General features: G+C 46.3%; 3 protein-coding genes and 1 non-coding gene across 5 annotated transcripts in view; all 4 read left to right on the forward strand.

The window, feature by feature from the left end:
• The window catches only part of LOC149352707 (uncharacterized), a 14380-nt gene extending 8343 nt beyond the window's left edge, over positions 1-6037 (forward strand). For both annotated transcript variants that reach the window (XM_089577229.1, XM_089577228.1), the window contains one exon: positions 4478-6037. In XM_089577229.1, the coding sequence (XP_089433355.1) occupies positions 4478-5982 (1505 nt within the window). In that variant the 3' untranslated portion in view covers positions 5983-6037. The remainder of the gene's footprint in view (positions 1-4477) is intronic.
• Positions 6038-35907: 29870 nt separating this feature from the next.
• Positions 35908-103673, forward strand: LOC149352708 (transmembrane channel-like protein 2). The gene is made up of 22 exons (XM_089575717.1): positions 35908-36046; positions 39522-39735; positions 64733-64876; positions 65657-65753; positions 66458-66539; positions 68150-68256; positions 68513-68611; positions 68821-68960; positions 70636-70783; positions 71425-71534; positions 73178-73247; positions 74562-75533; positions 76457-76585; positions 77572-77639; positions 79519-79758; positions 82578-82703; positions 83337-83415; positions 84933-85044; positions 85857-86049; positions 89037-89253; positions 89364-89487; positions 103438-103673. Exons 2-22 carry the CDS (start codon positions 39539-39541, stop codon positions 103671-103673), a joined length of 3690 nt encoding a protein of 1229 aa, XP_089431843.1. The 5' UTR covers positions 35908-36046; positions 39522-39538.
• TRNAR-ACG (transfer RNA arginine (anticodon ACG)) lies at positions 62074-62146 on the forward strand. The gene has a single exon. It is a non-coding gene; the product is annotated as a tRNA-Arg (tRNA).
• A 14354-nt stretch (positions 103674-118027) lies between the features above and the next one.
• LOC149352710 (adult-specific rigid cuticular protein 15.7-like) lies at positions 118028-125393 on the forward strand. The gene is made up of 4 exons (XM_089577230.1): positions 118028-118039; positions 119988-120077; positions 121564-121890; positions 125222-125393. The coding sequence occupies exons 1-3, from the start codon at positions 118028-118030 to the stop codon at positions 121870-121872; spliced, it is 411 nt and encodes a 136-aa protein (XP_089433356.1). The 3' UTR covers positions 121873-121890; positions 125222-125393.
• The last annotated feature ends 18786 nt before the right edge of the window (positions 125394-144179 follow it).

Raw genomic sequence — 144179 nt, forward strand, 5'->3', positions numbered from 1 at the left:
TGTAATGTTGTATACGATAAACAGAATATTTCGGGTGGTGGGAATAGCCTCTGCCCGGTGGCTCTCTCCGCGTATCCCTAGAAAGTTAGGTGTTCCCGTCATTACACGCCTATGGGGCCTAACTTGGGAATCTGTAGCAAGGCTAGACGTGGGGCAAAGGAAGCGCAGAGCGCGGTTAGAGATGTGCGAGGTGATAAAGCTGAAATTGAGGAATGAACATGGGCAAAATGTAAAACGCAGATGCGATAAACGGTGATCTTTTAATGGCGCGTTAGAACGCCGCGAAACGCTAGCAGTCGGACAGCCGACGGATGCATGCGCGGATCTCAATTGCCGACGTCATTAGCCTCGTCCAGTACGTGGCTGCTGTACAAGGTTATTATCCCACGAGTTGGCTCGATCTTATGAGTTACAATGATAGTGTAATCAGTGGAACTGCTCCATGAGCTGTTCTCTTGCATAAGTTCACCCCCCCCGTTAACTAATATGGTTTCGAACATGCAGTCGGTAAAAAGTCAGCATCGACTGGATGCATCTGAACTCTTCAGGCTTTTCTGGCACGAAATCTGGAAGCAAGGGGTACCATTTCACGGAATGGCAGCCGCTGTGTATTTGGTCAATGTCGATTGCAAATGTGGACGAATCTAAGCTTGGGCCCGCGTGAGACGTGGAACCGTTGAATCAATCGCTGCGAAGTAGTCGGTGCAAGAGTGTGCTCGTTTTTTTTGCTTTTTTTTTACAGGGAAAGCTGTAATAGCTTAGCTCAAGCCAAACGCAAGTTAAGGGGCACAACGGCAGCCGGGTAACGCTTAAGCGTCCCACACGTAACGCCGTCTAGCGGGCGGTATTTGTCCCTTCGCGGTTGAAGAGCCCACCAGTAAAGTGAGCCATTTATGCGCCATTCCTTTCTTGAAATCTAGCGGAGGGTCTGGGCCTGGAACTGCGAATAAGGCTAGATTGGGAACTAGACTAATCTGCTTCGTGCAAGGGGTTCCTGTACTGTGCCGGGAATAGTTGAGAGGCAGTGTGTGGTGAAGAACACTACAAATGAATCAGGCGTGCATCTATATCGTCGAGCGCAGCGCTTTCTACATCCACATTGCCAGCAGTGCTTTCGCTGTAGGTTAAACGTACCTTAAACTTGCCATCTTTAAATGCTGTTAGTAAAAATGGTGGCGGATTTTGCTGTGCTGGTTTATGAAATAGGTATTTTAGAAGAAAAACAGCGCAAAAACATTGAAATCTATGGCTAGATTGCTGCCGGCGCCTGGTTTTAGCAGTGTGGCGTGCTTGCTTAACCATAAAGAAAACAAAAAAACTGCACACCTTTCCTGGACAGCACGCGCGTCCTAAAGAAATAAAAAGCGAAAAATTTGCGGTGGTTTAACTAGCGTTGAACCTGGTTAGAGAACGACAGCTCTGGTTTATCGGGCAACTACACGAGGATTCGCGTGGGTAACGTTGAGTGCGTTCCGACAACTGCCAGCACCGGAGCTCGTTGAAGCGACTGCGTCTTCATTCCCGTCCATGTCGCCGCCGTCTGTGGCGAGAGCAACCTTAGTAGGCGCCTTTTCAGCGTGCCGATTGACGTCATGCTAAGTCCCATGACTTAAATTCCGTTATACCGTATATGACGGCATCAGTTCACCCATTGTTATTCGTGCATTTCGTTCTATTTTTAAGGTCAAGCTGAAGGTCACGTCACCTGTTTAGCACTTGTAGTTATCCGTTGCTATAGCAACATACATATCAACTAATTAATTACGTCAATTAATCTGTCTAATTAGTGTTACTTAATTAGGCTAAACTTCTTCTTTCCAGTGATGTATTGCATGTGGACATTCTTGTTTATTACTAATTATGCTCATTATATACTATGACGTCATCATGGTTAACTACACCAGCTAGTACACTCCTATATACTAGGTTAGTCTGCGATACCGCGGAGCTACGCCGCGACAACGCGCGGAGTAGGGTGCCTCGATGCGCGCCCGCTCTCCGGAGAACGGGCGCGCATCGAGGCACCCTAGCGCGGAGATCGTCGCAGCGACCTCTTGTTTGTAGACGGAGATCCGGTTGCTACGGGCTCCGTTGCTAACCACCGGCAATACGCAGCGGAACTTGGTTACGACTAGCGTGCTCTAAAAAGCCAGGGCAATCTTCGGAGCGCTGGCTCTAATCACTCTGCGGAGAGGCGAGAGCTGCGTTAGCAAGTCATCCGTTAGACTGCGTGGCTATGACGCTCGGCTGCTGACCCGAAAGACGCGGGTTCGATCCCGGCCGTGGCGGTCGAATCGATGGAGGCGAAATTCTAGAGGCCTATGTACTGTGCGATGTCAGTGCACATTGAAGATCCCCAGGAGGTCGAAATTTCCGGAGCCCTTCACTAAGGCGTCCCTCATAGCCTGAGTCGCTTTGGTACGTTAAAGGCCCAGAAATAAAATCAAACCTTCTGTATCGGGGTTGCCTATAATGTTTGACGATTTTGTTGTTAATGTTTTTCCAGCTACATTTCGCCTCTGGCGGAATAAAAACGAGCCGCGTCAGCGCGTTGTGTCGTCATGCTCCTCGTACCACGTTTCTGCGCTGTTTTTCCTGAAGTATGATATACCAACTTGCCCAAGTCTCCGCCTTAACGCAGAAATAAATGCTTGTTAAAATGCTATGCGCTTCTGGCGAACAAGTCAGTAAAGGGTGGCGTATGCGGGCGGTGCAAGATGCTGGCTGCAGGAAAAAGTCGAAATTCGCCATAGCGTGAAATTAGCTTCGTTCAGATAAGGGCTTGTGCACGAAGAGAAACCCCGCGGCGAAATTTTATTTTCAAACTCGTTAGAATTTGTCAAATAATCTCCATCCTTAACATGCTGAAGATCCTTGGTGGGGATGAAATGTGTTCTCAGTGTGAACAGAACACTTTAGGCTGCGCGTGTGCGTGCGCGAAAATGCGTTTAAGCTGCATTTCAGGGACACTGAGAACAATTTCATCCAGTTTTTCATCTTAGTAAAAATGAGACCTATGGCTCTTTCTTTCTGTGTATATGCTTGTTCTGAAGCAAAAGGCTCCTTTATTGCAGAGAAAATTGGATGTAAAAATTTCCCGCCACTATTCAATTTCGTTACTTCGAGACCGAACGGAACACAGTGATTAACGCACTAGGCTGGACGCCGGTGTAGCCGATTGCCTAAGGGACCCGCACAGAAAACTGTCTCGGCGTCACCGCGGTTTACTCGCGGAAACTACCGATAGTGGCAATACCTGCATTTCAATTTTTTCGTATTTTCTAGCTTAAGCCTTTTCTGACGGGAGTGGCCCGATTACGAAGCGGTACTTTATCGATATAGACGCATTTCAGTTAGTCCTCCCAGCATTTCGGCTAATCCGCAGATTCCTCCCCCCGAGAACTGCGATGAAAATTGCGCACTCTGTATACCTCACGCAGCGCCTTGTTAATCTTTGCTTTCTGCATGTCAGTAGAGCTGCGTTCGGGATTGAAAGTTTAATAACGCCAAACCACTGATAGCTGTTCTTGGGCATGGGTTATACGGTTGTTCCCTCTCGAACCACACACCTCTAGTGGGGTAGTGCTGTGGTAGCACTACCCCTCCTAAGCTCCTAACCGTTCGAAATATACTGCATCAAAAACTAGCCCTCACAATCTATAGTCAAATGAAGACCAACCCTGCCGCCTTCTCAAAGCAATACCTGGATAAAAATCACTCTCACAACTTACTAAATAATACATGCAGAAAAACAAAGCTGCGAACAAATTACGATACCCAAATACTATCTTATCGTATACCAGAGTTCTTAAACAAACATCATTTTATCAGACAAATGCTAGAAGAGAATACTGCAACTATTGCTTTCAAGAACACTCTCCTTGATTATTTACTGTCATTGCAAACTTAGACTGATAGCGTTTTTTGAATGATTTAAATTCTGTTGTGCATATTTGCTTGTCTTTTAAGTTCTTAGACTTGTGCTTTATGCCGTTTTAAGAAACATGTTAAAGAAGCTTGCCTTTTTTTTTTTCAGAATGCCTTTTCACTTGTATAATGTGCTCTTTAAATAAGATGTTAAAATTGTGTTTGAAGCTTTTTCTGTGTGCTGTACCGGTGCTCGTACTGCATTTTCTGAACAAGTTTCAACTTCTGGGAGTTGGGGGGATGGCGCTTTGTCAGGCATCTCACTGCCTTTTGGCCATTCTCCCAGAAACTTGTACCTGTCTAAATAAACTTCTTATCTTATCTTAAGATGGCAGCAGCCTCTAGTGCATGGAAATACTGTTTCAATATTAGGGTTTAGGCTAAGGTGAATTCGCCTTGCCGGTGCGAAATATGCTAAAGACTGGCTTTTCTTGGGGCACTTTGTGGTACGCCGGTAAATGTACCTGCTGGTGGGGGGCAGCTCACTTAGTTCTGTGCGGCGCATGCGCTATCAAATTTTTGAAAATGCCTTGTGTTTACCTTGCCACAGGAAAGTACCCCGACGTGAATGGTACGCGTTTCAAGACCAGCTTCAAAAGGGTGTTCCTGATGGCCATCGAAAAAAACATTCTGGTTCGTACGAAAGCAACAGAAGTGGCGGAGGGCTTGAGAGGACGGGTCAAGCTCGCGACCGAGGCGAAGCCTAAAAAGAGGGCTCCTGCTCCAACCGCGCAACCTGCGTCGGATCGATCTACAGAGCCGGGACCATCTACCAAGTTCGTCCCCAAGAAGACCAAGAGTGGCGAAGCCGTAGCCACCGAGAGCCGAACCAAAGGCGCCGAGGCAAGGAAGCCTCCCGGAGCACAGAAAAAGCGTGCTGCTGGTGAAACTGCGAAGCCTGCCGTAGCAGACATTGAAAGTAAAAACGGCTCGGCTGGAAAAAAGGCCGCGAGCTCTGGCGCAGCAACTAAAGGTGGCAAGGGCACTGTAGTTGCTGCTAAAGGTGGCAAGGGCACTGTAGTTGCTGCTAAAGGTGGCAAGGGCACTGTAGTTGCTGCTAAAGCTGGAAAGGGCACTGCAGTTGCTGCTAAAGCTGGAAAGGGCACTGGAGCTGCTGCGAAAGCTGGAAAGGGCACTGGAGCTGCTGCGAAAGCTGTGAAGAGCACTGGAGCTGCTGCGAAAGCTGGAAAGTCAAGCGGCGCAGCAACCAAGGCAGAGAAGGGGAACGCCGTAAAAATGAAGACGGGAAAGAGAAAAGGCGTAGCACCCAAAAGAGGAAATGGCAATGCTTCCGATGACGAGAGCATGGTTGTCGATGTGGAACGCTTCAGTGAAAGCGGGACCTCTGTCGATGTAGACGAGGGCTCTGTCGGTGCACCCCAAAGTGAAGACGAGGGCTCTGTCGGTGCACCCCAAAGTGACGACGAGGGCTCTGTCGGTGCACCCCAAAGTGACGACGAGGGCTCTGTCGGTGCACCCCAAAGTGACGACGAGGGCTCTGTCGGTGCACCCCAAAGTGAAGACGAGGGCTCTGTCGGTGCACCCCAAAGTGAAGACGAGGGCTCTGTCGGTGCACCCCAAATTGCAGACGAAAACTCGGACGCTGAACCCCGACGCGACAAGGTCGTATCCAAGAGCACTGTCGGCCTTGGCGAAAGAGGGTATTCTAGCGTTGAAACCATGCAGGGCAGCGAAGGTGATGACTCTGAAACAGAACAGCGTGCAGAGAGTGAGGATTTGGCCTCCGACAGCGAGGACACAGACAATAAATCTGATGTGCCCTCCAGCACGATCCGCATGACGAAGAGACCTGGGAAAAAAATTGCTTCTGAAAAACTTACGGGGCTTAAGAAAACCACACAGGCTAGTACCGCCACTCAAGACGACTTCTCTGGCACTGGAGAGCCTGATTCCTCAACGTCTTCTGCGTTAAGGATTTCAAACCTTTCTGCGCCACCTCAGGAAGGTGGTCCTACTGGTGACTCCGTTGAGCATGACGGTGAAACCAAAGCCAAGAAGCAGCGCCTGAAGCCAGCACGTCGGGCCAGGAACTGAATGGCAAAGTGACAAGCTTTTAATGTGCATGCAGTTTTTTTTTATTTCGCTGTGATGCATTTTATTCTTGTAGCTACCAGGTGCACACGACTCTCTTGGGAAATTAAACTGCATGTCAGACTCCTACTTTTTAGTTATTCTTGCATTGCTGTGATAAGCTACACATCGCATGGCGTCTAGCGATGGCATCTGCGGGCGCCAGCTTCCCTTGTACCTGAGCAAAGTCATCGTGTATACGTGGACTTTGAAGCCTGTCAAGGTGGGTGTACTTCCATGCAATAAAGAAAGTGTATAAATGGTCTAGTCTGTAGCGTACCTGGCTGGCGACGCAAGGGTCGAGAGTTCGAATCCGGGCTAAAGTTTATGACTTTTCTTTCTAAAATAAATCTATAGAAGTTCAGGCGTCTGAGACATGCGCCGACGTTTATTTCACATTAAGTCTTCTTTCCAATTTTCATTCCAGACACTCTTAACACGGGTTTTCCGCTGAAGCCTAAACGCAGTCTCGTTAAAGCTGCGATTGACGGTTAAGGACCTCAGGGGCCTGTAATTTCATCCGGAGCCCTCCACTTCCGCATGCGTTGTATACCAGGGCTGCCTTTCCGCGGGTGTACTTGTTCTTCGCAGTACGGTGCATCCTCAACACCATCAAAGGCCTCTCGCGCACGGGCCTCCAATTCACCCTGCCCTGTGGCATCTGAGACTACCCTTTACCCGAAAATTTATCTACCGTGTTCCGGCGTCCGGAAATGAAGGAAGAACGTGTACTTGTGACGTGATACAGATCAAGCCCGGCAAAGGGCCCATACGAAGAGCGCATGCGCGACTGATACGATGCATACCCACCCGATTTTCTGCCGCTCCCTGCTAAGCTTGCCTTCCCTTCCCTTGAAACCCACTTCGTTACCCTTAAGGACCGTCCACTATCTGTTCCCCGCATTACATGTCCTGCCCATTTCTTACTGGTCTCTACCTCCCCTCCTATACCAATCACCCTCCGCCTAATGCCATTGTCTCTAGCATATCTCATTTGTTCCATAAAACCGATTTCTTCCAGTCTCGTAACGTAACCCAAATTTTTTTTCACAGCCGCTGCCTTTTAAAGCTCTGCGAAGGCTGTCCATCGACTTCTGGTGAGAGCTTTGGCGGCCGTTATACCCCGATGGGCGTTGCGGTGACCAGTCTATGCTTGTACATATATCGCGAAAGCCGACAAAAAGGCTTCTACACGTATGAATACCAAGCACAGCGTCCCGTATCCTTTGAGCTGCGCCGTTGTATACCTGCTACCCTCCGCCTAACGCCATTGTCGCTCTTGGGTGTCTACATCACATCACCAGTCTGCTGGACAATCAAAATGTCCCCTCAAACTCTAGCCTCGGCAACCTGCTTGCTCAAATCCAAGACCTGTACATGCGGCATTGACCAGTTTCCTCTCGCACAGCCTTGAACACAAGCTTCGGAAATGAGTCTTTCTCCGCTATTTACGTCTCGCACATGCTAATATGCTCAGTGTCTAGTCACTCTGGCAGTCTCTCGAACAGTTTCGGGCTTGCGGACTACAGCAGCAAGATAATAAAGCAGAATTGAACGCTCCGACAAACGTCCCACAATGTTTGAAGACAGACGACGCTGTGGTGTGCAGATTGATTAATTGAGGAGGAGGAGGATATAGAAGAGGAAAGGCAGGGAGGTTAACCGAAAGAATAATCGGTTTGCTACCCTACTCGTGGGAAAGGGGTGAGGGGATAAAAAAAAGAAAGAGAAAGGAGAGTAACAGAAAATTGAAGTCACTATAAAACGTCACTGTTCGTTAAAGTCACAGCCTATCGTGCAGGCCAGAAGTTCTCAAGAAGCGGAGCAGTGCCTTGCAGGCCTTCTCCGCCGACGACCGCCGCGGCCAGTGGCCCAGAATCTTCATTTCTGTGAAAGGGCGCGGATCTAGGCGCTCCAGTGCACGGCTGAGAGACTGCCTTTCGGTGGTGTAGGCAGGGCAGTCACAAAGAATGTGGGTTATGGTCTCGTCATGCCCGCAGATGGAACATGCAGGACTATCAGCCATACCGATTAAGAATGAGTAGTGGTTGGTGAAAGCTACACCAAGCCAGAGGCGACACAGCAAAGTTTCTTCTCGTCGTGGTGGGCCTGATGGTAGCCGGAGCTTCACATCTGGGTCCAAGGATTGTAAACGGGAATTGCAAAATTGGCCGGAATTCCACGCGGCAAGCGTGATGTTCCGCGCAAGTGCGCGAAGCCTGCTCGCTGCATCCGATCTCGAAATGGGGATCGACACAAAATCGCCGTCGTCGTGAGCAGTTCGCGCGACCTCATCCGCGCGGTGATTACCTGCTATGCCGCTGTGCCCCGGTAGCCATTGGTAGATAATGTCATGTCCTTTGTTGATGGCAGGGCGATGTAGCTGTCGAATTTCTGCGACCAGTTGTTCATGGGCTCCACGGCGAAGAGCAGCTTGTAAGCCTTGGAGGGCAGCTTTCGAATCGGTGAAAATAGACCACCGCTGAGGGCGCTGCTGACTGATGTATTCAATGGCAACACGAAGAGCGGTGAGTTCTGCACCCGTCGAAGAAGTGCGGTGACCTGTCCTAACTCTAATTTCTGTAGTGCTTGCGGGTATGACGACGGAGCCAGAAGAAGAGGTAGGGTTCACTGAGCCGTCGGTGTAAACGATTCTCGTTCAGTGGCAAGATGGTGCTGAGCGGGTCATTGCTTACGCCAGTCGCACCCTCTCTCGTGCCGAAGCGAATTATTCTACTACCGAAAAGGAGTGCCTTTCAATTGTCTGGGCGGTGACAAAATTTCGGCCGTATTTGTATGGTCGGCCGTTTAGAGTGGTCAGTGATCACCACTCTTTCTGCTGGCTAGCCAACCTTAAAGATCCTTCTGGCCGCTTAGCCCGCTGGAGTCTCCGCTTGCAGGAGTTCGACGTCACTATTCTGTACAAGTCCGGCAAGAAACACAGTGACGCTGACTGTCTATCCCGAGCCCCTATCCCGTGTTCTTCACCAGAAACAGATGACTCCGTTTTTCTCGGCGCTCTCACGACGCCTGATCTCGCTCAACAACAGCGAGATGACACCGAACTGCGGCCCCTCATCGATTACCTCGAGGGAGCCGCCTCATCACCACCTCGCCTTTTTACGCGTGGCCTGTCGTCGTTATGCTTGCGGGACGGCGTCCTTTACAAGAAAAACTACGCTTCCACAGACATTCAGTACCTGCTGGTGGTCCCAACGCCGCTCCGTCCCTACGTTTTGCAGGCATGCCACGACGAGCTTTCTGCCGGCCATCTCGGTTTCTCACGGACCTTGGCTCGCGTACGACAAAAATACTACTGGCCCAAGCTTGCTGCTATTGTCCAGCGCTATGTTAAGACGTGCCGTAATTGCGAACGTCGGAAGACGCCGCCTGTCAAGCCGGCCGGTCTGCTGCAGCCTATTGGTCCTCCTCGAGTACCCTTTCACCAAGTCGGTATGGACTTGCTCGGGCCGTTTCCTACGCCATCTTTGGGCAACCGCTACATTATAGTCGCCACTGATTACCTCACCCGTTATTGTGAAACCAAAGCTCTTCCCAGCGGCACTTCTATTGGTATTGCGAACTTTTTCATCTTTAACCTAGTCCTCCGTCATGGTGCCCCTGCGGTCGTTTTAACTGATAGAGGCACTGCATTTACTTCAGCACTCACCCAGGAAGTTATGCAGCTCAGTGGCACTTGTCATCGCAGAACAACAGCTTACCATCCTCAGACGAATGGCCTTACTGAGCGACTCAATAAGACCATCGCCGATATGCTTTCAATGTACGTCGACGAAGACCATAAGAACTGGGACCAGGTACTACCGTATGCAACATTTGCGTATAATACCGCAGTCCAGGAAACGACCCGCTTCACCACGTTTCGTTTGGTGTACGGTCGCGAAGCCGTTACCATGCTGGATTCAATGTTACTGCCCGATGTCGCCCTTCCATCAGTTGCCGGCGCTGACCAATTCGTCCAGCACGCTGAGGCCGCCCGTCAGCTTGCTCGAACGAGACTCCGGACGCAGCAGGTTAAAGACGCTCAACGCTATAACCTTCGTCACAGGGAGGTAATTTACAACCCTGGCGATAAAGTCTGGGTGTGGGTTCCTGTTCGCCAGCGGGGTCGCTCCGAGAAGCTTCTGCGCCGCTACTTCGGCCCGTACGAAGTGCTGCGCAAACTCAGCGACGTCACCTACGAAGTGATTCCGCAAGGAACTGTTCGTGCGTCCCGACGGCAAACACAGGGAACGATTAACATTCTCTCGTGTTTGCTGAATGTGCCACGACTCGAGTAGAAGCCTCCTGCGTGGGTTAGCTTCCGTTTCCAATACAATGGTGCTGTCGAAGTCAATTGGGTGGTGACACCCTTCACAGTGTTCGGCCACGGCGCTGCGTTGACGATTCATGGGACGGACGTCCGCTCTGTGTTGGTTCATCCTTTCCGCGAAGTTCTTCGTTTCCCCTATGTACGACGCCGGGCAGACGGAACACGGAATTTTGTACACGACGCCCTGGGCCTTTTCTCTGGGCTGCCGTTTTTTTGGGCGGGGGAGAAGGCGACCGATAGTGCTGGTCGGTTTGTGCGTTGCCAGCACCCCTTCTTTTCCGAGAATGCGCGCCAGCGTCTCGCTCACGCCTCTCACGTAGGGGATGCAAACACGTTTTCTCTTCTGGCATGCGTCTGTGGAAATAATAGATCGGATTTTGTTTTGCCTTTCTTGTTTCCTGATAATGTGCTGGATGAATGAGCTTGGGTAGCCGTTCTTTTGGAGGTCAGAAATGACTCGGTTCTTCTCCTTCCTTTTTTCTTCACGTGAGGAACATATGGAGTCGGCTCTCTTCAGCAATGATGTAACGACAGATGCTTTGTGCGGGATGGGATGGTTCGAATCGAAATGTAGGTACCGTCCTGTGTGGGTTGGCTTCCTGTGCACCGAGGACTGCAGGCCTTTGTCGTGCCTTGTAAGTAGGACATCCAGAAAAGGCAGGCTGCCCTGCTCTTCATGTTCAACAGTAAATTGTATGGCCGGTTCAACTGAATTTAGATGACTCTGGAGGTGTTCTATCTCTGAGGTTTTCACCACACAAAAGCAGTCGTCTACATAACGGAGGAATAACTTTGGCTTGGGATTAAAGGAGGAGAGGGCCCGGCTTTCGACGTCTTCCATGGTTAGGTTAGCCACTGTGACTGAAATAGATGCCCCCATAGCAGTTCCGGTTGTTTGCTTGAAAAATTCTCCGTTGTAGGTGCAAAAGGTACTGCGCAGACAGAGGTCGAGAAGGCGACATACCTCATCGACGTTGAGTGGAGTTCTCTCGTGCAGCGTTTGGTCGTTTTCGAGTGCGCGGCGAGCAACGGACACAGCAAGGGGAACCGGTACGCAGGTAAATAACGACACCACGTCAAACGAGACTAGGCTTTCGTCTTCCTCCACGGTAAGGTTCGAGACAAATTGGACGAAATGCCGCGAATTCTGTACATGCGTGGGTGTTCTGCCGGCGAGCGGCGCCAGTACCTTGTGAAGGTAGTCCGAGAGACGTCGCAGAGGAGACAGGGTGAAATCTACAATTGGCCGAAGGGGGACGCCAGGTTTGTGAATTTTAGGTAGCCCGTAAAAGCCTGGAGCTGAGCCGTTTCTGGAGATGAGGCGGAGGTAAAGCCATTTGAAATCAGGGTGCCGCTTGAATATCTCTGCCAGGGTTTTGTTGAGTGTTGCCTGAGTGTTTGAAGTCGGATCCTTGCGAACCTTCTCATACGCCCCACTGCTCAAAAGGGCTGACGCCTTCACCTCGTAGTCGCGTCGGTCCATCACCACTGTAGAGTTGCCCTTGTCTGCCGGGAGGATGACGATGTCGGTGTCGTCCCTGAGACCGCGAAGGGCTTTTCGTTCCAGTTGAGACAGATTGCTCGGAAATTTGGGGGGTATCTTGGCGATTACACCAATCGCTTTCAGGCGGACCTCTTCCGTGACGTGCGGCTCCAGGTGCTGGATCGCATCTTCAACAGCCGAGACTAGTTTTGGGAGGGCGGGACCAGATGATATGTTGAACCCATGTCCTTTTGCGAGAACAGAGGATTCGGGCGGTGTTAAGCGACGGGAGGAGAGGTTCTTTACAAAGCCAGAGTTATGGGGGTCAGGCTGTTTCTTCTGCCGCTGCTGTAGGGCAAACAACTTCTTGTTTTGACACTCGCGATGTCCTCCACGCAGGGGCTTAAAAAGCCAAGCTGCGCTCGCCCGTAGTCACACCGTGAAGAAGGGGCCGAGCCGGTCCCGAAACATCGTGTTTTTCCTGTATTTTACTTGGTTGGCGTCACTTACCTTCTCCTAAGATCGATTAAAGTTGTGGTCTGGAGAGCCCCGCTCCTATGGCAGGCACCGAGCGGTCTTCCTACACACAATAGCGACACTCAGGTGAATTAAGCCTTTATTGAGCCCACATTTACGGTTCCTTGTGCTGAAATCCAATGGAATTATTCTTAACGACCCTCTAAGCTATGGTCGTTTTGACGGAGATCTATAGCAGCGAAAGATGCGCGAAAGCGCAGCGAAAGAACTTGTCAGCTAATGTGGCACGTTTGGAATAGTGCACTCCTCGATGGACGAATTGGCAGCCTCTTCAGCGTGGTTGTCAGCGATGCTGCAGACGCTTGACTTGTTTGAGTAAGTGAACCTGCGTGCTCTCCCACACTAACAGCTCGCGAGTGTTGTTTCATGTTTCGCTGCAGACCGGAGGTTTGCATGCGTTGTCCCATCCCCTAGAGTTAAATCCAGCCAGCTGTACTAGGAACGAAAGGTTCTGTGAAGACATATCGTATCATCATGCGCGAGCTCAGAAAAAAAATTACGGCACTCTTTCGCGACCTGGTCGCCTGGTTTAACACCGGCGTGTGAAGCATGCACGTACAGAGGTCAAAACAAATGTCTACAACAATCGAACTGTGCGTTCCGCAGCTGCCAAAGCCGCTGCGATTGGGAAGGCAAACAATGACGATGAAAACCTATGAGTTTAACTGTGCATGCTTACATCCAGGCGATATTTAACCAAATTCTATCACTAGATATCGCATCTTCAGCCAGAAACACATCAGCAGAACTTATTTTAGACAAGCGTTTTGCTCTCTGTGTGCCCATATTTGCAAGCATTTCAGCTTACTGAAGTCCGTGAAATACCCGCATTCCGCAAATTTTTATTGAATGCTTTTGCGTTTGGTCGCTGTAGCTGCACGGTCGACGAGACGAAACCATCGTGTCTCGTGCGTTCGTGAAATGCGAGTACTTCTTGCGAGGACGGCATTTGTGCCTGGCGCTCCAGCCTCCGTAACCATGGGCCGCATGCGGGGCTCTCGTCGACTGCTGACGAGGGTGTATGGAGCACCGGCGCTGAGTCGAGGACGCCTCCGGGCTGTCGTACTCTGGAAAATGCAGGCGTCGGTTTCACTCGCGCTGGACAGCTTGGGAGCGGCTTGGTGCAAAATTTACCGATGTTCCCAAACGTTTGCATTTAGGAATGTGCTGCAATGTCACCAGTGTTATTCATACTCTTGGTGTTTTCAAATGAAACCAGACCGGCATTTAAGTAATGATATAAAAGTTGATGTTCTATGTGGGGAGGTTTGAGTCGGGTTGGAAATTATCTGAAAGTTGGCAGCGCGATAACTTCTGCGGAGTTTCCCACGTTTGAAATGGCAAACATGAAGACTAAACGGTTCTCACTGAAAAAAAAAAAAATCGCTTTCTCAACATAGTCTTTGCTGAGGGCTACACACATGTTCCTGCTCGCCTCGCAGTCAGAAGTCGTAGGTTCCATTCCCCGCGCCTTGGAAGACGTTTTATTTTTTCTGCTTTGCTGCAGACGTCACTACCTCATGGTCTACTGCTGAGGTCATGCGAGAGCATGGTAGAGCATGCGAGAGCTGAGGAATTTCGTGCCATGGACGACAGCGGATGCCGGCTTTTGTGCTCATGGGACATGTAATGCTTTCGCATAAAAAAAAAAAAAACGGCATTGAAACTGCAGTTCATGGCCCGTCAAGCCTGCCCAGACAAGCCAAGGTGGTAGCGCTGGCATAGAGTTCATAAATACTACCTACAGGAAAAGCTGGCGCCACCGTCTGTGCGAGTTTCTTAAAAGGGCACTTCATCCACCATGGGAATGCCGGTAAAACAGAGGTATCTTACCTGGCTTGACTATTGTTAACCCTAGAACATAACTACTACTGCAAAAATACAAATTTCCTATAAAAATATTGCAAGGAAGCGTTGTTTTACAATAATTATAGCCTGCAACGAATTATGTTTACTGTACATCGCAATAAAAAAAATCAGTTAAAGCAGATAGGCGTAAACGAGCACCAAACTTGTCCATGGTGAGAGAGGGCTTTAGCTTCATGTCAAATATAGGAAATAATTTTTTATGTTTAACAGACGCATTTTTCAGAGCAAATGTTAAAAAAAATTGCTAGCGCTTAAAATACACTACAGAAGTTTCCATTTTCGCATTTGGAAAAATAGCGACGTTTCCCTGGTATCGTCGGCTATTCCTGGTTTGCGCCCCAAGTTCGCTCACAGGCTATGGTTCGTGCCATGAAAAACTTGCCCGAACCTTCGCTTTTCTATGGAAAACTTGTTTGCACGTGCTAAGTGCCGGCTGTCACCATGCCCTGTCGCTGCGCTTACAGGGATTGCGAAAAAAAATATGAATTAGGAAGGGGAAAACTGGCCTAGCCGTAAGTGACGGCAGTGTTCATGCTGACAAATGCAACTTGCAGGTATTTGCGTGTGTCAATTTATGAAGTGGAAGTCATTACTGCATGCAGCCGCCGCGGTGGCTCAGCGGTTATGGTGCTCGGCTGCTGACCCAAAAGACGCGGGTTCGATCCCGGCCGCAGCGGCAGGAATTTCTTTGGAGGAGAAATTCTAGAGGCCCGTGTACTGTGCGATGTCAGTGCACGTTAAAGAACCCCAGGTGGTCGAAATTTCCGGAGCCCTCTACTACGGCGTCTCTCATAGCCTTAGTCGCTTTGGGACGTTAAACCCCATAAACCAAACCAAACCATCATTACTGCATGCAATGGGCGGCCACCGCCAGGCTTCGAAATGAAGCGAATGCAATCCTTGACAAGTACGATTAAGATAAGTTGCGCTTGTAGAACTACTTTGCGCTTTTAAAAGTGTCTCCGAGACTCGTACAAGAAATATGATTGCAGACAGTTGAGTTTTAAAGTAACAAAAAAAAAAACTTTATTCCGCTCTTATAGTTTTCATCGCACGAGTAGCACAGGTTCCCGCTAAGCAAACCCAGCTTGTTGCTTAAATGGCTTCAAGCGATTAGGCAAGCGGACTGCAAGCCTTGCAGGCACCAGCCACTGTGCTCAGCTCACTTCGAGCCAAGCGCCTTCGGGTGCTTCGGATCTGAAATGAACTGCGTGCGTAGCTAGATAACTTCACCACCACAAAGCGCACAAATAATCAGTGAAAACAAAACATGACAACCAAGAAATTCAATCCATATAGCACAGTCAACAGGCCACCAGGAGTCAATCCGAACCCTCTATTTTCCCGTCATGCCTCGGGCGTTCGTAGTGGATGAAGTGCAGGGCCGTCAGATTTCCCTCTAGTTAATAGGAAAAAACTGTATTAGCGCTTCATGCACGGAACCCATACGTTCAAACATAATAAAGTATTTTAGCGCAACGGCGACACAACACAAGAAAGATGACAACACGGGCGCTATTGTCGTGTCCCCGTTGCGCTAAAAATCTTTTATTATGTCTGAAAACCAACTAGCTCAGCAGCTAACCCTCTTAAAGTATACGTTCAAAATATGGCCGCTTATGGTGTGGAGCCAGTAAGGGTGAGGCGAACTAAACAATGTGGTGATAATTAGGAAACAAAACCCCGTGACGTCAGAACCACGTGTTATTTTTGGTGGTAAAAATAAATCTTCGAACTCCTCAAGGTTCCTTGCGACACACGAGACAAGCGCGAAGAAAGAAGACACGAGAAGTGCCTACTGTAAACGCCAGGTTACGGTAGGCAGTTCTCGTGGAGTCTTTTTCCTTTGCCCTCGCTTCATGTGTCAAGCTGAATTGCGAGGTGTTAGCGAACCAACAGGGTCATAGTTATTTGTCTTGATGCCCGAAAGGCACATTTGTTGGTATATTAAGAGCTTATTTGGAAGCAGTTTTTGTGCACCCAAGATTGCGAGCAGTGCTTTGTGCATAACTGTGTTGATGGAGTTTTGCTCACATAAAGAGACAACAGCGCAATTTTTTCTTATAAAAGTCGGTTTACTCGTTCAAAACAATAACACAAACTCAGGCTCTGAATAGTGACACAATAACAGGAGGCTAAACTAACCCACGAGACAAGTTGCATGTGAAGAGAATAAGCTAGTTGCCGGCTTTGCATAAATGCTGTAAGAGTGCAGTGAATAACGCTGCACTTTCTCAGTAAACTTACGGCTGCCTTTTAGAACATATTGTGGAGAGACATTTTCATCAATGCGATCAAAGCCTACGCAGACCAGATGAACCATACAATCAAGCACTAACATAATGAGAAAGCGAGAAAGAGGTACGGGAAAAATGAGCAAATACGAATAGTGACCTTGCAGTCACAGGAAACGGTCAAGCAACCACATGTTCCGGGAGACTACCAAGGATGATTTAGATAAAAAAGTGACCACATTATAGACTGCTCTGTGCCTAACACACAAATAAAAATAGCACCCGAGCATATGATATTTCGGAAAGAGCCATTATATGTAACACACAACACTGTCTTGTCTGATCCAGCATCACAGCATCACAGCACTGAAACAGTCCGTCTCCATTCCATCGCTCATGTCACGCCGCATCATATCTCGCCTCTGTCTTCTGCATCATTTCTATTATCATCCGCGCTCACGCCACGCAAAACTAGAAACCCCCCATAGGACGTCTAGCCGCTTGAACCATAATCATAGCATCACTCGCATCAACTGTCGCACGTTAGCACTCAGTTCTTTTTCCCCGCACGCAATATCGCTTTGGAATGCCCTGCCAAACACCATTGTATAATGCATTAATCGCAAATCATTCCGTGAAATACTAAAGGGCCATTTTTCGTGAGAGCAATCTTTTCAGTTGGATGTCGTACTTTATACAGTCAATTGCCCTTGCTTTTTTATATCATTCCTTAGCCTGTGTTTACTCATGTGCTCAAATTTTTTTTTTACTTCTTACATATTGTATAACCTTTTCGGCGCCACGTACCTGCTTTACATTCTTATTCCTTTTTACTGTTATTTCTTTTTCTCTGTAGTGTTCTTGTCTTCGTTGGTACAAATCTTGAGTTTGCTCCCCCCTTATGTAATACCCTCGGCCTTTAAGGGAAAAATAAATGAAATGAATTGAATCTATGAGAATAAAGCAATACAAAAAGGCAGTAACCTGTAAAAATAAAATCTACAAAACTGAATGTGTGCGAAATCGTATTCAGTTGCAATTTTCAGTGCTCAGTAACATGCGTGTAGCATAAGTGTTCAAAGCAGCATTCACCTCGTGTTGGCAAAGGATAGGACGACAGATTCTCCATTATCAAAGCGTTCCCCTATATTTAGAAGGATATAAAGCGTATATATTCTTGAAATCACTGCCAAGTGAACGTTGACCGTAGCGTTTCTTGACCATGAACACTAAGTCTCCCGAAATATTTCACTCAGTACAATCGACACGAAGAACAATCATTCAGTGCCACTGCAGGTGCCAGAAAATTAACAGAATTCAGTAGGGAGCATGCGCTTTCGTACAAATTACTAAGCGATCATCCGAAGTCACATCTGACACCTCTCACACAGAAGTTTTAAGACACCTTTCTGGCTGGTATAGGCACTCATTGTAAACGGCATACCACAATGCCAAATGAACTGAACACCCTACCGTTGCAGTGCGATGCCGGAAGAGCAGCTCTCAGTTTGACACTTTCCTACGGAGCACCAGTTCTTCGCGTGCGCTGCGTTCTTCGTCTCGAACCACACCGTCTTTCCGAAGGCAGCAGCTTCAAAACCGTACGCATGACTGGAACGGTGGCTTGTATAGCAAATAAAATAAAATAAAATAAAATAAAATAAAATAAAATGAAATAAAATAAAATAAAGCTCGTACATGTAGCCAATGGTAACGTAGAACAGAGGCAAAAAGCAAGCACTTGAAATTAACGATGATAAAAGGCGAGCGGCCGCACGCAACTGTCACGAGATGACGAGATACGCCGGACAAAGCCGGCAGCTCGTGGCAAGCAAGCCGCAGATTAGTGAAGGTGGGTGGTATAAGAGCCACTGCATGCCTGCTGCTGTGAAGGCACGCGAACATGAATTCTTTTTTAAATAAAAGAGCGTTGTATTTTGAACCAAATGTGCACTCCTAAAACGTTTTAAAAACCAGTAAATATATACTGTCTTCAACAGGGAAAAGACCACAAATATACAACAAATTATTTTTCTCTTCTTTGTGTCGACCTCACCTACAATTCTGGCGCTTCAGTTCCATTTCCCAGTTGATGTCGCTGGCACATGGTTCTAGGCCGCTATCGAGCCCCGCCTTCGCGACCTATGTCATTTGACCTTGGACAGGCTACAAGGTCAATCGTTCCGTGCGTACGTGCCACAGCGTTTAAAGTAGAAGCAGAAGCGCGGTAAGAGCTACACAGGAGCAGCGTTGAAAGTGTTACTATACCGCCCACTGCCGATGATCAACCAATGAAAGCAATATGAGAAGCTTGAATACCTGTTACGAGGTATGTGTGCTGGTCCATCGCTGGTCCATAGAACGGTCTAGCAATGAGCACCAATAATGATAAAAAAAAACTGAAATCAGACAGCATTGGAATAGGAAGTTTTCACTCTTTAGTGGAGCGCTTGCAGGACCATAAACAGCGCAGACCTTGTCAGGTACGAGCCTGTATTTTTAAAAAGATGATTTTCCTGGATTAGAAGGCCCTGAGCAAATACAGGCCGTTATTTGTTAACAAAAATAGTTGAGCACACAACTAACAGGCGCACATTAAGCACGAAGAGTTTTGTGCTAGACCCGTATTGGTACACAGGCCTTTAACACGAGTTGTAGTCTGGCTAGTTGGTGATCGTCTGTAGAAGCCATGGGACTTTGCTAGGAAACACGACACGCGAGAACCATGAAATATGCATTTTGGACGGGGTGACCTGCTTTTCGATGACCGCGCACAAGCCAACAACAACAAGAACGACCCAAGATTCGGGGAAGGTGCTGGACTTTTTTAGAAATAATGACGCGCGAGTTATGCAGGCAGATAAAGACGGCGGGTTTGTTATCGTTTCAGAGGGTATGTTCAGTGATAAGTGAAGCCAGGCAATACGTGAGAACTTTAGGTTTGGTTTGGTTTTATGGGGTTTAACGTCCCAAAGCGACTAAGGCTATGAGAGACGCCGTAGTGGAGGGCTCCGGAAATTTCGACCACCTGGGGTTCTTTTAACGTGCACTGACATCGCACAGTACACGAGCCTCTAGAATTTCTCCTCCAAAGAAATTCAACCGCCGCGGCCGGGATCAAACCCGCGTCTTTCGGGTCAGCAGCCGAGCACCATAACCACTGAGCCACCGCGGCGGCCACGTGAGAACTTTAAACAATTTGAAAGGGGCGTAACTAGAGTAAAAAGCAAGGCTATGAAGTTGTGCACTGAATTAGGTTTCGAGCGGATAGCCAAAACGATTAACAAGTGCAAAGCTAACACGTTGCAAGTATTTTTCACAGCAAAACACATAAAGTAGACATACCCTTCAGGACTATTGTAAGCGAAAAAGGCTCTTGGCAAAAGCAGGTCAGCTTGCATCTGCAAACGAATTTACAAAATATACGATCCGTTCGCTACCAAAAGTTCGGAGGAGGTCGCAGATTACCTGGCACGGGATGAAAATATCGGGTACATGTTTTCTGTCGATGTTGAGGACCTTTTTTTGCACGGTCCCTCATGCTGAACTGCTGGCATCAGTTAAAACACGTCTAGAAGAAAATGGAGAAATGTCCTTTCAAAATTTAGTGGGGATGACTGCAGACAGTTTTGTCACCGTGCTTGACTTTTACCTTAACATCACTTTTACAACATTTGACAGCAGTTTTTACTTGCAACGGCGCAGCATCTGTATTGGCTTATGTGTGGCGTCAGTTTTGCGTAATATTTTTTATTCTATATTGACCAAACCCTGACGACGGTCTTAGAAGGCATGAAGGTTTTAAAAGTGCTTAGGTGTGTAGACGATTTTTTAATTCTATTAAGAATGCAGAATGGCGTGCAGTTTCATGACATTATGAATGATATTTTAGATCACTTCAAAAGGCATGGTAGGGGCTTGACCTTCACGCACGAAGTCCTTACTGCGAACACCTCGGTTGGATGTACCACCCCAGGGTAAAGAAGGATTTACTGCCACATGATTCTGCACTCTCTAAAACTGTCAAGAGAGGCATCATTGCCCTTGGTCTGGAGTCTGCGCGCATGAAGTCTTGCGAGCCCAAAATGAGTGAAAGCTTTGAAAACCAAGTTTAAAAAAGTGCGTTATTGGGCAAGTCGGTCAGACATATCTTGAAAGTATACTGCGCACACAAAAACAAGGACGTGAAGGTACACACAACAAGGTCGCGAGTCTGCGCTTGTCGTGTGTACCTTCACGTCTTTGTTTTTGTGTGCGCAGCATACTTTGAATATCTGAAAACCAAATATCTAGATTGCACTCGGCAGGCTACTCCTGTGCGATCCTGACGGCGGTAAGTGAAACCCTGCTTCAGAAGTTGAAAGGAAATGCGTGCAAAAGGGCTGAAACAGGGCTACGAAACCTTTAGTGATACCTTACATGCACAAGATGGCCACTTTCTTTAGATTGTGCGCTAACAGGTACGCAGTAGCGATGGTGTTCTCAGCACCAAAGAGGATAGGCGAGCTTTGCTCCCGCACGGCTCTCGCAGAAGAGGTGGTTGTGACAAAAAGCATGTGAAGCACTTTGTAAAATGCGCGACAGGAGTGGTTTACTCAACACCACTGATTTGTGGAAAGGCCTACATAGGCCAGGCAAGGCGCTGCATTAATGATCGCGCAGGGGAGCATGAACGTTCATTAGGATATAAAGTGTGTAGTACAAACTTGTCTGAGCACTGCAGAAATTGCGAATGCGTTCCACACCTTCAGGAGATGAAGATTCATGGCAGGGGCAGTGGTGCCCTTGCACGTGAAATTTTGGAAGCATTTGTTTAAAGAACGTTACTGTGCCAGTGTTGCGTCAGTGGGCGTGTATAAAAACGAAGTAGCATTTTTGAATTCTTTCTTTTAGGGTAGGATGATTGCGCACGTGCATCTTGGCCTGTCGTGAGTGTATACCTTATGCACATGCGCCCGACGTTCTGTATTTACAGGTCCAGCCACTGAATAAATTAGTTGACAGTTTGCGCTCGTCCTGTTCGACGTGTCCTTCGTCTGTGTGTCGTGTTCTTTAGCGCAATTTTCCCATGGCTTCTACAGGCCTTTTTACGGCATGCGGGTATGGTGATATGGTGCATTGTTATCGCGGAAATGGGTGGGTGATATTTCCGCGAGGCTAGTAATGTTTGTTTGTTCATGCTTAAAACTTTGGGAACACGCTTTTTCGCTTTATTTGGGATGCAGTATGCGAGCAGATTTACTTGGAAGGATCGCAGCCACGAACAACGGCCTCTACATTGCTCGCGAATGTTCCGCTTGCTTTCAGTGTTTTATCTCGAAAGTTTTTTTATCAGGTCTAAGTTCAGCGCGGCGGAGAGGATAGGTGATTCTGTTTTTCGATGACCGCCGAGCGAGTTGGTTTCTATTGCCGCCGCCGAGTTGGTCACTTCCTTGAGGGCACAAGTTAGCCAAATAAATAGTTAGTTTCAGTGGCACCTCCGCCTGGTCGTCTGCTGCCCCTGAAGTTGTCATCACCACGTGCCAATATTGTGATCTCATTCGAATTGGTTTGGTTTGGTTTATGGGGTTTAACGCCCCAAAGCGACTAAGGCTATGAGAGACGCCGTAGTGGAGGGCTCCGGAAATTTCGACCACCTGGGGTTCTTTAACGTGCACTGACATCGCACAGTACACGGGCCTCGAATTTCTCCTCCAAAGAAATTCAACCGCCCCGGCCGGGATCGAACCCACGTCTTTCGCGTCAGCAGCCGAGCACCATAACCACTAAGCCAACGCGGCGGCTCATTCGAATTCCATATCATCGATTCTTTTTGCACTCACTTATTGCCCATACCCTCGCTGTCACTGTAATCTGATTAGTCAGTGAGACGGGCAGATGGTTACGCTCGAATAGAATCGAACGAAAAGCATTACAGTGGCCTCATATTCGATCATTATAACGATCGAATGGAGTCCTGTGGATGGAGGCCTGTATACAGGCCTCCATCCACTGCTTGCGAACAAACTGAGAGCATAAGGAGTTAATTGCTACGATAAAATAGTGAGTGGAAAATGCGACCTCAATGTTCTCGCTTTTCCATGTTTACGGACGAATAAAAATCTGCATTTATTTTGTCACCGACAAACGCAGCAGGAAGCGTGAATCACAGCGGTTTTCTAGGACGAGGCTCGCCGAACTGCCAAGCTCATTCACGACAAAGAAGACGCTCGGCCACGCGCTGGGAGACAAGGTTCGGCTACCAGGTGGCGCCGGCAGAGTGTCAGCAGTGTGGCATTGCCCCGCTCGGCAATGCCACACTGCTGACAAACCCAAGTTTTCGCAGAGTCGAGCAGTGCAAAATACACATTCATCAGTTTGCGCTCGTCGTCCCACTGGTTGAATGCGGCCACACGGTCAAAACTGGCCAACCAATCCTCTACATCCTCGAACCGGTCGCCGTGGAAGGATGGTGGCGACCGAGGTGCGAGAAGGACGAACGGCGGAGCAGTGCCGGAGCACTGACCTGTCTGGCTGCCAGTGGTGGATGTCATAGCTCTCACAGGCCTTGTCAGTGGCTCAAACTCGGGTTGCAGACCTCGCAGGCGACGGCTCGCTTTGTGGACGGGTATGGCGTCCGCGCGTTGGGGAGAAGCGTCACGGCTGTCGTCGGGGTCAGCGTACATGGGATGGTACCCCGCACCTCCACCAAATGTCACCGACAAACGCAGCAGGAAGCGTGAATTACAGCCGTTTTCTAGGACGAGGCTCGCCGAACCGCCAAGCTCATTCACAACAAAGAAGACGCTCGGCCACGCGCTGGGAGACAAGGTTCGGCTACCAGGTGGCGCCGGCAGAGTGTCAGCAGTGTGGCAATATTTTAAGCTGCACGTGATAATTGGGATCTATGAGCAGAAAAAAAAATAGCGAATTGTTTAGCATGGTTAAGCGCGGAATATCGTGCAGGTCAAATGATTTAGGGGAATCCCCCAAGGTGGAGTAGATTTGTAATAAGGGAGTAATTACTCATTGGCATCCACCCGAGCGCAGCCATACGGCTACAAAGGAAAACTATACAGCTTTCTCAGAAACTTCGCAGTTAAAGAAAAATTCGCCCTGGTCTGGGGTTTGAACCCAGGACCACCGCTTCACCGGAGCAGTCGCTCTACGAATTGGAATATCGTGCAGTAGCACTAGGTTACGGTTGGCACCTGAAATCTTTATGGGCTTTGAATGCGGAAGCATCCTTCGACGTAAAGGCCGTAACCATAAAAGCCTTTGACTTAAATGCCTTTATCCGCAAGGAATTTCCCATAAGGCCTTCACCCCAAAGGACTTTAGCCTTAAGGGACTTTTCCTTGAAGGCCTTCACCCAGGTGTACTCATTCACGAAGGCCTGCCACACCTGGCAGGTTGCCCGCAACCAGATGGGCAGGAAGGCCGCCTGCTACAAAGCAGGTACATAAGCCCAAAATCGGAAAATCTGCCCAGTAGTGCAACCGTACTAAAAAGTGGCTGGCGATTACGCTTCTCAGTAAGTAATGAGATTTTTGAGCCCAGCTGCTACGGTATTTGAGACGCGTACGCGACCGCATACGGAGCACGCAGTGCCGAACGGAGGCGGCTTTGGATATCGGCTTGGGAAGTACGCAGCGGTCTGGTGCCGCTGAACGACGGCGCGAGCTACACTGTCGCCATCTCTTAGTTGGTCGCCGCTGCGCAGCTCGTCTTCTGGCTGCCACCGTACCCTTCTCCAATAATATTGCCCTTCTCCTCCTCACCTCACCACTGGTCTGTGCAACGTGCCTCGCTCGGTTCCCAGTGGCCGCCGGGGATAACAGACGCTGCTGTTGAACAGGCTCAAGACCGGGAAAGAAAGCGCCGTGCCCGTCAAAACTCCGCTCCTCGTGCAGCGCAGAATTTGCCGAAACCGGAGCAAAGAGAGTACGGCGTGAAGGCTCTGAAGTTCGTGGCACCGAAGCTGAGCTAAGGTGGCTTCAACGTCAAGACCCACAGTGCGTCAAGACCCAAAGGAAGCAGCTGTCAGAGGCAAGCGGAAACCAAAGAAGCCGTGCACGAAGGCGTTCTGCAAGGACTTCCGAGGCAGCGTTTGGTTAACGTTGCTGTGTGCGTGTGATCGCATGTGATTCCGCAACAGCCTCACGGCATTACAATCGGCCTGACTCAGCCTACAGGATGCATTTCTGACTGCCGATTTCGCGAGATTCTAGTTGGCTACAAGCTGTCGATGCATTTAGCGTAACTGTACCGTAGCAGTGGCGTCCATTGTTAATAGAGCAATCAATTCTAAGGCTTGTATGCCAGATTTCAATCGAGTCCGAACTTTGTGGCAACACTTCTGTGCCTGCACTATAGAAGTCAACAGGGTTGCAATCCAGGTGAAAAATCACCTTAATGAAAATATAGACCCCCTCCCCCCTCCTGTCTTTAAAAGCGTACACTGTACACATGGCTGTGCCATAGCGTACATGTGTTTATATGGCCGCATAGGTAGGGTGATAGGCTATCCGTGTTTTCCAGTTTAGTTTGAAAAGGTAGGAAGAAGGTAGCCCCGAAACAAAAATACACAGGCTTCTTCGAAGGATTGCTTGGATTGAATTTCCGCAGCAATGACGCGTAGCGTTCCGTGTGTGTATCTGAAAATGTTTCTGTTAACTGAATGAATGCATCATGTATGCGCCCAGATCATTGCTAATCTGAGGTGCAGTTTTTTTTTTACTTCTGAAAGCATCGTCCTCTTACTGTGGCTGCACGCAATCACAGTAAGGTGGCGAAACATTCAAACCGGCACGGACGCGTGCCGAGCTATCTGCGACCGCTAACTGCATCCAACTCAAGCTTTTGGTCCGATGAAGGCGCTGTGAGGTGCACGATCGAAGAAGGCTACGCTGCCAGACCTGAACAGCTGTAATGAACTGTCCACACGTGGCAGTAAACTTTGTCATTTTGCTTGTGTCTTCGCCGGGGCGGATGCGGCGGTTATCAATAATTTACCGCCTCTCTGTCGCGCCATCCCCCACCTCAGCTTTGCCTCGGAGAGAAGGCCGTGGCTGCACAGCGCTGACTGTGGTGGCAATCACGCGAGTCGACGGGCTCCACCCTCTTTCGGGTGGGAGCGGCGCGTGCGCAGTGGCCGCTGGGCGTACGGAATCGCGTTCCGGGAAGCGAAGGCGAGAGGGTTACGGCCCCGAGACGAGCTCATTTCTCCCCTGGCCGATTCTCCGCCCTTACGCCGCTTTCTCGGAACGCCAAAGCCTTCCCGAAAGGCGGCGCGCAACGACCACAGGTGAACAGCGTCCTGCTGCACCACGATGCCGCTGCGCAAGGGCCACAGGCTGCGCTCGGCTCTGCGCCGTGCACCGCGAGGTCGGCTCTAGCTTTTGGTCGCAGTTTCAATTAATCCCCCAGCCGAACTGGCCGCTCTTTGACTGGCAGTTGAAAAAACCTGCTTCGATTTTTCGGAACAGTGCTCCAAGTTCGCCTTAGAAGGTAAGTATTCAGAACAGCAGTCTTCGAAGTTAGTAGCCGCATGCTGCATGCAGCAAGAGGGTGCTGGAATAGGCGCACTTGCATGGTTTCGGTTTTGTGACGGTAAGCACCGCGTCTTCCACGGCCACGCCATCATTTTCATCGCAGGAGTGCACAGTTGATGTGTGTTTATCACCCCTGTGATGTTGAGAGCATCGATTGTGTTTTTTGTTTCCACTTCAAATTACTCTTCAAATGCAAACAAATGAACAAACCCATGTTTTGTATTTGAAGGAGTGCGCTTATCATTGTAAGGCTCATTTTGTCGTGCTCGCGCCACTAAACCATCCATTATTTTTTTTTGTTTTAGGACTTCTAGTGTCGTTTGCGGTTTTCGTGGGTTTGATGAACCTCGTTAAAATCATTATAAAAAAAAAATAAGCGCTATGGCATTAGCTACCCCCTCCGCTCTTCCGAAATGACAGGAAACATTGTGCTTACTGTGATGTGAGTGAACTGGAACGATGACATTAGGCTCAATGGAGCGCAGGAATGGCGGCTCTGTAATAAAACTTTCACATCCGATTTTCTTCGCAGCGCTACGTCGGTTCTCCGTCAGAGTTCAGAAGCTTGCTTCGCTGGTAATGTTACGGAAGTCGGGCGAACGAAGGGTGCTCTAAACACCACCGGCCTATTGAATGCGATCCACAGTCAGTTGCGGAGATGTGCTGGGCTATACCTGTCCAATTGGAAGGATACTGAACCTGCTCGTTCAAAGTAAATATTGCACGGCGATAATTACATCAGGATGCAACGTTAGGTGGTGTTGAGAAGTCAGCCTTTAACAGCAAGAAGAAGAGGTGCTTCCGAGGATCATGCCCGCATAAAACCAGATGTCTTTGGTTAAAGGCCTGTTATCTTATGCGAAGCCACTTGCGTATTCCACCCTCTGTTACGTCCGGGTATGGAAATAATTGTATTGAGGAATGGCAAAATAAATTTATTTTTTGAGATGTATGCCGAAGCGACAAGAAAGAAAACGTACGTAAGACATCAAATATTGCCTGAAACATCAAGACAACAACATGGTGTGTCTGTGACTGCGTAGAAGCGCTGCTGCAAGCGGCTCGAGGTTTGAAGATAAGTATCAATTAGTATTAATAAGACAATAGTAATATAAGTATTAATTAATGGAGACCCCGGGAGTAGCTCCGCTGTCCGGGTGCTAGTTGAAGGACTGCAGTACTCTGGTGTTTTATTTGACACGGAAACGCGCTTCACCTGCGCCGCGAGACAAGACCTGACGTTGTGTGGACACTGTGCTTGAGTTTTTCCAACTTGTGAGCTCACTGCGCGCAGGCGGCATGGAGGCTCTTGGCTGTAGTTGGCATGACATGGCGCCTGACGATTAAGGGCAGAGAGCAAGACGTTTCTTGATCTAAACGTCCCCGCTGTAGATGGCAATGTGTGACGGCACTTTTCCATACACATCGATGTTCAGAATCCAGTCCTGAAAGACAGCAACACCACGTTTTGAGAAATTCGCGATTTCAAGGAATAGGCTGTAGGCAAAGCACGCGAAGTTTTTTTTTTTTTTGCGCTACCATTTAAAATGATGACGTAATCGACGAATAAATTTTAGGCTTCTCCTCAAAGCACTGAAGGAATGCGGAGAAGGTTGATGTGACGTCACGGACGGTGAGATTTCAGATTTCCGCTGCCGTCAACCACACACTGCTGTGCGTCTTTGGATGCTGCCAAGCGGCGCTCGGTTGGGTTTGCCTCCGGTGGAGTTGCCTTCTTTCCTTCAAAGCAACCGTTTATGCGTTGGAAATGAGCCAGTACAGTCAATGACGCCATCATATGCCCCTAAATTTGGCTCTGTGCGCTGCGGAGAAGCTCGAAGGTCGTCGCGATTTTATTCAGCGATTACGTCCCCATTTTAAATCCAAGCCCAGAAGTACTTCGCATGCTTTACCTGCAAGCTTCTCACATTCGACCCCTCTAAGCTCGTCAAATTTTAAGACCTCTGCAGTTGCCCTTTAAAGGCTTAAGACAACGCACTGATTTTTTCAAAATTGTTATTTCATTGGCTTCCGTGAGTACTGCCCTTTTAGGGCTAGCCAGCACATCCGCGAATGACACTTCACCGCCTCTTCTCTGAGTTGTAGTACTGGCAGCTGCCAAAGTCATAAAAAATAAAGGCTCTTTAACTCTGGCTGGGATCGCAGAAATGGTTACCTTGGCCACTTTTAAGCTCGTAGCATGCGTAAAGGCAGGCGTGGAATTGCTGAAAGTATTCAGGAAAAAAAAATGAAGAGGATAGGCGTCCCATTCTTATTTCGCTTCAAAGCTGTCTTAAAACATGAAAACAGCGCGGTGCTGTTTTAAACGCGTGCATGAATTGGGCGTTTACATACGCGATGCCATGAAACATGCTTTAAACGGCACCGTAAGGTTATTTCTGACGGGTCTCGCAATTTTTATTTTGCTCTGTGAATGGTGTCTCATAAATAAAACGTCTCACAGGGTCTTCACTACCGATCACATTCGATATGCGTGGTATCGGGATGAGCGCTGACTCTTTTGACTTTCTAATGTACAATATGAGTCGTTTAATTAACCGCTTAATTCCGGCTGCAGAGACAACAGAAAGCTGCATTGCGAGTAAGCGCAGAGTGATCGGCAAGAGAAACAGGTCTTGGGCTTTCCACTTCTCCCCGGCGGAAGGAAATAGAATAGGTCAAAAAGCGAGATAATGAAGACTGCAGGCGATGATATCGCATATTGTGTGTAAGGCATAGCGCACACGCGCATTCACAGATCTCCCACCCAGCCCTCGCAAACCCTCCAGAGACGAGTGCCTTGGTCTCACACGCGGTGCCTCAGGCAAATTGACCCCCCCCCCCCCCCCCCCCCTCTTTGCGATGTAAGTTTGTGGCAGGTATTTGGACTTGCAGCGTGCTGCTGCGAAATGTGAACTTGCGGACGGGCTGAATGAAGCTGTCGTTATGTAAAAGACAGGAGCAACAGCGCTAACCTAAGACAAGGGTGAAGAGTCTTATCTTCGTTCTTGAATTCGGTTTGTGCTGCCGCGTTTGTTTCTTGAATGTAATGCATAAACTAGGCCATCAGTGTGTACATAAGTGCAGCTGCCCCCTCTCCCCCCCCTCCCCCTCAAGAAAAAAAAAGAGTCCCTACTAGTTGAGTGCCCGCAAGGTTTATTTTATTTATTTATCCAAAAACCCACACCCCCAAAAGTCATTACAGTAGAGCGGAGGGGGTGGAGGAAAAGAGGGCAGGCACACAAGAGTAAACGTGGTCCCCGACGTCTTTGCCCATGGGCACACTTTTACTCAGATCTGGACTCTCATAACATTGAAAAGAGAGCATCACTCGACGTAACGTTCGCAATACAACCCAATAATCTATTCCGTTTTCTGTTGTTTTTTATAAAGGATATCCTGAACAATGCAGTTTTTGTACCCACTTCACGTACCTTAAAACTATTGTCAACTCCATGAGACTTTTCAAAAACTGTTCATTCACACGTTTCTTGAGTTGAATTCACACAACAGTAGAATGACAAATACCGTGGATAACCTTCAGATGCAGTTTATTTCGCGCGTGTCCAGCAGTTCCCAGTTTAATGCTTCTTTCGTGCATGACGCACTAAACAGCGCCCTACGTGTGCCAGGTGCGAAATGAGAACCGCGTTCTGTACGCTTTTGAGCTTTTCTTTAACGCGTGGTGCAGCTTCATAACGAGCCATATACGCGCGTTTTCAAGGACTGACCGCACATAAGCCTCGTACTCGCAGCGTTGGCTTAGTGGCTATGACGTTCGGTTCTTGAACCTAAGGACGCGGGATCGCATCCCGGCGACGGCGGCCACATTTTGCTGAAGGGGAAATGCAAAAGGCGCCCGTGTGCGGTGAGATGTAAGCTCAGATTAGAACCCCGGGTGGTTTAAATTAATTGGGAGTCCTCTACTACGGCGTCCCTCATAGCCCGCGTAGGACTTCCGGATGTTAAACCACTCATACACTCTATACAGAAAACAGTAAAAATGAAGTAAGCTGTCCTCTAGCACACTTATTTTTATAAAAGGGAGTGCGCTACAGAAGAGCCTACTCCCTTTTCAACTCCCATATAGGCCTGTTTGTGTTTAGAGTGTACCGTTCGCCTTGAAGCAAGATTTAGCTTCCCTCATTTAAGCAACCTTGCTTAAACAGTGTCACGGTAGCGTTCTCACTACAACTAATCGATTTTCCAGAAAGGGAAGAGCGAGGGAATACAGCAACGTAGGTCTGTGATAACCCGAAATCGCAACTTCAGGGTAGGTAGGAGCGAGTTAGATGTACGTTGAAAGGACTTGTTGACCGCCTCCTGGTAGAAAATTGCTTTAATTCGGTGGACGTGAGACATTGTTGAAGAAACGGCCTCCCGCGAAAGAAAAGAAAAAAATTGGCGGGGACACTTACGCTTCGCCCTAAGGGTATGACGCGACAGCGTCAATGGGTTAATGCCCATATATGAGGAATCGGCCATTCTTGACTTTATACTCACAGATCCCTCGTTGTCCCCATACCACTCCCTGGCGCAATGGTGCAGCCGTTTAGCGATGCGCCACTGACCTGCGATGGCAGGCACTGCCACCAGTGGGGTTTGTGCGACCCAGGTTGCTCTTACCGAGCAACCGTTAGCGATCAATGATTACTTCTCCACCGCTCCACGCGTGCTTCAATTCCACCGCGTGGATCCAACCTTCGCGACGATTTAACTCGCCGTGAGGAGGTGGCGTTGAGGAGAATCCGGGTGGGCGCTGCGCTGATGCCTGCGGTCAGGGCCTCCTGGACACCACAGACCCCGCTTCTGAACTGCCCGTTCTGCCCTATTTCTGCTACAGAGGCGACATTAGCTCACTTTATGCTAACTTGCCCCGGGCTTCGGGAGGCACGCCAGCGACACCTCAGCATTCAGGGTTACCACCCGAGACGACCACCAGTCACTCGAATCTGGACCTTTGGGCCCCAATACCGGGCCTTGTTGGCATTTGTTGCCGACACCGGCCTGCACATGTACACATAACTCTCTTATACCGAAGGGCATATTTGCGCAATAAAAAAAAATAATTAATTCCACTGCCACTTGTCAGGGTGCGCAGTTTGCTCAAAAATCCGCGTGGGCAGGTTGTGATGGCGCCACAAGGTTACGTGGCCTAGGTGGCCTACCGACCTCCTATGTTGCTTCTCTGGTTTTTTTTGTTGTGGATACCGAGGCCGACGACACAGACGTCGACGCCGAATTTTCTGCGACACGAGTTCCTCAACGTTATCGCGTTAAAATGTAAAAATATTTGTTAATAGCAGCGTTACAGGAGTCGCAATAAAGCAGTACTTCCAAGCATGTTGGAGCCATACACTTCCCCGAGGCAGTTTGTCACGCACGCCGGGGTGATAAGCCTCTGCTACAGCGCCGTTTCTTTTTCGATGAAGCATGTCACAGCTCAACGGCATAGGCCCCGCGTACGCCTTGGCAGATGCCCGTCTTCACCTGTCGCCTGTAGGCGACCGGTCACAACAACGAATGACTGATCGCGCCACGCCTGAACCCAGTTATTAAAACAGTACAGCGGCTGAGCATGGTGACGCGTGAGCAGCGGATTTAGGATGCGGCGTTACTTGCACTCACTGATGACATGAAAGGAAATTAAAAAAATGAGCGGGAGACACTTAGCTACGCTTTAAAGCTATGACCCAAAAGCGTTAATAGTTGTTTGCTGCTTCATTAATTAGTATATCTTTTAATTATGCGCACTAATTAGCACTCATCAGTAGCCGTGCTAGAAAATGTGATGCACCACAAGCCCCATAAACTATCCCTTTAACCAAGTCGAACGAACATGCTTCAGTGGCCTGTGGCATTAAAAACTGTGTTGTGCCATGTGATCAATTTCTTTTGATGGGACTGTTTGCCGCCGCGGTGGCTCAGCGGCTATGGTGCCCGGCTGCTGACCCAAAAGACGCGGGTTCGATCCCGGCCGCGGCGGCTAGAATTTCTTTGGAGGAGAAATTCTAGAGGCCCGTGTACTGTGCGATGTCAGTGCACGTTAAAGAACCCCAGGTGGTCGAAATTTCCGGAGCCCTCCACTACGGCGTCTCTCATAGCCTTAGTCGCTTTGGGACGTTAAACCCTATAAACCATAAACCAACGATGGGACTGTTTAGTCTCTGGAAGCGCCGTATGATGGACCGCCACGCCGAATCACCACGGTCATCGAAATCTTTGTTCCGTGAACAGTGCCCTTTAGTGTGGGGGTATATGCTGCCCTGGAACAGCCGTCTAGCTGGCTTTACAGCGCGCAGTTGTTCCGTTCGAGACCAGATAGCGCCACAGGCGTGCTCGGAACGCGGCGCCATTACGGACTTCGTAATTCGTTGGCACATACGCCTCGACGCAGCAGTGGAAATATCGCGGGTGGCTGCCGAATGTGTTCTTTCTACGAAGATATGGAAAGACAGAGCAAATACGTGCTGTATTGTGGATTGCAAGAATTGCCACAGAGAGTTAAAGGTGCGGGATGCGATCGTTTGCGAGCTTCACAGAACCGAACTGCACAATGACGTACTGTCCCTGTTCACACCCGTTCGCCATGCACCCTTTCCGAACGGGCGAACGCAACAAACACGTTCGCCAGGGCTCGATAACCATTATATAAAGAAAGGTTTCGATCTTCGAAAATCTGCGAGATTAAGTGCACAATATAGCCTCTGTTCCGCAATCGAAACCGTCACTTTGTGTTTTCAGTTGCTGTGCAGTTGCGTCTGCGTGTGTAGCGTGACCCCATTGCTCGTAAGTTAAGGTGTACAGCCATTAGTAACAGGAGCACCCGAGGCTGAATTAGGAACGGAAAAGAAGGACGGCTTACGCTCATAGATACCGACTGTGAAGTGTACAGCCGCCGTGCGTCAGTCCGTGTATTATATGACGTCTTAGTGCTAATTTTGAACTTTGCTCAAGTAGCGCGGTTTTCGTGGAGCATATTCGGAATAAAGCGTTTTCGTTACGGCTGCTGTGCTGGGTGGTCGTTACTTCCTCGCGGTCCATGCGATACGGCCACTAAAAGTGACTCCGCAGAAAAGCACTCAGAGTGAAGCTGATTACTTACCACATACGAGACCGCGAGCATTTTCATGTCCGCACATCGAGCGTGGAGCGTATCGCAGTTTCACATATGTGAGGCTGACATAACTGTGAACTTCGTGTAGTGTGAACGGGTTGCCATGCGCTCGTTATAATAATTACATCGCGGAATCCTTCGAAACGATTACACGCCAGCTCGTGAAGGCTGCTTGATGCTTGGTACTGCTACCGTGATAGTTAACATTTGTATGTCTATTTTGGTCACCTTTCTGCGTTTAACAAACCAGTGTAAAATATTTCACGTTTCCTAAGCCCCGTTTGTAAACAAATGCATACGATGTGCATGTGAGCGTCTTAAAGCGGTGTCTGCATACATGTACACAATATGACAATGACCTGCGCTACCGCAGGAGCATTAAACCTTGCCGTTTTAGACAATAAAAATAATAAAAAAAAACATTGAGCAAAGCCGTCAGCGGATGCAAAGACAAGCATTCAGGCCACCCATCCGTTGGTTCGAAAGAGAGCTGAGTTGCTCTCCGCGACCTGAAGCACCATCACGTTTTAGGGTTCTCGCATGTCCTTCGAATCTTTGACCAAATCATAGTGTTGTCTTCCCTCTCCTTTACAACCGTATCAGCCGAAACACTGCCTGTCGGAACCGAACCATCAGACGCAGCAGCAGTCGCGACGAGGCGCGTGCCGAGTAGTCAGAAGGCGTGTAATGGCGGCGTGATCACGTGATCAAAGATTGCAGCCCCCATGGCGCTGTAAAGCGTCTATATAGATGCATGTGCGTACCTCCCAGACTTTCGACGTTTGAGAAGATGGGGACGCGCGTGGGTATGGTGGAGCATTACACAGTCTGGTGTTTTGTGGCATAAGCATACTCAGGAGTTTCCTTTAGGAACCATATCCATTTAATAAAGGAAAAAGGAAGTGTTTCAATGGCCTAGTCGCAACATGTCTGACTCGCAATCGAAGGGTCGTGGGTTTGATTCCGAACTAATTACCCGAATTTTCTTTTCAGCGAAGTTAATTTCGTTCACATCCTTGTATCTCACAGTGAAGTTTCAGTGCTACGACCTCATAGTCACAATTTGATTCGAGGTTTAATTGTTCTAATTCCGCAGCTCAACATGTGGCGTCACAACCCTTTCAATCAATCCTGAATTAATGTGGTAATGGGCATGGCCTTTCCTCCTAACGTCCGCTGTTTTACAGCAATTACGCTTGCTGCATAACTCTCGAAAGTCAGCGAGAACTAGTGTAAGCCTTGTAGTTTTTTTTCTTTTCTCATCTCTGCCCCTTTCACCCGTTACTTAATCCCTACCTTCAAGGACCGGTCCAGATGGGAAGTGGACGACAGGAATGAACAAGAAAAATCACACGTGCGCATGCACACATGCAAACACGCCTTCTGCTTTTCGTCAGAGAGAATCCACATGCTATCAGTGATGTTCCATTGACTTCTTCATGGAAGTTTTGGTCTTGAAGTTCGGCCTAAAATAAATGCACTGGTTCACTCCGCAACGCTGAAACTGTAGTAGTGCAGTTGGCAATCACCTTGTGCGCTCACAAGTGCCTTCTATTTAACTAATTTTTTGGTCATCATTATTCGCCTAAATAATTGATACATTTCTATTTTCGTGCGCATTGTTCAGGGTAGAAAACAGCGCGAACGGACGACAGACAGAGAACAAGGAAACACACGACGAGCGCTGCCCAAAATCAACATACACCATCTAGCCCAACAATCCATTCTACTACAGTGTTGTTCTGAGTGTTTATTTTATGGCTAGATATACGTGATTTTATTTTATTTTATGTTTTTTTTTGCGCTCTGAATAAGGCGGACGTTTTAAAATGAAGCCATGGGGATGTCCTCGCTACGCCCAACAACCTTCTAGAAAACTTTTCGTGTTTATGCGTTGCTTGGAGAAAGGGGGGGGGGGGGGATATGATGGAAGGCATGAGATCATCATACTTTATGCAGTCAGGCTCGATTTGGTGGTGGGGTGGAGAGAAATGTTCCTAGCAATCAAAGCAAAGCCCCCCCCCCCCCCCCCCCCCTCCCGCACTTTATATGTTTTTCTAGATACGCCCCTAGTTCAGCGTGTATTTTTGCCGCACTTTTTGCGCAGCTTGATTTCACTTTAATACGTACCCTTCATAATGAAAGTTCCAAGGCCATCGGGGGCACTTCCGGGACGCGTAGTGCGATTCGAATAGCATACCTAACGCTAGAAATATTTCTGGGAGGTGGGGGGCATTTCTCTTCATTCTTGGCTGAGTGCTTCGAAGCGCCTGTGTAGTAGACCTCCTCTACACACGGCCCAGCACCAAACACTGTGGCCTGGGAACTTTTAAAGAGGGTGACACCAACTAGACTAGACGCTACACTTCTAAAAGTGTTTTACATGTTCTTCTCACGCAGTTAGTTTAACTACTTCGGCCGCAGTAATTAAACGGGATAGTTCATCTTCGCGGTGTCTGCGCGACGTCATATTTTATTAATTTTCGCTGTTTTGCAGAAACGGTCTTGAAAGCGCCGTCTACAGTGTTTAACCGTCGTCGGCGTTCGCTTTTTCTGCTATTCCTGGCCAGGCATTAACCGAAGACTTTGAGCAGGTGTTCGCCAGCGTACCCTGCGACAAAAATCGATACTACCAGAGGTGGGATTACTATGTCCGCCCAAATGTGATGGGTTCGGCGACCTCGCCCTCTCGTTCGCGGAAGCAGTTTTTATGTCCTTTCCGGGAGCTGTTTTGAGGAACCTGCGCTCAGCTCAGAATCGACTGTCGAGTTGCGCGTCGGTCGGTCCGCACACGTCGTAAAGGTCGGCTGTCGCTTGCACCAACGGCGGGTGTGCTCGAGCGCCCTTCACTCTGAACGACCGGAACTCTTCCCTGCAAGCCCGACCCGGCTGGGAAACGCACGGCATGGTGTTTCCGCACAGGTGAACATGCACCGTGTTAACCTTTTTTCTCGCACTGGCTGGATGAGACGAAGGTGTTGGGAGATTCTCTTCGAACCTAGTACGGAAGAGAACATGGGCGAGTCTAGCTTCTGCTTTCTACATTCTAAGCCAGAAATGGCTAAAAGTTCTATAGGATATTGCCATTCGGAGCAAAACGGCATTTTCGCAACCATTAATTTCTCAACGAGCAGCGTTATTCCCTTTAATCCTAAATGTAAAGGGACACTAGCCACCGTCTCCCCACGCTAGTGGCGGCGACTAAGTGGTTAAGTTAGCTTCATTTTACTGTTTTTTTTTTGTAGCAGTGTGCAGCACAAAATGAAACGTGTACTCGAGGCTTTGAATTTCGACTAGTTTTTTGGCACTTTAACTAATGCGTGTGCACGAACGTCCGCGGCAAACATTCGCAACCTGACGGCAGTCTTCAGTGTTCACTGCACCTGTATTTAGCTGCGTCGCGTGGTCAACTCTCCGTTAGAATTTTGAGTTCCTCAGAATTTTCTGACAGCACGGCTGGCGTCACTCGACATGTCTGCTTGGCCTGCCGATCCAGGTGCGCGTACCTCGTGAGAATATGGAGGAGAAAACATCGATCGTTCGAACGAACAGGTTCTGCACTGAACTGTCTTAGATACGGTGCGTTATATGGTAGGTAGAACTTAAGGTTGGGCTAGAAGCTTTCGTGGTTACGTATGTATTCGTAATACTAAGTCGAATTTATCAGCTCACGATTTCGCGCGCCCCCCTGCCCCTCCATCTAATACTAAATTTTATCGACCGTAAATCAGTAAAAGAAAGCTAGATACCGAATATGTGCACCTACTAAAAGGTAGCGCAGTTTTATTTAATATGGTTATGAAGCAAACTGTGAGAAAACTGAGGGAAAAATGAAACCAGTGGGTTTCAAAGCGCGCCAACAGCGGCTTCGATGATAGCAAAAGGCAAGCGCCATATGCAAGGTGATCAAAATTAAGCTTTACAGGTTTCTTAAAATTAGGCGCTGAGAGGTATGCGAAATACACTTCTGCACATAAGTTATACAACCAGAGAGACACAAAGGGAGGTGATAATTGCCACCGTCAGGCATATCATTAACTAAAATCAAATAATGAAATCAAATAGTGACTGAAACAATCGGGCATGTTTATAATGGGAACTAAAAGGCAGTCATATTGCTGAAAAATTTCATTTGGTAGAATTCTGCTACTAAGTGTGTGGTATGAGACATTAGTTTCCAAATTTTCAGCTCGATCGGCGTAACTGCGCATGCAAGACGGTTACGATCGGCGCGAAAGTCTTCATAGCGTAAGGCGGCATTTTGTCTGCCAAGGGCGTAAAGCGACCAACGAAGCCGATAATTGTTCCTCTTTCTCATTTTTCTATTGAAATGGCAGAAACCCTCGACACAACAGCTGCGTCACACTAGGCAAGAGTTTCGCGTCGACTGCCTCGACTTGTATGCGTAATTACGCAAAATCGGTGGAAACTTTGGGGGCGAATATCTCGGAAAACACGGGCACTAGGAGCATTCTACTAAACGGAGTAGTGTAGAAATGCGACCGCCTATGTCCTTCCAGTATGAACATTCATGCTATCCATCGTGGCTAAAAAGCTCATGAATATATTTTAGTTAATTCGGTGCCTGATGGTGACAATTTTCATCTCACTTTGTGTCCTGGCCACATCATGACTTACAATACATGCATCACCACGTGGTAGTCGTCTATGGCTGCTAAATAATTTATGATCGAATTTTTCTCTCATGCTATTTCAACTTCGTTTCAACACGTCTGTGACGTCGAAGTTTCGTATAAGTCACGTAAGGCACGAATCTTGTTCATTAGTTCTCATTCTGGTTTTAGAGCAAGACTAGCTTTAGCGTTGTAGTGCATTAAAACGACGAAGCAACGATTATATTGCATTTTTTTTTATGCTTTGCGTGATCTATACGCTACTTTGACGGCAAGGCCATTATTCGGCTATTCCTTGGACTGGTCCTCTGTTTTTGGGCGAAATAAAAGAGTTCACCACCACAATTATTCACCTGTTGAAACAGAAACTGAAAAAGCATGAGAGAGAAATTTGATTATAATTTATCTAGCGGTCAAAGGTGAATATCACGTGGTAGTGCATGTGTACTAAAGCCGTAAGCATCATTATAAAAAAAAACAACACGCATCCAAAAATGTGGTGTCTATACTCCTTGAATTTTGATCACCCTTTATATCAAGGGTGTGGTCAAGCGGCATTGTTCCCGCTTTTACTCAAACCGACTGCGCATTCTTGCCACTCTGCCAATAAGCCGCATACGCCGATTGCGCTCTTATAACCATGGAGTTGTCGGAAAACAGTGCGCTGACATTCATGAGAGCTCTACGGACAGTTCCTTTTATTGTTGTTGGGCATAAGTAGAGCGCATAAAGAAGTATACTGTACAGAGCGTGCAAAGAAAATCCTGCTAGGCTTGTACGCAAGTGTAACCATTCAAACCACCCGAAGCGAGCAGCTGTCGTCACATGCCACTTATTTGCTTCTGAGCACAATGCTCATTCGGAACAATGCCTTATGAGTGTCGTAAGGTGGATATTGTCTGCGGATGCAAGCAGCTTTCTATGCTGAGCATCTCATACTCAAAATTCCAGAGTTGGAAATTTGAGGGGGAAAAATGGTGGGATTAAATTCTCCATCTTCGTCTATAAACCCAATTAAATAAATGCGCACGTGATGCACATTTACTTCTGTTGTACCGCTCCGCTTGCAATGTGTGTGGCCACAGTGAATATATATATATATATATATATATATATATATATATATATATATATATATATATATATATATATATATATATATATATATATATATATATATATATATATATATATATATATATATATATATATATATATATATATATAGGTCGGGCGATATCGCCTATTGTTTTGCTTTCCACATATGCATCTGCATTGTGATTGTCTCAGTGTAAATGGAGACAAAGTGTACTAAAGTAGCGTTTTTTGCACTCGGAAAAAAAAGATCAGAAAAGTAAACGACTAATCGCAGGAACTAGTGTCGTTTCACTCCAAGGTTTGTGTTGCATGCGTATGTTGATTGGGAGTGGCTTATTCTTGTCGGTTTCATGTTTTATGCCCCATAAGGTCTCATTATGGAGATGCTGAGGTCTCGCCGGTTGTTCCCTTTTATTATAGGCGCGCTTAAAAATTTCGAGACAAAGTGCATAACACACCCTCCCAAACAAAGCAGCTTCAGCCCCAAAGTGTGTAGTGGTGCAGAGGCATGAATTCATTGTATGCAAGAGACGTGACGCCAGTTGAACTATCATTTTGTAAAAAGAACAAAAAAAGACAGACTTCGAGGAAATAACCGACAGTGAAATGTCAAAGGAGGATCTCGGTACGACCACGTTCCTCAAGGGTTTCTTTTGCGTGCGCAGGGAAGCGAGGAGTCAGCATGGCGGCGACGTCTATCACGGAGGACATGGGTGAGGAGGACATGTACCTCGAAATGTACCTCCGTCACAAAGGAGCCGAGCGGCGGCAGAGCCGACGCTTCAGCCGCCAATCTTCGTCCAGGCGCGGTTCGTCACCGTTTCCATGGGAGACGGCTGCCGGTCGCCGACGCCTCTCATCCTACACGCTCTCGTCCGAGTGAGTTGCGCCAGCCCCGATTTCCGAATCTCAGCAGCGCAATAGTTACACAACGCACGGTGTACTGTTGACGCACTGGTTCTACGAGGCGTTGCGCGAATGAGTGTATCGGCAAAGGAGGTGACAGTGTGGTCGCGCCTTTTTCAGGATGAGTGCGCCTCCGTTCTCTAATAAGATTACATGCAATGGTGACGCCCACCTGTGCTACCAGTGATGGGCGTCACCAGGGCATGCACTAGTGATCACAGCTGGCAGGGTATCGGCAGGGAAAGAGAAAACATTCTTTGCATGCGAAATATGGTGTACGCATGGTGCAACTCTCGCCCACCACATTCTTGACGTGCTGGGTAAGGAGCGCCCGGAGGATAAGTTCGGGACTGCAAGAGAGAGAGTGACCTCCCCGCTGCTCCAGCGTAGGGGTGTCTGTGGTGTATGGCACGCATATTAAATGGTAAAAAGTGTCATGGAGAGTCAATGCGATGGCTGGCGCCTGCCGAATACTTCCCGCAGCAACGGCATTTTTAACTGTTTAAGGCCCTCTTGGAAGAGTGTATCGAGCGCGCTGTGATAAGTGTTGATGTTTGCGTCTTCCGTGGTGAATTGGCGTTACGGCGTACCAGGAACCGTGGTGATTTGTCCGGGGTTTTTAAGTGTGAATATGTAGTGTTTGTGGAGCATCTTTAGTGTTCGTAGAAGTCGTAATTTCCGGGTCAGGGTGTTCGTGTACACGTGGTGGCTTAGACAAAATGGACGAGCTCGTGGCCTCTTTTATTTGCCGCAATGTCTTGTTATCCATACGATGACGTCAGTGCTAGGAGCCTTTTTCATAATTTTAGTTATACATATATCTTTTTTTACTGGCAGGGAGGGATGGGCTCTAAAAATGCCGGATGGCGGCCAGGCTGTGCGCGCATACAGTGATGCTTGCATGTGAATATCACGAGCGAAATTCTGTGACCTCCTCCACAACATCCGACGCAGAGGGCGAGAGAACGGAAGTGCCGTAGCGTTTGCTTGCATGCCAGCCGCACCAAGGCCAGCAGGGAGGTTGAGCTGCGAAGTGACTCCGCCTCCTTCTGCGGTGCACTCGACATATGTGACTGGCTCCATGAAGCCGGTCGTCGAGACAGCTTACAAAACGTCGATTATTGTTGGCAGCAAGTCCCCGGGACCTTGACGCATCCATCATTTCAAACATGCGGCATACAGTTCAACTTTGGCTGAAAAATTCTTGGACATTTCACACCTAATGTGACAGGTGCCCACTTTATGGTTCCCCGAGCCTGTTATTCAGTGCAGCCTCTGGAAATTGTTAAAAAAAGAAATTTTCCCCACATAGGTATAATGTAATCGAACCATGCGAGAGTAAGACGAATTAGTTTGTCATTGGACTAACTATTGAAATGCACCGCGTCGAAGAAAATACAACTTTTGCGTTGGAGACTGCTTAGTTCCGTAGAAAGATTTCAGACAGCGATTTATGATTCTTGGTACCCGTATTGTACCGAAAAGCAAAATTTAATAAATTTTCTAATTTATTTCTAGCTTCTAAAATTCATTCCTCGTATATGACAACCGCAAATTTCGTGAAACTTTCGCCAGCCCCGTAACGGTTTGGGCAGCGTTGCCTGTTAAGATATCAATTTTATGTGCTTGAACTGTTAAAGTTGGTGGACTTTTCAGAAAATAATATCCGCTTTTATTGCTAAGGGAGTGGTAGGATAGGTGTTGCAAAAACATTGGCTTTATATTTTGAGATTTTATACTGAACAATAAAGTCTAAAATTATAATTTTGAAATCACCCGTTACTAGAATTTGTACTTTTTTTCAAAACACAAAACATTTATTCTCTAAATCATTTAGACGATTCATGCTAGTTATGCCTTTAGGGAACGCTAAATTCTTTTTAAATTCTTTTTTTAAAAAATATAATGAGATGGTCAGTCATGCCTCTTTTAACTGTGAGTCCTGGTTAACAATGTGCCTGCCATGCACCTGCCACAGTAACTAAGATTTTGGGAATAAGTAGGTAACACAATTCCGTGCCTTAAGTTCTAAAGAGTATAGTCCTGAGTTTTACGGAATACCGTCTGGCGAGGAGCGAACATAGTGGAAATAACAAACATACACTCGCCAACAAATTCTTCAAAAGGAAACACGACATCTCGGGGCCCCTACGGGTCCCCTTGAGCACATAGAGCGCTGCATGGAACGACAGTGGCTTATATACGGTTAAAATTTCCTAGCGAGCGATTGTAGATTTCTGGCAGATTACCGCGTGTTCTGTTAAGAGCATGCTTTGTGCTATGTGTGTGGAATGATTCCAAAAGGAGGTGCGATGATAAGTTTTTCTCTGTGGCAGTGATAGATGCTTCGTCCCAATCAATGGGGTGTCCTGTTGATGCGTTGTGTCCCGGCAAAGTATTAGGTGTAGAGCGGCCGTTCATGACGTCATTCTGTTGCTCTTTGAGCCTTCGTCTGAAATTTCTAGTTTCGCCAATGTAGGCAGCGTCACAGCCTTGACATGGTATCTTGTACACCACACCAGGGTATCTTGAGGGTTCTAGCCGGTCTTTAACTCGGACCAGCTGCTGTTTCAACTTGCTGGTAGGCTGATGAGCAATGTGCACGTCATAGCCTTCGAAAATGCGTGCAAGTGCCTCGCTCACCCCCGCAGCGTACGGAATACTTGCACGCTTGGTTTCCGCGTTTTTCTGTTTTTGGCCAAGTCTGGATGCTTGGGCGGAGCGCTCTTGGCTTCTCAGTAGCTGCTGGGGGTATCCGTTGTCTTTGAGATCTGCTTTCACTTAGGCGATTTCCCCGTGGCGCTTTTTCGGGCGGGAGCATAGGGTGAACGCGCGATTAAAGAGTGAACTGGCGACCGAACGCTTGTGTCCAATAGGATTTGCTGATTCAAAGTTGAGGCACTTTCCAGTGTAGGTCGGTTTTCGATACACCGAGGTTTAATGCCTGGCGTTGTTCTTCTGAACGAGGACATCAAGGAAATGAATTCGTCCATTCATTTCTTCCTCCACGGTTAAATGTATAGTTGGCTGGATTGAGTTAAGATGTCTCAGGAAAAGCTGTACGTCGCTGCGATGCATAATGCTGAAGCAGTCGTCCACGTAACGCAGGAATAGCTTCGGTGAAGGTTTGAACTTTGAAACGGCTAGGCTCTCAATGGCTTCCAATGCGAGGTTAGCGCAGACCACGGAAATAGATGCGCCCATTGCTGTGCCGAAGCACTGTCTGTAGAAGGTCCCGTTGAAAACCAAATACGTGTTGTCGAGACAGAATCTCAACAGGCGGCACAGATCGTCCACTTCGAACGGGGTCCTTGAGGGCAATGTGGCGTCTGTGCAAAGAACTTCCTTGCAGCACTGTACTGCGAAGTCCACTGGCACGCACGTGAACATAGATTTCACGTCAAATGAAACCATGACGTCCTCGTCTTCAATGGGAACTTCGTTTAGTTTTTCGGCGGGAGCCGAACCATTATGGCAAAGAAGCTTATTGTACAACTGTTTTTTTTCAGGAGACGCGTACGTGAACACTTCAGTCAGCAGTTTCTGCAGTTCCGATTCAATTTTTCTTGTTGGATCGCGGTTGATTTTTATACAGGTACCCGCATCTTCAAGAAGCCAAGACATCTTCGCAGAATGTTCGCAGAAGCGCAGAATGTTTTTCTTCTTTTTTATTTCTGGGGTTGATCAATGGGAGGATAATACTGTGATTAATCTGTCCCTTAAAGACAATAATAAAGAAGATGAAAAACAGCCATGCCGCCGATGGGATCCGAACCCACGACCTTCGAACTGCGCGTCCGGTGCTCTACCACCTTAGCTACGGCGACGGCGGTTCGGTCTTGTAATTTCGGGAGTGTTTATGTTTGCGTGTAACCCAACCTTGAGAGTTCACCAGCGCCAGCCTCGTCCAATACGGCGGACGTAGGGCGTCCTGTATTACCGCGAGTGTGACATGGAACGCCATAGAGCGGTGAATATATATATATATATATATATATATATATATATATATATATATATATATATATATATATATATATATATATATATATATATATAACCAGAAATTGAAAAACATACTATTTAATTCACGACGTTTCGGCTGGAGGACCAGCCTTTATCGAGTGCACTACAGTATTCTAACCACGCCGCATTTAAAGCACTCGTGAGGTACAGGCATAGCGTAAAACGCCAGTGAAAACAGTAGGGGATGGTGGGAAAGGGAAGGAAAAATACGGAAAGGAACAAGAGAATTGATGGCAAGTTGAAAAGGCGATCCCTCAACGTGTCCTCCACGTTGGGAGAGCGAACCCGGCGCTCTTTTCTGCACAAAACCGAAACTCAGCACATAAGGCACGCCGGAAGCTCGGTGAAAACGCAATGTCCGCTGATGGCGTCTTGCCATGAGAAGGCGCCAAATCCAGACTGCCTCCTCCATTGTAAGACGGCATGCAACTGTTTTGCTTCGTTGCTGTGAAAATCTGAAATATAACGACCACGCATTTGGCGGTTACAGTACTTTTCCTTGCTCCGAATGGCGAAGAAAAAGGACAAAACCTTCTTATCTTCTAAATTACTCGTGAACTATGTATATAATCAGGCTAACCGCAAACTCGATTTCTCAGCCGCCATTTCACAGCTGCAAACAGTTCTGTTAAGCTTTATTTGTACAGGACGTTAATAAGACCAAAACTAGAATACACATGCTCTATTTGGGATAATAATCAAATATCTCTAATTAACATTATAGAGTCCGTTCAGAACTGCGCCGCCCGTTTTATTGTTTCAAGTAACTCACCAACAGCAAGCATATCTGCAATACAGTCAACCCCTGGTCTTCCAGCTCTTTCTCTGCGCCGTAAAAATTTTCGCTTGTGTCTTTTCCACCGGATTTATTACACTAACCCTATTCTCAAAGATCAGTTACGGCTTTCTCCATCTTATATACCCTCACGCACTGACCACACCTTTTAAGGCAAGAATCTCGCACTACAGAACAACCCTTTGCTTGAATTCGTATATTCGTCGAACTGCAAATGACTGGAACCACCTCCCTCCATCACTGCCATCACCGATGTAGAAAATTTCAGGGAAACTGCTGCTGATTTTATATGCCCCTCCTCTCTGTAATGCCTCCGGGCCTTGAGAATATTGCAAATAAATAAATAAATAAATAAATAAATAAATAAATAAATAAATAAATAAATAAATAAATAAATAAATAAATAAATAAATAAATAAATAAATAAATAAATAAATAAATAAATAAATAAATAAATAAATAAATAAATAAATAAATAAATAAATAAATAGAGCCTGGCAACTGGAATGCCATATATCCCTTTGAACCCACCGTTTAATTGTTCATAGAGAAAACATAGATAAAGACAATGGCGTCTCATTTTTTTTTACCTCTAGAGGTGAAACTGAGAAACTGCGGCTGCACAGCACACGTGCGTTGTTATTTCCTGCGGAGCATTAAAGAAAATATACATGTACGCCGTCTAATATTTTCCTAGCGATATGTCAAACCCAAATTTTAGCCCTTTAATGATTTTACTTGCGTCCTTTGGCTTCTTAAACATCGCTTCGCACTGACATGGATCGAAGATGTGGAGAAAGACAGCACGGCCCGCATGCCACGCGCAGTAGCGCCCTAGCCGCTCGAGCGTTCGCCCGACCGCCCAGGACTGCGCCGGCCCAGCCGCTTCCTCCGAAGGCTGTCGCGACGGGTGCAGCAACACGGCGCCACCAGCCTGTGCACACTGAAGCTCGTCGCAGAGGTCAGTAGCAGCCAGGAGGAGCGGCGACCGGAAGGGCGCGGCGAAAGTGCGCCCACCCAAGCTTCATCCGATACCCCGCGGGATCAGGAGCCCGCTCCTTCCGCGTTTTCGCGAACACCACCGAAAGCATCGCTTGTGGAGTGCTCGAACTGTGCGCGAAGAAAAGGCAAGAATCGGTATGTCCAGCGACGAGACCCAGCCTGGGAAGGAACCATCGAGGAAACAGTCAGCCCCGCTTGCAATCGAAGACGGAGAACCGCCTGAAAGGCGAGGACCTCAGAAAGCAAAAGCCGCTCATACGGATGCGGTCACCGTTGGTCCACAGCAGGCGACCACTGGTCCTGGTAATACGGAGGTGAGCGCGTCTCAGGGGTTCCCCCTGGCAAAACAGGAGAGTGCGCCACTTGGCGCTGCATCTACAGCTGCGCCGCCATTGCCAACGGAGGCAGTCGCCAAAAAGACGAAAGGCACGCAAGATCTTCCCAGTGGTGTGGACTGTGGGGGGTCCAGGCGTCGCGTCAGGACAGTGGCCACTCGGCGGCAGGGCCGCTCGCCAGGCATCTTGCCCGGAAACAAGAATGAGACCAGGAGGAAGCGCGGCTCCAGTAACGCGTCTAAAGCCAGCAGCCACGGGGCAAAGCGAGGTAGTCGCACCCGCCGCCGATCGAGAAGCACCGCTGTCGGCAAAAGGCGCCGCACCAGATCGCGGCGCCCAGCCAACTTGGCGTCCTCTGGCAGCAGCGGTGCTTCCAGGAGCCATGGCCGTAGGCGCCGCCGGTCGCGAACTTCACGCTCGACGCGCAGCAGCGCCCACGGCAAGCGGACTGGAAAGCGGCGCCACCGCTCGACGAGCACATCTTCAGGAAGCAGATCCGCGGGGAAGTCTCGAAAGAAAACGAGGCGCTCTAGGACCCGCGGAAGCACCCCCGGGAAGCGCGGGGCTGCCAGGAAGTAAAGCCTGGCAGGGAATTCGGCATCAAGGACAGTAGCTAATTCGAAGGACAGAACCAACACGAGTCGTGGGGAGAAAAGGAACAATCCGGAGGCAAGCTTGTCACCTATGCTAAAACAGACATCTTGTTGGATAAGGGCAGCAGCGCAGAACTCACGCATGTCGAGGAACCAACGAGAGGAGTGACACGCGCAACCCTAGCGAGAACCAACATGAACAATTGCAACCAGTGCTCTGAAATCATAGTCTTGACGAAAATGTTCCCCTTCTGGGATCTCGGATGGCTGTTGGTCGTGGAAAGAACCAAAATTCACGCGCCAAATTGCTACTTAATAAACCATGTTCACGTGGTGACTGTGTTCTTTCCCTGACATGATAACGTTTTGACATAATTGAGCTCACTGGGATATTTAACACCTAGTTGCTGGCTGTCGCGAATTCGCATTTCTTGTTCGCTCGTCATATGCGAAAGCCTGGAAGGCGAAGTCTTCACTGTCGACTCCTTTTCCGGAAACCTGGTGGTGAGGGAAGAAAATCGGCGTTGTCAGTGCTTTCGTGAACTAAGCAGTGCAAACTAATTCGCTTGCGATGAGCAGGTTTTGAACGGGTAGCCCGGCTTCCACCTGCACAAAGTGTGCAACACTGCTTTGCTCGTGCGAAAACGGGTAACGGTACTAAAAAAAAAAATTCTATAAGAATGTCAGAAAAGGCTGCTTTTTCCCCCTTATTGTAACCCCTTCTCGGTAGATATCGATATAGTCTCATATCCATTCCGACTGCACTAATTTTATTGAAACATTCATTATTTTTATTCCCACAAGAAAATGTCACCACATCGCAGTGTACCAGCTTAAGGCACAATAATCTTATCCGATAGAGAAATATCAGGTTCCTTACTAGGCCTCAGGAAGTATAGGGCGTGGCAAGTACACGAAAGCTACATTGAGTGTAAAATACGTTGGGCTTCAAGAAAATAAATCGCCGTGAACGTTATTCTGGCAACGCCATTTGGACAGGTAGCAGGGCTGGGAGGCCTCCCCTGGAGGAATGAGGAAGAAGAAAACAAACTTCAGAAAGAGCCACCTGGTATAGACGAGGAAGTTCGTAGTGTCAGGGAAGGCTGGCATCCACCACCCTACCTTGGCGAATCCCCCCGCGAGGGTATGTCCCATGTTTACTGTGGAGAAGAAGAAGAAGAGGGCAGGCAGTTCAGTGGCTGTATTCGAGAATTGAGGCTCCTAAAATAAAGAGGAGCAGGAGCTTTCAATAGTGTTGAACAAAGCGGACGAGATGGCGCATCCAGTGCAGCCGTCCTTTATTAGCTCCCACCGTAACGAGTGAATGTGTCGCTCTCGGTACTATTCAGTTTCGCTCTCTTTCGTGCCCGCTCTGGCATACGTTTTCTGTCGCATATTGTAAACGACTTCTTTTTCGCGAATTCGGAAAATTCGCAATATCAGAAGATTGCACGAAGAAGAACTGACAGACCCCTTAGCGCTCCTTTTGCCCAAATTATTCGGGGGATCAGTTTTTTGCGAGGTCTATATGATCCGCGAAAAACGCGAAAGTTAGGTCATCGAAAAAATTAATCCGTTGACAGTATTTTCGCAATAAAATATAGCGTGCTACCAGAGCCATTCCCTCGGCTAGTGGCCTCGGTGCTTGCCACAGCCATCGTGATGTACACTTCACAGTCCTTATGAAAGGCGAAAATTCTCTGGACACGATCATCATCAGTCCACCATGAAAACTTCGCGGAAATATCGCTGACCAAGCCCTGTGTCCTAAAGTGGACGCCTCCGCTAGCATCCCAGTGCCCTTGTATCGCAGTGGATGCAGCAGATGGCGCCACAGCTCTCTTTCTGTGTTTTGGTATACATGTTGCTTCTTCTTTCGAAACATCCAGAAGTGCGATGGCGCGCGGTCCGGGCTGTGAGCTGGGTGAGGCAGAAAAGCCTCCCTCATTCTTGTTCGGTGAGAGTTGAGACCAGTGGGCCGATGGGGGAAGTGGATCGCCGCTGGTGGAATCTAAGTCGAAAAGTGTGTTCCTGAAAAAGAGGGCATTCCAAACGCTTACTTGAACGCAGAATCTTTCAATTCCACCCGTAAAAAAAAAATTGCAGCCCAAAATGCAAAGCTGCGTACTTCGTACCCTTCGTACTTCGGTAGTAATTTTTAAGGGCATGGTAATGAAGTGTTGCTATTTAAATTCCTTCAACCTGTATTTTTCGTCATTTCTATATTCAAAAGGTTTTTGATCATTAAGCGCCGCGGCTGTTTTAATTCGTTTCCTTTTTGTCATTAGTAATACCGTATTCACTCGCGAAATGAACGCACCTCCCCATCCTAATTTCGGCTGCCAACATGTAATTTTTTTCCCCTCGCGTAGTAAACGTACCTTTTTCGTTTGGCGTGCAGTCTGTTGCTGATGACGGGTAATGATGGCAGGCACCCTTTTCAGAAGCCAAAATAACTACGCAGTAATGTTGAGAGCTAGTTGTGAATTGTCAAGGCTACTATACCTATCAGGTCCAGGATTCTTGGGCATCAATTTTTGATTGTGAGGCAACTGTAGAATATTTTGAGGTGATGTTATGGAAATATTGAAGGTGATGGTCTATTCTTACGATGCTTAGAAAAATCTTTCTTTTAAATGACGTCCACCGCTCGCATCGAGTAGTTAAGACTGCCATAGCAAACCAATGGGGACCGCTTTTGACGATAGCTTAGAAAATGGCAGCAGTTTTGTCTGCTGACATTTCGGTAGCGACATGCCGTCGTTCTCATTCAGCATCTTGGCGGCGTCTCTTCGCGAGGCGTTCCTCTCGTTCTTCGGGCGTCTCGGCCGCCCGCTTAGCCTTTCTCGCCTCGTTTTCACGCTGTCGGCCGGCCTTGTAGCATGCGACGACTTCTGGAACGGAACACTGAATTTCACGCAGCCTGTACTGCAGCCGTGAAGAGCATGCGGCCGCTCTCCTTCCCCCATGGTGCGCGTCTGAGGAGCGAGCGCATCGCTTCCGGCTTGTATCCCAGCTGCGCGGCGCGACTCTGGGCATGTACAGTGCGGGGCAGTAGCTGCGGCGCCATGTTGCCATGATACTGGTTGCCTTGGTAACGGCGAATGCGCAGTAGTGGCCTTTGGCAGGCACCGCGATATGCACTTCTGCCAGCCTAGTGTAGCTTTCGCTACAAAACGTCATTAGCAAAGAATTGCAAGCCTGCCGAGGAGACATCTGAGGATATATTGATTGTTAAGTGGAATCCTACAATATATGAAAAAAATTGTGTTCATAAACAACTTCACGTTGAAAAATCCGCTTGTCCAGTATACTTGTCCTTGTCCGAAGTTCCGCGCGGAATCTGAGAGCCAACAGAAAGCAAGGTTAGTCACTAAGAGTTTTCTGTTCGATCTGCCATATTAAGGATTGTAGCAACTTGCTACGGCTGGGCCTCGAGCTGAATGCTGCGTGTTGTGCTAGATTCAATTCTAGCTGTGCTCACTTCGAGCAGCACTTGAACCACTGCAGGAATTATATGCGGGTTTGATAAAGGTTGCTGACTATGCTCTTGAGCAAGGACACCACGCTGAAGATCGTGTTTTGATCTTACCGGGCGAGGTATTTATTTCACCATTCTACATTCTGCCCGGTTTTTACGGCTTCAGTTTTTTTGTAAATATTTTATTCCGCGTAATGAACGCCCTGCTGCCATTTTCAGAGATGCTTTTATGGAAAAAAAAAGTGCGTTCATTATGCGAGTAAATAGGTTACACCAAAAAATGCAAACAAAATGAACCGTCCCTGTTCACGGTACGCGTCGCCGTGGAAGCTCGCAAGGCGTCCGCTCGTTACGTGCGCCGTAACCCCTCGAAGGCGGCTCATCGCAGCGCTTCGCAACACGCCGCCGAGCTGGGGACAATGCAGCGAGCGGGCACGACGATAAGACGGCCGGTGAAGATCATATCTAGCCTGCGATGATACGCCGCTGTTCGCCGACCGCGGCTGCGGCAGCTGCGTGCGCTGGGCGCAACGCGATGCCGGACCGGGTCCCGCGAGCGTTGTTATTCCCCCTGCTGTGTTATTGATGCTCCACTGCCGCGGGTCTAATGAAGTGGGACAAAAGCCCGAGCGCCGAGTCCGGACCCGCCCAAAGCCCGCGGCCACGCCCCGGTGGGGCGAGGGCAGAGCAGGCCGGCTGGGATTTTGTGCCGCTTTTCCGGCGGCCCCGCGCTTCGTGACTTTGTTGCGTTCCTAGTGCTAGTCCCATTTTTTCCCCCTTTGCTCCGTTTCTACTTGCTCTTAATCCTGATATCTCCGAGCCGGATTGCCGCTTGTCCCTGCGTGTGTGGTCGATGTGGAAAGGAGGCGCGGCGCACGCAGGAACACCGCTGTCGCCAACGTGGGAACAAGCCGCGGTCACTGGCATGGAAACACGAGACGCAGAAAGCCAGCGTCCGTCATGAAGACATATTGCTAGCCTGCGCAATTTGTCCCAACTGTTGGAATCCACGTTGCTGAACTTGCTTTTGCTTGGGTGGGGCTCCTCTCTGGCAACGCGACGTGCTGTTGTGAAATTATTACAGCTTACAAGAGGAGAAAAGAAATGAAGGAATAAATAAACGCAATGTACTTCAGAACCCCTCTGAACTTCACTGTTGACAGAACCTCGTCCTATTCGCCTGCTAGCTTGGAAATAGGAGAACAATAAATCGATAGTGAAGAACGCTGTTGCCGTTGTGATGCTGCTTCTTCCTCTTGTGCTTTCATTCCTGTGGGCGAAATGATCAGCTCATGAAATGCGCCTGATGAACAACAAAGATTCATCAGGTCACTCCATGAACTGATCATTTCACCCACAGGAAGGGCCCCCAGCGCAGCACTCATCCTTCACAGCCCCATAACCAGCACTTTCACCAGAACCGCCATTTCCTCCCACCTCCAACCTGCCAGCCTCTCTTTATGACCAAAAGATAATGACTTATCGTGTTTGGGCTACCATTCAGTTCGGCAACAATAGCACTCAGAGCAATCGATACCTCAGGCAGCAAGTACAAATATTTGTATAATAAAATACCATACCTGGAATACAAAACAAACATAATGGAGGGGGAGGTGGCGAGTTATTGTCTTTTTAGGTTTTCCTACAGAAATTTTTATATTACACCGCAGCACATAGGGGAGCAAGGAATAACCTACCAAAAGCAGACACATTGAGGCCAGACGTCCGCAGCATCCCTTATATATAAATACACTAATTTCAATAGCTAGCCCCGCAAGAAAACAGATATCATTCACTACCGCGTTTTTTTGCTTACCTATTCCTTTTCAGTCCCATCCCCCTTAACAGTCATTTCCTCCCACTATCTGCAGTTCCTTTCTAATTATTTTTTGTACTTGCTGCTCCGCGAAATTCTTTTTTTAGCTATGCCCCTTTTTTAGTTGTAATTGGTTTCAGCCTGTAATTTTTCTTTATTTTAATGAGTCCCGCCATTGTAAAACAAACAAAAGAAACACGTATACCCTGAACGAGCGCTGAGTTGCACTAGTCGCTGAGTGAGACGTGCGTTAAAGCTCACTAAAACTTCATTTGCACAAGAAGCAAATTTTTTAAAAGAAACATCAAAGTAGTTAGCCTGCCCTAGCAAAACGAGTCTTCCAAACATTCCAGTTATTCTGTATTCTTTCTGTGTGGCTTATACGGAAACGACAGCTTATGGAAGTTATGAAGACTATACGGACAGCATATACGGAAAGGTGGAAGTACATACGGATGCTATATGACGTCATGTAAGTACATCATGCGGAAATCGCACCAAAATCATACGTAGAGGATTTGTAAAGTCTACGGATAGGATATAGGAAGCCTACGCATTGGCGTGCATTTTCTGTACGACACAGACTCCGTATTGTAATAATTCTGTATGCGCGGCTCCTACGGAAACGTTTCAGTAGAGAGGAATAAGTCTGTTTTAACCTGATCCTCTGCAATGGTAGGAGGAAAGTCAACATACTTTCTAAAATACTAAAACAAATTAATTTTTGCTTTACAACGCTTCTTTGTCCCACTGAAACAAGTTAATCTGTGCTGGCTCAGGCTTCTTTATTCTATTGTATTACCAGTACTAGAGACGAGAAAGTCAAATGAGATTAAATTATGCGGAATTATGCGGAATAAACCGTGTGTTTGGTCACTTTTGGCACTGCGCCATATCCACAGAGAAAAACTACGAGGAACTATAGCGGCTAAGTGCTGAAAGGCGAAAGCCTGAGTGCTGCATTCTGCTACGCGATTGTTCACTTCACATTTTGTTGGTGCATTAATTAACTGCCAATTAATGACGCTTAAGCTTCGCCTTTAGGAGTGGAACGCGACAGCGTGTTGTAGCGCTGCCACGGAGTCCATTGAACGCCACCACCCGTTCGGCGCGATGCCTTGCCCTTTGAACGCAACGCTTTTTAAGGACAGGAAATGGCGCAGTAATTCTCTGTCGTCTCGGTGGACACCTGAGCCGCACTGTACAGGAAGGGAGGAAGTGGAGTGAAAGAAGAAAGAGGGGCCGTAATGAAGAAAATGAAAATTGTATTTGAGGAAAGGAAATTACGCATTAACTGTCTCGCATATCTCAGTAGACACTAGTCGAAAATTGTATTTGACGAAAGAAAGTTGCGCAGTAACTGTCTCACATATTTTGGTGGACACCCGTCAAAATTCGCGCGTGGTGACATCACGACAATTTGGACCAATTTGAAACGCGGACAAAGCCTTGCTTGTCAGTAAATTGGTTTTTGAGGAAAGGAAATGTATCTGTCTCTCATATCTCGCTGGACACCTAAACCTCGCCGGAAGAGAAGGGAGGAAGATGGGAGTGAACGAAGACACCGTGTTCATTAGACGCACCTTTGTTCATTCCAAACCATCGAGCTGGCATGGCGAAGTGGTAGCGTGCTCGACTCGCACTCCGGAGACCGGGGTTCGATTCCCAAGCTCGGCCAATTTCTTACTCGGTTTTATTTATTTATCTGGGCTGACAAGAAAGGTTAATTGGACTAATTGGTTAAGTAAGCAATTAACTAAACTCAAACTTACTTGGAGCATCACTATACGATCCCTATAATTGGTTGCATGGTTAGTACCCAAAGTACAATTGGCCCCGTTTGAAATTCGCGCACTGTGACGTTACGACCGTTTCGACCAACTGAAAAGCGTGACATTTTCTGTCGACAGCTCCTGCTTACAACGATGAGGCATTAAAGGCTTCCGCCTTAATAAAGCATTTTACCGTTAGTGGCAAAGCTGGTGGCTCTTGATCGCAAATTGCCTAGTGTTAAAAAGATGCTGCATAATGAATCAGGTTTTTTTTTTTTTACTTCGAAAGGACTGCTGTTTTTCTAGTGTCTGGGAAATTCTTCTTTTCGAGTTTACTTTTTAATCATCGCTGTTTCGACCCAGTGCAGCTAGTGCAAAATGTCAATTAAAAGGGATATTCATAATTCCGCAAGTGCTCTTTCTCGCATAACAATGTTGTCCATAACAAGATGGCTGACCATGCATTTCTAGCTGAAACAAAGCAAGAAAGACTAGTTTTTTGTTTAATTCTTCCAAAATACGTTTTTTACATTCTATCCACACCTTTAGAGCCCATCCTGTAGCCCACGTAGTTTCTTTATAGCGAAATCAGCCATCTTGTTTAAGGCAAGATAGTTATGTGGGAAAGCGCACTTGCGGAATTTTGAATATGGTTGAAGAATGGTTTTAATTTTTTGCGCGAGGATCTTTTTCCCACTAGGTCACTTCGTGCAACTTGCATTTTTCTCTTATGTTTTTGTTTTATGGCTTTATGATGATTTAACGTTCCAAAGCGACTCAGGCTACGGTGGACGCCGCAGTGGAGGGCTCCGGGTGATTCCGATCACCTGGCGTTCTTTAACGTGTACTGACATCGCACAGTACTCTGATGTTTTTGTGTTTCAATATTTTGTCTGCACTTAATATATTTCTGAAGGAACCAGCGCACAAAACACAACGGACAAGAAAAAGGTGGTACACGACGGACAGGAGCGCTCCTGTCTGTCGTGTACCACCTTTTTCTTGTCCGTTGTGTTTTGTGCGCTGGTTCCTTCAGAAGTATGTATTACCAACTAGCCCAACAACAAGTGTTGCTTAATATATTTGGGTTCTATTCTATGCACTTGCTATGATTGAAAATCTGTTGCCGCGATGTGCACTTAAGGATTATTTTTGATGCCTCCTTGCACAAGATTTTTCCTATAGCTCCCCTTTAATTTGTTTCACACATGACTGCCCGACAGTTCAGGCTGTTTCTTGTACTTGACAGCGTTTGCGTAACTATTTTGCTTTATTTTTATTTGCTTATTCTTGCGATAAAATTTCTAGTATAAATGTGCACGTAGGAACCGTACTTGTCCCAACAAACCTCCTACTATTCCCCGGAGCTGCCTATAGATCCGCTTCTGGAGTCTTCGTACGTTAGCTGTCTGCTGGCGTCATTAGCTGGAAACATACGAGACGTATTGAACGCTAAATAGGCTGTTAGATACGCTGGCAAGTTCGCAGTTATCAGACTCTTCGCTAAATGGTTCTTTTGGCGAAGAATATAGAACCAAGTTTTCAAGAAACATAGTTGCAGTGGGTGACATGAATGTTGTGTAGTTCCCGAGAAATCGCATTTGCTTCAAGTCTCATTCATAGATATTGCGGCCAGTGCTGACCGAATTGTGTTGATACTATAAGAAAAGGGATCCACTATCCGCGGCTGCCAGCGTGACAAACAGGCGCAACGACGGCTCTTTCAATAGGCTTCTTAAAAGTCCGTTGTTTACCATGACAGAGCATGCTGATTCGCCCACCGCCGTTTATATTTTGTTATGTACTACAGTTAAATGCATGCCATGAGAGCACAGCTCACAGCGAGCGAATCAGTCAGCCTCTTTTAAAAGATGTGGAACCCTCTGAAGAGTGCGCTAAAATTCTTCTGCCGCGCAGATAGCTGGTTCTAAAAAAACGCACGTCTGGAGAAGGCAGAGGAGGAGACGCACTCATGCGCCGAGAGGTTGTGCGAAAAAGATGGATATGAGTTTGTGCACTTAGTAAACACAGTGGCCTGAATAGTGATGCCAACGTTGAAATCGGCAAAACGTCCAGGTGCCCCATAATTAAACGTGGTTTGGTTAAGTTTTACGAAGTTTGACGTCCCAAAGCAGCCTCCGCGGGGATTCAGTGGTTATGGTACTTGCCTGCTGACCTAGAAGACGCTGGTTGGATTCCGGCCACGGCGGTCGCATTTCGATGGAGGCGAAATGCTAGGGGCTCAGTGCACGTTTAAGAATCCCAGGTATTCGAAATTATCCGTAGTCCTCCACTACGGCGTTTCGCATAGCCAGAGTCACTTTGGGACGTTGAGCCCGATAAACCATTTAACCATTCAACGCAGTGGTTTCTGCAAAATGCAGACGTTGGTGAGTCGCGACACCACGGGGTCCCGAGCACCCGCAGGGACATCCCTACAGGGGGATGATGGTGAGTAGTGCGTCACCACGGACCCGAGCGCCCGTGCTTAGCCGTGCGTAGGACAGCCGTGTCTCCGAGGAAAAAGAAATCTTGGTGGTTGAGCCGATGCCGAGCGCTTGGACCTTTAAGGCACCTAAATTTCAAAAAGGCGGGAGCCACAGCCAGGCATATTCGTAGGTGCGCTGAGCAAACTTTATGGGAAAACTATACATCTTCCATAAACAGTTCAATCGCATCGAAGAAAATGTGGGAGCAAGTCCGTAAACTGAATGATAGCTACTCCTCCATGACAGTCCCTTTTCTCACGGTCCCAGGAACATGAACAAGTATTGATGAACAGGCAGACATACTTGCGGAGCATTTTTGGCGATCTCTAGTTCCTCACCCTACACATTAATTTTGAAGTACAAAAACACAGCTGAAAAATAAAGTCTGTCGACAAGTGGAGCAACTTAATTAAGCTTCAAAAAATACATAAACTACTGTCGACCGGTAAGCAGACAGCACCTGACCCCGATGAAATACACTCTGAAATGCTGGCCCACCTTTCCGAAGCTGCCGTAGATTGGTTCATGCTTTATGGGGGTTTAACGTCCCAAAGCGTCTCAGGTTACGAGAAACGCCAAAAAATGCCATAGAGGTCCTCTTGAAATTCTTCAGCGAAATATGGAAAGTGGAAAATGACTGCAAGCATGAAAAAAAGCTATTATTGTCCTTTCCTGAAACCTGGAAAGCCGCCAACGTCTCCTGCTAGTTATACACCGATTGCACTCACTAGTTTTCTCTCAAAATCTTTTGAAAGTGTCTTGAATATTAGGTTAATGTTTGCCCTGGAATCCCGTGAAATTTTGGACATCCACCAATGTGGATTCAAGAAAGCATATTGAACAACTGACCATCTTGTTCGCCTTGAAAACACAGTATGAAAAGTATTCATACACAAACAACACTGTCTGGCAGTATTTTTCGGCTTGGAAAAGGCTTATGATACCACCTGGAGGTTTGAGATTCTTCGAGACTTAGCGGACCAAGGTATCCATGGCAGGATGCTTAACTATCTGATAGGCTTTCTTTCTGACCGTTCACATCATGTACGCCTAGGCTGCACCCTTTAGAAAAAAAATCATTCAAGAAAACGGTGTACCGCAGGGGTGTATTTTAAGTGCCACACTCTTTATAGTAAAAATGAATTCCAGAACGAAAATAATTCCAAAGTCCATCATGCATTCCGTATATGTTGATGACCTTCAAATAGCATGCACATCCTCCAGCCTAATCAACCTGCGAGAGACAGATATACGGCTCTCTTTAAACACATTGGCTTTAAACCCAGACAAGAATGGGTTTAAGTACTCTCCACAAAAGACAGCTGCTGTTCTTTTTTCACCCAAAAGAGGTTTACAGAGTGATCCAAAACTGCACCTAAATGAAATTATACTTCTAGTAAAACAAGAGCATAAATTTTTAGGCATAATATTCGACGAAAAATCACATTCTTACCGCACATAAACACGCTCAAAAAGAAAGCATCGCAATCTCTGAACATATTGATTCTTTAATCTCTGAACATACTCAAAAGTGCTCTCAAGGAAGCATTGGGGGTCTGATAGAGCATGCCTCCTGCACATTTATTGCTCTTTGGTACGGTCATCCTTAGACTATCGAAGCATTGTGTACGGTTCAGCAGGACCGTCATACTTAAAAAAAAAAAAATTGGATCCAGTGCATAACTCAGGACTACGCCTTCCGTGCGGCACATACAGAACATTGCCATAATCATCATCTATGTAGAAATAAGTGAACTTCCTCTTGAAGTTAGAAGAACCGCGCTGACTTGTGCATATATCCTTAAGATAAGGTCTCTACCAAAACACATATGCTATTCAGTTGTAACGAAGTGTCCTTCCAGAATAATATTCAACAACAAACCGCAAGCTACCAGGCCACTACTCCTGCGATTTGACGATATGTGCCAGGATCTCGACGTACTGGACACATTACCTGGTGCTGCACAAAGGCGGGAGCCACTACCGCCGTGCTACAATTCGTGCTACAATTCGTGCTACAATTCGTGCTACAATTCGTGCTACAATTCGTGCTACAATTCGCCGTGCTTAGATCCGCTATTTTCGCCAGTTTGCTCCGTCATAAGCTGCAGGAGCACGGAAAAAGCGGCCGTCATGCACGCCAGCTGAAGGTTTGGCCAGCTGTATACTTACAGCTCTTCATTCTAGAAATGCAATCACTCCGCTACTTAGTGACATTTTACATAAGAACAGTCATGATTCAAGGACAAAACATTAAAACTCTGCTAGGTACCGGCTCATGTTGGAATTAAAAGCAACGAGAGAGCAGACTTGTGCGCTGCTGAATCTGGTGGCAAGCAGATAAAAAAAGTAAATCTACCCTTTAAGGATTGCATGAGCTTAGTACACCGCAAATTAAGAAAAAAATACCAGTTGGCTTGGAACAACGAAGTAAACAACGAACTGCACTTGGTAAAGCCAGTTGTAGGTGAATGGAAGTCATGTTTGAACCAGGAGCGTTTCATTGAAGTTATTGTATGTCGTCTCCGTGTAGGCCACACGCACCTTACATACAATTTTGTAATGACAACAGAAGACAAATCTGTTTGTGGGAAATGTAGAGATGAACTAACTATTCATCACATTTATACTCATGCACGAAACTTGAAAAACTAAGGAAAAATATTTTACTCAGTTTTATAATGAACACATTCCTTTACACCCAATGTTGCTCTTGGGTGAAGATGCAATTGTTGACACGTCTTGTGTTTTTTAGCTTTTTAAGAGACGCAGGTTTTCTCGGCAAAATTTTTACCAACTGCTTCGCTTTATTCTTTGATACACCTCAGCTACTTTCTCACTCCTGAGAAGAAGGCTGAGGTTTTTTATTTCGGTTGGGAGACTCGAGATCCTTGCCCAGTCAAGGATGGCTGCTGAGGTGTCCCGACCCTCTTGAAAGCTTTTATTAGTTGCCCTTTCTTAAATATCGTTCGTTTGTCATCACTAGACAGTACTAATGTTTTAGGAGCTGCGACGCCGATGGTTTTTCACATGTCTATAAAACTCTGCAGGAAACTACGAGGAAACGTTCGACCACGTTCCTACGTGGCACTCGCGGTAATACAAGACGCACAGCCGGCCAAATCTTAAGCTGGAGTGCGTGATGGCCGTGTTTTCCGCGCTCCTGCACCTTATGACGGAGCAAAGTTGCGAAAATATCAGATCTAAGCACAGGCTCACTAAGTTCGTGCTTAATATTGAGGTTTCCGCAAGTTTTTTTCGTTGCAAAGAGCAGGAGCGCAGGAAAAGCGGCCGTCGTGCAAGCTAGCTAAAGATTTGGCCGGCTGCACTACGTCCGCCACTATGGACGAGGGTGGCACTGGTGAACACTCTCAAGGTTTGCTTACATTATACCTAAATACCCTCTAAAGCAGAAGATTGGCCAGCTGTCACCGTAGTCTAGTTGGTAGAGCACGGGGCGCGAAATTTGGAGGTCGTGGGTTCGGATCCCACGAAACTACAAACCAAAAAAAAGACATCCCCTATGCTCCTTGGTTTCGATGACTTTTGGCTTCCGTAATTTTTTTGTTCTCTCTGTAGTAGGCTCTTTTAAAACGACCAGCATTAAACGCTACAAAATAAGAGTGAATTCGGCGTTTAACAGATTCGTGTAAAACTACCGTTCACATACGAATCCGCGGGTAATAGCTTTGAGCGCATTGAGGCAGCGCTGCTGCGTTAATGCAACGGAAAAACTGAAACACGCAGCAAAGGGAACGGACGGAAAGCTTTACTACAGAATGCGACGCGCGACCTGAGAGCAATAAAACCTCACCTTCAGGATTAAATACCAAAGCGACGCAGCGCGGCACGGATATGAACGGATATAAGGCTATGCTTATCAGCGCTGACGCAGCATCGTCGGACTGTCCGAGAAGGCGCAGTTCTCAGCGTGCTGTCATCACCTTCGCCTTGCTGTCGCTACGAGCTCAACCACTACCAGCGCAACGAAATGCGAAAATGATTACTCATATAACCTATGTTATTCGCAGGCACTTGCAAAAAGCAACACGACGACAAAGCGGTAACGCTAATCTGCCGCAGCTGACCCCCCCTGCAGCTGATGTGGCATCTAGTGAAGGCGCATATCGACTGTAACATTGTCGACGGGTACTTTGTTTTTGTCCTATTTTGATATGAATGTATATAATCGAGTAATCTGCGCGCCGAGTGATCTGCAAATAGCGCTAACCTTGCATCAGTCGAGAGCACAAGCTTGAACAACGTCAAATCGTCTCAGTACACCGCTGTTTAGCGTACGGGACACGACCGTTATGCAAACAAAATTGCCGCTGCTACTTGAGCAATAGATATGGCTTAATGTGTAGCTACACTGCGTGCACCAATTGCAACGTCTCGGTTGTGCCGATAGCCTATCTTCTCCGGCAAGCCTCGTGAATATATCTTACTTTGTGTTCGCAATAAAAGAAGGGGGTTATTTTTTACCAGCGTAAAACGAGCCTGCAATGTGATATATTACTGAAAGCGGCGCTTTTGACTTGTTTGCTGACCGGGCGCGTTAGAAAATGTGCGCAGTAGTCCTGTGTACAATATGATTATGGAGAAATTGCGAATAATATTTCGGATCATCGGCGTAAGAAAGAACTCTGAACCTCTACGTATTGTCGTTTATCCAACGGTAAAAGTTCTCGGAATAGCATTATAGGTCTGAACACTGCCGCGGTGCTGGGTCTCGGAACGGAATGAGCGAACTGGTGCCTCGAATCAGTTTGATACAGTGACAGTCACTTTGCGCTCAGCTGCTTGTTGAGTAATTCTCATGCAAATAAAACATTGCTCGGTGTACATGTTGTCATCTCTCTTGAGAATGCCGGGCAAGGCGGCTCCGGAAAGGGGCTGTTGCTTTAATATTAGCTTCCTCAGAAATGCACTTCGGTTACCTTTATTAATACGAAAGGGAAGGAGTCATTTGTTGCAATATTTTAAAAATGAAGCTGCAGCATTTTGCACGTTCGCGCTCATGCGCAACTGGGAATGTAGCCAAAGAGAAACGCTGCTCACCGAACAAGAAAACCGGAAATGGAAAGTCAAAAGTTTCTGCTCAAACGTCACGGTGGCATAGAGTTAATACACTACACGGTGGTTATGCACTTGCTTCCGTTAGAAACCCAATTCTTAAATGTTTTGGGTATATAGATATGCTTAAAAATTGCTTTTAACCTGCGTTACAATTACAGATGCTCATTGTGTGCACGACGTTTTAAGCAATCAGAGAGTAAATTCCGACCGTTCTGAAAAAAAGTGTTCTAGCCACAGTTAGAATTCTAAGATGTCAGCGCTCTGGCGTGAATTACTTCTCGGGCCAAGCTTCACCCTCCTACTTGTTTAATACAGGCGCTTTCCATACGCTCAGTGGGCTGGCGGGTCAACAAGACCGTGAGAGGGAGCTAAAAATAAGCTGCAATATTAGTTCTACAAACATTTTTCACGCATCCTTTTTTTAACCAGAAAAAACAATAACATTTATTTTGTCATAAAATGATAATACTTTACTTTTGTTTTGTAAACTATAAAATTGTTTTCAGTTGCACTCTAGTTCACTATAATTGTACCTCCATTCCCAGGGGTCCTTCCAATCGCACTTTTACAGTGGTGTTGCTGGCAATAGGTGCTGGCACGCGTTTGGTCACTTCTAGCCTGACCAGCTGATGGACCTTGGACGGCACACAAGCGACGAGCAGCAACGTCGTGGGCTTGAATGACGCTTCTCGAGGGCACGTTCGTGCCGGCTGGAACACTGCCATCTCACTAGTGTAGGAAGAGATGGAGATGAGGTCGTTTTGGGAGAGGAGGTTGCACGTAGGAGGGGGAGGGGAGGGGGCTTATCGTTAGTATAGGTGGCTTTGCACGCACGGACAGGCCATGCTGCTATCTCAAAGTTTCTCACATTACGTAGCTTGACATTAATTTGTATGACAGTGCAGCATTGGCGATCACAGGCGGGCCTGTGGCGCAACGGATAACGCGTCTGACTACGGATCAGAAGATTCCAGGTTCGAATCCTGGCAGGCTCGTTTTTTTATTTTATGGCTGCGTGCAAGTGACAAGTGGTGATCACGTTTGGTGCGGACATCCGAGGTGACGCACTGTCGAAGTGGCGAATGTATCTCTCGCTGTGCGCTTGTTTTGCTGATTCACAATAACTGATGCAGGGGACTGTAGCTCATTTGATCTGAGGGAATTGTTTAAAGTAGGTGCTTCATTCCTCTGAAACAAGATGTCGAACCTCAAGCTCTACGTCACCAATCTCTACCACAGATGAAGAACGTGGCCGGGCGCGATGCCTGTTGTTACATTCATGAAGAATTAGTGAATTATAACCTTCCTGGGGGTCATTTGGGGATAGGCTGCTTATGGTGCTCAGGTCGAGGTTAATCGCACTGGTTATACTTTGGCGGAGACGAAATTCAGGGACACTTGCTTTGTACTATTAAATCCGGATTCCTACTCTACGGCTTCCCTCTTCCCTAGTCATGGTCCGTGGCATAGCACTGGGAATGAAATATGCAAACCCTTGAAATCGATACCTGGGCTTTCGTTTTTGGTCGCGCCTAAAGAGTTACCTGGCCCAGAGTAGCACTGATTGTCTGTTCTGACAGCCGCGGCGCGCCACTGCTGATGCCTGGGCTACACGAACAGGACTGTGTATAGCTTAGGAAAGGCAGTATGCTGTCGTGCCGCTGGATTTTTTAATGCGTTGTCCATCGTCATATTGTGAAATTCTTCTTGCATCTCCTCGTGGCGACTCGATGCAGCTATTCAAAGCTCCCCTTCACTTTGTCTCAAAGACTGCAGAGCTCTGCTTGTTCACATTCTAACTGCATGCAGTTAACAGGTCCGTGTTTTTAAAGATTGAAGTGAATACAGCTGCTGCAAAAAAATCCGAAATTTATGCGAATGGCCGATGATAAAGAAAAATTATTTCCACGAACAATCTGAGCATACATATAAACTACACGTGGATATCCAAGCAATGCGCATAATTAGAGGTCGATATAAATTCTTTGGACCATGAATTTGAGTGCTCTCACGGTTTTGACAGCGTGGTTCCTGTAATTATCTTGTTTTGATTAATGCGAAAAGACAGAATTTACTGTTACCTTGACGGCCTTGATAACATGCATTTTCGGTGTCGTCCAAATCGTAGCATCACGTGTTTATGAGTTGCTAAATCTGCGTGTACAGCCGGCCAAATGTTTAGCTGGCGTGCGTGATGGCCGCTTTTTCTGTGCTCCTGTGCTTTGGGACGAAGCAAACTTGTGGAAAGCTCAATATTAAGCACGGGCTTAGTGAGCCTGTGCGTAAATTTGATATTTTCGCAAGTTTGCTCCGTCATAAGCTACAGGAGCGCAGAAAACGCGGCCGTCACGCACGCCAGCTAAACATTTGGCCGGCTGTACCTCACCAGTTGCGCCGCGTTTACAGGCTTCATCGCAATGGGCCGTATCCGCGCGCTTGCGCACGCATGCAACATACCAAGGAACCAGTGCTCAGCAAGGCTGCCGTGAATGTACCTTCTCATAGGCAGTTGCTATACGGATAATCGTTCAGTGGAGACAATGACTCCATGCTTCACTCGCGCGTTGCTCTGAGCACTGCGCACTGCGCACTTCGCTACCGCAAACCTTACCAATTTTCGAGTTCATGAATTAAACTGATAGTTAAACACACAGTGAAATCGATAAAATAGACGGGGAAAAATGGTCGTTTGCAGCAGTAAACATTCTTTCAAGGCTAGCGGCAGTACGCTGAGCAGCGCGCCCGATTCTAGTGTTCCGTTTCTATAGCACGCCGATGGCCACGGTAGCGCACTACTACGTGATGGCAGTAGGGATTGTCGCATAGTCCTGCACGGTGTGTAGGAACTGAAGGCAGAATTTCATGCTGTGACGAGCCAAACTGACAGCTCTCAAGGAAATAGAAAGGGCAGGGAATTCTTCGATATAGGCCGACCAAAATCATGGCGAAACATTTTTAGCTTAAAGGAGCCCTGAAATAAAGGGACAGAAACGACCAGCGGGCAGCCAACGCCACCATGAACTTATCACCAAAGTCATAAGACAGTACATAGCGCGCAGCACTCTCAAACGAAGCTCAAATATGGATTTTTGCGGCTTTTGACAACGGCTCCTTCCTCTGATTTACACTGTCGTGGAGCAGCCGCCCATGTGTCGCCAGCGCCCGCGCATGTCCGTGCATAATTAAATTGCTGGTGTCTCCGTGCGTAGGTTCTCGAAATTACGTCAGGCCCATTAGAAAACGATGCAAGCCCGAGCTCGTTTGAGAATCAGCAGCGGCTCGGTCCTATACTTGCCTGGAATGTTGGGCCTACGTCGAAGTGCGTAGATTGGTCTGAATGAGGCCAATGTGAATCTAGTAGCTAGGCCGTAGGTTTTCTGCCAAGGTCAGAAACCGTATGTTGGGTCTACCGAACACTGGACTTGTTTTGTACCTTGGATTGTAAGCTGCGCAGAAACCTGAGTGAATGTCATAAGACTGAGCCTGAGGCTTGGGGCTATGGAATGCTCAAACACTCACCTTAGTAATCTGCTCTTTCTTAAGCGAGACTTCTCTGCCCTCTCCTTTTGTGTTTGACGCAGCTTTGGCAGCGAGTTCGCCATCGATGTGGACGACCTGGACCAGACAGAGGAAGAGGTTAAAGAGAACGTGCGAATGAACAAAAGCATAATCGAGACGTGCAAGCATCAACCATGGCCCATGAATAAGAAATACAAGATGCTGAGGCAAGTACAATTTTTGAACAAGCCGGAAACTTCTTTTCATTGACCATCGCTTAAGGGAACTATAAAGGGAAACACAAAGAACTCGCAAATGGAAAGCGAACCGAAGCCGTCAGGCAACGGCAGCCAGTACTGCGATAATAAGTTGTCCTGTTGTTGCTGACTACAAGAAATACTAACGAGATGGTTTGCACCTAGTACAGTCGCAACGAGACGCGGTCGAATTCTGGCTAAAGAGTAGTCGACAAATGTGGCATTATTCAAGAGATAAATTAAGGTTCTACATGTAGCGCTCTAAACACTTTTATAATACTGATAATCCAGACGATTGGCTCTCCTCTTGGCCATAAATATTTATTGGCATAAATGGCAGGTTGGTTTTCAAGTCCCTTTGTTTCCTGCTTTCGTCAGAGGCCCAATAAAGAAGGCATAAAACCTGTAGAGAGACTGATGTTCGTAGCGGGAAGGAAGGAAATGTTCTCGTGGTGCAGGGATTATCTGCACCCAGTCGAGACTGATTTTTATCAAAAAAAAAAAAAACGCTGCATTGTCCCATAATGAGGTCACATATCCCAGGTAGTTATGCTGAGTCGAGACCTACCATTATTATCACTTTTTTTGTCGTCTAAGGTCTTTTTGTCGTCTAAGCCTCCTCGTTCCTGACCATTATGAAACACTACGAAAGGCACTGTCAAGGAAGCCACTGATAATATCGGTGGGGATAATGCGCGAGAGCACGGTGCTTGCACTGTTTCACTACATTTTAATTATTGCATTTGCTAGACGTGCGAAGGCCTACGTGAAGAAGCATGAAGGTGAACTGGCACAAAGCAAACAGGCCAAAGACATTTTCGCGAAGTACACCATATTGCTCAACAACGTAAGTAGATGCATACTTCTGACTATGACTCATTAGAAAGGGACAGGAAGATGATTTTGATAAAGACACTATTACAAAGCCTGGGCACCTCACATAAGGCAAATACGAGTAGAAGTAGCGGAAGATAGGGAGCACATAACAGCTAATCTTCTGTCGCATGTTAAGATAAACGGGCGCATATCGCTAATTGCTCTGCTCATATTTGGTGCCTGTGCCCCATAAGTCGTCGTCTGTCATTTAACTTACATCTACTATATGGCGGTACAGTTCCTGCGGGTACCTACACTTAAGTGTTGGCTGTCGAAAATGTGCGAATACGATATTTCACCCTGGACAGCGATAATTGCAGGGGTGCAAAATGTGCCGGCATTTGCGCAGTGCACTTTCTAGTAGTCGATTTGAAATGTGTGATAAATTTGAAGCAAAGATCGAGTATTTTGCCGTACGTGCCTAATAATGAGTGTCTCACGCTTGATTTACAATTATCATAGGAAAGGAACCGCCAGCTAAGATTTCTTGTTTTCATTTCGCCACTGCCCAGTAGTTGACGAAAGTTCTTTGTGACGCAGGGTTAAGCGCCCTCTGTTTGCGTTATTGCTGGGCAGCTAGGACTTACTCATGTGCTTTGCACTTTAGGTTGTAGAAGCAACTGCTTGCTGTGTTTATTCGGCGGCTTCAGTAGTTCTACTTGCAATGCTTTTCAGTCATGGCATCGACTGCAACGTGAAGTCGCAGAGTTGGTGGTCACTCTCACCCCATGGGAAATGCGCATCAAAAGAATCGAAAGTAAGTGCGGACACATAACACTGAATGAGATGCACGCCATTAGTGTTGCGGGTTTCTTAGTTGGCGATCAATGACCGTTGCTACCTGTTACACTAAGCGAGTCGACTGAGGTGTATCGGGTACGAAGAGGGAGCGAAGGCTTTCTTCTTCTCAATTGCCACGCACCCTTTCACTAGCAGTCTTTGGTAGGATAACTTCGAAATCATTTTGATATTACCTCCGTATTTTTGCACAACATAGCCTCGCGTGGTCATACTAATTACGCTCACAAGCTCGAGTGCACACAGCACACACAGCACGCACAGAATTTGATGATCTCTTTAGCCTGCACCAAAACTCACAGTGCCGCCGCCATGCCATCAATGCTAGTAACTCCGTCAATTCTTGCAGCTATTTAGTTCACAGAGTTGCTAGTTTTCTACGAGCAGGGATATTGGGTGCTGTAAATATTTCAGCCACAATAAGAAAGTCGATTAAATTAAAATAAAAAAATAAAGTAAATTAGTTTGCAACAAATCGAATATCTTCGATGATATATATATATATATATATATATATATATATATATATATATATATATATATATATGAGAGAAGCCAACAGCCACAGAAACCAAGGGGCACAGGGGATTTTTTTAATTTTTTATTTATTTATTTTGTGGTGCTGATCAATTTAGAATATTACTGAATATGTTATCGCTTAAAGTAATTGATTAGAAAAGCAGAAGAAAAAACAACCACATGCCGCCGGTGGGATCCGATCCGGTGGGATCGGATCCCACCGGCGGCATGTGGTTGTTTTTTCTTCTGCTTTTCTAATCAATTACTTTAAGCGATAACATATTCAGTAATATTCTAAATTGATCAGCACCACAAAATAAATAAATAAAAAATTAAAAAAATCCCCTGTGCCCCTTGGTTTCTGTGGCTGTTGGCTTCTCTCATATTTATAACGAGCCCCTCATTCCCCTTCCCTTGTTTGCTTATATATATATATATATATATATATATATATATATATATATATATATATATATATATATATATATTTCTAGCTGCTGCTCGGCAGCCATTTCAGTGCGTGCTCACAGATCGCTGATGGCAACGTCGAGCCGGAGTGTGACAAAAAATTTTAACGCTTGGAATTTCTGAAAATGCGTGAATGGTGCATCTACAAAAAATAAACTTAAGGTGCATGTATTTCTCTGTTGAGAGTACGCTGTCGTCTACGAAAAAGTGGTACGGCGGCTTTCAGCTTCGGCATTAGGCATCGCATCCGAATGCTGATGCAGCAGCGCTCTACAACTGCCACTACGCAGTCCATGTGGAGGGCGTTAGCTTGCTAGCTGTCAGAAACCTGTGACGGCAAGATCTCATAACGAAGTTCTGGAACTGATGCGAATAGATATCATTTGCCGGCTCGTTTCCAGGACTGATGAAGTTAGTTTGTATAAGTCTGTTCCCTATATTTAGAAAATAGACCAGATATAGTGCATGACAGTTGCATGACAGTAAAATTAAATATTTAATGTGGACAAACTCATGTTCTGTTTTAGGCCTATGCATGCCTTTCCTTTTAAACATGTTATGCATAAAAGCCGTCTGTTCCAGGTCATTTTGGATCTGTCGTGGCTTCATACTTCATATTTCTGCGGTGGGTCTTCTGGCTGAACTGCTTCATCGCCGTTTTTGTGTGTTGCTTTCTGATGGTGCCAGAGGTAGGAAGCATTCTTCTGGTCATAGGATTGATAGCGATTGCTACTTGACGAGCGAGTCAATGAGTAGCGAACTTTAATATAGCGTAGAGGCTCTCATCAATATAGTTCCCCTTGTGCACAGTTCTTAAACACTGTTTGTTGTTTCTAATGTATTTTGCTAGGAGACCTGCAGACGTGGGTAATAAAAGAAAAACAGTAGTAAATGGTGCGTTTATAGTTAATTCTCGCTGTTGTCTTACTTTTCATAATTAAATAGGTTTTACGAGGCGATGACGATCCTAGTGGTATGAGGAAGCAACTTGAGAGCGAGGAAATGAAAAGTGCCCTGAATTTGCAAGCAATATGGGAATTCGAGGTACGTCAACATTTTTTTTTCATTTTTACATTATTGCAAATATATATCGAATGCATGTGCACGGTATTCTGTTAAGCGCTTCAGATGTTGCCTGTGCTGCACGAGCTATACTGGCATATAGTCAATGGTAGGGAATACTAGCAGTGCCAAAAAAATAACGCAATACTGCTGGAACGCGACACAGTTAATAAATTGAATTTTTCTTGCAGGGGTACTTGAAATATTCTCCAATTTTTTACGGGTATTACAGCAACAGAGAGATGACGGAAGAAGGATACCGCCTGCCTTTGGCTTATTTACTCTCTTCACTAACAATGTACATATTTAGTTTCTTCGTAATCCTTCGCAAGTAAGTGCGGCTACTTTATTTCTTATTCTTAAACAAACGAAGAAGTGTTGTGGGGTGTGTGTAGAAATTGGTTCGAAGAAACTGCGAAACATACATTTCTACTTTCCTCTTTCTTTCCAGGTGCAACATTAGTTTTTTTAATTCGTAACGATGACAATAACGATTCAAAAGGTTTACTAAGCAACTGAAATGAGTCATCACTTACTTACTGTGTCATTTATGATACTGCTAAGCTCATACAAAAAAAAAAGACGCTGAAAAACTGCATTAAACTTCGCTTGAGCCATAGGATGTTGACTGTGGTCATTCCTAGCAACCAGTGGTTTCTTTTGATATCTGGCTAACAAAACAATTTCAGGGTTACTTTTCTGACTGTCATACCTCCCAAATTTGGACACGATAAAATTTAAAATTAAATTACAACTAATTCTTCGACTGCAACCCGTAAGTTTCGAATATGCATCACCATTTAAGGCGTTCATTGTCTGTGTAGTTAATAAATGCGCAGAATTCAATCATTGCCCGACACGATGGATCAATTTCAGCAAGGGAGGCTGTGCGGCCCCCGTTAATCCGTCTGCCATGGCACACCAAAATCTGCGCATGAGAAGCTCTGCGAGCATTTAACGGTCGATGTACAGAGAGAAAAACATTAGTAAAGAACCTTTTTTGGATAAAGATCTCTTCCCAGAAACTCGTAGGAACCGTGAAGCCTAGTTAGGTTGATGTGGCGTGTGACACTTTTGTGCTTCTTGTTTATGAATGAGCTTTTAATGTTGTCTACGCTATTGTTGGCAAACTGTTGGCAGCCAACAGTTCTGTAATCAGCATTTAAAAATATATTTTCAGTCCGGGAATATATTAATGCCTCTCTCCATCTGGACACAATGCACTTGCTTCGTTTTTTGCTTGGTCAGATTCGGGGGCGGACCTCGTGTGCCCTTTAAATATGAGGTAATATATTTGGTTGGTGCGTCGTAACAAATGAACAGCTTAAGGGATAGGACGAAACGAACCGGGCGAACAGCAGCGAAGACATCTTTGGGCGTGAAACTAAGTACCAATTCTGAGATTCGCTTCAGAGTCCTTATGAAAGCTAGCTTTGCTCTCATGCATCAACCTATCGAAATTAATGATTAATAACTTGCAAATGTGGGCAGTGAAGGATGAAGACAAAAAATAAAAAAAAAACGCCGAATGTATGGTTTCCTACATAGGACAAACAGAATTATTCCAAAAAGCGTGCGAAACGTCAAAATACAGCAATCACACCTTTTTAGTCTCTGTAATGTGCCGACTAGTTGCGTATAGCCACTGGGAAATCCGCACCTTGTGGAATTTTTTATCAGCACTCTCTCTCTCTCTCTTCACTTTGCCGAGAAATCAGGTAGAAAAAACTGGCAACAGCTCTGCGACTGAATACATTTTCGGAAGTCAATTCTGGTAAAGCGTTTGCTTATTATCGAGAGTGAATTGTTACCTTTGTTTAAAGCAAGAAAATATTGCCTATATGAATGTTGGCTTCGCTGCATCACAAAATCATCAAACAAAAATGTACCTCTTTTATGCTCTCTAAAAATAAAGTTCCCATTTAAAATGCGTACTCCGACTCGGTGGAATGGCTTCTGTGACAAAAAAAAATGATGCGGTTTACTGATGTTGCACTTTTTCTTAGAATGGCGGAGAATTCTCGCCAGAGCAAAATGACGGAAAAAGAGGACGAGTGCACATTCACGTGGAAGCTTTTTTCGGGCTGGGACTTCATGATCGGCAACTCCGAGACAGCCCACAACAAAGTAGCATCACTGGTTATGAGCTTTAAGGTCAGTGACGCTACGCTGCTGTCTCCAATAGCTCTACGGTATGCGTATGAGGCGCCATTAACATAAGAATTGATCCGGAAATGGAAGCCTAATTATTGCTGTTGTCATGACGGTATACCAACAGCCCATTTAAAAAAAAGATAGAAACAAAAATAGATTGTTGGAAGGTCGCGTGAAATGTACTGAAGCCCAGAAAAATTCGTGAAACAAAAGCGCTATATTGTTTTTATATTACAGGAAGCAATCCTAGAAGAAAAAGAAAGAAAGAAAGAAGAGAGAAGGCAAGTCCACAAGCGACATGGCAGCCTTCTCGGGATCTATGCAGATGAAAAATCTTGACTTTCTTCTTGCTTTTACATTACAGCTGGAAAATAATGTTTCTCAGGGCTCTTGCTAATTTCATAGTGCTGGTTCTACTTGCCTCAAGTGCCTATGCTGTAGTTCTTGTAGTAGAGCGCTCACAAGAACCAGAAGCTGAAAAAACATGGTATAGACAAAACGAGGTAGGTTGTATTTGGTGCCACAAGGTTACTTTTTGTCGATTCTTCTCTCATTTCCTCCACCTTTCCGAAAAGTGCTTTCCGGAAAAGAGCTTGCGCTACAAAGATGTGGTGTGCTAAAGATGTGCTTCTCGTGCTTAGGTTACATTGGTGGTGTCAATGATATCTATTGTCTACCCGAACTTATTCGACGTGATTGGATTGATGGAACAGTATCACCCGAGAATACAGCTTCGATGGCAGCTAGCAAGGTAGGTTATGCTCATATACAGTGTAAACAAGCGTTGTGTTTGTTTGTTGCTTCAGGAAGAAGTATTAAACATGTAGAAACAAGAACCTGGACAATAGGCAGGTGCTTCCTTCAGCTATGTGACGTGTAAAAACACGAACCACTTGAAACCGTTAACGTGCAGCAGTAAAAACGCAGTCTAGAGAGAAGTCGCAAGAAGAGAAGAAATACAATCAATTATCGCAGGGCACTTCCTAATAAAAAAATAAAGAACTACGTGATTGCTTTAATGTCATAACTAAAATGGAACATGGAGAAAATTTCGGGTTCTCGGAGCGCTGTCATAGCTTTTAATACTTTTCATGCTTTCAAACTTACATTAACCCATATATGTCTGGTGTTCTACGTGTGTGAGACATCGCTTTTTTGCGCAGTAACTCTAAAAGTTAATTGCTTAAAAGCTTCACCCGCTAGCATTGGTTCAAGAGACTGAACTTTTCTTGTCCTGTACAAGCGTTGCGCTGTGCGCGTTTAGTTTTTTGCGTTGTTTGTGTATTCAGAAAGAGCCGCCATTCTTCCCTGAAAGCAGTGAGCAGATTAGACCCCATCGACTACATTTTGATTCCCCGTGAAAATGAAACAAGAGTTCCGAAGTGTCATGATAAAACTACTTCGTGTGATGAGAAATGGGACATTAGAGTCGATGTTAAATGTTTCAAGCTTTACTACACATAATAGTTAGTGATTTGGATAGAGTCCTAAATTGCAGGACGGTTCTAAAGTCTGTGTTGATAAAAGTATTTCCATAAATTAGATGATGATTCTGAATTCTTTAGTGGAATTAATATGTCAAAAACAATTCAGGAACAATTTCGAAAAGAATTTTGTGGGCCGATATATATATATATATATATATATATATATATATATATATATATATATATATATATATATCGGCCCACAAAATTCTTTTTCGATTCATAGGGAAGACGCAGTGCTGAACAAATGTAGAGTAGGATCTTACTTGCAACGTATCACATAATGAACTTGGGCAGCTGGAGAAAACCAATGTTAGTGGGTGGGAAAAGAGGCGTTTTTGGAGGGTGGAGGGACACTGAGAATAACTTTATACAGTTATTTTTCCAGTAAAAATTGATTCTTTGGCTTTTTCTTGGTATGTTAGCTATTGTCCGGCAGCAAAATACAATTTATGGGCGAGAAAGTTGAACTCCAAAATTTTCCGCCACTAGATTCAAACCTGTGACGTCCACACCGAGAATGACTGGTTGCCGCTGTTTTGAAGTGAATGCAAAGGGGTGAACATACTGTTCTTGAATAGCTCTAGCTTGAGAATAGCCTCAGGGATGGACGCTAAAAATTGGGATGTCGACGCACGCAGTTTACTTGCGAAACCGACCGGCGATGATGAGACCTGTATTTCGTTTTCTGTTCTTTTCTAACTTATAAAACCTCCGTTTCCTCTTGAGAGTAGTTTATTTGTCTTCATAATTCTGTATTCTGTCGATGCAAGCCACCTACATTCTCTTCGCAGTGCCCCTTTAGGGAGGATTTAGGTACCGGAAGTTAACTGATTATAAAAGTTTGCTTGATTCAGTGAGCTCTGCCCGTTCTCCTTAATTGGTTGAACACTCTTTTCCCTTCCAGAATTTTAATACTCTACTTGCTAAACTTGTATACTCTTATATTTGCTTTGTTTGGAAAGGTCATGAGCATGGTGAGTAAGAGTTTTTTTTTTCTACTGTCAACTGCCTTATTCAAAGAGGCAAAAGAAGCCCCAAGGTCTACCGGCCTTGTTTACTGCGTAAACATCGCATTTTTGCAGGTCTCTGCAAGCTATTTATCTTCAAGACACTGTACCGCGGTATTTTCAAGCTATGTACTACCAACAAGCCCAAAAAGGCACCCCATTGAACTAAATTTCTAGTACAACGGGCCCTATTATTAATGTTAGTGTTTTGAAGCTATGTACTACCAACAAGCCCAAAAAGCCATCCTACTGAACTATATTTCTAGTAAAACGGCCTCTTTTATTAATTTAAGAGTTTTGAAGCTATGTACTACCAACAAGCACAAAAATCCACCCTACTAAGCTATTTATGCTGCAAAATTCGCTACTTAAATTTGATTCCAGTGTACTGAAATTCTTTAATCGCAGCACCATCAAAACGTTCAGATGTTGTTAAATGAAAAAAATCACCTGCTCTGCGATTTTCTTGTTTAAAAAACTCACAAAAAGAATAAAATCTGAATATACAAAAGTTAGAATTGTGCCTCCTTTTCTCTGGAGAACGGAGCCCCTCAGGCCTAGTGGCATTGGCTTTTTACAAAAGTTGAATAGCGCCGCACCTTGAAAACGGTCACTGTACCGCTAGTTGAAACGACTCCGTAAAAATATAAAAAATAGAATATAGATACATAGGCAAGAGCCATATCGGCCAAGTGTTTCCGCATTCCAGCTGCGTGAAAATTATTGAGGCAGCACATCGCTATCTTCTTGCAATCGCCGAAAACAGCGTTCAGCGTTCTGAGTTTCAGAGGCAGCGTTCAGATAATCCTTGTTCCTGTCGCACAATATTGCTTGTTAGATGGCTGTCTCCTTGAGGCATTACTCTTCCAACGGTGAAACCGTACCAAACTGATTGGTGCTAACTGTATGAATGAAATTTTTGTAATGCCTGACGAATCGTCTCAGTCAGAAATGTTGACGTTCTGGACATTTAAACGTGACATATGCGATCGGTAGTAGCCTCATTGGTGGTTTTTCTAACGTGATGCTCCGAATAACTGTTCTAACTTCGAAATCTTATCGACTTTGCGGGGGATACCGAAAGGGAGAAGAAAGGTGAAGGTAGCCGCGTGTTGTTGGCTTTTACTTATTTAACCCGTTCATGGCTCTCACTATTAGCTTTTATTGAGATGAGTTATTGATTTCTCGTACATGCGAGAGAAGGCAGGAACTAAAGGCAATGAGAAAGCCTGACCAAGGTCCCTGCCTCCTTTTACTGTTCTGTTGTGCTGTCCTTTCCAGACTACAGCCCTTGTAGGGATGAAAGAAAACATCACGTATTTGCTGGACATGGGCCTTTTAGAACCTTCGATCCTGAACACCACAATATTCGACAGCAATGTCACTACTACGTATGCTCCGTCCACACTGTCAGAAGAAACACTAGTGTCGGCTACAACAATGGAGCCATTCATTGCATCTCTGGCAGAAGCTCTTGTGGGGCCGCAGTTTTCTTTCCAGCCAGCTTCTGTCCTCAACCAAAGCAACTGCACAATTGTTCCCGTGAACTGCACCTTGCTTCTCCAACTGGGTGTCAACTTGACACGAGCAGGAATTCTGCCTCTTCTCCAGTCTGAGAGCTTGGTTGTCACAAACGGCACGTTCTTGGACGAAATGACCACAACGTTCTTCCCATTCATGAATGAATCGACAACGACAACGCCTCAAGCCGAAGAGTCTACCACCACTCAGATGCCACCGGCAAAACTCTTCGAAGGCTACGACGCCATCTTACTGCGAATTGCCAACTTTACTGTTATTGGGGTGGCGAACTGGACATACCGATTCCCGGCTGGTCCCGATGGTAACATTTCCATGCCAGTCATCTATGTGGACAACTACTCGAAGACGGTGAACGTAACCGATGAAGAACAAGGCACGGTGCCAGAAAAACCGCCGCCTTCGTGGAAGGGCACTATGGGCACTCCGCGCGACCCGAATGACACAACCGTGCCCACGTGGACCGAATTCGCCACGACAATAGACCCGAATAACTGCACCGTTGTATATGTGTCTGTGTGCAATGGTGTCACAGATGGGCCTTTCGATATCCCATCGTGGACTTCGTCCGAGACAACGCGATCTACTTCTACCACCACTGAGCCAAGCACAAGAAAACCAGGCAGCCCTCTAAGGCCAGAAGACCTCCTCAGAGTAGATGAACACACCAAAGAAAAGCTAAGGAAGCTCTGCTGGGAAACCATGTTTGGACAGGTATACAGGTTTTATACATAAAACTCCCCCAAAACAGACTTAAGCACTGGCAACAGGAAGATATGTTGAAGGCACGATATCTTAAACGCGCGATATCATGGTACTGAGGTGGCTTTGCTAATCAGGTAAGGAAGTTATCCTTAACTGAGGCTTCAGCCAGAGCACGGCGGTAGAGCAGCTAATTCTGCTTTAATTAGCTTAGCGTCAAGCTTTCGTATGCCACTCCAGGGCTCAAAACCCTCGATGCTGTTACTTACAGCGTCCAATACATTTGTGCTGTGTGGGAGAGAAATTAACTTACTTGACCTGCTCAGTACAGCTAGAAATAAGGCTAGGAGACAAATTAATGTCTGATGTTAACAGGATGTCACTGCTATATTATGGCCTATGCGTGCACTAATGGGGGCCTATGGGTGCACTCCTATGGGGAGAGCTAAAAGATTCCCTGAAAAAAAAAAAGCAAGGAAACACCTTTGTGCAACTTTTCTCGCACAAAGGTGATCTATACTTCAATAAGGCTACCTAGTTTGTAGCCTGTATTGCTAAAGCAGTGTCTCTTGCGGGTACGGTAGTGAAGCTTGTTCAGGAGATTGAAGTGCCAAGCTGATTCGCAGATCATATTTGACAATCTTTGCGAGTTTAACTCATACTGGATAATATGTCGTCATAGCAATGCCGCATGGCGACACCATTGTTTGCCGCGTGCGTCTGCATGTTCCGACTGTAGGCTAGCTCGAAATGAATATGACAGAGTGAAACTTGGGGATATATTTATTTTATCTATTTATTCATTTATCGTGAATACAGGTCAAGTCACATTAATTAGCCGCTTTAAGTCTTGGCAGCAGTCACTTGTGCCAGTGCTGTGAGGGCTGATGGTTGTGCGGCATGTCTGAAAAATTTTATTTTTGCATGCATTTCAGGAGATAGTCAAGATAACCGTTATGGATCTTGTTATGACGATAGCTTCCACTATTATTACTGATTTCATTCGGGCACTGATCGTCCGATACGCCAACGACTGCTGGTGCTGGGATCTCGAGCAAGGGTTTGTAAGTGCATACATTCGCTTCCGTTAAATACCGCAGTAAATGACAATTTTGCACGCATTATGTTGTCACATGGGCACAAACCACTTGATGGCTGCTTTTCAGCTTTTTTTTTATTAATGTGTTAGAATTACAACGTCCTTTATAGCAAGAGGTGTCCGGCGTTGAAGCGTGAAGCCTCGGTTGCCAGGAGGCAATGTAGAGAGAGGGAAATCTCCCTCACCACTTTAGGGGAGAGGAGAGGGAAGAGGAAATGAGGGTGGGAGGCGACGGATGGCGAGGGGAACACCGCGGTCGCCATCAAGAGTCAAGAGATGGAGAGAGTGTAGCGGGGGTACGGCATGTCCCAGATGATTGATGAAATGGATCACGCCACCCGTTCGCAGGGTCCGAGCCCGTCAGCGGCAGCGGCTGCTCCACCCAGGGGGAACACTAATGCTAACGCATGGTCTCTCCATGAATCACATTTATCATCTGGAAATATTTCGTCGAAGGAAAAATTCCTACCGATTTATGGCGTTTGAAATAAGTTGTCTAGCAGCAGAGGGAATGAAGTGCTGGCCGCTCTCAACGGAGATTTGCATTTAAACAGTTTCATATACGAGGGCTGCTAATTAGTGCGGAACAATAAACTGTAGTAAAATTGCCCACGGTCACATGCAAAGCGTTTGTTTGCGCGAAAGGCAGTTTTAAATGAGCGTTTTAGATACTTGGCATCTCTGTCTGTTAGGCCTAACTGCCAACACATGGTTTAAGGAAGTATATGGGACTACGTAAGCATGTGATGCGATTTGGAACTTCCTTATAATTTGCACGAAGTGCATATTTCTCATAACGGTCGGAGATAGAACCGCTCAGAGGGTAATTTTACATGAATTTTATAATACGTCGTAGGCTGTAGAGTGACACCTCACTTCGAATTGAGGTATTGTTGTAGTACGCAGAACAGTTAATAAGTGATCTGTACTCTCATATTTTTCTCGTTTCAGCCTGGATACGGCGATTTCAAAATTGCTGAGAATATACTCCACCTTGTGAATAACCAAGGAATGGTTTGGTAAGAAAAACTTGTGACAGTCATTTTGCGAACGCAGATCTCGCAAATGTTTAGCAAGCATGTTGTTCATCGTTGTCTCTCGTTAAGAATGAAACAGGTTTCCGTGAAGGTATACTTGCTTCACAACTCTTGCCCAGAAAACTGCATGATCGAACGGACTGGCTTTTTCCAAGCCAAGCTAACAGAGAAATAATGCCACAATATTAACGACAATGCTTGAAAGCAGGGCTGAGAGTCCGCTAAATTAATAATTAAGCTGATTTGTTTCCCTAAAGATATAGTACGGCTTTTGCTATTGTGCAGTGCAATGTCACTAGGAAGAAATCACCGCAAACTGCCGTAATCATCCCGTGAGCCTGAATACCCAATGACAAACACGCAAAAATGTGATGACGAAAGAACACCCATTTCCCAGCATGCATGCATATACCAAGATCTACTCATAAATGTAGCGGGTTCTAAATTTCCTGGAGGCGTTAGTTTTTTCCTCTTCTAAATAGTCTGCGTGTCTTGAATAAAGGCGACTCACAATAAGCTTAGAGCTGGGCTCAAAGCAGTAGATAATGGCTTCCGGTTCATATTTTACCAAGTCGCTCTCTGAAACCTGAACCCTGACAACCAGCTTCATTGCAGTACTAACGTGTTGGCTTTAAAGGTCCCGAGTTGCAGATAAGCCGGAGTCAGCGTCGTTAGCCGTGAGCGAACAATCCCGATTAAAGCAAAGGATTAATAAAATTGAGAAACAGATCAAATATTGTTCGGACTGACGCCAAATTTCTCCGATACGTTCTTGTAGCCAAAGGAAATTGATTCGACCGGAAAGAAAATTTGGTTAATTTTAGCTTGGGTGGAAATCGACTCAAGGAACTTCTGACTGCGAGACGGGCAAGCTACCCGTTGGCGACGAGGGTTCGTTGGCTCGAGCTGAATAAAAGTGGAATAGTGAATGCGTTGTGGTCGTTAACTTGAAGTGTTTTAGAGCGATGTTTGGCTTTTGTTTTTTATGGGATTTAACTTCCCAAGCGACCCAGGCTATGAGGGATGCCGTAGTTGAGAGCTCCTGATAATTTCTGCCACCTGGGGTTCTTTAACGTGCATTAACATCGCACAGCACACGGGCCTGTAGCATTTCGCCTCCATGGAAATGCGACCACCTCGGCTGGGATCGAACCCGCGTCTTTAGAGAGATGTGCTGATGCGTACGATAGTAATTATTAACATGCCAATTAGGAATTAGGTAATAATAAAACAAGTCGTTGTGTGAGTGTTGAGTAGGCGATGCGAACGGTACCCGATAGCGCTATCACGTTGTACTTCGAAAGGCGTAGCTTAAACGTCCCTCAAGTTTTAGGGATTTCCGCTGTGCTGCGGTTGTTTCATCTTTTACTGTAATCCGCTTCTTGCTAAAGTTGACAATTAGTTTTATCTGGCGTGGTGAGTGTGTGTGTTAGGAATAGAAAAAGACATGCGGAACTTGAGTCTCCAATAGAGAGTCAGCTACCTCTATACACTGTGAACAGTAGTTCTCAAATGAACTAAAGGAAGAAAAGAACACCATCGTGGCATACATCTGCGTTATACATCAACATATTCACTATGTGCCGCTGGTTTGCTGTATATTTAGTACCAGCTGTGTTCGTGCATGATATATACATATGCTGTGGCTGTATGGGGGCATACTTTGGCTTTAAAAAAATTATCCAGTACTTGCGATCACATACTTATGTGGTACTCTCCTCAGAGTTGGTTGTTTGGAACAGTGGAAATTTACTCCGTTGCAGTACGTCACTACTGATATAGCATGCGAAATTCAGAAACTTGCAACCTGCAGATATTGGGCATTTGGCTTCAGTTTCACGTGCGATGTTACTTTGCGCAGGATGGGCATGTTTTTCTCGCCTGGCCTCCCCGCAATCAACACTGTGAAGCTCTGCATTATGATGTATGTTCGCTCCTGGGCAGTACTAACGTGTAATATCCCTCACGAGACAGTATTCAAGGCCTCTGGCTCCAACAACTTTTATTTCATGCTTCTGCTCATCATGCTGTTCGTGTGCACTTTGCCTGTGGGCTACGCCATGGTTTGGCTGGAGCCGTCGTGGCATTGCGGCCCTTTCAGGTGAGATATAACGAAAAAGAAGCTCTGACTGTACACAATTTTTTTTAATTTTGTTCCTATCACGTTGCTGTGTATTCCCCATGCAGCTGTCGCCTGTGCATGTCACAAATACGTCATGCGTGGCGAAGGCCCTAGTCAGGAAACATCTAGGCCTTCTTCTATCTTGTGCCGTGAACACTGTTTAATGCCCAAATGAGAATTGTTTTAAGGAAAATAAATTAAATAGCCATGCGCTAGGCTTTACGCGTATTAATGGCATCTACATTTACTGGGGATTCTCCCCCCTTCGATGTTAACCCTTTCGTGCGCTATGTCCACATATGTGGACGCGACCGGAACTCTATCAAAGCTCGCCTGTACTAATCTGCGAGGCTCAAAAAAGAAAGCAAGAAAAACGCTTTTTTTGCGCCCCCTTTTTTAGCTGTTTATACATTACACTATGTTACTGCTGTGATACTTCATTTTACACGTAACGTGCACGACGAGTTGTATCCGCAACATTCACATCCCGGATCAAACGGACAATATAAAGATTTCTCTACTCTGCATGCATAAGATGTCGCATGTAGCTCACAGTGATCAGCCGAAGCCGGTTTCAAGTAATGATGCTGTGCAACCTTTTCCATCATGAACATACACCGAATGCAGGTTCTGCGTCATAGTGGCCCACCGATTATGCTAGCGCAGGTAGTTGTACTCATAGTTAGGGTTGCCTACCTGAAGCAAGTCTTTGTTGTCATGACATATGTACTCAACATTGTAAATCCTCAAAAAACAAAAAAAAGCAGCCACTGAAGTTATTTCCGCGGCGTACTTATACGCTAAGCTCAAGATCGCATTAATGTAACAATTCTAATAAAATGTTACTACTTTTTGCATCTTTTGCATGTTTTCATTAGCTTAAGCTATGTCACGCCTCTGTTGTTGCTCGAATCGGTCACAGGGCACACCATGTGATAAAAAGAGAAGAGAAACAAAGAAAATGAAGACCTGTTATGCCAGCTAAGCTGGTTTTTGTAACTGCGAGCTTCTACAATTGTCTTTGTCATATAAAGAGTACCCCGGAATCACAAAGAAGCTTTTTAAGATGTTCAAGGCTTTAATGCAGATAATTCTTCTAGTTGGATCAGCCTCTTCGTTAACCTCTTTCTCAGTACCTTGAGTCGATTCTGGATCACATTTTCGCTCTGGTAAGCAGGCTAGATGAACTATTCCGTTCCTCCTTTCAAGAGTGTTCAGGTCTTTGTGCACTAACCACATGAAATGAAGTGGTGGATTAAAACGCAGCTGATGAGGTCACCATTGTTTTACAGAATGAGGGGACGACCATCAGAAGCACAGTGTTACGAGAAAGGTGCTTTCTACCTTACCACTTCAATACAGCAGCATATGTTAAAGCATGACTTGCAGTTGAACCTCGTTATAACAAAGTCGAAAGTACCCCGAAATTTCTTCGTTATATCCGTTGCTTCTTTATAGCCATAGGTGACCTAGGTCGCAAGCGTTAGATGCCAAGGAGCTTATCTACCACCGTGTGGACATAGGACAGCACAGCTGACGTTTAGTGCGTCGTTGATGTGTCCTGGCGCCGTTGCGCAAGCATGCTCCTGCATCATTCGTGGAAGCCATCCAAAACGGGTACTGGCAAAAGGGTTCGGCAATTTCGGTGCCGCGCGCCGGATTTTACTGCTGCCCATATAATCTTGAGCACTTAGAAAAAGGGACTAAATATTTTCAAATAGATCTTCCCCAGTCCTTTACGCCAATTATACCCCAGGACCTGCTTTCTAGGCGCTCCAGTGCATGCATGGCGCGGCAGAAACGTCTGGTTGGCGAAGCCGATATATTCTGGTGGTTAACCGATATTTGGCCGCGTCGGGGGCACTCAGTGCGTGTGGTTAAGGCTCTCTTAAGGAATAAGGTTGTGAATAGCAGGAAGAAACGTTATCAAAAGTACTAGTCTCGTTTTCTAGGCGCTGAAGCCCACACGGACCGCAGTAAAAACCTGCGAGCGGTGACGATTCCATTGGAAGTATCCATTGTTCTTTTATGGCTTCCCCACATGACGCACAAGCACCCTGATCGTAACACCGGCTTTTTTATGGCTTCACCACATGACAGAAATGTCTTGTGGTGGAGACTAAATTGAATGGTAAGTCGGGACCTGGCAGCGAAACCGAACTAAACTGCACACGGCACATAAGAAGCACAGCGGGCTAGCATCGGGCCTCGTGCAACAGGAAGGTTGAAAAACCGCAGAAATCCAGTGGTCTTGGCAGATTTATCGAGGCGCAGAAGACCGCGTGGAACCTCTACGCGGGACATCGTTCAACAGGACGTGTGCCCGAGTTGCCTGAGTTTAGGCGAAGATGTACGCGTCAGCGTCAAAACTTTACCGTTATATTCGTTTGTAGGCCAGATTTATTTCGAAGAGACGAGGTTTTAATTACATGAGCTTCTTTGAGAGCTTCCCATAGGAATAGTCATATATCCGTTATAAACCGTTTCAATGAAGCGAGGTTTGACTGCATTCTATTTTAAAAACTGAACTGATGCTCTTATTTGTCGTCTTGTGCTGGCTGACTTATGCTCAAAATAAGATTACTACTCCTCGAGGGAACTGCTGATAAAAGCCACTGGACGTATTTAAGGGTGATCTTCTAGGGTTCTTAAATCCACGTTAGGTGCATGGACTTTTGTGCACAGTGTGCAAGCGGAACTCTGAAGTTTTGCATGTCTAAAAACTAAAGGACCTAGAACCAAGATTTACGTCTGATCGTGTTTCATAGGCCTAACCTCCGGAACTTTCTTTATTTCAGCGGTTACTTTCGTGCGTACAGAGTGTTCACTGGATACTTGGATAATACCCTGCCGTTGTGGATGAACAAGATTATTGAGTATTTGACGTCTCCTGGGGTGGTGATTCCTCTGATACTGCTACTAATGTAAGACAGCCATTATTTCGGACACATTCACTTTACAGTGCGTCGCGCCTAGATGCAGATCTCGCCGTTTTTATTGATACCTAAATCTGCCTCTTTTGGTCCACCTCTTTGCCGGTGGCTTTATGCACGCTTTGGAGCTGCGGACGTGCCCAGCCTCGTTAGTACGGTCGGTTGTTTTAGGTGAAATCACTTTGGCTAGTTTTATTGCGATATTACTAGCAGGAACATTCCGCGAAATGCCTGCGTCAGCGTATGAGAGCAAAGGTATGAAGCCTCCACCCTCCGGAAGCGCCGTCCAACATCCACAATTTTTTAATTGCTCCGTGGAAGGATAAACTGATCAACTGGAGCATAAAGTTTTGTTTTCTTTCCTTCCATTGTACGCTTTGGTCGCTCTCACTGCCTGCATTCTTGCAAACGTTCTCTTGGAATTGCATGAAACCAGTCCTTCAAACTTCTTTGTGGCCGTAATGACTAAAAATATTTGAGATGACGAAGCATCGTTCTCGTGGCTGCGGCGCTGCAAGTAGCTCTTGAATTAGACAATTCGCTCTTTAGCAAATACGTCATTTGATGCTTTGCCGCTGTGTACCCTACTAAAGGCTGATTTTTGCATTTGCCTGTTATTCACAGACTAATTATATATTACCTGGTGGCCCTCACTGGATCCTTGAGAGAGTCAAACAACGACCTCAAGCTTCAGTTAAGAAGGGTATGTACCGGACAAAGTAAGGGTAAATTAAAGACCACCTTCTTCGTTTCATAATCATGTCATTCGCTATTCACATAAATTGACCATTTTGTCGTAGTGTGCAGTTTGTGATGTAGAGTCGTCAGTAAAAAATAATAGCACAATGACGTCACCAGAGCGGCGAAAATCGTAATGCGCGGCTGACGGCCGTTTCACATGCATGCGATTTTCGCCTGCGACGCTGCGAATTCTGTCGGTCTGCGACTGGGGAGGGCCGTCAGTCTAACCGCAGACGGCCTGCGATCGAGTTCCGTCCGGTTGGAATTCAGTCGCAGCGTCAGTGTGTTCACTCTGCGACTGACCAGTGGGGAGCGCCAAGACGGTGTGTGACGTGGGGTCACGTGGGAGCTGTTGCCGCGGCGGAAGCAAAACTGTTTATTCTAATAAAAACATACGAAATATTTTCTTGCATCTAAAAATACGCTGGTCATAACATCAACACATTCCGCGCAGCGTCTGTGTCGCGTTTAATCATGGGTTCCCTATGCGAACATCGATCAACCTTGCGCGTCCCTCCGACCGAATTCGCTGGGTACGCGCTGCATGTGAAAGCACTGACCGAAAATTTCAGTGCGGCGTCACCGACTAGGCCGGCTATTTTCGTTCTAGTCGCAGAATGTAAAACGGCCCTGACGCGGCGCCGTGCTTTTCGAACACATTTGACACTTTTGTTATCGGCGTGGTCGCAACATCAGCGCCGAGCGTTGCCATCTGCCGCTTTTATGATAACTACCTTGGCTTAAAATAAGCTGATGAACTGGACTTGCACGGGACACGTGCCGTGCGTTGCTCCAGAAATGGTGCCTCTTTACACGCCAAGCTTTTTCTTTAAATTTACCTAATCTGCAATGTACCAGATGATAAAGCAAAAACTTAGTTTACTTAGCCATCTTAAACGTGGTGAGGCGTGCAAAACAGATAACCTGTTCTCTATTAGAGTCACAGTGGGGATACCAAGAGAAAGGGAACATGGATGAGGCCGGTAGTGAATAAGGTGTTATGAAGCGATTAGGAAATTTATTGCAGCTTGGACCAAGGTCGCCGCTGCTGGTGTGAATCGCTTCTACTTAGAAAACAATGGGAGAGGCCCCAGTCTTACAGTCTGCCTGGCGCAGCTGGATCGTTGACACACCAGTCATTTTGGGTTTACAGGTACAGCAGATACCAGTTCAGGCTTTGTTGCTTTGCTTGGGGCATTATGGCCTCAGTTGCCACCGCACCGTTAAGCCACGGCCGCAACATGTACTACTCCGATGTTTCCTTGACGTGCACCCTCAGCAACTGAAGCGCGAAGGCAAGAATAAATAAATGCCTTTGAGAAGCTTCTGGGCTTAATGGGAGTGAACAGAAAGTGGCCTAGTAAAGTAATGCTTTTTAAATCAGTGTGTTGACAATGACCATACCATGCGCACACCTTGTTCGTCGCTAACGAAGCGTTCATGCCAGACTGAGGGTCCCGCCTTGCTGTCTCTTCGCAGGAGAAAGACACGGAGACAAAACCAGAGAAGAAGGAGAAGAAAGAGGAAACACCGGCGCCAGCACCAACCACTACGGTGACTGTCACAGAGACAGTTCCGGCGGAGCCAGAAGGTCCGATTCAGCATATAAGTTGAACCTCGTTATAATTAAGTCAGAGGGGCCCGGCGATTAGTTCGTTATAGCCGTAGCTTCTTTTGAAGCCCTTGTTGACTGAGCTTCCAAGGGGAATCTTCATTCCTTCGTTATATCCAATACTTCATTATAACTCTATAGCACGGGTACGGGTAGTTGAGAAGAGTCACTGGGATGGCCTAATAATTGGAAGTTTCGGTTGGTGACTAGCTAGTTGAGGGTTCAATATCTTTTCTGCTTTCAAGCGGTGAAACTGCACGAAAAAAAGGAAAATAATGTGCTACTCCCGCTGAAACAAACCGCTTTAATTTTTGTTTACTTGAAACAAATGAGACGCAGGAGTAGATGCTAAGAGTTTTAACAAATCAATTCGCCATGAAAGATTCTTTCCTCCGAGACGACCAAAGCTAGAAGTTGAAGATCACATCTGGACGGAAGCACGCCTTTCTAATAGCACACTATAGCGGTACAATAAAGAGGCAATAATGAATGTGAGGAAGTGGTTGAAACAGCAAACACGAAACTAAGTGATGAATTAGAATATACTGCGCATAAAAACAAAAAGCGCCAGAAAATTCACCGCCTCTAAGCTATGTTTTAAGGCAAACACTTGAGCACTTACCACTACCGCTTTTTCACAAAGGCCAGCCAGGAATATCTGCAGCATTTGTATTCAGCTTGCTCTAATTTTTATTTAACTCTAAGGCACTCTTTTGAGCTGCATCACGATTGCCTGTTTTTTTTCCTCTCTCTCCGTAAAACACGTGAAGTGTGCGGTTTATTGCTTTCAGCGCCAAAGGTTGAGCCGAACATTGAGCGGACGGCTGAAATACTGAACAAGTGGAACACGGCTCGCCGCATGACGTCCACCTTCCCGTCAAAGCTGAAGGCTGCTGCCCTGCTTTCTGCAGCTGCTGACAGAGAGCGTGGCCCGGACAGCCCCACTAAGAAACCCAGCGGCTCAGAGACACCCTCCAGCGGCAAGTAACGCCTACCGCTGGAGCCCACTCGCTTGCCTGAATTCGTGGCTACGTGAATGCAGTGTTCTTGCGCGGAGAACACGAAAGCCATACTCGCTTTTTCATTTCATTCTGGATTTTTGAGTCGTGGGTGATGAGAACAAAAACTTTGTTATCCTGCAATGTCCCACATCCAAAATGACTTTTCCGCTAGAAGTGAAAAGGGTAAAATAGCCCTAGGTGAGGTTCGTCAGCTGATGCGTGCTACAAAACTACATCGTAATGCTAACACCCATCCTAATAAAATGTAGAAACAGCTTTACACGACGAAATATAAATGGCTGACTCTCTTCCGATTCGAAGAATCAATCTATTCCTGATTGTCATTTGCGTGATGACAATCACTTAAATGCTGTGACAGCTTGAGTTCGACAACGAGAAAGACAGAAAGAAGGAAGGAAAGGTGAGGAGGTTAACGAGGCATATCTGCTGTTGGCTGCATTACACATTGGGAAGGGAGGGGGGAGGAGAGTGAAGGACCGATAGAGAAGAAAGTTGACTTCTTCGTACAGTTGGAACGTGGCCAGACGGGATCATGGTTTTTTTGTCGCCAGTAAAAATAAAGTGTCGGAAACGTGTCCACAGCTCTGCAGCTTGAATGCGCTGAGCGGTTGCAAGGACGAAATGAAACAACGACTGTAGGTTTCCTTAAGCAGGCGTTCAAGCCTGGCTCTTTTAAGAGAACCTTTCCTTAATGCGTGAAAACAGGCACTTCAAGTTTATGTGCGCAGAAGATTTGATCACCCATAAGTAAAACATCTTGGTTTATTGAAGACATCATTGTGTAGCTAATCTAGCTCTTTTTTTTAATGACGCAAAGAAATAACAGGTTATGTGTTATTGCTTACAAAGAAAAAATAATTGATTGACGAAATTTAAGGCACGTACAAAAAATATAAAACAAATAAATATATTCAGACAGAAAATAAGAGGATAAAGAATTGAGAAGATACGTTTTATGCGTTACTATTTCAGGAAAAAGTATTCAAGGTTACAAAACTCCTCATGCTAAATTTCCCGGTCAATAAAAAAAAAATTGGAGGGCGCTTAAGCTTCGCCTTTAAGAGTGGAACACGACAGCGTGTTGCAGCGCTGCCAGGGAGTCCACGGAACGCCATCGCCCGTTCGGCGCGACGTCTTGCCCGTTGGAAAAATCGCTCGGAGACTCTTGGAAGCCTCTCAAAACAGCCCATCCGCCTCCTGAAGAGATCACGAACGGGCTACAGTGGCGCTGCTCCCTGAATTGGCCGTTGTGCGTCTTCGTTCTGATTGTGATTTTAGAGGAAATGAAAGGCGCATTAACTGCCTCACATGTCGGTGGACACTTCAACCACGCTGTGAGGAAAGGGAGGAAGTTTGTTCAGAAAGAGAGGCCGTAATAGAGGCCTGCGTCTCCGTTGTCGTCGCATTGGTTGACCTTAACAGCACACAGACGCGTACATCACACGGGCTCGGGCATTACTGGTTCTATGACATCGCAGTGGTTGACACCCGCAAAAAAACATGACGCACACGGGTCCGGTCACCGCTGCCTGCCCGTCTGAAGCCCGAGGAGGTCGCGAAGGGTTGCACCCACACTGCCGCCCGCAGGGGCGAAACCGTCGTGTTATCACCGGGCTCCACGTTCGGACCAGTTGACGTCTTCAAAAGGTTTCGTCTGCCAGTCTTCCAAATTCAAATTCACAAACCCTGTGCGATGTCACTGCATGTTAAAGAACCACAGGCCGCCTAAATTACCGAAGCCCTCCCCTATGGCGTCCCTCATAGCTTGAGTCTCTTTAGAACGAACTCCATAAACCCAAACTCAAACTGAACTCGGTCATAACATCACCTATTGTACCTCAGCGCAAGCTATTCGCATTTACTTTCATCTCTACAACATATATGACGCTTCGTTGCCACAGCTCATGGCAGTGAATTGAAATGCTCTATAGAGCAGAACGCGATTGTTATTGGGTTGCGTTTCAAAACTCGCATACTAATAATTACTCATGTACGCATAAGTACACAAAGACACTTCACGAAGTCAAAAACCACAACGCATTCACTAGGTCCACTTTTATTCAGTTGTAACTAGCGAGCCTTCGTGGCGTGAAACGAGAAAGAACTAGAAAGAAGTGGTCGTTCGGAACGGCCATGTTTCACTATGCTGTCTGCTGGAAATAGTGCATCGGCCCTTGGCCGAGGACTTGCAACCTCTGAAAACATCATGGACACCTACAAGATAGTGCTGCCTCGTCTGCCGTCCGGTAATGTAGTGCTGAACACAGTATTTTTGCATGGTGACTTAAATGGCCGCCCGTACCGAGCTCCTGACTTCAGGGATGCCCTCGCCCGTGTTATGGACCTACGGGATATTTTTTGCATCGGACAATATCAAATGAGCCATGTCTGGATGGTGACTTGCGAGAATACCGTTTCAAAACAGAACCTCGTGGACTTGGTGGAGCTGCGCGTGAAAGGGCTGAAGTGCATGGTATTTGATTCGGAAACACGGATCATTAAGTTGAGGCTGCTTCGGTTCCCGCGCCACATGGGGCATCGCCGTATTGTGGAAGCTTTGGACCCATATGGCACGGTTCAGTCAGTGGAGCATGAAAAGTGGCGCTGTCCTGGGATGGATCATATGAAAACGGCAAACCGTGAGGTGTTTATCACGCTGAAAGACGGGGTCTCATCTTCCAACGTTCCCCACACCCTTAAGTGTATTTGGGATTCAGGCCTTGGTAATCATACCGTGCAGGCCTCCACTGTGTCTTCGGTGTAGCAGAGTTGGACACTTCCGGTGGCAGTGCCGTACGCCGTGATCCACCCCGTGTCGACGTTTTGGTCACACAGTGGATACCTGTGTCATGACGTATACCGATAGGTTACGTCAGGGCTCCTGGTCCAAAGAAGACGATGTAGCCACACAGCACATCATGGACATTTCAGATGTTGTGGGCCTTCCAGAGAGCTCAACATTGAGGTTCCACGTGAAGCGATGCCCATTGATAGCTCACAAGACATCAAGCCATCTCTAAGCCTCCGGACTCTGGTCGGCTTCAACATGGCGCACCTGATTTTGAGCTGGCTAAGCATCCGCGTTCCGCTGCACAAGTATCTGAAGAAATGGCACCGCAGGCTGCCGATGAGCCAGCGGTTGCGCGTCCAGACTGCTCCCTCGAAGGTGTGTCGCTGGGGTGTAGTGCGCCGCATCTGGAGTCAGCCACCGGCGCCTGCAAAGAGCTGCCGGTCGACCTTCGAGCTACGAGTGATGTGGTGCTCCAGACATCATAGGCGGCAGCCTCAGAGACCTCAGTGGTCTCCATGGACTGCAGCGTGCCTCTGAAGCGTCCCGCAGATGAGGAGCTCGGTGTCAACGGAGACCCGAGCAAGGTATCAATAGCGGTGTCAAAGGAAGGTTGGCTTGTAAAAAGAGGGTGATGACAGCCCAAAAGGCCGCCAATTCACCTGCGGCGCTCCCTGCCTCGGCGCATGGAGGTGATTAATGTACATGCAAAAAATGGCTGTGGTCACAGCTTTTGAAGTCGCTAGCCTTAACGTTAGAGGCTTGCGGAATCGATGGCGGCAGCACCAGGTAAAGCGCCTATATGAAAACTGTAGCGTGAATGTCGCTGCAATTCAGGAAACTAAGCTGGCTATGGATGAGGATACAGAAACTGCTCTTGACATGTTTGTATCGCGATATAATATTATTGTCAGCCATTCGAAAGGATTGTCTGGAGGGTGCACGTTTTTTTTTTGATCAATACACTAGATATGGCTGACCTGTCGTATTGCATTTATGATTAGGGGTGCCTCATAAGTAGTGGCCTCGCCATTTCAGGTCCAGCAGTGGCGAATTATTCGTGCGTATGCTCCAGTAAAGATAGAAAAGTGTTTTTCTTGTCATTGGCAAACCTCCTACGCACGGGTCGAAAAATTTTACTGCTGGGAGATTTCATTTGTGTATGTAACAATGAGGATCAATCAGTATATCACGCACGTTATAATCCCAGTTCTGTTGTTCTCACCGGCTTAGTTGGTGAGCACAACCTTGTTGATATTGGCCGACTAAAAAGCGAAAGTATACATTTCACACATTTCCATTCTTCTTCGAATGCTCGACTTGACATGATTTGTTTCTGCTGGCACATTACCTACTATGCATAGATATTGGGTGATGCTGATATTTTTCAGCGACCACTGCATGGTGTCTGTACAGATAGGAAGGTACACTCAGCGCCTTCTTCAACCGCGGTGGGAGCTATGGAAGCTAAATAATTCCATCCTCTCAGATAAAATGCTTCAGCGCGCTGTAGCTGCTTGCTTCAAAGATACCTGGGCACGAGCAGATCTCTCAGTCCTTCAAAAGTGGGATCCTTTTAAAGAGGATTTTAAGAATAATGCTATTAAAGCATCATCACGGATCACAATCTTGAAGAACCTTCACCTTCGTGACTTGAAGCGCACCCTCAACAAATTGCATGAGTTGGAAGGAATTTCTCCGGGTTCGTATCTTGATGATATCAACAATATTAAAGCGCAGTTACAACAGTATAACGCAGAGAATATCAGGATGCCCTGATTAGGTCGCGAACATGGAGGTTTGTTAATGAACAACCTCCTCACTGCGCGTTTAATGATGAAAGTCAGGCTGCTCTTTCTAAGGAGGTTTTAGAAATTTGTTGCGGAGGTGATACGTACACTGACACGCCAGGTATTCCTGGGCCTTCTTTAAATATTATATGCGGCTCATTGGCGGTAATAGTATCCCGATGAGTGGGTCTAATTTTAGTCACTTAAAAGAAGGATTTACTCGTCTTGAAGATGAACAGCGTGAAGACATTGAGGGATCTATTACTTTAGATGAGGACAAATCGGCCATTTCTTCTCTACAGGGTCAGAAATCTCTCTGCCCGGAGGGTTTAAGTTGTGCGTTCTATAAAGCTTTTATGCCTAGCTTAGCACCTGCCTAGTTGCAAGTTTTCAGTGCAGCTTATGACATGGGCGTTTTGCCTCCCACGTTCTACGCTGGTCACACCCTACTAATCCCGAAAAGCACAGACGCAGATCGGTTGAGAACTGTTGAAGGGTATCATCTGATATACTTATGCAACGTGGATTATAAGAGATTTTCGAAACTTCTTTCTTCTTGACTGCAGCTTGTCACATTAGATTTATTAGGGCCGCACCAAGTGTGTGGAATCAAAGGCCGTAGTATTCAAAACCATATCCATATCACACGTTCCGTGTTAGAGACAGTGTCAGATAAGGTCAGTCAAGTGGCTCTTATTCGGATTAATCTGGCAAAAGCTTTTGATAAGGTGCGCCATGATTTTTGTTTGCTGAATGCGAGAATGCGAATTTAGGTGATGTCTTGCTTAAAGGCATAGAACTACGTTATAAAGCAGCCACTAACAAGACTGATTGTTAATAAAAAGTTTACCAAATCTATTCCACTTAAAACACTCTTTGACAGGGCTGCCCGCTGTCGTCTTTGTTAATTGCTTTACATATTTTTTGAAGTTTGAAGTTTATTCATTGCTTTGTTGCAGAGGTAACAAACAAACAAGAGGTAGTCCCTATGTCGTAGTATAATCAAGGAGAAAGCAATTCGTGGCTTCTCACTATTGCACTGTGAAATTAAGATTTTAGCTTATGCTGATGACGGTGCCCTTTTCTGCTCTGACAAAAAGAACGTGCTCAAAGTTTTGCGTTTAACTGAGCAGTTTTGGGATAGTTCGGCTGCGTCTCTTAGCTTTGATAAATCATAGAGGTTCTGGGTAGGTCATTGGGGTACAAAAACAAGCCTTTATGGCAGCATCAGGTGGGGCTCCGAAGCTTTACAGTATTTGGGGGTTCCCTCGCATCAGTATCGTAATAGTGGGCTTCACTGGGATTCTCAGATCTCGTTAGTTCGGCGACAACCTCAAGCTTGGGTGGGCAGGGAGCTGTCTCTATTTGCACGAGCATAAGTTTCCAGTATCTTCTTTGTTTCGAGGCTTATATATGTCATGCAGGTGTTGCATTGTGCAAGGAAAAAAGTAAAGGCAGTTCATAGAATTTTTGTGACTTTTGTGTGGCGCTCTCAATGGGAGCCTATGCGTCGAGACAATTTGTTTCTTCTTCTGGAGTCTAGTGGAACTGGTCTTCAGCACTTGTTTGTTTCTCAGCTTGTTCCATGGTTTTTCTTTTTTAAAACAGCAAACCATCCCTTCCTCCTAGCTGGGTTTAACAGACGATTAAGTGCTCATTTGCCTATTCTGTTTGCGTCCATTGGTCATAGGAGTGAGGAGCCTCTGTGGGGTTTTCTTAAAGAAGTCGCCGACATATTCTATTTCCTGACTGTACGGTTTTCCTTAGAATTCCTACACAGTCTATACAGTCTATCCAGGAGACAGATGACAAAAATTCTGAAAGAGGCGTTGTTTCCTGTACCGATGTATTGGCAACCTTACCTCTCCTTTCTAGACAACAGTGTATTAAAGCGACAGATGACAGAAATTCTGATTGAGGCGTTGTTTCCTGTAGCGATGTATTGGCAACCTTACCTCTCCTTTCTAGACAATAGTGTATTAAAGCGGGTGCAACGGATGTGTGTTCAAGCAACCGCAAAGGCTCTCTTTTTTAAACTTCACACGTCCACTTTTTCTGTCAAAATATGGCTTCGTAAAAAAGGGACTTTTGTGCCATGGTCTGTGAACTGTCGTTCGTGTCAGCAGCCAGAGACTCTTTATCATTTTGTAGTGATGCCGTGTTTTTTTTAGACAATCATCAACAGACTGTCAAAAAGGACATTCAGATTTCGCCCTATACTATTAGAGGTTCTAGGGTTCCATGTGATCTTTTAGTGCTCATAGGACAGTTTAGCCCACGGAAGAGCCGCATGACAGATCGCCACACAGAGCCGCCACGTTTCTTGAAGTCTCTGTTCATAGAGCAGTGTACTATGGTGCGAGGGTTATACGAGTATATATGCTGCAGACGATCGACCTCCTGCCTGACTTCTTTTCCTCGATGCATGCGTGCGTCTCCCGCGATTTTTGTGTGCTGACAAAGTGAGAGCTTGATGCTAGTGTGATTGTGTATAGCGGGTTGCGTGATGCAACCTGGTTATGTCGGACTTGAAGCCTGTCAGTGTGGGTATACTTCCATGGAATAAATAAAAAAGAGCATTCGTAGTGTGTTGTGTGCATGCTCGCCTCGCAATCTGAAAGGCCTGGGCTCGATTTCGCGTATCTCCACAAGATTTTTTATTTAGAGATTCTCGTTTTAGAACGCCAACAGCGCCAACAACGCCAATACCGGCTTTTCTGCGACACGAGCTCTTTAACGCTGTCGAGTTAAAAATCAGTTGCTTATGCGAAGCGTTCTTGGGCTACTCCGAAATCCAGAGCCAAGGTCGACCTCCGGCCGTCTTGGGGAAATCTCGATTCGCTACGCAGCTGGTGGCCCGGAATCGTCAAAAACATGTTCGTTACCTTCAGAGAGACTCGGAAAGCAGCAAATCTCCTCGGAAATGGAGAAAACGAAAGTTACGAACGGGCACGTATCGATAGTCTGGGCTTGGAAGAGTAGTTATCTCTGGCCGAACTAAAACCAGACGAACTGACGTCATTTTTTTTCACAAAAAGCTGTCTCTTGCAGCTCCAAAGCCAAGTGTCGATGCGGCGAAATCGCGAGATCGACGCCGTCGGTGAGCAGCTGTAGTGTCGGTGCGAGACGAGCACGCCGCGGTGGACGCATGGCTCGCCGGGATCGCTCCGCGATGACAGGTTTTGCGTGAAGATGAAAAATACTTCTTCAATAGTTGACAAAAAAAAAAAACGGATCCGAAACGCAAGTAGAGCTCCTTTGCAGCATAGTAGACAGTGTTAATTTTCAGGAGCGGCCCCTATCCCGCATAAGGAGCCACTTCGCGCCATCCTTCAAGTTGAACGACTGAAAGAGGCACGCTAAAGAAAGCGCTAAATACCTGAAAACGCTTTGATAGCATTCTGCGCTGAAATAAGTTGAAGCCACTGGTCAAGAATTGTAACATTCGGAAGACGTAAGACGAAAGAGCAAACATTGCCTGAAAAGCTTTTGTAGCTAGCTTAGAAAACTTCGTTGATTCTTAAAAACTGCGCTTTATCTTTAGAATGCGTAAATATTTTCGGCCATTGTGCAAACCTCTAGGTTTGCGGCTTTCGTTGGGGGAAAAGACACTCATTTTGAAGATTTAAACACTGGATTGTTCTAATAAGGTTGTACTTTATGTACCGTTTCCAAATCTAGACGCACGGGGCCGGAAAGTACAGTACAATCTGCAGAATTCGGACGAAGAGCCATTGGTAGATGGACACAGCTTGGAAGCACCATCCGGCAGTCGGACGCCTCAAGCTGAACGGAAAAAACAAAGTTCCCCAAGGCAAGTGCCAACATTCGTTTCCCTTTGCCTAAGTGCCGAGTTTAACGGTCCGGAATAATTCCTTACTAATTAGGTGTTTTTGAAGCATGAAATGTGAAAAAGAGCGCTAAGTAAACATAGCAGCTTATGCCCTGTATCTGCGTTATGGCAGTATACAAGTGCAGTTATGTGTGCACTTAACTGGGGCTCCTACCTGTTAAGAAGTCGAAGGGGCAGTGTAATTTATTTGTTATAAACCCTGTTTCATTAACCAACAAGTGACCATCTTTCCAATTGTGCAAGTGTAAAGTTACAGCTGGCCGCACTCAATGTGAGTAAACTGGAGCCGACACAGCCATCTGGCGCATTACTGAGCGACTTCGCAAGGTGCGAAACGTTTACGTTCTGTGCTGTAAAAAAAAAAGTCAGAAAACATGCATTTTCTGACTGCAACAGAAAAACAATCCTTAACTGGTTGAATCTGCTGCGTGCCCTGAATGTTGCGACATCACGAAAGTGAAGCTACCTCATCGATTGGCTATCGAAGAGTGTCGTGAGTGTTTCAATGATAGCCGCTGATTTGCTTGGTCTCTGAGAAAAGTGGTGCGTTATGCTGGTGCTAGGAAAATTTCACTTTGTTAAGACGACGTTTTCTTCTGTCCTTCTTTATATACTTTTTTGCACTAACAAGGTTGTTCTGTATACTGGATGCGCACGGATGTTTCGATTCCTTTCTTTAGTATTTGCAGCAATGGGAACATACAAAATATCTTCAGTTACCTTAAATTTTTTAGTTTTGGCTCAGGCATTTGAACAGACTTCTATGCTTCTAAGCTCGGACGATTCCCTCCCGCGGGGCCATATGGAATATCCTGCGTATATAATCAAAGAGGTTATCATTATTCACGTTCTGACTATCGATTGCAGTCTTAATACACCACGCAGGTGAATCACTTTAAAGTGCGTAGTGACTCAGACCATTACAAGGAAGCCGAACTTTTGATCACAAGCCTAGAGATTAGCACTCCTGCTGACACAGGAGTTTCGCTGCGCGCCATTTCGTAAGACGAATGGGAGGCGCCCAGACTTCTGGAACATTATATACATAACGTATGCTACTCAAACTGAATGCTAAGAATACAGATGCAATTAACCTAGCCACGTCGCTTCATCCAACGAAGCCACTCGCCTGGCCCACATATCTCAAATCGTGTATTTGTTTTTGGTCTTTGCAGGGCATCGAAACCGCTTTTGAAGTCTGTGGAGAAACTACGCTACGGGGGTGATTCCAAAGGGACAACCAAGAGAAAGGACAGCGGTAAAAGCCTACTAAGCATAGTTTCGAAAGAGTTATGATGAAAAGAATGCGAAAACAAAACCCGCTAATTTCTTGATTGGCATGTAAAGTTTGGAGACCAGCGCAACTGTGGTACAGCTAGCCTGTCTTAACATGTCAGGATACATAATGATCTCGCAGTAATTTGTTTTATTTATTTACTTTTTATACATAGTATCAGTTCAACCAGGAACAAGATAGGAGTGAAAAACAAGCAACAAATTATCCTGTACACAGGTCAGAATAAGCAAGATCAAATACAAGATGCCATCGATATGTACTGCTGTTTTAAAAGAAATGTTGAAAACTGCTCTAGAGTTTGCGCCTTGAGAAGCTGAGCTGGAAAACAATTCCATTTGGACGCAACAATTGCATTTGAATGGTGTTACCGGGAAAATGACTTATCTGAATTAACCTTTAAAAAAACTTTCCGCCTGGAGGTTTTGATAGCTTGTTTATGACTTACGCCTGTCTTTCCTTCATTTTTTGCATTACTCTTTCTTCACCAAACCTAGACCATTTATGACGCCATAAAGAAAAGTTAGATTTTTTCTCTTTTTGTCTCTGAGGAAGCAGAAGCAAGTCCGCTCTGACAAAAAAAAAAAGGTGTCGCAGAACCGAACCGAAGGTAGCGGGAAAAAAAGTGGCGCCTGTCTCTGTAACTATTTAACTTTAGGGATAGACTCTTTGTGGAATGGGCCCCACATTTCACATGCGTACCCAAGTACGGAAAGTACAAGCATCTTGTACGCTGTTATTTTTGTGCCAGTGGAAGCCTGTCTTAGCACGCGTCTGATGTAGCCCAATTTTTTGTTGCCTTTACCAACAGCGTTGTATACATGCTTTGTACAGCTAAGGCTCGAAGTTAGCATCACGACGAAGTGCTAATATTCTGTTACACGAGGAAGTGGTTCGGTTTCTTTTTTGAGGTTTAACATGCCAAAGCGACTCAGGCTATGGGGGACAGCGTAGTGGTGGGGCTCCGGACAATTTCGACCACCTGTGGTTCTTTAGCGTGCACTGACATAGCATAGTTCACGGGCCTCTAGCATTTAGTCTCCATCAAAATGCGACCGCCGCGCCCGGGATCGAACCCGCGCCTTTTCTGGTCAGCAGCAGAGAACCATAACTACTGAGCCACCTCGGCGGTTATGTGGAAGTGGGCTACACTGCCAAGCGTACGTTTGCTTTTGTGTTGTGTTTTATAGCACATGAGCGACTAAGGCTATCATATGCCAAAAAGCGTTTGCGTGGTTTAGCGGTTGGCACATGTGAATAACTGGCATGCAAACTTTCTTGTGCGGATTTAAGGACATCTGCTACTTGGCACATCAATTATCTATCTAGGAAAAATATTTAGCGTACCTTGGTCACTAGTCGATCTGATCTCTTTAAAGATGATGCTGTCCTGTGCGAATTACCTTTACAGGTGAATCCTGAATCAAGTAATTGATGTATATCAGTAACCAGAGGCCAAGAACGGACTCCTGTGACACTCCTGACGTAAATTCGCAGGAGTCGGACCTATGTCCTAACGCACTGTCAAAGACGCCTGAGAAAAGCCTCTATCCATCGGACTACGCTATTTTGCCCCAAAATGACTTTTACCCTGTTTAAAATTTTTTTGCAATCAACTTTATCGAAAACTTTTTTGAAGTTTACGAATGTAACATCTATAGACCCCCTGCAATCATTTACATAACAGAAATCATTCACTCGTTGTAGTAGCTGTGTCACCGTTGTTGCACCTTCCACCCACGTTCGTACTGGGTGAAAAATGTTTTGTGAATTAAATAATGGTTTGGTTTGGTTTATGGGGTTTAACGTCCCAAAGCGACTAAGGCTATGAGAGACGCCGTAGTGAAGGGCTCCGGAAATTTCGACCACCTGGGGTTCTTTAACGTGCACTGACATCGCACAGTACACGGGCCTCTAGAATTTCTCCTCCAAAGAAATTCAACCGCCGCGGCCGGGATCGAACCCGCGTCTTTCGGGTCAGCAGCCGAGCACCATAACCACTGAGCCACCGCGGCGGCAATTAAATGTATCAATGTGTTCCGATACATTGATCATTATTTAATACAGTGTGCTCTCACAAGCTTGCAACACACCGATGTTAGTGTCATTGGCCTTAAATGGGAAACATTAGTAATGTTTCTATACTTAAAAACGGGATTAGCCTTACTAACATTCCAATCATAAGGAAGCGTACCTGTCAACAAGGATTTCTTTTAAAATTGTGGAAATATATCTAGCCGCTCGTTCTGCGTGCCTCTTTAAAAATAAATTTATTATTAATTAGAGCTTGTAGCCTTTAATGTGTTTACATTCCGCAGTGAAGCGAAAATTCCCTCCTATGTCAGTTGCAATTTACCTAATTCTGCTAAATTACTATGAAACGCGGACTGTGTCGGTTTTTCATTATTCAAAGTAAAAAATACTCGTAAGAGCAACAAACACACAAAAAAATGTTGAGAGCCTCCACAATTCTAGTGTTTATTTAAGCAAGGCCCTGCTGTATGTTTAAATTAGTCATTGATGTCTTGTAAATCGACACGTGTTTCCCAAACCTATGCGGAGATTCACAGGAATGTTTACTCATTATGATGCTGTAAAACCTATCTTTTTATGCCTTAATCATTGATTTTAACCTTTTTCTTAACGTCTTAGGCCATCAGGTAACGCGGGATTCACTGATCAACACAGCCTTGCTCTACGTCTGGACACTTTTCTCTTTAGCTGAATAACTTCTCTTCTTATCCACCGATTGTGGTAATCCACGGGCTGTCGACCCGTTTCGTCTTACATCTCAAAGGCACTTGTAGTTTACAACAACCTCTACTTCAACTTTATACACATGTGAACTTTGAAACTCAGCCACGTTTAATCGATGTGCTCTGACTCTTTAGGGTTACTTTCCTCAAATAATCTTAAAAGTAACATTGAGTGTGGTAGCATCGTTAGCTTTATTAAGTTCCTCCAGTATGGCACATGTTTTTGCACACTGCTGAATGGATCCAGCTCTAAAGTTGCACTGGCTATGAAATGATCCTAAATTCCAGGCCAATTTGAAACTTTGTGCGGCCGCGTTGCCGCGCTGTCAGTGAGGAAAACGAGGTCTAGAATTGATCTGCTGTTGCCACAAACACGGCAATGGCATGTTTGCTCTGTACATGCAGATCATAAAGGACATTGTTAAGCTTATTGCTGCCACTTGAGCCAGTCACTGGCGCCCGATACACAGATCCTGCTATAAGTTCTCGGATTCCAAAAACAGTTTTACATGTGACCGTTTTGATGTCGGTAATTTTTAAAAGAAATGTGCACTTAATCGACCTTCTAACGAAAATAGCTTTACTACCATCCCAGGTACTACGATCATTACTAAGCATATTGTAACCTAGCTGGCATATCTCAGAATCAGAAATAAATGCCCCCGTGAAAATTAGATTTGGTCATGAAAACGACATAAAAATGTTTAAAAACAACACCCTTGTTTGCAAGGCTACGAGCGTTAAGATTCAACAGCTGTAACCCTTCATCATGCGTATGTCAATTACCAGTGTGGTCATGAGCAGCATTCACTTTCCCGGATTGATTAGGCCTTCGCGGTGGCTCAGTCGTTATGGCACCCGGCTGCTGACCCGAAAGACGCGGGTTCGATCCCGGCGCGGCGGTCAAATTTCGATGGGGGCAAAATTCTAGAGGCCCGTGTACTGTGCGATGCCAGTGCACGTGAGTCGCTTTGGGACGTTAAAACGCCCATAAACCATGAAGCTTCGTTCCTTCCAGCTTCGCCAGATTACGCACACAATCCAGCCCACTTATAACGAACCTGACGCTCCCGCGGATATCGTTCGTTGTAGCGAGATTCGTAGTAAGTGGACTTCATTTTATACGCCAGCATGTACAATCTCAGACAAAAGCGGCGGTTGTCTCTATGAAAATCCGTTATGAGCGTCTGCTTCATCGAAATAGATTCCATCAGCGTTCTTTCGAAGCTCTCCAGCGCGCTCATGAGCCCCTCGCTGAGAGACTTGATTCTAATATGGTGCTTTAGGGGTGCGTTATAAGTAATCACAGTTGAAGCGTTCGCGGCAACTGGTGCTTGGCTGGCCTCCTCGTCATCATCTTCATCAGATTCCTGGTCATCGGGGAGTGCTCGTACGTTCGCATGCAGTAGCTTCGTTACTGTATGGCTCTCCAATGTCAGCGCAAACACCAACGAAGTCATCCCAGGCGACATCAGGTCCGGCTAGCTCTGATTCAACGATGCGCTGCTACAAATACACATGTGTCTGATATCGTGAGTGTTCGACATGTTCGCCGTCGTCCATGAGTCCATAAATCCATTGCGGAAGAAGTTTCTGATCCGCTCTGCTGTCAATTCTGACGGTACGAATTCAGTTTCCAATGCGACAAACAGAGAGATCCGAACCGGGATCCGTCGACACCTAGTGGGTTAATTGCTGTCAGCGTGCGCTGGTCAGCGTGCACGTGCACATGGTGCGCACGTTTATTTATTGCGCCCTCTTTTATTGTTTTGTTGAGTCCCCACGTGCTTCTCCTGCAGGAGGGAATGTTGTCATGGAGGCTGGGCGGCTCTCTTTAGTAACTGCTTCTGCAGGAAACGAGTTTTTGGGCTGCGGGGCAGAGTTTAATTCGTCTCCTCGTTCGTTCTAACAGAGTTGCGTGGCGACGGTTGTTCATTGCATCTGAGAAGGAGTGCATTGGCTTGCAACATATTTTGATGGTAAAATTGCCCTTGTTCTGAATAAGCGAGCGTTCGTTATAATTACGGTGTTTATACAAATAAGCTCGACTGCAGTTCATATTTTTGTTATGACTTCCAAGACGAATAATGACTGCTCTCGGGTTGCCTGTTGAGGGCTTTCCAATCTTGCGTATCCGCACCAGACTCATCACAACATTCTGCGTGAAGGTTCCAACAACCACTTCATGCTTCAATTGTTCCTCGATTTCATTTTGTTTGCCAGGAATGCTTCGCATCATCAAGTTATTACTGCGGCTACATTTTCGATGTCATCAAACTTATTCAATATGCTGCCGGCACTAGAACGTAAACTTGCTGTTTCGTGTTCAGCCTCCTGAATTATTTTACCGTGTTCTGGAATCTTGAATACCGCAATTTCTAGGTTAGCGAGATTCTGCTTCATTTGAGCTATATTCACTTTAATTTCATCCTGCCCATTAAAAAGTTTCAGCATCGCTACCGCTATGTCACTGTCAGGACTAGCGTTTGTTTCAATGTCCTGAGAACAAGGTTGGTAATCGTTGTTGTTGCCAAGCATACTGACCGTGCGACGAAGATTCCGGCCCGAGGAAAACATCCCCGGTGCATGTTCCTTGTCCATGTTCCTTGAGCTGCTGTCCAACTGAATCCGTCGACCGCCGGCCACCCAGCGGGAAGAAGCGTACGTTGGTCAAACTCGTTTCACTTGAAGTAAGAATGGTCTTGCTTTACGGTGAAGAACGCATCGCCGGCTTGCTCTGCCGTAGAACAAAGCAGCAGCTCCTGTGCGAACAACGGAATAGGAAACTGACTAATATGTATGCCAAGGCACTTACCAGCACGATTCACCTAGATGTTTTAGCGTCGAATCCATAAATGCTAGATGAATTCGTCCTCCGATTAGTGAACTTCGATAGCCTTCACAAGCCTGCATCCAGAAGGAAAGAAAGCTTAGTCAAGCGGGCTTTGAAAAGTCACTGTGAGTATGATAGCAAAATAAATGGCTATGTGCGTTGGTCAAGAACTTGGGTGACGGAAGTAAACCACTAGATTGTGGCGATTGAAACAGTTTTCATGTGCAAAATAACCGTAATGCAGCTGTCCGAACCACTGCCACACTCATGCATTGGCAAATAGCACAAAGGGATAAAAGAAGGCGAGGACTTGAAAGACCTAGCAGGAATAAGAAAGCATCGAAATGCAACGTTCTGCTGTGACTATAGCTGAATCTATATAAACGGTGTTTCAAGTTAGACTGGTTTGGTTTGTGGGGTTTAACGTCCCAAAGCGACTAAGGCTATGAGAGACGCCGTAGTGAAGGGCTCCGGAAATTTCGACCACCTCGGGTTCTTTAACGTGCACTGACATCGCACAGTACACGGGCCTCTAGAATTTCTCCTCCAAAGAAATTCTAGCCGCCGCGGCCGGGATCGAACCCGCGTCTTTCTGGTCAGCAGCCGAGCACAATAACCACTGAGCCACCGCTGCGGCACGTTAGACTGTTAACAATTTTTAAAATTTTTGTAGTTAACAGAGCGCCCTTTTCGGCATAGGATTGTCAGCGGTTGTGTGCATCTGATTACAGCTAGCAGGTTGATAATTAGCCGGTTGGTAAATAGCAGATTGGTTCACTAATAATGAACAGCTAATTTTTTAACTGTTACTGCTAAGCTCCTCATTTATTGCGATGTTTATAGCCCGCTTTTAGTATATCCATATCAGTTTCTAGATTTTCAAAGATGCCAGTATCGTCGTCGCTTCAGCGCAATGCGAACGCAATGAATTTCGAGGACGCATACGGGTGAAATCAAAACCGCGTGACGGAGAGAGCGTTAGCCACGCCTACAATCAAGCGTCACACATCAGCGCGGGTGTCAGGAGCTCTTTTCGCAGCGCCCGGTTGGGAGCGGCGAGCGAGCAAAGAGCATGTGACAGGCTCACCGCTCTGTGACGCGCACTCATTGGTGTGGTTAGCGCTCTCTCCGGCCACGCGGTTGCGGTTTCTTTCAAGTGCGATCCCAAAATTCTTTGCTCTGCAGCAACGACGGAATTTTCGAAAATCTAAAAACTGATATGGATATTATTTACGGCGGGCTACAAACCTCTCAAAAATGAAGACCTTAACAGTAATAGTCAGAAGCTTAACTATTCTATATTAGATAATAAGCCTGCTGTAGTCAGTACGTCTTATGTGTATTCAGCTGTAGATCACCGCTGATAATGTTATGCCGAAGAAAGTGCTCTTTTAACTCAAAAAGCCTATATTTAATAATAGCTAATGCTTTTAGGCGAAACACCCTGTATGCGGGGCCTTCAATGTCGCATTTAATTCGTGCCTGCGTGCAGCATACTTGTGATACAGCCCTCGGTTCGAGTACACAACATAATATACTCCGTCTCATCATACGGCCCGCCCTCCCAAAATCTGAGCTTGATTCGGGAAAAAAGTAGTTGATCCAGAACAAGAGGAAGAAACAGGCGTTAATAACGTGTATTTAATGAAACTTAGAATTCCACAGGCCTAACGAAGGGATAATTGCAATCGACATCCAGCTAAGCACAGCCGCATAGCGAAAAAGCAAAGCGTCCTTTTTAAAGTTTACAGCTGCATGATTGTGTTGCGGTGTATGTCACTTGTAATTAGTCACTCGTTAGAAAAAAAATCAATAAGCAGTAAATAAGGCCATCATTATTTGGCTGCAATGCAGGGCCTTTTCAAAGTATAGCACAGCGAAATAACAACTAAATTGATGTTTTTTTTTGCTTTTTTCGTGCTCATCATCGTTGACTTCGCACTTGATCGAGTAGCGCATGACAAGCCCACCGTAAAAACACGGCAGTATTTGTTTTCGTCCTTGGACGACCCCGATGATCAGTGCTCTCTTTGCAGGAGAGAAGAAGGAAGAGGAGGGCGAAGGAGGCCGGCCCGGCGTGCCGGAGGGCGCCGACTCGGATGACCGGTGTCCTCGCGAGACGCTGCCGCTGCTGGACGTGGCCCTGCCATACCCAGTGGTGCCCCGGCCAGCGCTCGTCCGCGACCTGAGCCGACACCACGCCGAGCCCCACGTGCCGCGGGTGAACGTCTGCCCTCCGACGCCGCTGCACACGGACCACGACGAGCGGTAGGGACCTTGCAGGAGGCCGCCAAATGCGGGTCTTCTCGGGCGCACAACCCGCGGCCCTCCGACTTCGAACACGCGTGCGGAAGTTTAGCTCTAGATACCATAGAGTTGCATGCACTGGCGCTGCGGTCGTCTATCCATACCAGGGATGACAGGAAGTGCAATGCTCTTATTTGGCTCAGTTGTACGACGGTCACTCATATCGAGGCAAGCGTCCTAGAAAGGCTTTGTTTATTTCCATACGCTCCTAATTCAGAGCATTAGCTTGCATTAGATTTAATAAACAAGTGAGAAATGAACTATCGAAAAGAGAGAATTGCTATGCAATTCCGCAGTAGAATCCACGTTTTCAGCCGCACATTAGCCGAGTCCGATCCGAAGCTTACATTTCCCGGCAGTGTGATAACCAACCATCTAACACAGGACCAGCAACTTAAGCGCCGAGCCAGCACATGGAACTCAACCATGCATGTCAGGCTAATTGTGAGTGATTTCACTGTCCGGCAGTCTAGCTCGGTGGAATTGTACCTGCTTTCGGACGCCGAGATTTTTCCTTCGATTCCTGTGTTGTTTTCAGTTGAGTTATCAGTTTTTCCCCCGATAAGACAGGTTATTATTTTTATGCGCTATTAGAAAAAAATTCAACTTTAGGCCGTCTTCGGCACTTTTTAGGGCCTGTGGTGTTCTTTTAAGTTATTTTCTGCGGCGCTCTGGGGTCAGAAGCGCGCAAAAACTGCAAGTTGTGAGGCTAGAGGCTGGACTGGTTATGGGTGGTAAGTAAGCTTCCCGGAATTGCCACGATAGATGAAGGGGTCTTTGAGAAGCTCCTGAGTACGGTGGCGACTCTTTTTCTCTGTTGGTAATTTCCAGAAAATCTGTGCTGGATACGTTCTTTGAGAACCGACCGGAGAGCACGGGAGCGTACTTTGCCAGCTCTTGTCGCTGCGCTTCTTTTCGCTCACTAAACCGCCGCAGCGGCACAGCCGAAAAAGATCAATGCCGAAGGCTCACTCACGGCCTGAAGTTTCGGCGTAGATGGCAGCGTTTCGATCTTTTCGAACTTATACTCTTGAAGGAAATCAATATGCAAGCTTTTGCACCGACAAGTGTAGCAATGGCTGAAGATAGTTCAGAGCCCTGTGCTGAAGTTCTTCGGTGTGCACGAGGCTTCCACTTCTTGGACATTCAGCGTCAATATAAAAAACAGGATGATCAGAAGCAGTGTAAGTTGCAAAAGAAAACTATACGCACGCGACAGCTCTTAAATAAATTTGTTACTATTTGCTACTAAGCACCGAGGTTACGGGTTTTCTATAGCGTAGTATTGGGATAATTGCAACAAGCGCTCCCTCGTTCTCTCCTTGATTTGGGATTCACACGAAATAGCAGTGCGTCAGAAACGAATAAATATCGCAGAAACGCCTTTTCGCGACTTTCGCGACAAATGGAAGACTGGCAGTATTGTTCTAAACAGAGAATCACACGGTGCTCGGTTGCCATCAGTCAGCTGCAAATGTGTTGTTTAGCAGAAATTTCTGCCGGTGTAGTTGGTGCACGTTTGGATTTTTTGACGTTGGCAAACTGGGAAAACTGTATGTACCTTAGCCAAGTACTAAACTTGTTCCAGAATTCTCGTATGCCATTACCTTGGAAAGCAACGTCGGATAGCAAGGTCAGAAACCAATCTTATAACCAATATTCTTATAACCAATATTATAACCAATCTTATAAACCAATATTTTTCCGGTTCTTCCCATCCAATAAATATAGTGCCGCAGCTATGCGTATTACCTGTCAAGTAGTTTCGGTATGGACTTTTCGGGAGGTGAGGGTCATTCACACAATGGTAATCGTTCTTACTTTTGCATTAGCGCACTTCTGCTGCAGCGTGGAAGACGCCTGCATGTTTCGCTTGACTGTCATTGAATTGATGTAAACTGTGAAGTCTGACTTCTCCACCGAGTAACTCGAATTTATGTTTTTACCATGGAATAAAACACTGGTGTCTTGGAAAAAGACGAATAACTATACGAGCGGTGCAGCTCCATACTTTTTCCTCCGCCAGAGATGCGCACACCTATCAGTCCTCAGATATACTCTTACCGATGTTGGTCAAATGTTTACACCTTCTACAGCTTCCACGGAAACTTTGTAGTGAAAGAACTACGAAGTTTTCGTTGAAGCTGTATAGCTTTCCTTTGTAGCAGTAAAACTGCGCTTGGGTAGATTCCAATGAGTAATTACTCCCTTATTAGAAATCTACTCCACCTTGGGGGATTCCCCTAAACATTTGACCAACACTGTTCCCACTTTAAGTTATTGATCAGTTCGCTCTCGCCCTACCAATGCTAGCCGTCCCGGTTAGTTCAGTTGGTAGTGCGATTGCTCCTATGAAGTGGTGGTCCCGGGTTCGAACCCCAGACGAGGACTACAAAGTTTCTGTGGAAGCTGTATAGCCCTCCTTTGTAGCAATAAGGCTGCGCTTGGGTGGATGCCAATTACTCCCTTATACTCTCACCCAGTTTACCTTGACCGCACCTGCTTCATTATTAATTAGACACATGACAGAAAACAAGACGCAAAAAACTGCGGCGCGGTGCCAATATAAAGGACTGTACAAAAAAAAACTTCTTTTTATTGTTAAGCATTTTATAATGCGAATAAATTATGCACTGTGCACGAAAAAGAAAGCACAGACACTAATATCTTTGGCTCCTTTTCAGGAAGACGTACACAGAACGTGAAGATACGGATTCACTGTGAAGAGTATTCTGCTGCTTGCCAGCAGAGAGCCAGCCATGGGAAGCCAACATGTGTGTTTGTAATCGTACTTTATGCCTTTACTTCCTTTGCACTGTACTGTCCATTTTTTTCCGGACGGTATGCCTTCAAGAGAACAACACTGCTTTCGAAGACCCTTGTCTACACGCTAATAAAAACGAATGCAGCTTGTACTTCTGTTGTTGCTTCGGAATGCGAATGCTTCCGCAACCTCTCAGACGTTTTTTTGCCTTCAATGTGGCTTGATGCGTGCGTTCAAAGCGCTACTGCGTGTGCGTTTTCTTTTTATATTGCTTTTTGCTGCTTATACTTGCTGTATCTCGGCATTCACATCACTCTTCCTGTGAAAAGAAACGCAACTCTAAGTTTTTTGTTCCGAAAGCAACACTACGCTAGTCGCCGAGCCATTTCGCGGAGGCGCGGAAAGGCCATACTGCGCATGCACGAGGAGCAGTGACGTCACACGGCGCACAGCTGGCTCGCCGCCACCGTTGCTGCGCGTGTGACTCAGAGGGGTCGTCTCCGCGCTCACCAGTTGCGCACGCGCAGTAGCGGCGCATAGCTAGCGTGCCGGGGCCGCCGCCGCTGCCGCACGCTCTCCATCGCCTCTCTCTCTCTCCTCTCCGATGCGCAGTAGCGGCGCACAGCTAGCGTGCCGGGACCGCCGGCACGCCAGCTGTGCGTACGTCACTTGCTCCTCGCGCATGCGCAGTATGGTCGCGCAAGAGTGCGCGAAATGGCGAGACTATGGGTAATGTAGCTCACGCGACAATATATGGCTACGCGCAGATGTTGCTTTCTCAATCCTCGAGGTTTAACCAGAGCTAAACCACAGCCATTTTTTTTGTGCCAAGAATCTGCGTTGGCTATCTTAAAGGGAGTCTTAAAGGGCTATTCTAGATGCTGATTCAGTTGTCAGGACTGTCAGCACTACCCAGCAGACTTCGAGCCGCACATGTGCCTGTTGTCTCCTGGGCGTCGTTGAGTCCAGAGGCCGCTGCCTAGCTTCGGGTTGGAGTTTCGTACTGTTCGTGGCACGCATCGGTAATGCACAGCACGGCCGAGTTGGCATTTCGGTTCCGCCGATGAGAAACGAGCGTCGACCTTGCGAGGGCGGCGGCCTGGCGTGACGCGCCGGGCGGGACGTGGACGCGCTAGCGTCGCGTGAGGCAACTGGCCGGCAGAACAGCACGGCAGGCGTCGCTGAGGGGGACCACGTTTGAGCAAGTGAAAATTCGGTCAGACAGCCTGTATCAGGCTCGTGCAGGCATCAAGGCCGGAGCCGGGAGGGCGCACAAAGGGCGGCCTGGTGCGGCCGGACTCGCGGCAGCCAGGCGTGACCGGCGGTGGTTCACAAAGGCCCCAACCGGGGCACCACTTTCCGCCATTGTGGCTCCGCCTCGCGCCGCTTCCAGTCGCTGCACTGCGTGCCGGCGACAGTGGCGAGTGGCCCCGCGGCGACGTTATCGCCGGCCCGAAACTCACTCCCAAGCGGAACTGATCTAATCTGTCACGCGCCGTGAGCGTACTTAGACGCTGTGGAATGCAAATGCGGTTTCCCCCATGAGGAACCGTTTGAACGCGGGCCGCCCGTTTCCGGACGCGCCTTAAGACAAAGCAAACGGCCGCCCCGAGAGGAGAACGGTGTTGACTCTCGCGCGTCCCACTGCGACGACGTGCCTCTTTTTCGCTCGTTGGCACGCGTAGCTTTTCGCCGCGGCTCATTGTCGCCGGTAATAACGGCGAGAAAACGGCCGCCAAGGAATGCGCGCCGCCCGGCGGGAGAAGACCGCCCTCGCCGCGATGTCGGCAGCTGGTTCCCCGCGCTTTTGGTCCCACGACGGGACATCTTGTCCCCCCTGCCTTCGTCGACCCGGGCTCTTTATCTGTCCATTTAAAATAGACGTTAAAGACAAGAACAGGAAAGATTTGCAAATCAGCCTGTGTCATCGATTCCCACCTTCCTCTGGGACAAGTGCGAAGCATTGGCTCGGTTTATCGCGAAACTACGCTGACGCCGCATGGGTATCCCTCTGGTTCGTTTTTGTCTTTGTCATTATTTAATATTTCACTCCATTATTGAGAAAAAAAAATGATTGCTGCTACTTTTCGTAGAGGGTCATGAATGTTTCAATGCAGGCTGCTCACTCTCGACGTATTAAAATTACGTTTGCAAAAGTAGTTGCCGTTGCCCACTATCAATCAGGTTTCACGTGACACCCACTGAAAACACACGTGATTTTCAGTGGGTGCTGCATGATGGCGCTACGACACGCCAAGAAAAAAGAAAACTTACCGGAAACGTACTTTTGTACTCGGTAAATTGCGGCAACCTTCTTTATACGCTAATAATTACTCATTTACGCTTTTAAGACAACCCTGCATTCACTAGACGCCCCTTTATTCAGCCTCAAACATCGAACCGTCGTGAGGCATCTGGTGCGCAGCTCTTAATTTATATAAATCCAAGGTATTTTGGTTGGATCACTGGGGTGCGAGGCCAAGCCATTTTGGAGACATCATCTGGGACTGCGGCGCCCTTCAGTATCTAGGGGTTCCTCTTCACCAAATTCGTAACAGTAGAACCTATTGGGACTCACAGATAATGTCCATGAAGCGACAAACCTCGGCTTGGATGGGTAGGGAGCTGTCAGTGTTTACTGGCGCTCAAGTCTACAACGTTTTTTTATTTGCAAAACTTGCTTATGCGCTGCGGGTTCTCCACTGTGCGAGGGAGAAAGTGCTGGCGATGAACGCAATATTTGCTACCTTCGTATGACGTTCCCAATGGGAACCCATGCGCCGCCGCGGTGGCTCAGTGGTTATGGTGCTCGGCTGCTGACCCGAAAGATGCGGGTTCGATCCCGGCCGCGGCGGTTGAATTTCTTTGGAGGAGAAATTCTAGAGGCCTGTGTACTGTGCGATGTCAGTGCACGTTAAAGAACCCCAGGTGGTCGAAATTTCCGGAGCCCTCCACCACGGCGTCTCTTATAGCCTTAGTCGCTCTGGGACGTTAAACCCCATAAACCAAACATAACCGAACCCATGCGTAGTGACAACCCATTTCTTTCTCTGGAGTTTGGTGGAATAGGCCTTGTTTACTTATTCGTGCATAAGCTTGTTTCGCGTTTTTTTTTTTCAAATCGGGAAACCACCCTTTTTTAGTAGCTGTGCTTATTAGGCATCTTAGTGCTCATTTGCATTTCCTATTCGCACCGGCTGGACACACTTGTAAGGGGCCTTTATGGGGATTCCTTAAGGAAGTTGCGGACACCTTCAATTTCCTCACTGTCCGCCTTTCTTTAGACTACCTGTATAGCTTCTCCAGAAGGCAAATGACTCAGGTAATTACAGTCTTTGTTTCCTGTACCATTGTATCTGCAACTTTTACTGGAGTTCCTTGACAGCAGTGTTTTAAACCATGTTAAGCGAATGTGAATTTCTTCGTCTGCAAAAATGTTCTTTAAACTGCACACATCGACGCTGCCTTTAAAGGCATGGCTTCATGATAAGGAGATGCTTATGTCATGGACAGTGAATGGCCGCCTGTGCACTGCGCCAGAAACTATTGACCATTGTTTTATTCTGTGCAATGATGCTATGTTCTCCTGGTACATATTACAGCGAACACTTCAGAAGGACATTGAAATCACACCCTAAATAAATTGATTTTTGAGGAAAGAAAACGGCACAGTATCTGTCGCACATATCTCGGTGGACACCTGAACCGCGCCGAAAGGGAAGGGAGGAAGGTGGGAGTGAAAGAAGAAAGAGAGACAGAGGTGCCGTAGTGGAGGTCTCCGGAATAATTTCGACCACCTGGGGATCTTTAACATGCACTGACATCGCACAGTACACGGGCGCCTTTTGCGTTCCGCCTCCATCGAAACGTGCCCCCCGCGGTCTGGTTCGAACCCTGGTACTCCGGCTCGGTAGACGAGCGCCTTAACCACTGAGCCACCGCGACATTATCTGTTTTTGCCTGTGGAGAAAAACTGTGCTGTGCCATGTGATCTATTCATGTTGCTGGAACTATTCTCTGGAAGAGCCATATGACGGACCGCCACGCCGAATCACCGCTGTCATCGAAATATTTGTTCTGTGAGCAGTGCGCTTTGGTGCGGGGAGTATATGCTGCCCTGTAAAAGCCGCCTAGCTGGCTCCCCTATATAGATGCATGTGTGTGCCTCCCAGACCTTCGATGATTGGGAAGGTGGGGACGTGGAGGGTTTTATGGTGGGCTCGTATTATACAGCCTGTTTTGTGGCATAGCATACTGAAATTTTCCTTTCTGGCACTATTTCAATGCAATAAAGAAAAAAAAATAACCATCGTGGCGCAGGCCCGGGTTCGATTCCCGCCTAGACCCAAATGTTCTTATTTTCTTATTTGACAGTTCGTGCCTTTTTGGATCCTGGATTGGATTGTGGATTATGGTTTGGCTTGTTGAATTATAGATTGGTATATGGATTGGCTTGTTGGATGGCTATGGATTGGATTGTGGATTGCCTATGGTGACACATACTGTCCACGCCACTCATGAGCCATAAAAGACTTTCGCCTTCAAAATAGAACGCGAGACAGCAACCGCCATAGCTTGTGTGGGCTGGGTAGCAAACTGACGAACGAATTAACTAGAGCATTTTAAACGCGGCAAAAGTATCGGAGTAAAACAAATAAAAATATTTCTAATTCGCAGAAATTGCATGGTTAATGACTGAGAATCAAAACGAAAGAGGCGAAAGAAGTTGATGGTGGTTCGTGCGCATGGTGACATTAAAAAATAAGACAGATTCCATCACTTTTATTTCATTGTTAACTGCTAAAAATAAGAACTATAGTCAAATACCCAGCTGCATGAGTGCCAGGTAATAGCACGCTCTTCTTTACTGCTGCGAGCTCATCACCGTCCAAAGCCACATGCAACTACTTTTCTTTTTCTGAGCGCTTCAGAGATCTTCTTACGTTAATGACATCTTCTGAGCCCTTACATGCCATCACGGATGGTGTGTAAAGGAAAAAACTACATTACTAGCTAATTAAAAAGAAAGTTTATTCTTTTGAGATAAGTAAGGAGTTTATCCGGGATTAAAAAATAAGAATTGGCAGCTTTGGCCACTGCGTTTGCGTGCCATCCTCCTGTGTAGAGTGTGAAAGTCACATTACGCAGTGAAGTAGCTCTGATTATTAATATTTTTTTATTGGTAACTCAAATAATTAGTTTAGCTTCCTTTTATATGTGTACTGCTGCACTCAGGTGATCACTTCAAGCCCACTGCGGGAGTTTTATCCACGCATCATCTGACTCACGTCAGACGGCCTCGTAGGTTGCCCGACGAGCGACGAGTTTTTTAAAGTCCTAAATGCTGACTAAAGAAGAGCAGTGCACATGTTTCCCTCTTCTTTAAAGTCTTAGCAAGATATGTCATTATCATTCGGGTGAAATACAGGTTGACTGAGATAAAATTCAAATATTTTCTGGGTACACATTAATTTAGTTTTAATGTTTTCACTTATTGCTTCACCTTTTAATGTCAGTAATAGGTGGGAGTCTCGGTTTAACTGTCTATCAACTTGGGCTTCTCTTTTTACTCAGGTAAGTATGAATGAGCTGCTGACACCCTTCAGCGGAGCTGGCTACTCCTTGCTTTATTGAGTGTAATCAAAGTACAGCGGCAAAAACAAACAAAACCGGAACACGAAATCGGTAGAAGAACCTGATCACGACACTGAAAGGGTCTATGGCGACGTAACCATTAATCGCAAATACAGGAAAAAAAAATAAAAAAAATAAACAAAGCTTGCGCCCGTATTTTCCACCTCACACACAAAATATGTCAAGACGACACATTTGAAAGCCGAGTGGAGAAAAAGTACAGTAGTGTGACAGGAAACACAACATAAGGTCGCCCATGATTATGGGATTCGGTACGCTTGCTCGCAGTAACAGATGCTCGCAGAAATCACTGCAGATAAATACACCGTGCTACAAAGACGCTCCTTTGTTTTAAAATTTCTGACGGCTCTGAGAATGCAAACTGAGCAGAGCATCTATCACACGTCTTTGTTGGGCACATGTTGGCCTTACGCTCATCTACCCAAAACTTCTGCTTCATATAGCAGCCTTCTCTACAATGTGCCCTAGTCATTACGTAGTTTTCGCATGGACATGTTTGCTTAACGGCAGCTGGAATTTTATTTGTCCAGGCAGCACCGCGCGATCGTGGGGAGCTGCGTGTGAATTTCAATAACGTGGGATTCTCCAGCACATGCAACGGAATCATAGTATACATAAAAAGTGCTGCATTGCGTCTCCGTTGAAATCCGGCTGCTGTAGCTCGCGCTCAATATAACCGAATGTCAGTCAATCCGCCGCCGCGGCTCATGTGACCTTTTTGCGGCTATGCGAGAGCAAATTATAAATATCTTTTCTGTCTGTCCACTGATACATACCGCACTCTCAACTCGGCCTACTCTCTACCAAAACCGCTCCGTGCAAGCGGTGCGAAGACGTAGACAGTGCTTAGCTGTTTCAGCAGAGCGTCTGGCGTTGATGGGAATGTGAAGCTGTGTTTACTGTCCTCTTTTAATAGGTGTTCAGCTCTGCAGGTATGCTATAGAATGAGGCACTTCTCATGATCGCGCCAGGCGTATTACTTAGACAGCAACGCGCAGCACTTCGTGAAAGAAGGATAAGACACGGATTATTTTCCTGAAACGATGCGCGCACTAGGGCATAACGGCTGAGTTTCCTGGAAACTACTAAAAGTACACTACGCGAAGAAGCCCTCTTGGGTTTTATGCCTCGTGATTTATAATTCGACCGCGTTCTTGTTTGAGTTTAGGCTAACTTGGACGTAACAGAAGCTGGCATCATGGACTTCACACGAGCTTCACCTTATTGCTCCCCTTCCCTGTTCCATTCTTCCTGATTGTCGACATCGTTTTAAAAGACCAGCGCTTCAGAATAAATGAATGGCCTACATCGTTTTTTTCTTAATATATTCTAAAGTACTACATAGGGCGAAGGCAACACGGTACCAGATCGGAAAAGCCGTAGAGAGGGAGGACAAATCAACTATACTCTTCAGGGGCGGCGTACTCAAACAATTGTGTAGGCTTTCATGCGCTCTTCTTTAGGGGGCCGCTGGCGTCCGTCAATTTTTCGAAGGAAAAGCTCAAACGTGCACCCGTTATCCTTACCGCTTTGCAGGACAGACTGCGCATTTCAAGCAGATCGGTTAAAGAGTTTGCAGCAGGCAGTCAAAAAAGTATTTATGAAAATGAAAATATACCGTAATTACCATCTAACGCCCACCCAATTTTCATGTTCGCGAAAAAAAAAACAAATTGTAGAGAAGATGTTCATGTATGTTTTCGCGTTACTACTCCTCTCGTTGCTCTCTTGACAGTTCCTTGCTGTCATCGCGGCGCGCGCACCTCGAAGTAACCGGCACATAACAACCCAATTCCAAGGCGCGCAGTCGGAGGCGCACCTTTCACGCTTTCCGCTCTCTCGTGCGGCCAGGCTGACTAGTCTGCTAAGCGGTGAACTGACCTGCAACGATCCTGTATGTTCGGAATCCGGCGCGACACACGCGGCAGGTTACCGAATCTAAAGTCCCTAGCCGGAAGTTTCCATTCGTGCTACATTCCGCTAGCCTGGGAAAGCGACCGAGAGCGCCAGCGAGCCGCGTAAATGACGTGCAGTTCGAATTTCGTTAGCGGAACTGGTTTGAAAACGTTTTTACTCATGTAATTTCATGTGTCCTTGCGATAAAGGGCACCGGCAGGGAGTTCATAATACAAGCTACACGTTCGCCTAACTTCGGATGGACATTTTTGTCGCAAAAAAAAAAGCTCAGCTTATACTTGGCAATGTACGCACTTGAGCCTGATATCACCACGATGCCAGCCATGCCGACACACAAAGGTTAATTGTTATATTGTGAAGCCAATGACGGTATGGGGCTGTTCGTAGAGTGGGTTAGGCTTTGCATCCAATTTTAACGCGCGTGCTATTTCTAGGTTCGATTTTCGTGAAAAAAAAATAAAAAATGCGCGTTAGAGCTCGACAAATACGGTAAGCTTTTTGAGCTCACTGAATTCGTGATGTCAGCTTAGAAACAATGCAAACAGTATTGCGTAATTCGATAGTGCGCAGATGTGTACACGCAGCCTCAAACTGCGCAATGCTGCTAGACTTACCTAGTTGTGTCCTTCGCATGTCAAGTGCATCCTGTCTTTCCGTAACAGTAATGTGGTGCTTCATATACCCTGATGATTGTTCTAGTCGCTGGCTAAAATACTGAATCTAGCGAGTCAACCCAAGCGTTATTGATCACGATTGCTAAAGAGAACACTGACGATGATGAAAATGACGGCACTGTTTACAATGCTCGAACTATTACAGGTCCCCTTGTCGAAACGCTGGCTAAGCACCATGAAGCTCATACGTTCATCGTTCACTTTGTAGTACATTATTAAATATCTCTAAAACTTCTCTGACTTTTTTTAGTTGCTCCTTAATCTTTGAAACGAGAATGCCATGTTTACGCACTGCTCCAAAACCGGTAGCGATGACGAAGTTGAGCCACAACCGGCGGAAAGAAGGAAACTTTTGTCTGGTGAGAAAAGTCAACGAAAAGGCTTTGCAGTTGCGCATCACCATCCGCACCTTTATTGGAAGCAACAAGAATGAGTCCACAGATAGGAACCGCCCAATTAGAAGCATCATTCCAACGTAGACGGTTCGTCAGAAGTTCCCAGGCTACAGTGTCTTCTCTTGAACGTGTAGTGCGGCATTTACGACAACCTCGAAGGTATGAGTTACCATGGACTAACAGAGTACCATGGAAGAGTACCATGGACTAACAGATTTGGTATTTTTTGTTGTATTATGCGCATTTACTGAGTATTTTATTCTGCGTTGTTTGTTGTGTTATTTGTGTACATTACTAGTTTTAATTCATTATTACGTGTATTTTGTTTCAAATGCCTGTGCCATATTTTTATGCTTGTATCGCCCCCCCCCCCCCCCCCCCTATGTAATACCCTCGCACGAGGGCCCTTAGGGGTATTGTAAATAAATAAATAAATAAATAAATAAATAAATAGATAAATAAATAAATAAATAAGAGTTACGGTGGGCACTTAAGGTCCTTACATCTGTGAATGCGAACACATCCTTGGTCGTGGCCTTTACCCTAAATGTCTACATCGTAAAAGCCTTTGACGTAAAGCCAGTTGGCCTAAAGGCCTTGACCATAAAGGCCTTTGACGCGAAGACCTTTATCATTGCCATAGCCACTAATCACCCTGGTCATCATTTAATAATATCTTTTGTCATTCCTAAACTACTGCTATCACTAGCAATCACTACAACTATCACTATCAGTAACTGCTACTACCTCGTCTAATGTCTGCTTCATTACCTATTATCACCCAGGTGGTCGAAATTTCCGGAGCCCTCCACTACGGCGTCTCTCATAGCCTTAGTCGCTTTGGGACGTTAAACCCCATAAACCAACCAACCAACCAACCAACCCTATTGTCACCCATTAGTATCTTATGGTCTACTGATGACGTCATGCAAGACAATGGTGAGGTCATTGGGGCTTTCGGACCACTGCTGCGGGTCAACAACACCAGGTTTCGTTGCCGATGAACCATATAATGCTTTCGCATTAATGATCTCTTGAGGCAGACGAGGAGTCTCATTCTCACTGCTGAGGGCCTTGGCCGTTTCTCAGACGCAGTATGTGCCCGACTGTACTGTTCAAAAGCAGGCCTTGTGGCCTGGAAGTTTTGTAGCAACATTGTACGTTAGCCAGGTATGCAATTCACGCACACCCTAACGAATTGCATAAGGTTTCATGGAAGGCGTCACTGCCATGTGCACATTTGCATAAGAAACCAGCTTGGACTTCAGGGCAGGGTTTGTTGTGGCAACCATGATGTTCGACGGCTGAGTGTGGCCAAGTACTGTTGTTGCGAGTTTCGCATCAAGCTGTTGCAAAGTGATGCCGCACTGCTTTGAAAATACCTTTTGAAAACTTAGACAGACTAACATTTTTTCTAATGACTCGCCGTCACAAATGGTGACCTTAGGATGCCATGTGCACTACCGTGCGCGCGAGTCAAATTAATTTTACCTCTAAAACATTTTTTCAGCCTTTACTTGTTTTTTGACCTCTTACTAGACCATGTTAAGAAGAATCTGTGGCTTCTTTTACTTCTTTTTAGCGCCTAAAACGGCTATAGTCGATCTAACTTCTATTCATGAATGAGGTTAAGATAGAAATTTTAAAACACCACTCAGCAATGCAGAAACTGTCCGCCTGATCTCGAGTCACGTTATTTCACGAAGATTACGGCCTTTCGGGATCAAGGTCCACCTCATCAGTCGAAGTGCCGCAAGATTTTATACCTTTAGAGAAGCCACCTATGACACTAAATGCACAGCATGGGGCACGCGTTATAGAGTTACGAAAAAGCAACAGTAGAATATTGTGAAATTTTAGAAAGATGAGTAATAAAAGGACGCCACTTTTTACAGAATGTAATGCGTTTATTCTCAAGAAGTACAGGCTGGTGTACAGTTCACAAGCTCTTGCATGCTTGCCACAACATGCTTCGAGCAACCTGTGCAAAGAAATACGGGCACAGGAAGCAAACATATATCACAAGGCAAGCACTTGCTCGACGTTATGTCTTTTTGTGTGATTCCTGTGTTCTGGTTCTCGCTCTCATTACGTCTGAAATGTTCCTCGCTTTTTGCGTAAATTACGTCCGACACAATAAGTACAATGTGTTGCGCCTCCTAAACCTTTTGGTCATTGATATGTCACTACCGCCCTTAAGACTCACGCTTCCGCGCTTTGCGTGCCGACTCAAAAAGGACAAAGAGAAAGAAGAACGCGGGATACAACCCTGCCACGAGAGCGCGGTGGCCTGTCGACGTCTAGCGTTTCTTTCGAAGCTTTGCGCAACTGCGTGAACGAGCCACCCAAAGCAAAGCCCTGGAAAGAGCCCGGTGAACTAGTCGATGCATGTCTGGAATATCGCTGACAAAGGCATCTCGACACGGTGGACCGCGCGACCCTGCTCCAACGGCCGCCTTCTTGAAGCACTGTTATCAGGACCCCTGTCATATGATGGGGGCAGGGGAGAAAGCGAATTGGGATTCCCTGAGAAAGACAGAGCTGTAAGAGAAAAGGGCTGCGGCGCGCACAAAGCAGCAAAACGACGAGAGTTCACAACGAAATGGTAAGTGGTAGGGCAAGAGCACTGCCGGCGACCTGCACCGAGCTGTGCGCGTGCGAAAAAAAGAGGAAGCCGCCCAAAATTGCAGTGGCAGGGCGAACGAGAGAATGGCGCCGGGAAAGGGGACGCTGCTTTGGGTTCGATTAGCCACCTCGGCAAGGGTGCTTGGGCGAAACTGGGCGCCCCGGTGCAGCCATGCGGTTCGATATATAAGCCTGCGCCGCCAGAGCACGCAACGCACCGGAAGGTTTCACGCGCTGTCCTGTGGTGTGGTGTGGCTTGGACGTTTGCTTCGGAGCTTTGACTTGGACGATGATTGGGAAGGTGAGTTCGCGCTGCAAAGCGATACGCGAGAGCATAGGTGAAGTCGCTTGAGCAGCGCCGTGCCATGCAGCTGCTCTTGAGCTGCATGACGCTAAACGCTGCGAACTCGCTGGGAGGCACTCGTGTTGCTAGTTACGCTTATTCGCGGCTACAATGCGCTCAAGTTCCCTGTTGTCATACTGGACTGGAATCATAGCTTGATGGGTGGATATTGCCGAAACTAGAAATAGACCTTCATACCAATCTTCTTGCCGGCGCTGTGCCAGCGGAAATCTCGCGAGCTTGCTTTTGATCCACGGCGTGCCGTTTACCAAACCATTTTTACACGTAAATCGGAGAGCAGAGGTAATGCATACATGCAATGCCAGTGCATAATTTTTACATGAAGCTTGTCTGTTTGAGCTAGCGGGTAGACACGCTCATTACGCAAGATGAAGTACTTCTAAAAACATTTGTGCACGCTCCAACGCAAGGAGGTCCCCAGGTCCACTTCAAACGAGCACAGGACGTCTCGAATGCACGTTCCTGGTGCAACGAAGGAGACGGGGAGAGGAAAATGCTCAATTACTGCAGCTTCTTCTCGCTGCTGGAAACTTGTAATCGTTTTGTTGTCACTGGCTTCTAAATAACTTTAGTGATAATTAGATGCCAAATATATGATCTTGGCATTAGTGCTAAAAAGAAACTGTAAACCAGTTTTGCGCCCTACACGGCAAACTATGGAAGCTGCGACCAGTGATTAAAAATGGCTAAAACTATTCCACACCTAAGACAGGACAAGTAATGAACGCCGATATATTGCAAACCGCAGAAGGCGTACTGGTGAGAAGAGCTTCACCATTTCGACAGGATATGCATGATTGTGTATGCTTCGAGTGCATGGTTTCGCTGTTGCACGCATTCGTGCACCTTTCTATTTTCAATGACCATAATGGTCTATTCTGGCTACTATGAAACTCTGTTCATACAGCGGTGCGCGGCAGCTATAGTTTCGCATCTCGAGACACTTTATGCTTACTTCTTGCTACAACAGTGCTATTTTGTTATTTATAAAGAGAGGGTTATTGCCATACAATACTGCGATTTAGCGTCGGGTCCTGCCTGGATTGATTTGGTTATTTGTTTTGTGTGTCGAACAACACTACAGTAAGTGCATATGTTTGTTCTCGCCATTTTTTCGTCGTACATCTCCTCTAACAAAACCAGCAATAGTGCAGTATCACGTGGCGCATAACACTGCGTACAGTATTATGTAACACTGCATAACTCAGCGTAACAAATGTGCATAACAATCCAACTTAATAACACAAAACGATTGAATCAACTTTTAGACACACCCCGCCGCCGTGGCTCAGTGGTTACGGCGCTCGGCTGCTGGCCCGAAAGACGAGGGTTCGATCCCGGCCGCGGCGGCTGAATTTCGATGGAGGTGAAATTCTAGAGGCCCGTGTGCTGCGCGATGTCAGTGCACGTTAAAGAACCCCAGGTGGTCGGAATTTCCGGAGCTTCTCACAACGGCGTCCCTCAAAGCCTTAGTTGCTTTGGGACGTTAAACCCCAATAAACCAAACCAAAATTTTAGACGCACGAAGCAAGTCATTCCTCAACGCATGTCAATACCGATTGCGATGGTTTCCCAAAATAAGCAAGCTCGGCGAAGATAAAACTGTCGCGTAATCTCCAATACGCTTTGTGCTGCGCCTGGTATATACGTCCTGGCTGAGATATTTTTATTCTTTGGAGATCTTCGTGGGGTTCCTTTACGTATCAACAGTAGAGAGTAACTGAAACTATTTCACCTGGTGTTAAACTCTGAAAAAGGCCATCTGGCGTACCCATTACAAATTTTAACGGAATACCTCCTGATCTGGAGCCCCGTAACACCGTCACCGGGAGACAGCTGCTTCTCCTGAGTGCTGTACCTGATACCTGCAATTTGCTCCGCACAGTTTTGCATACTCGCTGCTCTCGCCGCCGTTGCGAGCGCCGGCGGATACGGAGGCCACGGGGGTCACAGCGTCACCCACCGCAAGCAAGATGTGAGTTCTTTACTTTCAAGCTCAGTATTTTACTATTCGGCCATGTGCTTCGCATTCATTTTTTTCAAGCCCTCGGAGCGCGGCTAGGGCAAATCTAGCGTGCGATGGAACGTCCCCTAGCATTCGGTGGAATGTCCCCGTGAAAGTTAGGTTGAGAGTAGTGCTGCACGACGCGACATTAGTTAATTTGAGTCGATGCGAAGGCGCGAGGCAGGCGTGCTCCGCGAACAGACGCTGGGTGGTGAAAAGATATGATTCGAGGCTCAGTACATCCACCGGCGAGGAACAAGTTGCACAGGCGATCTCATTGCTAGAAATCTTTGGTCTTGGGTGTTCGGCAGGAGGCTGAACGCTTCACCTTTACTTGGGTAGGACACAAAAGTCAACTCCTAAACGCGTCCCAAAACATTAGAGATTGTTTTTATTTTCCTGTTCGACATAATGCCGAACTGGCTAGCTGTCAAGCCGCCTTTTAGGGCAGCACAGCTTTCTGTTGTCGAGTATTCTATTGCTTCAAACGTGTCGGAACATTCACTGCTCTCGTGAGTGTTTCATTGCTTGCTGAGAAAAGAACCAGTGAAGAGACACTTTTATCTATTTCTTTCTTTTGCAGTGTGCTACAACTCACAAGAATGGAACTCTGTGTTGTTGCTTATTTTACATGTACGCCGGTTACTGCTGGTAACTAATGTCACGATGACGTAATTTTTCCCCTAACCTGTCAGGCGGTTTCACAAAATGCAAATGTCTCCAGCATCCTTTTCTTTCGATCTTTGTTCATAATCAAAAGAACATATAAGCACCGAGTATGATAAAATTAGAGGTAGAGAAGTATGCCATGATTTTTGCCCCTATTTTTGCCCATGATTTGCCCTAGAAATCGATTTATTTCTTTGGTCAATGGCAAGGTTTTACAAGTTTTTTTTTATCACAGTTCAAGAAAACGCACATAAGAGCGAAGTATAACAAATGCTACTTTTCTCAGTACCTGCCTGTAATTAACTCACTGACGCATTTTGGTAATGCCCTATGCCACGAGTACAGCCATGTCGTCTCTAATGATGGGCAATCGAAGCGTAAGGGCGTCGTTGGGGCTTGAATGTCTGCTTATTTTTGTTCAGCCGGCTCGTGATACAGGTAGAAAACTCGCCACCAGATCTCTACAGCTCAACACGAATGGCTACTCAAAGATCGAATCCGGTAAATGTATAAGGAGGATGTACACAGATACACAAATTGCCTCAAAAGGCAGTTGACTGGCTACTGCCACACAAATAAATGTAAGCACACTGGCATGCTACCCTTGAGCAGGTGCGCAAGGTAGACGGCATAGGTTAAACTTCGAGCAGACGCAGTTGAGCAATCGAAATTGCTCGAAATGTGGCAAGCATGCGCTTGCGATCCCTGCGATGGGAGCACGCTTCGTTCACGCTAGCATGGTTCGAGAAACTGCACCAGTGTGTTCTTATGTTTGGTCGGTCGGCAGGATTACGGAAACTACAACTTCGGCTACAACATCGTGAACGGCTACGGAGCGGCCAACGGACGCCACGAGTCCGGCTCGGCGTACGGGGGCGTCAAGGGCGCCTACTACCTGCACGACGTCGACGGTCGGTCGAGGCGTGTCGAATACGTGGCCGACAAAGGAGGCTTCCGCGCTATGGTACACACCAACGAGCCCGGCACCAAGACCAGTTACCCGGCAGCTGCGCCCTACCACTCAGCCAATGGGAAACACGTTCCGGCTTACGGACACGGCGGCTATGGTTACGGAGGTCATGGTTACCACGGCTAGGCCACCTGTTTTCCTCAGGTCGGTAGGCGAACTTTCATGGTTCTCTAAGGATGTCTCACGGCAATCAAGAATTTCGACTCGTCTTAAGCTATGATCCGGAAAGAAATAAGCGGCAGCACGACATAAAATAACCACCTTTAGCAGTGGCACCGTCCGGATATTTTGTCATCTTTATTCTTAAAGTTTAGAAGTTGTATTCTTCAGAGCGGTTGATTATGGAAATTTACTTCAGTGGCTTGGACAATGCATGTGGCTCCCATGTCTCTATGAGGTGTTGTAGAAGTGGGGATATCAAAATAAGCCCGCATTTTGATATTAAGCATTACAGTTGCGCTCAGATGGCGACAGGGAAAGGACAGTTAAACACTTCGTGCGCTTAATGGATAAACTCTCCCAGTCATCAGATCCCGCGGTAGTAAAAACCTGAGTCAAATATGGCTGCTGTACACGCAGCAGAGAACCTCAAATGTTAGTCCCTGATGAGCCACTTTTTATAGCCTCATGCTCCATAAGATGATGACGAGGGGGAAGGGGGGGGGGGGGGGTTGAACTATACCATTTCTTGCGCAATGACCCCACAACTCTCACGGTCAAACACTCCAGATATTTTCCTGAGATTTAGTTTTTGTTTAATTCTATAAATTTGTCTGCTTATAATTAATAGATACAAGAGGCACCTAACTGCCACAAGAAAACTTGCTCTTGTGTTACGCTGAGTGGCGAAAGAAGGCGCCCACACATGAGGAAAAAAAAAATGAGCGACAGCTTACTGCAACATGTTCATGCCAGACTCTCCACGCCTGCACTTTATAGCGTCATACCAACGTATACTTTTTTTTTTTTCACAGAAAACGGCTGCTAAATCCTTATGAGTTTCACTAAAATGTATGAGTTTCACCTCACCATGCGCATTTAGTCGGAGCTATCTATGCACGTGATATAAAGAACAAATCATTATAACGCACTGAAATACCTGTATTCGTTATTTTACTTGAGTATCCTCGTGTCACCATGCTGTTGTGCTTGTTCAGCGTATTTACGGTTGGGCATTTACATTGAACAAGAGCATCGAAAGGATGCTGGCTACTTTCGAACTGGCTAGAGGAGTTACTACCATTCACATTCTGCATCCGATGCTAAATGTCAGGTCTACGGGTTAGGTTTTTATGAGGGGCCAACAGGCCGCAACCATTAATCGTTCAAAGAATTTGAATGATCCCTTACTTGCAATTCAAAAACTTGAGAAGACACTCTGCGGGTGGGCGCGCGCACGTAGGTGGTGCGTACGAAGTTAATGTGTAGTTCGTTAAGGTTGTCACGTGACCAAGGGCGTTTCAAACCTATCTGCGAAGAGCTAGGGCTTATTTATTTCTTTTTGCTTCACTACCTTCACGCGCACTAAAGACGCTATAGAAGGGTGTCGTGAAGGTACAAAACACGCAATGCAGAACAAAGAGAATGCAACCTACCATAATAAAATGAATATAGGAGGGCTATTCATAAAGTAACAAGAGCAAGCGTGGATAAACTATATTCCACAAGCAGATATACTAATACACAATCATGTGTCACTAGTACATATTACTTTTGAACGCAGTCGCCATGCTTGTCCAATCATTCATTCCAACGGCGGTGCACCAAGGCATCAATGCCGGTAAAGAAGGCGTCTGCGTGAAGCACGTGACCCTCCATGGTCACTTACTTGACTCAGCATGAAACCGTTATTTTTTTTTACTTTAGTAGCCCACTTGGTCATGATTGATACTGTGCGCCCAGCTCACTCAAATGTCGATCTCCTTTCCAGTGTTGCCATGTTGAATGCGGCAACCGCACTCAACCGGACAACAATTTTTCACCTGCTGAGGACGTGCTTGGGTGACCAGATTGTTGCTCGGCTGTCCCATCACTCCTACCATTAATGAGTTCAGCTTACCGAGCCTACGCCTGTTTTCATGGCTTGAAATTAGTACATCGAACAAATTACGAAGTTTGCTGTGAATGACAGCCGGGAAGGTGGCCTTTAGAAGCAAAAACTTCTTGAGGCTATCATTGTTCCACATTTGAGCATGTTTCAGTAAGCACAGCTATCTTGTCACTGATTTTGCGAAGGTGTGAAGCAACAGATGCGCCATCTAAAGTCAGCGTGATAAAGACCATTTTCTGCACCTCTGATTGTAAATTTGAACATAGTGTATAATACGGCACCAGCGCGAGCTCTTGTTACCTTATTTTATGAATCGCACTCGTAGTTTGGTCAGGATTACAAAATAGACAGCCCAACGCCAATAAATATAATCAAACTAAATATTTAGTATAAAGTAAGCAGATTACGCTCACAGAAAGCCCCCTTAATTATACATCAAAATCCTACTACGTTGACTAACACAGAACTGTAAGTGGATAAGAGTGGAAGAGTGGAGAGTGGATTCGCCAGTCGTTTTGGGAACAGATGAATCGTAGCGTACGTTGCTGATATGGCACTGGGGTATTGCTACTTTGTGGCGATGACCGATGCGAGGGGATATGTGTGCCGAATGACAAAACCTCCACGTTTATCAGTTTATTCTACGGTGACAAATCTTGTGAAAGACAAGAAATCAAGACCTAACGTGCTTCTAGAAAGATGAGGAAGGCTAAGGGCAAGTTTCATTGTATACTGACAATGTTTGCAGCTAGTCAGGATAAAACATGCTCTGTGATTCTGAATAGGTACTGATTCATCGCAGTGGCAGCAAAGGTAGCGCGAAAAACAGCTGTGCTAGCTTGACCCCGATATGCTAAAGCAACAATAAAAATTTAAATGCCGTAGCTTTTGGATTACTCAATGAAGAATGAAAGGCTGCAGCACCCAAATGCACTTCACATGGCCCAGCTTCAACCATTATGTTTAGCTGCGAGTTATGCGGCCCCTTCTGTTACTTTAATGATGCCCAACGATTTGGACTGCGTACTTGCGTTGTCTGGTGTTCGCTGCAATGCATTTCGTGTTTGAAAATTTCTCGTCAGTGACTCTCCCAAGAGGGCAACGTCTTACGTTGAAAAACTTCTGTTGAGAATCAGTACGCTCTTTCTCACTTTAGCCGAACTCCGAACTTTCAAGCAACCTGGGTGATTAGGTAACGTTTTGTAGCGGACATGTCATCGGCGGAGCAGGGTGAAGTTGATGGGAAATTCAGCAAGGGTAGTATTAGTGAATTAAAGGAAAACGAGTGATGATTCTCTTTAATTACATCAACCGTACGGCACCGTTCCCATACACACCACAAGTTAACTGAACTCTATAAGCTGAAATTGATGAAACTTATTTTTACTTTGTCACATGTGCGATCCACTTTTCTTTTTTTTTCAGATCGGCCAGTATATATCCTTCGGTGATCCCTGTTGGAGCACTGCGCTGTGTTCCCACTTCTTGAGGGTTGGGTAGCCGCCCTCTCTGCCATGCCAAAGCCCAACGTCTGCGTCGCTTTCAGTGTGCGACGACAGTTTCGCAGTGTGCCCTGCTCGTGACCTTTCAGCCCCCGTGTGACAGTGGCATTGTAACTGCAGACTCGTCGTCCTTGCCTCTTCCGCAAGCACCTTCAGCAGCAAAGCTATCTTAACTATTTTCACTTTTTTTTTCTTGCATTGCGGATACATCTGTGTTTGTCGGTCCTGTTAGTGACAAAAACATGTTTTACCAAATAAACATTCCGTTGAATGTCAGCGAGAACGCCCGTGGAAAATTATTTCTCTTTGAGAGCCACGTCCCGAGTCGTAAGCTGCTATAGCATCGTGAGGCAACTAGACAACGCGTGTCAAGCATTCTCACAAACACTTGCGTTTTCACTTATTGGATAAAATGTTTCGTCCCAGAAAGCTTGGAGGCGCGTTCAGGTGTAGTCGCGTCGTACAGTGTCATCGTCACTTCACTCTGAAATGAAGACGTGTTTCCGCATAGTTGTTTTCTTGATATTCCAAAAGCAAACTCACATGACTGTTCGAGCTGTCATCAGTGGTGGCATTTATGAGACGGATGGCGAACTACGGATTGACATTCGCGTAATTGTTAACGCGTTGATACACTCAACCACTCACCTCTGGGCAATTCAGGTACCTCATTGTTAATGCATCGTTCTTGTGCGGGTTTGCTGAAGGTTCACACTGCCAAGCCGCTAAAATTTTCAAGCTGCGCACTGCTTCTTTATGACACAACCATGACACAACGACGTGTAAACATTTAACGAAGCGTATTAATTACCGCAAAAAAAGAGGAAGTCTGAAGGAAGACAGAAAGCACATACGCTAGCCTCACTTTGAAAACTTTGCGGTCCAAATTAATTATTACAGAGCCTAATGATACGTCCAATGTGCCGTTTGATTTTCAAGTCCAACGTATGCCCGTCATGCTGCTTGCTACACGCTCTTCCTCGCAAAGCGTGTGCAAGTTACACACTGGATTCGAGGCTTTTGACGAGCTGCAAAGCTTACATCCTTAGTGCTTACATCCCCGCAATCCCACAAAGGCACACATCGACGTCTTCAAGTCTGGTTGCGCGCGGCGAGCACCGCTGCCACTCGCATCAGGTTGCATGGAAGCGACGGCGGCAGACGACTCGACGCACGCCAGCAGAAATAAACATTGGGTCTGTGACTCCGCTTCGCACTTAGTAAGCGGTGTTGTAATCTGTCACCTTGATCTGCACATAATTTAAGCAAGCTGTCACTATAGAGTGTGCGCTGTCTGCGATGCTGCACCGTTCTTTGAAGCGTACGTATACTACAGGGGATCGAGCGCGCCTACCCGGCACAACACACATCTCATCGTGCAGGGCTATGGCCGCTCGAGTGCGTGTTGCATCAACCGGCCGTGGCAGAGCACCTATACATAATACGTGGTAGTAGGTAACGAATATTACACTAGCTCTTCTTTCCCGACAGGTAGAGCAAATAGTGCATTCAGATTTTAAAATTTTAACTTCTGCCTCACAGCCATGGCAAAAGCAATGACATGTCGAATTTATTTGAGGCCTACGGTGGTGCAGTGGCGATAGGTTGGACAGATTGGCGAGGCGAAAACATGCTCCCCCCCCCCCCCCCCCCCGCCCCCTAATGCATGGAGGCGGCGCAACCGGAAAGCCGGAAGTGGGAACACTTCCGGGCAAACAGCCACGTTTTGGGGAAGGCTAGACAAGCGCCCAGCCCACGGCTTTGTCCTTCTCGCGAGAATTCGCGTATAAGGCGTTTAAACACCCGCGAACTCGAGCTTAGCGCGAGGCGAAGGGCTTGCACTCAGCCGTCACCACACGCAGCACACATCTTCGGAGCACCGATGCGGTGCGCACTCAACTTCGGCTGGAGAACAGCGGTTCTTTGTGAGGAAACAAGCCTCCACATTCACGAAGTGGGCTTCGGCTCACGGCAGAAAATCAATAATGCCTTATGTTTCTATGAAAGTAGCCAGGGGTAATTTTGCGTTTCCCCCGCTGGAACCCAACGAAGTGCGTCAAACGCTACAGCTGAAAGAAACGGTGTTCTTCATGCGCGTAACAGCACAAACAGTACCGAACCCAGTCACCCCATTCGGGGCAGTAGACAAACATGGATAACGCAGTGGGTCACTGTAGCAGCCGATAAAATTTCGCCACCGCGCGACCGCACTATGCTACCGTAGCAACTTGAATTTGCCCACTGTTGCAACTGGTAGCCCACAGAAACACACCGTCGTATCCGTGAAACCGAACCTAAGAAATATAATTTTATGAGATAAGTAGAATTTTGAAAAAGGCTGATTGGATCTGCCTGACGTACACGAAAAAAAAAATGCATCGGGTCCGTTTGACGTACAGCGATTGGATTGTCCAACGAACCCGAGAAAAAAAAAATTAACCGGATCCCTCCGACGTACAAGTACCAGAAACAATATTGCGACATACGGTTGAGAGTAAGCTGAGAACAATCAGCGCAGTGTGTCGTCATAGTCTCGTCCATTCTTTAGTGCCGTAATTGCTGCTTCTGTCTTGCCGGGTCATGCACCTTCTCTTCTGAAGATTTTGAAATGCTTCTAATGCTCGTATTATTTATTACGACCCGTCTTGTTTTGCTTCTGGAGACATCCTATAGTGTGCTCATGGACAGTTCAAACACAGGTAAGTAAGCGTATAATGTTGCTTTCGTGAAAGAGCACAGGGACGCAACGCAGCGGAAATTAGCAGGCGCATGTCTGTGCGCAACTGTACCGCCAATTCAGTCAAGCCTGTTTCACATGCAAGTGAAAACGCTAGCGATTCCTGCTACATCTAACCGAACGCAGCTTTAGCAACCAGGTAGAGAGGCTTACTGCTAGTGGCTATCCGCTTCACGTGCTTTCTTCTGTGGCCGAAGTTTTGTTGAAGAAACTGAAATGCTCCGCCAGTTCTGAACGTCAAACAAGTAAGCGAGTAGCAGCCATTCCCTATATCCACAAGATATCACATAATTTGAAAAGTGTTGGTAAAAGAGTCGGAGTGGATGTTGTTTTTTCGGCCCCCGTTAAGTTATCAAGCTTGTGTACGCGTGTCAACAACCCAGGGAAAACTTCCCCCGATTGCCCCAAAAACCATGAATGCAAATTTGTGAAGTGTAAAAAAAATGTCGTGTATTCCATTCCTCTCACTTGTAATAGGTTTTATATTGGCCAGACTGGACAGTGCTTATATGATAGGCTCAGGCAGCACCGCAACAATGTAGATAACAGTCTCGTAACCTTAGCATGCATTGCCGTGAGTGTGATTGCATCCCACAGTTTAATTTTTGCCGAGTTTTTGCTAGAAACAAAGACCAGCTGTGCAGGGAAATTATCGAGGCGTCGAATATCAAGAAGTATGGTGATACATGTGTAAGTGCTGCATCAGTGTCTTTATCGCAAAAAGAACTTCGCTTCCTGAATCGCACATCTTAGTTTGTGTTTGCTTGCAGGGATCCTGGTGCATGTATTGCTCTATGCGTTGTTTTCTATTTTGGTGCCTGAATGTATTTATACGCGCAGCGTGCCAAATAAATGTCAGTTGCTAGTTCAGCGCTCTGTTGTCCATTTCCTCCTTTCTTCCGCTCTCTTCTTTGGCCTTCGGCCTTGCGCTGTTTCAATCATATCAGTTTTGTTAAGTTTACGGGGACCGTAAAACATTCCGTAATATCTGGAATTCAGTGAAATCGAGAAACGTGAAAGTTACTCAAGCAAACCACGGATTAATTGTTTAGCGAAGGAGCGAGTATTCTGAAACTGTGGGCAAAGGTGTTGCGTCCGAATCTCAATCTTTTCGACACCTGTCGCTCACCCGCAGCGCGCTTCGTAGCCGTCACAGAGTTGTCGCCGCCAAAAGTGTCTTCCTGCCCACATCAGCACCAGCCTCATTGCCGTTAAAGATCATGCCAAGAGGGACCACGTCAAGCTCAAGAACCGGAAGCAGCCTCTTCAATCTCCTGCTCGTGGTCGGCTAAACAAAGCCTAGCTTCATTTCGCAACGTTCTGAACCTGACCACATTAAAGAGTTATTAGCACTGATCGCTTTGTTCGCTTTCTTTTTTCATGCTCCTCCTAATATCTCAGTATACTTCTTGAGTTTCAGAACGGTGTGTATGAGACTCCAGTCATGTGCTTCTGCATGGCACACAACTATATGGCAAAATGGACTGACGGCGATGTGATTGTGTTCGATTTGCTTTCCTCGGTGCACGCAACAGGTTGCCTTTGGCATTATTTCTAATCCTTTTCCCTCCATTTCTCTTCGGGAGAGCTAAAAAAAATCGGGTATAGAAATAAATTTTACTTCGTAAAATTGAGATCCACGGTACAGAGAATGAAGGAGATAGAATTCTTGACAGCACGAAACAAAATCTACATGAATAAAGGGGGAGCCTCAGTCCGCTAACGTTTCGACAAGGTTTCGACTCTAGACCTCAAGAAAAGTTTTCTTGTCGAAACGTTCGCTAGCGAACTATGGCCCCTCTTTGACCCTAGTTCATTTTGTGCCGTGGAATTGAGGTGCTAGAGGCGTTAAAATCGAAAAACTCATTCTCGAGAAAACAAAGATTGCTCGTGAAATCGTCCTTGAGCTAAATTTCAATACACTTTAACATCTCTTGTAATGTGCGCACCAAAGGACATTTTTATGGCTATGCTGCTGGTGTCAATATAAAAATTTGACATAGTTAAGTGCAGAGAGGGAAAATAACATTGATAAATATACAAGATTTTTTCTCCTAATCCGTGTAGAGGATAAAGCATTTCCCAATCGACTCCGCAGACTAAAGTCAAGGAGCCAGATGAAAGAACAAAAAAGCAGACTGCCACTACGACCCGAGAAGAAGAAAACAAAATCCTTGCGAGCAAAAAAGAAGGATACGTGTCAAAGGCTTCGGAGCGCAGCTAGAAAAAAACAAGTTCACGCTGGTCAAAGGTGTTGTAAGGGCAGAAAGAAATGACTTCCGACACAAAGCGCTTGTCTCTCTTCCGGAGTAGTTTGTCGCCGAAGCGACGGGTACACGTTTCTGCACGTGGCGCTAAAGAGGGCGATTATCCGGGCGACTGCGTGATTATCCGGCCATCGAGCAGACGGACGCATCTCAATGAGGCGCCTTTGCTAGCGAGTCGAGGGCCGAGCCAAGGCTGCGGGCGCCCGGTAGCTGTCAGCGGGGAAGGCAGGCCTGCGCGGGTGGTAAGTGGCGACAATGCTCCCGAGGCGCCAACGAGGGTCGTTTGAGCACCACCGCTGGGATTGTCCAAGCGCCGACGGTCCCACCGGCGGCGGGAGAGCGGAGGCCCGCTGACTGAGCGCGGCCATTCATCACGCCCAGCGGACGGCCATCCAAGGCCCGGTGCGGAATGCTCCTTACGCACTCCGGGTCAGCCTCCTCCGGGGGATGCTGACCCACTCACGGCGCAGCCATTGTGCGCGCTTGCCGCAGCTGCGCTGATTGTTTCCTCGTTATGAAGCAACTCTCCATTGTTCTCACGAGATGGCGGCAACGAGCTCGTGCTCGGACGCGTAACCTCGCTCCCCAAGGACCCGTTCGACCTGCGGGCCCGGCGCTCGGCCACCGCCGTGCACTGATGGGCGCTCGTGTATCGGGGCATTCGATTGCCTCAGGATCGCGCTCCCCGGGGTCCCGAGTCGCGTCTCCGCGTGTCATAACGCCCTCGCTTCTCACCGCTAACGGGTGCGGACAGCACGCGGGGTTTCCGCACATGTCGCAAGCACCGATAACGCGAGAGCTGTGCTCCTCGGACAAAACAGGCATTGCTGCGTTGTGCGATCGGATGCAACACAGCCTCCTTGCCGAGTTACGGGGCACGAAGATTATCATTGGTACTAGCCCTCAATGCGCTGCTGTTTCCGTGGTGAGGAGCAACCCGACACTGGCGCAGAGCGCGCAGTGTGCTGTCTTTGAAGGAAAGCGTACGCTGCACCTAGGCATTCAATGATAAATAACATCGCAGTGCACACGTGATTAAGGGTGACTTTTGAAGTTTTATGCGTTATATTTGTCTGAGTGCGAAAGCTTCTTTTAACTTTTCAGAGTCCAAACAGCCCACTGACACTGCAGTATGACATGGCAGAATGTTACACAGCATATATAGCACATAATAATACACTTCATGATGCATACCTTACAGATTCAAAGAGGAGGCGCATTGCAACAAAGCTTATTTCTATGCATTATTTAGCTGAGAACAGGAAGGAAAAACTAGCTTGCGAGAAGCTGAGCGTTCCAAATGCTTACTTTACAAACGCGGCCAGGAGAAAGATAGTGAAAATGAAAAAAAATGTACTACATTCACTCCCACATAAGTTATCCGTGTTTTAGAAGCGATCACCATGAACACGAGCCACTCGGGCTCAGAACATCCTAGACATAAGGAACGAACAAATGATACTGGGTAATAGCAAAGAAAAAAAGGGCAATACGAACAAACAACCAATGCGGCACAAGTCGCGAGGCGTCTGGGTCGCATGGAGTTCGAAGCTGAGTCGACGAATGGGGGGGGGGGGGGGGGGGTTTAAGGTCCAGTCAACTCGATAACTCGTTTATCTGCCAAAGCTGCCATAGTGTATTAAATAGTGACCACCCCATATTCGTAGAACTGTGCGCAAGTATACTCCCACGCCATCTGCCGCAATCCTCGAAGAATGCGCGTCTGATGGTAAAAGTTGATCTCAAGGGGACGGGGGAAGCAGCACAGTTGATGCGTACACTGCAGAAATCAGTGTACTTCCCATCCCAGCATTCACCTGCGTGTTTCGGAATTAGTCAAAGCGGGCATGATGGACTGACCAAAAATATTCCTATCTCTATATAGTATCCCTATGTTTGCAGTGTAACGAGAAGTTAAATGACCGTAATCATGCAAAACACCAGGAGATTGATGTCGACGACCTCGTAAATGCGGTAGAGTTGAATATTGCCGGCCTAATTACTGTGATCTGCAGCAAAGAGAGCAAGTTTGTAGCAACGCTTCGATTGGTGTTTGACGGCGAAGAATAGTCCGCAAAGACGTGAGTAGAGTGCAGAACGCTTATGGTCAAGCGGATAACTGATAAAACTGGTGGACAGCCGACACGCCGGGCGGCTGCGTCCGCGTCGGTTCTGTATAAATGCGGCATGATTATTCTGTTCTCCTATTCGGACAAATGCAGCTGAGCGAGCGCGAGTGTCGTAACGAAGACTGTACTCCGCACGCTAAAGAACGTATCAAAATTCTTTTAAACCAATGGGCTTGGTCAGCAGTTGAGAGGAAGACCATCTCTATCTTTAGGCAATATCGAATCAAATTACCTCGGTTTATCTCGTCGTGATGACTGCAGTGGTTTTGCGGAGTTTACGTTGCCAATTCTTAAGATTAGTCAAATTAGCTACACACCAGACGTCCACATCGCGAGCCTCTACGGCGTAGCTTGAGACAGCAATAAATTTTTGTTGGAGGTTTATATAACGTGCATTGCATGCTGCAATAGAAACCTATAGGCCGGTACAGTTCAGTGACTAAAATCCCATCACTGTTCTTTTCGTAATTTTTTTTAGAAACTGAACCATCATCACCCCTCCGCTACCGTCGAAATCGACCGATGGCCGCAGAGGATGCTGTTTCTTCCCTTACATCGGTTAAAGGTAGAGAGACAAAATAAACTTAATTGAAATTAGGATTAAAAAGTTTACGCCATCGACTCGGCACAGAAGGGCAAGAGGGAGTAAACACATGTTCCAAGATGCATCCCTAATAGCTCGACCAAATTTCCTGCCCTTTACAAGATTGCTCCAGGATAAGACACGATGCGATGTGATGCGATTCGGGGTTTAATGTCTCAAAGCTGCGCATGGTCTAAGAGAGGCGCCGTAGTTAAAGGCTCCGGATTAATTTCAGCAACTTGGGGTTCTTTAACGCGCCCTGACACCGCACAGCATACGAGAGTTTTTGCATTTCGCTTCCATCCAAATGATGCCGCTGCGGCCGGGATTCGATCCGGCGACCTTGGGCTCAGCAGCCGAACGCTATAGACACTAAAGCACCACAGCGGGTTCGCTACAATAAGACGAAAACAGCTATGGACGCCATGCACACGTATCACTGGCGGCGTCGTTTCTTCGGACATGTTTTATTCGCATCGCAATCTAAGCTATGAATTCTAACTTACCTGTTTTTCGGATTCACAGAAATTGCGAACAAGCACATTTTTTCAATAAGAAGTTTTTGATGAACGCAGTTTCTTCGCATATCGTAAGTTTGCACCAAAACAATGAATATGACCGCAGATCAGATCACCAGTCGGGACGCTTGTAGTTTTCTGCTACTTATAAGCAAAAACGCAGCCCACTCGATTTATGTGGCACTCTTAACTGTTCGATGCGCTCGCAGGACAACCTTTAAAAGCAGGAGCATCGGAAAGTTAAACAGTTTCCATCGATATGTTCATTACAGAATCTTAGAACATTCCACATTTGACTCACAATTAAATGCGATGTCCAAGAACGCTGGATTTGATTGTTATAAAAGCATGCTTTTGCTGATAGATCTAAATTCACAGTACGCCACCTCCCTTCCACACTGGGCGTTCTTCTAAGTAGTCATAGAATTGCTTTTATGTCAAGGGGTGCTTTCTTTATACTTACTGTGTGCTCAGCGTCTCTCACTTCTTCATGCAAGTGTTCCCTGTTGAGCCGTATCATTTATTCATACGTACTGTCTTGACATTCTTGAACGGGAGCTCAATGCACATCGGATTCAATTCTATCTTAGCACAGCGAGGCAGCGAGAACACTGCGCCCATGCGTGACAAGGTTAGCCTCTCTTCGCACGCATTACATCACCACAGCAATCTGCTAACATTCATTTTGACTAGGCAGGTGTTGTTCTATCGGAGGTCGACTGCAAAATGCCATGGAGAAACAAAAAGTGCAGGATTTGACGCACTTTATGTTACAATTGAGTCACAAAAAACAAGCGCCATGATATTCCAGAATTTTTCTGTGGTACTTTTCGTCGACAGTCTCGCCTGCGTATGCATCTTGATAATACCTTGCAAAGCCGTATAAGCCGGCAATAAAAATCGCATATACTTCGTTTGCAGTGCGACCTTAAGCCGTGCTCACTATTATGAAGTATTTTTATTGACTGGAATGGTGACTTGCGTGGTTAAGCGGGTAAAAGCCTTTCTCCCTTGATAGCGCGGGCCAAAGCAACATGCTATGGCCAAGGAAAGGTGCACACATTTCATTGCAGTCCACATCTGAGCAACGATTCTCTGGGGAAGAGCAACGCGTCCCTCTAGCTAATATCGGCAACCGCGCGCAGACCGGCGAAAGGCAGACGAGCCACTTTCCGTGGTAATAAAGTAGTAAAAGTCCAAAATCAGCGCGATGTCTATTGCATAGAATCGAAGCTCAAATTGAAATGCCGCCCGAGCGTTAAGCGCACCCTCACCAATCTGATAGGAGAACGCGTGCCGCAGACAGCGCGCGTGAGCAGCGGTGACGTAATCAGCTCGAATGGCAAATTATTTCGCACTGCACGCGCTGCGCACGAGTAAAGCTTCCCGCCGGCATCGTTACGCTGCGCTGAAAGAGATGAATGCGCCGCTCTCCAGCATTCACGGTCAGGGAGATCAAGATAGTTCCTATTCGTCTAGGGCTAAACATCACCGCGACCGGTTTTCATCGCATTGTGTATAGGCAATCCATATATCAATGGGGCGCTTTCTTTGTTTCGGCTGTGGCAAGCTTAGCGCACGTTGAGCTGGACTGTGGCGATCAAGCTGTAATAAACTGGGCGAAAAATGCGAAACAGCCACCCCAGCGTCTCCGTGGTGTTTCCTTAATTGGCACCCGCAATGTATCAAAATGCTTGCAGTATGCCATCGACGTGCTTCAAGGGAAAAAGGGTAAGAAGGCACGCGATAGGAGTTAAATCCGCACTACTTGAACTAGACATGGGTTTACTCCGGGCTAATGCATGACAAGGGTCCTCCTTGTGAACAATAGCACTGCATTCTTTGAGGTCAAGACACCCATTCCCCGCCCTTGACAAAGTGGAAAAGCAAGACGAAATAGATACAAGCTCATCCTTGAGGTAATTTTTCCTTTTTAATTAAATCTGAGGTCGATGTGTGGAGGCAAGTGCTATCACTGCAAATTAAGCAAATCAAAATATTGACTGTTGGAAGCGTTGGGCGTCTGGAAAGAACCGCGTTAAAACTATTAACTTTAGACTGCCTCCATGAGGAACATCGTGCTTTCATTAGCAAAGAGAGCAGTGCCCATTACCTGACATCGAAACATTCTGCGGTGACAGGGAGGGAGAGCCTCAAATATGACGCAGTAAAGACTCTTTCTAGAAGTGCCGTGACCTGTCAGAACGTTCCCGTAAGACAACATCAAACTCCCACAATTTGTCTAAACAGGCCGCGTTGCCCGTTATGCTTATTTTCCCTGCTCTAGATAGCTGAGCACGTGCATAACGTGTCTAGAGTGCATCGATGTGGATGTCCCTGCGTTTCCTCCTTCTCTCTGTATGTGTTGCTCGCGAGGTTCAAATCAAATCAAATCAAATCAAATCAAATTTTATTTTCCTTCGCACAGGGTACACGGATGGAGCAGTCACAAAAAGCTGTTGTTGCCAGCAGCTTGAAGAGGCGACTGCCCCACTCAGAACAGCAGCATTGGCCCACTATACATCGTCTCATTCACAGAAGTAAAATGAATGTCAAATGGGTATCTCAAAGAGGAAACCAAAGCGTCAATGGCTACACATGAGTACAAAGGAAAGAAAAAGACCAAAATATCACAAAGGCCGCAAAGAACTGGCATCATGCAGACACAGTCAGAGGTTTATAAAGTAAAATGCACCACAAAAACATTTGTTTCAATGATTTCCTGGGCAGTTTGGTGACATCAATAGACTGGCGAGCATATTTATTGAGGACGACTGGAAGCGTGTAGGTTACTGATTGAAGCGAATAGCTTTTGCGGGGAGATGGTATGTGCCACATATCCGGATGACGCGTGTTATATGCGATTGCATTTTTCTGTATTGTGGAAATATTTATGAAAAAGGAGTTATCATTCCTTACTGCGTTGCGATGCGATGCGGTCAGTCGATGATTGTAACATTCCAAAACAGTAATGATTGACAGATTTTTAAAGAAATGTTTTGCGGGAGAGTCATACGATGCGTTAGCTATTATTCTTACTGCTTTCTTCTGTAAAAGAGACAATTTGTTTCAGTTTGTTTTGGTAGTTGCTCCCCACACCAACAGCGCATATGTAAGATGTAGAAGAATATTAGGGAATTATATAAGAGTAGCTTTATCTGTTGGGGTAGCATATGCCTACCTTTGTTCATTACCACGATTGCTCGGCACATTTTCTTAGAGATTTCATTAATGTGGTGATCCCAAGTCAAGTGACTAGAAAAATGAACCCCAAGAACTTTCAGGCTATCTACTATTTCGATCGGGCGCTTATCTATAGGTGGGCACTTGCTATGTCATGCTTCGTCGCACCCCACTCGGGGCAAAGCTAGCGCAATTTTCCACTCCTCCCTCCACTAGGAAATCTACAAGATTCCGCACTGCAAACAAAGAAACAAAAAAAGCGCTCCGGAATTTCCGAGTCCGCGATCGCAAAATATGTCACCAGTGACATTAGTTTGCACACGGTAAACTCATTTTAACGGGCGCTGCAGCGAAGAGTTTCCGAAAAAAATAAAAGAACAATTCCGAAATTTCCTTCTTTCCTACTTTTAATCCAGTAGAATGAAGAGGCCGTCACTGACGCGCGTTAAACTGACGTCTTCATGCCCATCAGGAAATTTAAATGCGGTGGAGCGGCTTAATGTGCAGCGATCGTGACAAAAAATTGAGCTAAAAAATGTGCACGTCGCATTGAATGTCCTATTCAAATATAATTCTATCGTGTTCCTACAGTTTTGTTCTTGTATAGATACGTACCTTCCTTACCTTATTCAAACTAGTTTATATCCAGCACGAAAACCAGCCCGTGGATGATCGACGAAAGTAGTCAATCAGACAACATATATTTGCGAAATATGACGGCATTAAAACACACTATAGAGAAATGAAGATTGCTTACTTTCGAAGAGTGGTTTAAGAGCGTTTACCAGATCGAAGTAGCCGTTGGTACCTTACATTTTGTGTTTTATTATCCTTCATATCATTTTCTTGATATTTCCGTAGAGGTAAAAAGCCGAGCCCATTCCTTCTGAAAGCTCGCGCAGTTATATGCAGCGCTGACATGATGTCGCTCTTACTGTTCTACCCCCGTTGAAATGGATGCCAGCCCATTACCTCACAGCCGGTGCTATAACGCTTCAAAATTCGTTGCACCCGTTCGAGCTGCAGAGGAAGTGCTGCGTGATCGGGCGTACGGAAGTGTGTTGCTTTTTCTGGCCCAATAGAGCGGAAACCAGGATGTGCCTCGGCCAAACATCGAACTACCGTTTCCAGGGAAACCTGCAGACTTCATCTGCAAGGCGGAAACTTTCCACGAGCGCACTTGCCAAAAGGAGCCTCTAAACGCTTGAGCAGCCTTGCAATTCTTGGAGCTTCTTCTTTTTTACCTTTTCATTTCGATTCCATCGGGTTTCTCGCGACTTTTATGAGCCATGTATCTAAACCCCTGAAAACCTGTTTCGTGTGAGGAACCTTCACACGGCACATGTGTGACATAATCTTCCTTTTCACACTATGGTCCCATTGTTAGGACGTTGTTCCAAGGCGCAAGACGCAATGTTATTTTCACCCAGAAATGTAACAGTACCCTGCGTGTCATACACTTCTCGGGGCCACAAAGTTGGCAAAACAAAATAAAACGTATGCAAGGAAAATGAACAGACGTTTATGTTGGCTCGCCGCTGTCTTCCTTTGTGCTTTAATCCCACTTCTGTCGCAGAGGCACTAGCGCTCGGTGCCGGGACCTCTCCTGACACGCTGCTTTCGTAGTTAGTACTACACTCATTTACTTGCAGCACATGGAACCGGGTTAGACAAAACGTTATCAGCTCTACCTCTTAGTGTTTCCTTCAGGACAGTCCTCTCTGCAACGACAGTCTAGAGCGCACGAACCTCCCCCCATAAAAAAAATCAACAGCTGATGATGGCGAACGCCAAGAGAGAGATGATGAAATTGGAAGCTACAGGGGAAGCTAGCAGTTGTGACTTGTCCTCCCTCTCTCTTGATGTTGTGGAGGGGGAAAGAAATGTTGATTATCGTAGCATAAAGGATGCCAAAACTCTTCCAGGTTCGACTTGCTCGATCTCATTACTCGAAGTCAACTTCGGCAAAGTTAGCTGTGTATTTACGCTTAAAAAAAATGAAACCTAACAGAAGAACAAGGAGAAAGCTATGTACAGATGACTGCCTCGCAGATAGACCTGACGAAACCAGGCGCGCGCAGCACCTCCTTTCCGAGTGTTCTGCATAACATATTGGAATGAAGCACAGAATACAGTGCTCGCCACATCCGTAAGTGGGATTCCTCTACTGACGCACACGACACCAGCCTTGCGTAATATTGCTTCCAATTGGTCAGTAAAAAGGAATTTTAATGGAAATCTCTGCTAGGTCACCGTACGACGAGAATTTTGTGTTCTTAGCCAGGCTTTGCTTATCCATGGCGCGCAGCAGAGGCGCGCTTGGTTGACAGTACCATAACAGTACCTTACAGCATTTCAGTATTCAAAGTTATTGTCCAAGAAAGCTGGACTTGTCTCCGAAAGATGGACTTCGCCGCGGTACAGTTCATGTTAGAGCGCCCAATTGGGACATGCAGTGTTCATGTATGGTCTGTAGTTAAGACGCGCTGTGCATTCTTCGAGAGTTTTCCTTCAATTCATCTTCCATTAAAGAGAGGCGCTTACCACCGCACCTAAAACGACGCGGTTGTCTTGTGTTTCTCGGTTTAAGTGGCCTTCATGTTTAGTTTATCTATCATAACGAAGAAGGGATCTTCGTAATGGTCTGTTTTGTAGAAAATCATTTTGGGTAAAAAAAAAATTACACGATGGTTATACGAGTTCGCAACGCGAATTATATCGGAATGGATGCGCCAATGAACTACTAGGCCACCGCAGTGGTGGCCTATAGTGGTTAGTGCATCCGCTTCGCATTTGGGAGGTGTTGGGCTCATATGTCGGAGAAGCATTTTTACCGGTGGGGGCCAGCGGTGGACTTACGGACGCCGACGGCTCAAAACTGATGAAAGAGCAGAAACATCTAACGTTGTAACCATCAGGACACCTCAGCCGGTGCCCAAGGTTTAGAGTGTCTGCCTAATATACGGGAGGTGCTGGGAGGAATGCGCTGGCCTTGTAGGTGGCAGGTGGGATGCACTGTCCCCGGAGGGTGCTCGGAGGGCTGCGCAGACCGTGCCGCCGCCGCTGCCGTCACATTTTTGAGGAACGAGCTAAGAACAAGTTCCTAAGTTCCATTCCCTCAAATTATGCCTTCCCATTTTGCACCCCTGGGTCACGATAGCTGGCACGCTTCATATGGCCATGTTGATAATGGCAATTCTCAACCGATGACTACTTTTCATTTCAATAAAATTTTCATATAATATAGGAGAATGCATCCGGTCAAATAAATTGACTTGAATTATGTAGTAAAAAACACCGTTTTCTTAAGAAAAAAATTAATGTCAGAGAACGTATGTAGCTGACGGCCGAAATGAGGGTTGAATACATTGAAACTGATGATTTATGCAGCGAAAAGTCAATTTGTTTCCTTATTGCGTTTTAATTATGTACAAAAGTATTTTTGAGCGGGGAAGATTTTATGAATTTAGTTTTTTAGAAGAAAGAAAGAAAAAGAAAGAAAGTATTTATTTAGCATAAAACATGAAATACAAACAGACAATTTCAGGGACCCAACAAAATTTGTTTAAGGGTCCCGACCACTATAAGATATTACATATGACGTAGACGACAGCAACAAATAACGCAACTATATGACAATAAGCATGTTACAGCAGTAGGCACTGGATACTAGTGACAATATCAAATAAACATGTTATAATTAGAAAAGAACAACACAAACCACAGCACTAAAGAATGTAGACTAGGTTGAATTTAGTAGAAAATGTTTTAATTGTTTCTGAAAGGCATGAAGTGTAGGTGAAATTTGAACGTTATATTCAAGACTATTCCACAGATAAGGACCCGTAAATTGCAACGTTTGTCGACCATAATTTGTATGTATTGTAGGAAGCAAGAGCCGATGTCTTGTAGTAGACGTGTTCGTGCGTAGTGAGTGACGAAGACATACTGTAGTTAAATTGAGTCTGTTGTGAATTATCTGATAAATTAAGGAAGCGGTATTATAAGTTACTAGGTCATATACATTTAGGATACCAAGAACAGCAAATAATTCATCCGGATGAGTATGCTGAATGTTTTGCGCGACAATTCGAAGAGCTCTTTTTTGAAAAGCATATAAGGGGGCGATGTGAGATGAATATGTGCATCCCCAAACAGACACACAGTAATTAATATGTGAATGGACAAAGGCGTAATAAAGGTTAACAAGCACATCAACGGGGAAAAAAATTCGGCATTTGGAAAGTGCATGCAGGCCGTATGAGGCTTTTTTAATTACTGAACGGATGTGTAAATCAAACTTGAGATAACTATCTATCACAATACCCAAACATTTTGTGTTGGTAGCATGCTGAATAGGCCGGTTATTGTAAATTACATCTGTATGCTGAGACACAATTCTTCTGCCAGAGTGAAAAAGGATAAAAACGGTTTTATTAGGATTAAGGTTGACTGCATTCGCCATGCACCATTTATGTACATTTTGTAATTCTTTATTTACTTTTCTAATCAGGGCACTTTCATCGCGATCTGATAATACTAGAGTCGTATCATCGGAATATAATACAGTTTGGGCATAAGTTAATTGGGAAGGCAAGTCATTGATATAAAGCAAAAAAAACAAAGGTCCCAACACGGAGCCTTGGGGTACCCCGATATTAATTACCTTTGCAGTCGACTGTGAATTTCCGAAGAAAACAACTTGATGGCGGTCCTTTAGGTAACTTTCAATGAGTGTTAGGGGTGTGCCGTTGACGCCGTAACCAATTAACTTTTCTTTAAGAATGCTGTGGTTTAGAGAATCAAAGGCTTTGGCGAAGTCGATAAATATGCCTGCTGCTAGGGAACCCGAATCAAACTTCCTAACTATATCAACAAAGGTCGAAACGGCAGTTGTTGTGGAATATCCTTTTCTGAACCCAAATTGGTAGGGTGACAGAATACTGTGTTTTTCTAGGTAGCTGTTAATTCTTGCTGCTAACAGTTTTTCAGCGACCTTGCTGAAAAACGGTAATATTGATATCGGCCTGTAATTCTGGATGTTATCTTTTTCTTTTGACTTGTATAATGGAAGAACTTTTGCTACTTTCATTTTTGCCGGAAAAACGCCTGTCGAGAAAATTAAATTGACAATATGGGCTAGCACTGGAGATATTATTTCTATCACCAGTTTAGCACTTTGGGCTGAAATGTTGTCAATGCCACAAGAAGCATTACGCATGCCGGTTATTGCTGACTTTACCTCATCACCATCTGTAGGAAAAAGATAAAATGAGCCAGTTGGTCGGACGAGGCATGTGGCACAGGGTTCGGTTGGATTTATATTTTCTATTGACGAAAAGTAATCGCTAAAAGCTGCACAGATATCCTCTGGTGACGTATGTGTTGTGCCATTATATGCTACTTTATCAGGCAGTTGTTGCTTTCTTTCTCTGCCAAGGTATTTGTTCACGATACTCCAGTTTTTCTTCGAATCCTTTCCATTAAAACGGACCTGATCACTGAAGTAGGCTTTTTTTGCAGCAAAGAGCACATTGTTTAAAATTCTTGAGTACTCTGAATACCGGCGTCTTAATGATGCATTAAAGGGTTGTTTTTTTAGTTTTCTATACATATTAATTTTCCTATAGCAATAATATATCCGCAGATCTGCCGTCGGCAGGCTTCCATTTTTTTTTTTGCTTTTAACTTTTTTGCTATCGTCAAAAACGTTCCCTATTAGTTTTCTATGGCAGTCATACCTGCTCGATGCGAGCGATGGAAAAACTTTAAAATATTTTTCTACGCATCGGATGGAGAATAGACCATTACCTTCAGTATTTCCATAATAGCACCATACAACTTTCCAATGCTAAATATTTTGTCCTAGAATGTTGGACATGACACCACCCGGGGCGCTGTACGACGAACGGTTGCATCCCAATTTGATACGAAGGTCTGGGAAGGCATACAATTGAAGGTGCATATTTCGTCGGTTTGACTCTCTGTCGTAAGCTAGCCTCCGATCTGGCTAGCACATTTAAGTTATAGCAACAAGATATCATATGACGCAACACGTAACGCGGTACGACAAACGGTTGCGTCAGAATTTTGATACGAATGTAAAGAAAACTGGCGCCACATGAAGGTCGGCCAGTGGAGAATATATTCAGACGGATGTGGTGGTGCTTGGCTTGCTGTGTGCGTCACAGGACCGCTTGATGACGTCACCCTATGTTTCTAGCCATCTTTGGGATTTTCTGTACCATCTTCGAGGACACAAACACTCACACGCGCCTCCAGAATTTCTCGTAAGGGGGCTAGGGACGCATTCGCATTAATAAAACAGCTATCTGCTTTGCATCTGCTTGTGAATGCTAGGAAAGGGGCAGTACGAGTTAAATTCCTGCGCTCACATTCGTTTATGGGCGTCAAGACACTGTTATGCAGCTATCGCAAAGAGATACGAGCTGCGGAGAACGACACAAATTCTGCTTGCGTAAGCTGCAGCTGACCTTTTATAGGTGTGCGAAACGGGTACTCCGGTGCACATGTTTAACAACGGCTTGCTTCTCTTTTCGCGCAACCCATCCCCCTATCTTTTCGCTTCTTCTACATCCCCCTCCGAATTAAGACGCTAAAGACTCAATGGTATGACCGACGGGCTGTCTCTGTAGCTTGTGTAGTCTGTGTAACACGAGTTACTTAACGCGTTGGAAATGCTAAATAGCGCATCAACTTCGAACGCACGTCGCGCCGACCAATGGTAGCCTGGATATCCTGCCCGATATAACGAATGAGGAGTGAGTTCGCCTCAGTAGCACGATAAAAATATGCACGACGGAAATGAATCCGCTCGAAGGACGAGGCGCAGCTGTCGTTTCCTTGTTCGAAAATTTAGCAGTCGCAATAAAAAGCACCAGGAAGAGGGAAAGAAAATTGCGGCATCCAAAACGGGCCTTCAGCAGACAACTAAAAGGATGAGGCGTGATGTAATGCCCAGTACGAATCGAGCAACGACGCGTATTGATGCGTGCTAGACTGTAGGCTATATATGGGAAGAAAGAGCGGCATGCATTCAAGATAACGTCAAAGCTTGAAGTCTGACACCAAAACCGCATTGCAACGGGACGCGTAACTGAAGTTCTCGACAACGCATGATCCAATGACTAATGTGCATGAATCAGCGTCACTAGACGAGCCGGATTGTTGTATAAGTGAACAACGCCACCAGCGAAAGCTGGTATGGTTAGAACGTTATGTCATGTGGGGTTTAGCGTCCAAATCAGCACATTGGCTATGACAAGCGCTTTTGTGGAGGGCTGCTAATTAGTTTCGGCCAGCTGGGGTTCTTTAACATGCACTGACATCGCATTGCACACAGACTGTATGATGATTTTTGGCGAAGGCTGGTCTCTGGTCAAAAGTACCGGCAAAATTCTTTTTTGGACTTCGCCTCCAATCAAATGCGGCCCCCGGGGCGGG

Source organism: Amblyomma mixtum, chromosome 3 (assembly GCF_055824585.1).
Source record: "Amblyomma mixtum isolate Tamu chromosome 3, ASM5582458v1, whole genome shotgun sequence".
Classification (NCBI taxonomy): domain Eukaryota; kingdom Metazoa; phylum Arthropoda; class Arachnida; order Ixodida; family Ixodidae; genus Amblyomma; species Amblyomma mixtum.

Coding starts and splice junctions, on each gene's coding strand:
- LOC149352710 (XM_089577230.1), top strand. Junction 120,078..121,563: donor TCACCCACCGCAAGCAAGAT/GTGAGTTCTTTA, acceptor GTCGGTCGGCAG/GATTACGGAAACTACAACTT.
- LOC149352708 (XM_089575717.1), top strand. CDS start 39,539: ATGGCGGCGACGTCTATCACGGAGGACATGGGTGAGGAGGACATGTAC. Junction 65,754..66,457: donor ACACCATATTGCTCAACAAC/GTAAGTAGATGC, acceptor AATGCTTTTCAG/TCATGGCATCGACTGCAACG. Junction 68,257..68,512: donor GCTTTCTGATGGTGCCAGAG/GTAGGAAGCATT, acceptor ATAATTAAATAG/GTTTTACGAGGCGATGACGA.